The sequence below is a fragment of the Anomaloglossus baeobatrachus genome, chromosome 3 (genome assembly GCF_048569485.1).
Source record: "Anomaloglossus baeobatrachus isolate aAnoBae1 chromosome 3, aAnoBae1.hap1, whole genome shotgun sequence".
Classification (NCBI taxonomy): Eukaryota; Metazoa; Chordata; class Amphibia; order Anura; family Aromobatidae; genus Anomaloglossus; species Anomaloglossus baeobatrachus.
Genome location: NC_134355.1, coordinates 49,445,615 through 49,589,793, shown reverse-complemented (window position 1 = coordinate 49,589,793; position 144,179 = coordinate 49,445,615). Strand labels below are relative to the sequence as shown.

The window sequence follows — 144,179 nt, the reverse complement described above, 5'->3', positions numbered from 1 at the left end:
ACTAGGTCCGGTAATGAACTCTTTGGCCCTGGCCCTGATGTGGGGGTCCCATATAGACCACAGGGCATCAGGTGTCCTCCCAAATGGCTTGCAGAGGCCCACACCTATGACTTGTCACCGCATTATTGATGGTCAGACGATGACTGGTGAGGTGTTTGGGTCATGGCAGCCATGAGGTCATCATTGAAGTTGCGTTTCCAAATAGGACGCTAGTTATGCCACTCATGACGTGTCACTCTGCTTTTGTCTCCAGGAGGTGCATTGTGGTTCACCCTGGTTTGGGGCGGACCCAGGTTATAAAAGGGGCTGGAGCCAACAAGGAGGTGCGCAGTCTTCTATTATGCTCCGAAAGAGCACACCTCCATGTGTTGAACCCATTGCGGCTTTAGGCCAGAGGTAGGCAGGGATAGGGTGGTGGATGCAGGCCACCACCACAGTTGGTAACGCAGAACGGTTAAGACCAGCTCCTGTCCTAACAGTCCTGCTTGTGCAGCCCAGTGGCATTAACAGGCCTGCTGCTGCTGATGCGCCTGCTGTCCACAGGTGTGGCCCCTACGCACACGGTCAGCGTACTCAATGGCCCCTGTGTTGTTAACAGGGAGTTCCTGGGCTGGGTGGGCATGTGGACCCTGTGACGCTAACAGGGCTCACAGTCTCCAGATCCGAATGGCGTCTAACTCGGTTCAGGCTACTATTAGTTTCATAGCCACACAGCTCTGTATCCTCCACCAAACCTTCAAGTTGCCAACCTCTCCTTTTCCAACTGGGAGCACGGTGGACACTGACTGCTGAAGGTGATATATACCTTTCTCTTTCTTTTCTTATTAATTTTTGTTATATAGCGGTCACAGATTATATACCACTTTATCCAAATCTGCCAGTCCCACTGTAACAGATGTTGTTTCTTCAGCAAATGTTACAGTTGTTTAACCACCAAATCCACGGACCAAAATTTTTTTCCCCTTTCCAACACACCTGTTCCCCTTTCCAACAGCATCTGTCCTTTTTCAACTCATTTTGGGATATGACCAAAAGTGCAACTGTGCAGGGACACCGTACTCAACGCCATCTCAGCACAGCAGCCATCCCTCGGTCCCTCCGATGTGGACAAGTAAAAGACCATTTCCTCCTATCCATGACAAAGTGTTGAGATTCACTCTGTGCAGCACTGGTGTTTAGTGGAAAAGTAGATCTAAGATTGCGTACCACATTCTGCAGATACTCCTGTATACGTGCGTCTATTTCTATGGCAGGAATTAGTTCGCCAAATTTTGTCTTGTACCGGGGATCTAACAGTGTGGCAACCCAGTATTCAGGATTAGTTCAAATTCATACAATCCGAGGGTCATGTAGGTAGTGCAGCAAGAAGGCGCTCATGTGTCTTGTGCATCCAGGAGGACCAAGTCCTTGGTGTGTTGGTGGCAGAGAGGTGAGAATCGTGCATCCTTCCTCTGCCCTCTACCCACAACCTCGCACAACCGAAATGTGAGCAAGCTCTCACTCATCTGCTGAGTCTTCCATGCCCATCGCCAGTTCGTCCTCCATTTCTTCATGGGCTCCTGCACTTTCATCAACACTTTTTGCTGATACTATGCGCCCTTGTTAATCCCTCTCCCTCACCATGACTGCCGCATAGGTGCCGCTGACCATCTGGACCTCGTAGATCTTGTTATCCCTTCCGCATATGACTCCTCCTGTACTTCCTCCCCTTCCTCTTGTCCCAACACCTGACTCCGAATAATAATTACAGTGTGCTCCATCATGTAGATGACCAGAATTGTCACGCTGAGAATGACATTGCCAGTGCTAAACATCTTCGTCGACATTTCAAAACTGTGTAGCAGGGTGCATAGGTCCTTGATCTGACACCACTCCAGCAGCGTGATCTGCACCACCTCTGGATCAACTTATCCCAGGCTATATGTCTTACCGTATTTCAGCAGGGCTCTGCGGTGCTGCCACACACGCTGCAACATGTGCAGATTCCAATTCCTGCGTGTCGGAACATCGCATTTCCGGCGTTTAACTGCCAGACCCTAAGACTTCCGGAGTGATGAAAGTTGTTGAGCTGCTGTGTGCGCACGATGGAAGTGAGCACATAGCGAGCGTGCCCGCTGCACAAGGCCATGTAGGCCGTGATGGTGTTTTAAAAATTGCTGGAGAATTCGGATCAACACGTGAGCCATACAAGGCACGTGTGTCACATTGCCCTGAGGATGGCCCGCAGCCAGGTTTGCATCATTGCCGCACACGGCTGTTAAGTCACCAACGGAGTCCGCTCCGTCAATTTGTACTCCGGTCGCCAGGTGACAACGTGTTCCTTTCATGAATAGTGCTGATGATGGGAGAGTAGTCGATGCCAGCGGCGCAGGTGGACGCAGGTTATGCTCACCCACTGGGCTGCATTACCTTGACAGATGCAGAATCTCTGGCTGAATGTAGCTGGTGGGTATCTCACAGATGAAATACCATCATTCAGCTACAACCAATGGGAAGACACCACACCCTTTTTTATGCCCATCCTGTCTGCAGACCACTGCCAGACATAGCTATGAACCTCTGGTTAATTTTACCCCCAGTTCAGTTTTATGATTTTGTGTGCTTGTTACCTGACTACTTTTCCTGCTTGCTGTTTATGTACCTTGTTGGCCGATACGCATTTCACCTCTGCTTGTTTTCTGATTAAGTCCTGGCCGTCCCATTCTGTTCCTGTTCCTCAATTAATGTTTTGACCCTGCCTGACTACTATTCTCTGTAATAGCGGTGTGACTCACATTTCCCATACATTTCAAAGTAAAACTTTGACCGCCTGATGGCATTGAGCTCTGCTGCCAGCATAGTAAGGAGGTGTGTGGTAGTCCTTGTGCGCAGTTGCAAGGAAGGGTGGCCTGACCACACAGGGTTTGCGCAAAGGTAGAGGACCCACACGAGGTTGAAGAGGCAGAAGCAGTGTATTAACTTCTACATACAGAACAAGGATTGAAACAACTCGTGGGGACGGCAAGACTTGTACAGCAGACCCTTCTCCATCTCTCACCATAGTTTGCCAGTGCCCAGTCAGTGACATGTAATGACCCTGTCTATGCTTACTGGTCCAAGTATCTGTGTTGAAATGCACCCTGTCGCACACAGATTTTCTCAAGGAAGTGGTGATGTTGTGTGCGACATGCCGGTGTAGCGCGGGCATGCTTTTCTTGGAGAAGCAGTGGTGATTGGGCATCTGGTACTGGGGCACAGCGACAGACATAAGGTCTGTAAAATCCTGTGTGTCCACTACGCGTAAAGGCAGCATTTCGGTAGCCAACAGCTTACAGAGGGATAGAGTCAACCACTTAGCTTTGTCATGGGTCGCAGTAAGTGGCCTTTTATTTGACCACATCTGAGGGACAGAGATCTGGCTGCTGTCTGTAGACGGTGTTGAGTAGGGTGTCCCTGGAAAAATGCAGGTTTGTGAGAAAAGTGCAGGCGGAGACATGATGTTGGCTTCATCTTGCCTTCAGATCTGTTCATCTTGTATCATTTTTAAAAAACACAGCAAGCAAGGGTTACTCCAAGCGGAGTCTCCCTTTTTTTCCAAAAATTGGGCCCCACACAGACACCTTATCAGTGGCAGCACTTGTGCCCTAGTTGCAAACAGGATGTTTTGATTTGCATCAAGCACATTCCAAATCCACAAGCATTTACTCTCCCCAGGATGACACAGGGGTAGTAAATTCCTTCTGGATCCATGACTTGTTCATTTTGATGAACGTCAGTCTGTCCACATTGTCACTGGACAGACGCGTGCGCTTATCTGTCAGCACACACCCAGCAGCACTGAAGACACGTTCAGAGACAACGCTGGCAGCTGGACACGACAAAATCTTCGAGGCGTAACTGGAGAGCTCTTGACATTTTTCTAGATTTGAAGCACAAAAGGAGCAAGGCTCCATTTGCAAAGTCATTGCATCGATGTTCATTTGGAGATACTCCTGTATCATCCTCTCCATCCGTTGACTATGTGTCAGACTTGTTGTCTCTGGTGGCCTTGCAAAGGAGGGTCTAAAAAAATTATGAAAAGATTCCATAAAATTGCTGTTACCAGCACCAGATACGGTCCTACTGGTACGGGTAGACTGTTGAAGATGACGAGGCCGTCCCATGTTTGTCAAGTTACAACTGGGAGAATCACTCCCTTCACCTGCACGGTTGTTTGGTGGAAAAGCCGAGCTAAGATCGAGTAACAGCTTCTGCTGATACTCCTGCATACGTGCGTCCCTTTCTATGGGTGGAATTATGTCACAAAATTTGGACTTGTCCCGGGGATCTAATAGTGTGGCAAGCCAGTAGTCATCATCACTTCTAATTTTGACAATACGAGGGTCATGTTGGAGGTAGTGCAACAAGAAGGCACTCATGTGTCTTGCGCAGCCATGCGCACCAAGTCCACGCTGTGTTTGTGGCATAGAGGTGCTAACCGTTCTTTCTTCCTCTGTCATCTCCCCCCAACCTCTTTCAACTGAAATTTGACCAAGGTCCCCCTCATCTGCTGAGTCTTCCATGTCCATGGACAGTTCGTCCTCCATATCTTCATGTCCTCCTGCACCTTCCTCAACATCTCACCTGCTACCATGCGCCCTTGTTGATCCCTGTCCCCCATGGTCCCATGCCTGCCGCGTTGGTGATGATGAACGTCTGGACCTTGGTGATGTTGTTGTGTCTTGCGCATATGAATCCTCCTGTAGTTCCTCCCCTTCCTGTTGTCCCACCCCCTGACTACGAATAGTGTTTAGCGTGTGCTCCAGCATGTAAATGACTGTAATCGTCATGCTGATAATGGCATTGTCAGCGCTAAACATATTCGTCGCCATGTCGAAACTGTGCAGAAGGGTGCATAGGTCCTTGATCTGAGATCACTCCATCAGGGTGATCTGCCCCACTTCTGCATCTCGTTGGCCCAGGCTATACATCATGACGTATTGCACCAGGGCTCGCCGGTGCTGCCACAGTCGCTGTAACATGTGGAGAGTTGAATTCCAGCGTGTCGCCACATCGCATTTCAGGCGATGAACCGGCAGGCCGAAAGACTTCTGGAGCGATGCAAGTCGCTCAGGTGCGGCGGTTGAACGGCGGAAGTGAGCACTGCAGACAGTTTCCGTGCCCTGGTCAGAAGGCCATCTAGGCCGGGATAGTGTGTTAAAAATTGCTGGACAACAAGGTTAAACACGTGAGCCATACAAGGCACGTGTGTCACCTTGCCCAGGCGAAGGGCCGCACCCAGGTTTGCAGCATTGTCGCACACGGCCTTACCAGGCTGCAGGTTGAGTGGAGACAACCATTTATCAAAATCAGTCTCCAGAGCTGCCCACAACTCAGTCGCTGTGTGACTCCTATTTCAAAGACATGTCAAGCTAAAGACCGCCTGATGCCGTTGCGCTCTGCTACCAGCATAGTAATGAGGGGTGCGTGATTCCTTCTGCGCAGTGAGAACGCTGGTGGCCTGACCAGGCAGGCTTGGGGCGGAGGTGGAGGACCCAGATGAGGTGGAGGATGCAGAAGCAGTGGCGGAACTTGGACAGACAGAGGATTGACACACAAGTCGTGGGGACGGCAAGACTTGTGCAGCAGACCCTTCACCATCTATCACCATAGTTACCCAGTGGCCAGTCAGCGACATGTAACGTCCCTGTCCATGCTTACTGGTCCAAGTATCGGTGGTGAAATGCACCCGTTCACACACAGAGTTTCTCAAGGAAGCGGTGATGTTGTGTGCGACATGCTGGTGTAGCGCGGGCACACCTTTCTTAGAGAAGTAGTGGCGACTAGGCATCTGGTACTGGGGCACAGCGACAGACATAAGGTCTCTAAAATCCTGTGTGTCCACTAGGCGGAAAGGCAGCATTTCTGTAGTCAACAGCTTACAGAGGGATAGAGTCAACCTCTTCGCTTTGTCATGGGTCGCAGGAAGTGGCCTTTTATTTGACCACATCTGAGGGACAGAGATCTGGCTGCTGTGTGTAGACGGTGTTGAGTCGGGTGTCCCTGGAAAAATGCAGCTTTGTGAGGAAAGTGCAGGCGGAGACATGATGTTGCCTTCATCCAAAGTTGGTGCTATCGATGTCTGAGAGAGCTGTACACACTCACTTGTTTCCCCTTCCAAACCAACTGACGACCTACCAAGCAAACTGCCTGTTGCGGTTACAGTGGTGGAAGTTGTGGGTGGAAAAACAGGTGTGACAGCTGTCCCCACAGTCCTAGAAGATGACGAGCGCGCGGATGCACTGGAAGGGGCAGGCGGTGGATGGTTCGCTCCGCTAGGCCGCATTGCAGCACGGTGAGCTTCCCATCGGGCCATATGATATTTATTCATGTGACGATTCATGGAAGAAGTTGTCAAACTGCTGAGGTTTTGACCTCTACTAAGAGAACCATGACAAATTTTACAGATCACATAATTTGGGCGATCTTTTTCTATGTCAAAAAAGGACCTGGCTAGGCAAGGCTTAGAGGCCATGCGACCTGTTGATCCACCCCGAATAATGCTCAGAGGCAGAGTGGTGGCTGAGGATGCAGTTGTAGACGTGCTACCAGTGCTCCGACTGTGTCCAGGAAGGCGCCAGGTTACTTCGACGTCGGTTGCATCCTCCTCCACCGCCTCTGTTGACCTCCTCGAGTGTCTGACTGTGGGTTGACAGTAGGTGTGATCTAGAACTTAATCATCAATTGTTGTGTTTGCACTCCCCTACCCCTCAGACCGAGTTTCTTCTTGCCCTGACCGAATATTTAAGTTGTCATCCCAATCGGGTATCTGCGTCTCATCTTCATCAGTATGTTCCTCATTGCCTATAACCACAGTTGTTGGAAAGGCAGCATTTTGGTAGCCAACAGTTTGCATATGATGAAAGTCAACCTCCAAGCCATTTCATGCCCTTCTAAAAGCATGTAAAACACAGCGAGGGGACTCCAACCACAGTCTCCCTCGTTGCCACTAACTGGGCCACACACACCCCACTTGACTGGCATCGGTTGAGCCCCCTTTTGAAAAAGAAAAAGATGCTTTGCATGAAGCACTCTCAAAAATACGCGTGCCTTTCCCGTCCCCTGGCTGACCCAGGGGAAGAAAAGTCCTCTGAGAGCCATGACTTGTTCATCTTGGTTCTTTTAGAGACACAGCGAGGGGACTCCAACCACAGTCTCCCTCGTTGCCACTAACTGGGCCACACACACCCCACTTGACTGGCATCGGTTGAGCACCCTTTTGAAAAAGAAAAAGATGCTTTGCATGAAGCACTCTCAAAAATACGCGTGCCTTTCCCGTCCCCTGGCTGACCCAGGGGAAGAAAAGTCCTCTGAGAGCCATGACTTGTTCATCTTGGTTCTTTTAGAGACACAGCGAGGGGACTCCAACCACAGTCTCCCTCGTTGCCACTAACTGGGCCACACACACCCCACTTGACTGGCATCGGTTGAGCACCCTTTTGAAAAAGAAAAAGATGCTTTGCATGAAGCACTCTCAAAAATACGCGTGCCTTTCCCGTCCCCTGGCTGACCCAGGGGAAGAAAAGTCCTCTGAGAGCCATGACTTGTTCATCTTGGTTCTTTTAGAGACACAGCGAGGGGACTCCAACCACAGTCTCCCTCGTTGCCACTAACTGGGCCACACACACCCCACTTGACTGGCATCGGTTGACCCCCCCTTTTGACAAAGAAAAAGATGCTTTGCATGAAGCACTCTCAAAAATACGCGTGCCTTTCCCGTCCCCTGGCTGACCCAGGGGAAGAAAAGTCCTCTGAGAGCCATGACTTGTTCATCTTGGTTCTTTTAGAGACACAGCGAGGGGACTCCAACCACAGTCTCCCTCGTTGCCACTAACTGGGCCACACACACCCCACTTGACTGGCATCGGTTGACCCCCCCTTTTGACAAAGAAAAAGATGCTTTGCATGAAGCACTCTCAAAAATACGCGTGCCTTTCCCGTCCCCTGGCTGACCCAGGGGACGAAAAGTCCTCTGAGAGCCATGACTTGTTCATCTTGGTTCTTTTAGAGACACAGCGAGGGGACTCCAACCACAGTCTCCCTCGTTGCCACTAACTGGGCCACACACACCCCACTTGACTGGCATCGGTTGAGCCCCCTTTTGAAAAAGAAAAAGATGCTTTGCATGAAGCACTCTCAAAAATACGCGTGCCTTTCCCGTCCCCTGGCTGACCCAGGGGAAGAAAAGTCCTCTGAGAGCCATGACTTGTTCATCTTGGTTCTTTTAGAGACACAGCGAGGGGACTCCAACCACAGTCTCCCTCGTTGCCACTAACTGGGCCACACACACCCCACTTGACTGGCATCGGTTGAGCCCCCTTTTGAAAAAGAAAAAGATGCTTTGCATGAAGCACTCTCAAAAATACGCGTGCCTTTCCCGTCCCCTGGCTGACCCAGGGGAAGAAAAGTCCTCTGAGAGCCATGACTTGTTCATCTTGGTTCTTTTAGAGACACAGCGAGGGGACTCCAACCACAGTCTCCCTCGTTGCCACTAACTGGGCCACACACACCCCACTTGACTGGCATCGGTTGACCCCCCCTTTTGACAAAGAAAAAGATGCTTTGCATGAAGCACTCTCAAAAATACGCGTGCCTTTCCCGTCCCCTGGCTGACCCAGGGGAAGAAAAGTCCTCTGAGAGCCATGACTTGTTCATCTTGGTTCTTTTAGAGACACAGCGAGGGGACTCCAACCACAGTCTCCCTCGTTGCCACTAACTGGGCCACACACACCCCACTTGACTGGCATCGGTTGAGCCCCCTTTTGAAAAAGAAAAAGATGCTTTGCATGAAGCACTCTCAAAAATACGCGTGCCTTTCCCGTCCCCTGGCTGACCCAGGGGAAGAAAAGTCCTCTGAGAGCCATGACTTGTTCATCTTGGTTCTTTTAGAGACACAGCGAGGGGACTCCAACCACAGTCTCCCTCGTTGCCACTAACTGGGCCACACACACCCCACTTGACTGGCATCGGTTGAGCCCCCTTTTGAAAAAGAAAAAGATGCTTTGCATGAAGCACTCTCAAAAATACGCGTGCCTTTCCCGTCCCCTGGCTGACCCAGGGGAAGAAAAGTCCTCTGAGAGCCATGACTTGTTCATCTTGGTTCTTTTAGAGACACAGCGAGGGGACTCCAACCACAGTCTCCCTCGTTGCCACTAACTGGGCCACACACACCCCACTTGACTGGCATCGGTTGACCCCCCCTTTTGACAAAGAAAAAGATGCTTTGCATGAAGCACTCTCAAAAATACGCGTGCCTTTCCCGTCCCCTGGCTGACCCAGGGGAAGAAAAGTCCTCTGAGAGCCATGACTTGTTCATCTTGGTTCTTTTAGAGACACAGCGAGGGGACTCCAACCACAGTCTCCCTCGTTGCCACTAACTGGGCCACACACACCCCACTTGACTGGCATCGGTTGAGCCCCCTTTTGAAAAAGAAAAAGATGCTTTGCATGAAGCACTCTCAAAAATACGCGTGCCTTTCCCGTCCCCTGGCTGACCCAGGGGAAGAAAAGTCCTCTGAGAGCCATGACTTGTTCATCTTGGTTCTTTTAGAGACACAGCGAGGGGACTCCAACCACAGTCTCCCTCGTTGCCACTAACTGGGCCACACACACCCCACTTGACTGGCATCGGTTGAGCCCCCTTTTGAAAAAGAAAAAGATGCTTTGCATGAAGCACTCTCAAAAATACGCGTGCCTTTCCCGTCCCCTGGCTGACCCAGGGGAAGAAAAGTCCTCTGAGAGCCATGACTTGTTCATCTTGGTTCTTTTAGAGACACAGCGAGGGGACTCCAACCACAGTCTCCCTCGTTGCCACTAACTGGGCCACACACACCCCACTTGACTGGCATCGGTTGAGCCCCCCTTTTGACAAAGAAAAAGATGCTTTGCATGAAGCACTCTCAAAAATACGCGTGCCTTTCGCCTCCCCTGGCTGACCCAGGGGAAGAAAAGTCCTCTGAGAGCCAGGTCCACATTGTCAGTGGACAGACACGTGTGCTTATCTGCCAGCAGACCCCCAGCAGCACTGAAGACAGGTTCCGAGAGAACGCTGGCTGCAGGACACGACAAGATCCTCAAGGCGTACGTGGCGAGCTCAGGCAATTTATCCAGATTGGAAGCCTAAAATGAGCAGGGCTCAAGTTGCACAATAATGGAATCGATGTTTCTTTGCATATACTCATATATCTGTGTGTCTCCCTCTTTTTCCTTGTCCAGCTGTTTTGTTTTCACATGAGTATATGTCCTTGTCACTTTCCCATGTGTTTGTGTTATGTTGTGAGTTGTTTGTCACCTTTTGGACACCTTTCAGGGTGTTTTCTAGGTGTTTTACTGTGTTTGTGATTGCCTGCCATTGTTTCCTATGGGCTCGAGTTCGGTTCGTCGAACGTTCGACGAGCCGAACTCGAGCCAGACCCCCCGTTCGGCGAACCGCCTCGAGCCGAACCGGGACCGGTTCGCTCATCTCTACCCATGAACTTAAAATGTAACTGTCTGAAAGATTGAAATGTTCCATTAGTCATCCTGAAAGTGTTAATCAAAGTCATTGTCAATGGAAGGACTCTCAGAAAAATGTAAGTTGGTATTTATTTATGGGGTGTAAATTTAAGTGTTAGGTTTGGGTTTTCTGCTAATTGAGCAAGGGTGCAATGTCTCTGTGGTGACGGAAGCCTCAGGGGCGCCACATTATGCACTCCTGGAGAGGCTGTGTCAGACACAAACCACTGGTGCAAACTCAGAATCACAGCTGCTGCAGCCTCAGTACTGTCAGTACTTCAATAGGAAAGCTGCAATCGTTTAAAGTCATACTGACGCATAAAGAAGATAAATACAGGAATTTCTATATGGGACTTTAATCAACATGTTTCGGAGTAACCTCCTTCATCAGGATATTACATCTTTAATATCCGGATGTGATTGTCCTGATGAAGGAGGGTACTCCGAAACATGTTGATTAAAGTCACATATTGAAGATCCCGTATTCATCTTCTTTACATAGCCTAAATTTATTCATCGGTATACATCTGGTTTGGTGACTGTATAATGGAATGGAAGGATCTGGTTTGGGGTTTGAAAAAGGGCTTATCGTGTCTGTGTGTATTCTGGTTGGTGTGGTCCAAGATCCATGTATTGAAGGTTCTAGTCTGTAGTCTGTATATATGGAAGGTCTGGTTTTGGGTCTTAAAGAGGACCAACCACCAGGATTTTCACATATAAACTAAAGCCAGTTCTATACTGGGGCTATCATGCTGGTTCTGTACATACCTTTAGTTGTGAGGTTGGATGTATGCTTTCTGAAATACAGGCAAGTAAAGTTTGTGAAATGCAATGTTATTTGATGAGAGGTGCAACGGAATATCTAATAGGTGGGTCGGGTTTTGCTAGTTATTCCCACCCCTGTCTGCTGCCTGTCCTTCCTCCTATACCATTGACAACCATGGACACCCAAATCTAGTGACAACCATATGTTCCCATTCAAATGAAAGCTATAGAGCCTCATAAAAATGATGGTCATAGACTCCCTATAGCTGTGACAGCAATAGAGCCCCCATGTGTGACAGCCATTGATCTCTTATAACAAGAACAGATATAGAGCCCCCATAAGTGTTACAGTCATAAGACCCATATACTAATGACAGCCATAGAGCCCCCATGTGTGACAGCCATTGATCTTTTACAATAAGGACAGCCATAGAGCCTCCATAAGAGTGACAACCATAAGGCCCATATACCAGTGACAGCCATAGAGCGCCCATGTGTGACAGCCATTGATCTTTTATAACAAGAACATCCATAGAGCCTGTAACAGTGTGTCTCTCCCCCGCCTTTGCTCATGGTGTAATAGTCTGTCTCTCCTTGACTGTCATGTATGTACTACTGGTGGGGGATTGTTTGTTCTTCTCACCATGGGACTTCTCCAATCCACAACTTGGTAAACAAGAAAGAGCCAGGACTTCTAAAGTCCATTCATGTATCAAGTGTCCAGGCGGAGTTGGACTCTTCTGCCCACCTAAGGGGCTGATCCCAGGAGAGAAGAACAATGAGACCCATGTTAGTTCAGTTAGTTGGATCTGGGCTGGAGAAGGACTAGGATCTATTGCTGAGGCTGGATCCTAGAGCCTGTGTATGGACTGTCACAGACTGGAGATCAGTGGCCACGTGGGATTGCATTTTGTTGTTCACCCTGTTGGACTCAAGGAACTCATATAAGGACTATTGCCATATTTTCCCTGGTATCGGAATACCGGGAGGCGCCCCTCGATCTTTTGTTTTGTTGTGGACTCCTTGCAGACTTTAAGGATTTATATTTGTTCGGTGCTTTATCTTGGTGGTTCCAATAAAGCCCTTTGGATTGTTCCTTGGCCTGGCATCCCTTACAGCTCTGCCGCATACCCCGTCACAGAGCCCCCATAAATGTGATAGTAATAAGGCCCATATACCAATGACAGCCATAGAGCCCCCATGAGCGACAGCCATTAATCTCTTAGCCCTCATGAGAGACAGCCATTGATCCCTTAGTAGTGACAGCCATAGAACCACCATAACAGTGACAGCCATTGATCCCTTATAACAATGACAGCCATACAGCCCCCATAAGTGTTATATATCCCCCCATGACTGTGTGACTGGTTCTTTCTCTGGTTATGGCTGGAATACATCCATAAAATATGTCTTTGGGTCATTCAATGAAATGAATCTCATAAAACTATGGTACTCAAAAAAACTAATCTAAAATTATTTTGCTTATATCATTTGCTAAGTCAGTTGAGTCCTATAGAGCGGGATGCCGGCCATGAGGGTGTAGACATCCCTTGGCTAGTGTCAACTGTAAGGAAATCTCCGTTATGAATAAATCTACTTCTTACTGTTCTCCCTTAAGAAGATCTTAGTTATAAAGAAACCATCAGGTTAAGAAAAGAAAGAAAAAATAATTCTGAGCACTTCCTTTCTTAAAAGGAGCCATTGTAAAGAAGAATAAAAGCGTGGCGGGTAGAACAAGGAGATTTTTTGTCAATAGTTTGCCGCCTTCATTGATAATACATTTTCATTCCCAACAGGCAGCACTAACAGCCTCCATTATTCCTACAAGTAGAGCTGAAGATGAAGAATAATTCTTTTTTTTTGTGGCAGATGGTGAAATGAAGTTGAATTGAATCTTTCTAGTACATCTAAGAATCGAGCTCATCTCATCACAAGCTTATTTTTTTGAGTTTATAATAAAGATAACTGGGTCATTCTTAAACCCTAAATCAATTTGATCTTACTCTAGTCTGGTAACTTCCCACACTTTCTAATAAATTAAAGGGAAAGAAATGTACATTTTTAATATTTAAAAGTTAAAGTTGTCATCTCATCTTTTTAAATGGCTACAATTGCAAAGTACCTGTAAAAATAAACAACATTGCTATTGATTTGTTATTTCCAAAATCTTCTCTGTTTTCAAGAATGGTGGAATGTTCTATAGTTTACTGTTTGTTCCCTTGGTTACTGACCACCTCTGTAGTCTAACAGGAGTGGTGAGTAGAGATGAGCGATGTTCGATTCGAACCGTTCGCCAATTTCAAATTCGAGTGATTTTGGTCGGTGTTCGAGTCGTTCGGCGAACTCGAAGGATTTACTTCAAGTTTGGCAGTTCGAGTTACCGTTCGATAATGGTTCGATCACCAAAAGGGTGGCTTTTCACAGTAAGGCTATGTGCGCACGTTGTGTATTTGCATGCGTCCTGTGTCCCCAGCACAATCCCTCTCTCTTTCCTACTCACCGATCACGGCCGCGGCGCTGCACGGCTGTCACAGAGCTATGGCGGCTTTTCCTCTTTTGAAAATGGCTGCCGCTCATTATTCAATCTGTTATTCCCTGCTTTCCCCGCCCACCAGCACCCATGATTGGCTGCAGTTAGACACGCCCCCACGATGAGTGACGGCTGTCTCACTGCAACCAATCACAGCCACCGGCGGGTGGGTCTATATCGTGCAGTAAAATAAATAAATAAATAGTAAAATAAAAAAAACCTGCGGTTCCCTCCAATTTTGATACCAGCCAAGATAAAGCCACACGGCTGGAGGCTGGTATTGTCAGGATGGGGAGCGCCACGTTATGGGGAGCCCACCACCCTAACACTATCAGCCAGCAGCCGCCCGGAATTGCCGCATCCATTAGATGCGACAGTCCCTGGACTCTACCCGGCTCATCCCAAATTGCCCTGGTGCGATGACAATCGGGGTAATAAGGAGTTAATCATGCCAGGCGTCTCCCCGAGATAACTTCCATGATTAACCTGTAAGTGAAAGTAAATAAACACACAAAAGGAAAAATCCTTTATTTGGAATAAAAGACAAAAAAAACCCTCATTTACCTCTTTATTAATCCCCAAACAACAATCCAGGTCTAAAGTAATCCATACAACGCTTTCAGCTCTGCTACATGAAGCTAAAAGGAAGCGCCGTAGAGCATGAGCGCTTTGTGTCAGATCCACGTAGCAATTGACGCGAGCCTACCTGTCACTCAGGTAGTGCCTGCGTGTGATCTCTCTCTCTCTCTCTCTGCAATACAGAGGTCAAGATTACCAAATCTTCCTATGCTTTTCATTAAAGGCAGTGGCTCAATGGGTAGAGCTACTGCCTAAGGAGAATTACTTCACGAGTTCGAGTCCTGGCCGTCCCAGTAAAGAATTTAATTTAATTAATTATGCACTGAGGGGAGGAGCCGGACATCAGCTGTGAGCCACACCTCTAAAATCTGAGCTTTTCACGGAATGAGGCTGCATTGTTCTCTCCTCTCTCTCTCTCTTCTTTCCTCTTCTCTCTCTCTCTCTTTTTCTCTCTTTTTCTCTCTCTTTCTCTCTCTTTATCTCTCATTTTCTCTCTCACTTTCTTTCGCTCTCTCATTCTCTCTCTTTCTCTCTCTTTCTCTCTTTATCTCTCTCTCTTTCTTTCTCTTTCTCTCTTTTTGTCTCTCTTTTTCTCTCTTTTTCTTTCTTTCTCTTTTTCTCTCTCTTTTTCTCTCTTTTTCTCTATCTCTCTCTTTCTGTTTCCCTCTTTCTCTCTCTCTTTCTCTCTTTTTCTCTCTCTCTTTCTCTCTCTCTCTTTCTCTCTCTTTTTCTCCCCTTTTCTCTTTCTCTCTCTTTCTTTTTCTTTCTCTCTTCTCTCTCTTTCTCTCTTTTTCTGTTTCTCTCTCTTTCTTTCTCTCTTTTTCTCTCTTCTCTCTCTTTTCTCTCTCTCAGACCTGGCGATGATCAGCTGATGTGGTCACCTGATGGCATCAGCTGACACTATAAGTCGAGCGGTGAGGCCGTCTTTTAACTGCCCGGCCGGCTAAACTATCAGCTGCTGCTGTCGAACAGGAGTCTGCACAGAAGTGTGTAGTTTTGTTTTTTTCACTGATGCATCAGCTGAATGTATAAAAGCCGTTTTTACAATCAGCTGCTGTGTCATGTGATTCCGGCCCTTGAACTTGACACATCATCTGATCGCTTTGCCTTCCAGCAAACCGATGAGATGATATTGGAAACGGATTGGACGGCGCGGGACCCTTGACCCAGGATTACTGCGGAGGGGGGTTCTTTATTTCAATAAAGATGGAGTCAGTGATTGTGTTGTGTTTTATTTCTAATAAAAATATTTTTCTGTGTGTTGTGTTTTTTTTTATCAGTACTAGAAATTCATGGTGGCCATGTCTAATATTGGTGTGACACCATGAATTTCGGGCTTAGGGCCAGTTGATAATATACAGCTAGACCTAACCCCATTATTACCCAGCAAGCCACCCGTCACCAGGGCAGCTAGAAGAGTTGGATACAGCGGCAGAAGATGGCGCTGTATCTAACTCTTCCAGCTGCCCTGGTGATGGGTGGCTCGCTGGGTAATAATGGGTTGATACTAGCTTTGTTTTGCTAGCTAGTATTAAGCCAGAGATTCTTAATGTCAGGCAAGTTTGACCTGGCCCATAAGAATCTCCAATAAAGGGTTAAAAAAAGACACCACACAGAGAAAAAATACTTTAATAGAAATAAATACACAGACACACTTAGACTCCATGTTTATTTCTCCCTCTCACCCTTCCACGATCCTGGTCTTCTGTCTTCTTTCTCCTTCAACCCATGCAGCTCTGCTACATCAGACAGCACTGCATGGGAGGAAGACGCTGCTGCTCCCGTGCAGTCTAATCACTCAGTGAGTGAGCAGAGGCTGCGGGTTGTAAGCAGTGACGTCACCGCTGCCACAGTTGAAATAGTAATCTGACAGCCGGGTTACTATAGCAACGGTGATCTCCGTTAACCTGATTCCCGGTGCCGCTATTCACCGGCTATGGCATCCAGTCCTTGCATGTGGGCTGACTCTGTAAGGAGCACCCACATGCAGGAACGGGGAGCCAAGCATGTGCCCAAGCATCTCGCCAGTACACGGAGATGCTCAAACGAGCACCGCGTACCGGAGAGATGCACTGACAGGACCTAGCATGACGTCTAGCCATGTGACCAGTCTGTAGACAATGAGATAATAGACACGTGACTGGTCACATGCTATGACGACGTTACGGAAGGTCCTATCATCAGTGCTGGTTACCGGGAGGGCACAGCGATGATCGGAAGGAAAATCGTTGGGAGACAGAGTGCAGGACGCGTCGCGGGGACCTGTAAGTGTAATGGCAATGTTTATTAACTGTATGTATACATGTATAATGTGTTTGTATGCATTTGTGTTTGCCTGCCATTGTTTTCAATGGGGTTCGAAGGTGTTCGTCGAGCGTTCTTCAAACTTTCGCTGAACTAACCCGCCGTTCGACGAACCGAACTCGAACACTAGGGGGTGGCTCAACACTAGTGGTAAGTTTCCTAGGCAAGGACCGCAGCACTTGCAAGCACTTTATTACAGATCTTTCAATGGACAGCTTCAAGGACCGCAGCACTCTCAAGTGCTTTATTGTAGAGTTTGCAATCACCGGCTTCAAGGACCGCACACTTGCAACCGCCTGCTTTATTACAGAGCTTGCAATTGCAGGCTTGAAAGACTGCAGCACAATCAAGCACTTTATTACAGAGCTTGCAATCACCAGCTTCAAGGACCGCAACACCTGCAAGCACTTTATTACATAGCTTGCAATTGTCAGCTTCAAGGACTGAAGCAAACAAATGCTTTATTGCAGAGTTTGCAATCACCGGCTTCAAGGACAATAGCACTTGCAAACACTTTATTACAGAGCTTGAATTGCCAGTTTCAATGACAGCAGCACGTGCAAGTGCTTTATTACAGAGTTTGTAATCAACTGGCTTCAAGGACTGCAGCACTCACAAGCATTTTATTACAGAGCCTGCAATCACCAGCTTTAACGACCGCAACACTCATAAGCACTTTATTACAGAGTTTTCAATCGCCAGCTTCAAGGACCGCAGAACTCGCAAGCGCTTTATTACACAGCTTGCAATAATGAGCTTCAAGGACTGCAGCACTTGAAAGCACTTTATGTCAGAGCTTGCAATCACCAGCTTCAAGGACCGCAGCACTCACAAGCGCTTTATTACAGATCATGTAAATGCCGGCTTCAAGGACCACAGCACTTTGCAAGCACTTTATTACTGAGCTTGCAATCGCCAGCTTCAAGGACCGCAGCACTCGCAAGTACAGTGGAACCTTGGTTTAAGAGTAACTTGGTGTGAGAGCGTTTTGCAAGACAAGGAAAGCTTTTTACAAATATGTAACTTGGTTTAAGAGCAATGCTTTGCAAGAAGAGCAAATACTCACCATGCACACTTCCGGTTCTGTCCTTTCACCACGTTCTGGAGGTAACTTTCTTTAGATATGTACTGTATACTGTATACAGTATACCATTTTACAGTACAGTATATACTATATAACATTTCTATCAATTTGCATTTGTGCATACAGTATTGTACTCTCTTTCTGCTAACTTTCTGCTTATACTGTACCTCTCGCACACCAACAATCTTATTGTAAGCTAAAGTGCAGTTTAATTTGTTTTATGTTTTTTACTATACTGAACAGTATTTTGTATTAGTGTACTGTAATAATTTTATATGAATACAGTACATTGTGTATTACTGTAATAAGTTTGTATAAATACAGTAAATATTTTTGGGCTGTGGAACGAATTGTCTGTGTTTCAATTATTTCCTATGGGAAAATTCGCTTTGATATAAGAGTAACTTGGTTTAAGAGCACACTCCCGGAACCAATTATGCTCGTAATGCAAGGTTCCACTGTACTTTATTACAGAGCTTGCAGCGCCAGGTTCAAGGACTGCAGCCCTTGCAAGCTCTTTATTGCAGAGCTTGCAATCACTAGCCTCAGTGATTGTTAAAATCCATATGAAGATAGTTTTATAACCCTGAGTTAAAAAAAGAATTTTACGGATTCATCTAGACCTAAAAAATTCTCGTTTTAATGTCAGGATTATATAGCCATTCTGACATGGATACTCATAATAAGGACACCAGCTTCATCAGGTGTAAGAAATATATTTAAAAATGTGTTGAGTTTGTATTGAAAAATCCCTACGACAGATTCACTTTAGATTCCAAGTTCCCATTGTATTGCACATTGATGGCTACAGAACATTTAGTTTCCACTGGAAAGAACCGATAACTCAGCAGCATTTGTTCCAGACACAATGCTCTATAGAATAACAGAACTAGGTATTCACCGAGTGAATGTTTTTTTGTCCCCACCAGGATCAGTAGACTAATGAGTTTATCAATTGCTGCTGGCATTTGATTGCGCTCATGGAATTCACAAAATGGAAATACCTGGTTTCTTTCAGACGTTTGTTTTTTCTTGTCTTCAATGTAAAAAAACATAGTGCTACCATAGGATGACACACGGACGGTATACACTGTATGTACTGTTATTTTAGCAATGCATTTATTTGAGTGGCTTTTGTTGCTTATTCGGCTGCACAACGTCATGATGCCTAACATGATAATGTTGTGTGTAGCCAAGAGACCAGATCTCACATGAAGGCAGGACGTAGAGGGGTGCGATGGCAGGACGTAGAGGGGTGCGATGGCAGGACGTAGAGGGGTGCGATGGCAGGACGTAGAGGGGTGCAATGGCAGGACGTAGAGGGGTGCGATGGCAGGACGTAGAGGGGTGCAATGGCAGGACGTAGAGGAGTGCGATGGCAGGACGTAGAGGGGTGCGATGGCAGGACGAAGAGGGGTGCAATGGCAGGACGTAGAGGGGGGCGATGGTAGGACGTAGAGGGGTGTGACGGCAGGACGTAGAGGGGTGCGATAGCAGGATGAAGAGGGGTGCGATGACAGGACGTAGAGGGGTGTGATGACAGGACGTAGAGGGGTGCGATAGCAGGACGAAGAGGGGTGAAATGACAGGACGTAGAGGGGTGAGATGGCAGGACGTAGAGGGGTGCGATGGCAGGACGTAGAGGGGTGCGATGGCCGGACGTAGAGGGGTGCGATAGCAGGACGTAGAGAGGTGCGATGGCAGGACGTAGAGGGGTGCGATGGCAGGATGTAGAGGGGTCCGATGGCAGGACGAAGAGGGGTGCAATGGCAGGACGTAGAGGAGTGCGATGGCAGGACGTAGAGGGGTGCGATGGCAGGACGTAGAGGGGTGCGATGGCAGGACGAATAGGGGTGCGATGGCAGGACGAAGAGGGGTGCGATGGCAGGACGTAGAGGGGTGCGATGGCAGGACGTAGAGGGGTGGGATGGCAGGACGTAGAGGGGTGCGATAGCAGGACGAAGAGGGGTGCGATGGCAGGACGTAGAGGGGTGCGATAGCAGGACGAAGAGAGGTGTGATGGCAGGACGTAGAGGGGTGAGATGGCAGGACGTAGAGGGGTGCGATGGGAGGACGTAGAGGGGTGCAATGGCCGGACATAGAGGGGTGCGATAGCAGGACGTAGAGAGGTGCGATGGCAGGACGAAGAGGGGTGCGATGGCAGGACGTAGAGGGGTGCGATAGCAGGACGAAGAGGGGTGTGATGACAGGACGTAGAGGGGTGAGATGGCAGGACGTAGAGGGGTGCGATGGCAGGACGTAGAGGGGTGCAATGGCCGGACGTAGAGGGGTGCGATAGCAGGACGTAGAGAGGTGCGATGGCAGGACGTAGAGGGGTGCGATGGCAGGACGTAGAGGGGTGTGATGGCAGGACGTAGAGGGGTGCGATGGCAGGACGTAGAGGAGTGCGATGGCAGGACGTAGAGGGGTGTGATGGCAGGACGTAGAGGGGTGCGATGGCAGGACATAAAGGGGTGCGATGGCAGGACGAAGAGGGGTCTGGTGAGTACCAGGCGTCTCCAGAATACAAGGAGAAGGATATTGGTGCAAAAATGAAGACCAGCTGCCATGGAGGACCGGTCTGGACGATGGACCGGTGAGTGTAAAATGAATTGTTCATCTCTTCCCAGAGACCGTACACTGCCTAGTTACATACAGCTGAGGCCAGAAAACAGTGTAATTAGTAACCAGTATCCAAATAATAACATATTATAGCTATGTAATGCCACAAATAGCCCTCCAAAGGTCGCAAAGTTCCAAACAATGTCCACACAGGGGCAAACTGTGGTTTACTGTTATGGTTAAGGTATACCTCCCAACTTTGAAATAAAAGAAAGAGGGGCAAGTTTTACTTTTTGTTAAGTCACTTTAATAACCTCACCCAGGTCCTGCCCCCCATACAGTATAATGCCCCCATAGCCCCATCCACACAGTATGATGCTGCTTCATAGTATGATGTCCCTATAGACTTACCCACACAGACTGCAGGGACCAACATTTTAACAGCAATGATGATTCTACTGCTGCCCTGAGCCCCCTCATACACAGTATGATGACCACCACAACTTTCCTACTATCATAAGTATAATGCCATCATAGCACCACACATACACTATGGTGTCCCCACAGGGCCCTCACACAAACACACACACCCACACACACACACAGTATGATGTTCCCACAAACCCTATGTCATGATTGTATCTCGCTCGAGGGGAGACCACGGTTGAATCTGGTGTCAGAAGGTGACATTGCCTTGCCATTGGCAGGTTCACTACTGTTATTTCATAACATTTCTTTCCTTGTGGTGCTGTAAGGGTTAAGCACCTTTTCTTGCTTGGCTGTGGGCTGTAGCTGTCAATCTCAGGTGTGGCTCTTTGGGATCACTCCCCTTCCCTATTTTAGGCATGTGATCTGATCACATGATGCCTGTGATAGAAACTAAAGCCTCATTTCTATGTGGTCCACTTTGGAAGGAGCCTGCCCTGGAAGAAGTCTGTCGTGTTGTGTGCAGCAGTGGTGTTTTCTGCACTGAAGCCTCCTAGATTGCTTTTCCTTGCATATCTATTTCCCCTGTTTGTATTCCCTCCCATGGGTTTCTATATTGTAGTGGCGAGTCAAGTGAACTTGTCGGCCTATTCACTAGACATGGTGAGTTTAGTGCCATTTGAGGGTCCAAGGTATCCTGCTCACCAACAGATTGAAAGAATCTGTATAGGGACACTAGGGAGCTCAGGAGTCAGCTTGAGGTGAGTTCAGGAGCTGCCCCCTCAGCCCTCTCCCTAGAGGCAGGGACCTCCATTGTATCATGACCCCTGTGTGTTGTAACATCTTCTGGGGGTTTACCAGGTACTAGGTAAACCCCGCTAGTCACGTGTGTGACACACCACCTAAAGAGTATGGTGTCCCCACACAGTATAGTGTCCCCACAGACTAAACAAACACACACACACACATATACACACACACACACACACACACACACACACACAGACTATGGTGTCCAAACAAACCTTACCCACACACAACCCAATAAAATATTATTAGGCGCCTAGTAAAGTGCTCTGAATACATTATTGGGGTACATTTCCTTGACAGGTGATTCCCTTTAAGCAGTGCCCATATCCTGTCATACAAGGCTTATTTCGTATAAAGCCACAGTGCGGTATGTATTCAGAGCCCACTGTACGTTAAAATTGTTAGGAGGTTTGAAGCTTTATGAAGCTAATGGGACATTGACAAACGTTATCACACTAATAAAAATAAATATACAGCATAAGTGCTTAGGATCTGTGATTTATTTCTATTTTGTCACCTTTAATTCTAGCTTTCTATGTAGCTGACATCTTATTTTCTGCAAATGAACCTTAACATGTGGTTCAGGGTGACACAATTCTAAATTTAGTCTAATTGATGCATTACATAAATGTGACCTCCTCAATAGATATTATCCTCTACTTTTTTCTGCCTGCGTCTGCAATCACTTCACGGGGGGGGCGATGTCAGCTGGTGCACGTACACACCGGTGATTGTGCTATTTAAATGCCGCTATCAGTGAATAACTGGGGCATTTCAATGGTCAAACAGCAGCGACTCAAGATAGCTCTGGTTGCTTCTGTTACATACAGCAAGATACTGTGTATCACAGCTGGCACCCACTAGATATGGCACACTGACACCTGATATGTGAAGTAATATTACACATCAGTAAGTGGTTGACTAACATTTTTGAGAAAGTGTATAAGCCCACTACCGTGTCATGGCGAACTTCTACAGTAAGTTCCTGCTCTATTGGGCCTCCTTCACACATTCGTGTCTCCAGTACATGTACATCCGTTTTCACACATGGACTCATGTAGACCCATTTAAACCAATGGCTTGTTTCCACATCCATATTTTCCCACGTACCATGTGTCTGTGTGGAGCACACGCGTGTCCATGTGCTCCATGCGGAGACATGTCCATTTTCTGCCGGAAGCATGACTGTCACACAGACAGCACACTGATGTGATCCATGTGACATCAATGGGACACATATCAGAGAAAACACAGGTCACATAAACATAAAGAATTTTTATACTTACCTGTCTCCGGCGCTGCTGTCTCTGTCTCTGCTGTTACTTCCGGGTCCCGCTCATTATGCTCTTGAATATTCACTATACTTACCGGAAGTAACAGCAGCACTGGAGACAGCAGCACCGGAAACAGCAGCGTTGCAGAGCGCAGCACTGGAGACAGGTAAGTATACCAACTTATGTTGTGTGCTATCCGGATGTCACTCAGATAGCACAGGGACAGCACATGGAACACACACGCACACATACGCACCTTCACCATAGACTGTGCAAAACGTTAGTGTTTTACACTGAGTTGTATAGGAGGCCTTAGATAGCAGTGCCGTGTGATGACCACCATCACCATACACTGCACCGGCAACAGGTGGGGTCTAAATACCCAACAGTACCCATGCTGCCGCAAAGCCCCCACTAGGTCACACTACCCCTCAGACACAGCACCACAACAACAATACCACCACACAGCACCAACACCAAGTGAAATGAGCTAAAAACTCATCTACTATGTGGTTCTCGGTAATAACCTGATAGTAAAATAGGTGGGACCCATTTTTCAGTCTTCTCTCTCACCTTTCCTTCTCTCTCTCACCAAATTTTTGCAAAAAAAAAGATGCAAAAACTGGTAAATTCAAATCTCTATGGATTATTTCACCTGCACCATATATTAATCTACTGCAGCTAAACAAAATTTTCAAAACTGTACATGAGGGTCATAGTTACAATTTTGATCAGAATCTGAAAGTCCACTGACACTGCACTCCAAACCTCTTTGGGTCCCTGCTGTCTTAAGCCTGCTTTACACGTTGGAATTTCGCATACGATATCGTATGCGATTTGCAACACCTCCATTGTATGTGTGGCACGTTCAATTTGTTGAACGCGCCGCACAAACAATTAACCCCCATCACACGTACTTACCTTCCATACAACCTCGATGTGGGCGGCGAACGTCCACTTCCTGGAGTGGGAGGGACGTTCGGCGTCACAGCGACATCATGCGGCAGCTGGCCAATAGAAGCGGAGGGGCGGAGCTGAGCGGGACGTAAACATCCCGCCCACCTCCTTCCTTCCGCATTGTGGACCGGGAGCCGCAGGACGTAGGTAAGATCTGTTCATCATTCCCGGGGTGTCACACACTGCAATGTGTGCTACCCCGGGTACGATGAACAATCTGACGTGCAATTCTAGAGAAAGGTACGATGTTTATGTGATGAACGTTTTAACATTCAATCGCAATCGCACGTACCTGTCACACACTGCAATGTACCTTACAATGCCGGATGTGCGTCACTTACGACGTGACCCTGCCGACAGATCGTAAGATACATTGCAGCGTGTAAAGCAGGCTTTAGGCTAGGTTCCCATTTCTGTTGTTTTGCATCAGTCACATGCGTTGCTTGACGCTTGTGACTGATGCATTGTACAACGGGTGACAAGAATTGGAATTCATTGTCACGAGAAAGCGGATTCCGTTGTAAAACGAGTGATCGTTCACAATAGCCGGCCGCCGGCTTTTGAGAGCGATCAGCTGATCTCCCAGCCGCCGGCTTTTGAGAGCACAGTCGCTCTCAAAAGCCAGCAGCCGGGAGATCAGCTGATCACTCTCAAAAGCCGGCCACCAGCTTTTGAGAGCGATCAGCTGATTGCCCGGCGGCCGGCTTCTGTGAGCGATCAGCTGATCAGTCGCTCTCAAAAGTCAACGGGCGGGTGATCAGCTGATCGCTCAAAGAAGGAGGCTGCCAGGCAATCAGCTGATCGTTCGGCCGCCGAGAGAGAGCATGCGCAGCGAAATCAAAAGGATTCCGCTGCTCAAAAAACATTACAAGCTGCGTTCCTGCCGCCCGATGGTCAGTCGTTCCACGACTGATCAGTTGGGTGGCGGATGCAACGCAAGGGCATCAGTCACAATCCGCCACTCATACAAGTCTATGGGAAACAACGGAATCCGCCAAACGGATTGCGTTGTTTATCAGAGCGGCGGATTGTGACTGATAATAAACAACGGAAATGTGAACCTAGCCTTAGTTGTAGCATTGCACGGTGAGCAACATTGCATTAATTGGGTGGTGAATCCCACTAATCCTATCCCACATTCAAGTTGGCACCGTGTTACACTAAACAGAGCAGGGACTAAATAAAGAGGTCCATCTGGTGACATGGTAGTGGGCTTATATACTTTGATAATAGTGTTACCTAAGATCCTTGTGTTCAATTTTTTAAAATTGTGCTTAGCCAAAGCAGATCAATGTACAATAGTGCAGCTATGTCTTTTTTTTCTATACTCGCTCTTAGGCCCGTTTCACACGTCAGTGAAAAACACAGACGTTTTTCACTGGCGTGTAAAACATGCACATGTCCCTGCGTGTGCCGTGAATCTCGGCACATGTGGGTTGTCTAAGTGCAATCCGGGCTCCGTTCACCGTGGCCCGTGATTGCACTTAGCAATCAACTCACCTGTGCGCGCTCCCGCTCTCCATGGTGCTGATCGCTCCCGCGGTGCAGCATCCGGCCGGCGGTGACCCCTGCAGCAGCTGCTTCCGTGTCGGCTGTGTCGTGCATCATTAAGATGCGCGACAGTAATCAGCCGGCTTAGAAGCAGCAGGGAGAACGGGCTGCAGAGGACATCGCTGGACGCCGGGTGAGTTAAAATGTTTATTATTTTAAATGCACGTTTTTTTCTGGCACGTGTTTCACGGACCACACCACTGCGTGGTCCGTGGAACATCAGTGATGCCAGAAAAAAAATGGACATGTCTCCGTGCAGCAATCACGCAAACGCGGGTACGCCGCACGGAGACACGTGCAGTGAAAAATCACTGACGTGTGAGCAGACCCATTCATTATAATGGGTCTGCGTATGTCAGTGATTCTGGTACGTATAAAAAAAAGCACAAACGTACCAGAATCACTGACGTGTGAAAGGGGCCTTAGTAAATGTAGACTCAACTGATGGCCAATGCGGTGACTAAAGGCCACTTTACACGCTGCGATATCGGTACCAATATCGCTAGCGTGGGTACCCGCCCCCATCGATTGTGCGACACGGGCAAATCGCTGCCCGTGGCGCACAACCTTGCCCGGACCCGTCACACTACTTACCTGCTCTACGACGTCACTGTGACCGGCGAACCGCCTGCTTTCCAAGGGGGTGGTCCGTGCGGCGTCACAGCGACGTCACTAAGCGGCCGCCCAATCAAAGCGGAAGGGCGGAGATGAGTGGGACGTAACATCCTGCCCACCTCCTTCCTTCCTCATTGCCAGTGGCCGCAGGTAAGGTGAGGTTCCTCGTTCCTGCGGTGTCATACATAGCGATGTGTGCTGCCGCAGGAGCGACGAACTACATCATACACGCTGCAGCAGCGATATTTGAGAAGGGACCCCCATGTCACCAATGAGCGATTTTGAACGTTTTTGCGACGATTCAAAATCGCTCATAGGTGTCACACACAATGATATCGCTAATGCGGCCGGATGTGCGTCACAAATTCCGTGACCCCAACGAATCGCATTAGCGATGTTGTAGCGTGTAAAGCGGCCTTTACAAACTTACTTTATTCACTCAAAATGACATTTTCTGTCCAAGGTGCCTTTTGTGTAAATTGCTGCCACTGTTGTCAAGTGTAATATGTCTTTAGCAGCAGAGACCCCAATACACAGATTATAGAAAGTGTTTGTTATATGAGGGTTTGTTTCTCTGCTGTTCTGTCAAACTGCAGAGCAAAACAGAGAGGCGAACTTTGAGTTCAGGGCAGGCACGGCATTTAGCAATGTCAGAAGCCAGGCTTGGACTGGCCCACCAGAGAGCAGGAGAATCCTCTGGTGGGCCCCCTTGCAGTCATAAGTCACTTACCCCACAACATAATCAGTAGTTGGCACAATATACTTATTTCACTCATTTCATGTGCTGACAAAGGAAGCCTCTCATCATTCATTTTAAAAACTACCCAGTATATTATTATATAGAAACATAGGTAAATTTGTGAATGGAATATTTGCATGTAGTTAATCAGTGGGCCCTCAAAGTCAATGTTACTGGTGGGCCCCTGCCATTCCAGTCTGACACTGTCAGGAGCAATGCATACTAGGAAAGGAGGTAAAGAAAGTTCTAGTTCCTATAATGCTGGCATAATGTTGATAATGGGGAACTACTGTTACACGGATTTTTGCACATACTTCACTTTCTGTCATGGCGGCATCAGTCTCTGTTCACATTGCAAATTCTGACACTTCACCTGATGGTTTATCTGGTGTTTGGGATCAACACAGGCAGACTCGGGTGTTGATCTATGGTATGCTGATAGTGAGGCTCCTTTGATCATGTGGTGGTGAAGCCAATCACATCTGCTCCCTCTGATTTATGCTGGATGGAATCTCCATGCCTCCATGCCAGCTATAGGTTATTCTATGTCGGCCTCTGAACTTTGGTGTCCCAGATTTTCTGGTGAAAGTGTTGCTTTTTGCTTTGCTTGGAGCCGTTGTGGAGTTTACCCCTGTTGTCTTGTTGCTTCCTTCCTGCTCTTATTTTCCTCCTAATCCTTTATTGACTTATACCTCTATGTGTGTGTGCTGAGTGTTAGAGTTTTGGTTTCCCCTACCTGTCTATTTATGTAGGTTTCATCTTACTCCTGTCCCGTTCCTCCCTGGGAGAGGGGGTATCAGATCAGGACTTGTCAGGAGCAGGGCCAGTAAGGAGACTAAGGCATTTCCACCATTAAGAGTATCCCTGAGGTTTGGGATAGCTTATTACTACCTAGCTTGAGGGTCAGTGTAGGAGCCCTGATTTTCTGGTATCCTATAGTCATCATGACAACTACTCACAAGTAACAGAGCGTGAGAATGATGACAGTTGATGGACATATACAAGTATGTGCACCAAAAGCCATTGCACTTTTTGATGGGGATGAGAGCAGCCAGTGTCACAATGTGACTGTAGGATAGCAAGAGATAGGGGCTTCTATTCTGTCCCTCCCTCTAGGGGATCCTATGCTATCCCTAACCTCCAGGTTACCTCTGATGGCGGAGATGCCAGAGTCCCTTGCATTACCATTCTTCTGATCAGGACTAATATGTTCCCCCCACAGGGAAGAAAGGGGCAGAGCGTGATGGCAACACAGATAAATAGAGACATGGGAAAAACAAAACTCAGACACAGTGCAAACTCACAGGAACAAACAGTAAAAACTAATGAGAAAAGTAAGAGAAGTTAGGCAGCAACAATAGGACAACAAGGGTCAATACCCCAAACACTCACAGCAATGATGTACTACAACAACCAGTAAGTCTGGATCACAACACCTCACCAGACCAGTATAGTGAACCTATAGAAGACACATTCAGCCAGCATATATACAGTGCCTACAAGCAGTAATCAACCCCCTGCAGATTTAGCAGGTTTACACATTCGGAATTAACTTGGCATTGTGACATTTGGACTGTAGATCAGCCTGGAAGTGTGAAATGCACTGCAGCAAAAAAGAATGTTATTTCTTTTTTTTCTTTTTTTTTTTTTTTTTTTAAATTGTGAAAAGTTTATTCAGAGGGTCATTTATTATTCAACCCCTCAAACCACAAGAATTCTGTTTGGTTCCCCTAAAGTATTAAGAAGTATTTCAGGCACAAAGAACAATGAGCTTCACATGTTTGGATTAATTATCTCTTTTTCCAGCCTTTTCTGACTAATTAAGACCCTCCCCAAACTTGTGAACAGCACTCATACTTGGTCAACATTGCAAAGACAAAGGAGCATTCCAAGGCCATCAAGAGACAAGACAAGATCGTGGAGGGCGACAAGGCTGGCAAGGGGTACAAAACCCTTTCCAAGGAGTTGGGCCTACCTGTCTCCACTGTTGGGAGCATCATCCGAAAGTGGAAGGCTTATGGAACTACTGTTAGCCTTCCACGGCCTGGACAACCTTTGAAAGTTTCCACTCGTGCCGAGGCCACGCTTGTCCGAAGAGTCAAGGCTAACCCAAGGACAACAAGGAAGGAGCTCCGGGAAGATCTCATGGCAGTGGGGACATTGGTTTCAGTCAATACCATAAGTAACGTACTCCACCGCAATGGTCTCCGTTCCAGATGAGCCCGTAAGGTACCTTTACTTTCAAAGCGTCATGTCAAGGCTCGTCTACAGTTTGCTCATGATCACTTGGAGGACTCTGAGACAGACTGGTTCAAGGTTCTCTGGTCTGATGAGACCAAGATCGAGATCTTTGGTGCCAACCACACACGTGACGTTTGGAGACTGGATGGCACTGCATACGACCCCAAGAATACCATCCCTACAGTCAAGCATGGTGGTGGCAGCATCATGCTGTGGGGCTGTTTCTCAGTCAAGGGGCCTGGCCATCTGGTCCGCATCCATGGGAAGATGGATAGCACGGCCTACCTGGAGATTTTGGCCAAGAACCTCCGCTCCTCCATCAAGGATCTTAAGATGGGTCGTCATTTCATCTTCCAACAAGACAACGACCCAAAGCACACAGCCAAGAAAACCAAGGCCTGGTTCAAGAGGAAAAAAATCAAGGTGTTGCAGTGGCCTAGTCAGTCTCCTGACCTTAACCCAATTGAAAACTTGTGGAAGGAGCTCAAGATTAAAGTCCACATGAGACACCCAAAGAACCTAGATAACTTGGAGAAGATCTGCATGGAGGAGTGGGCCAAGATAACTCCAGAGACCTGTGCCGGCCTGATCAGGTCTTATAAAAGACGATTATAAGCTGTAATTGCAAACAAGGGTTATTCCACAAAATAATAAACCTAGGGGTTGAATAATAATTGACCCACACTTTTATGTTGAAAATTTATTAAAATTTAACTGAGCAACATAACTTGTTGGTTTGTAAGATTTATGCATCTGTTAATAAATCCTGCTCTTGTTTGAAGTTTGCAGGCTCTAACTTATTTGCATCTTATCAAACCTGCTAAATCTGCAGGGGGTTGAATACTACTTGTAGGCACTGTAGGAGGGGTGCGAATGTGACAAGCTCACCCACAGCATATGATCAAAGGAGACTAGCAAGCAGCCCAGCAGATTTAAGGGCGGCTTTGCACGTTGCGACATTGCACGTGCGATGTCGATGGGGTCAAATCGAAAGTGACGCACATCCGGCGTCGCAGTCGATATCGCAACGTGTAAAACCTGTTTGATACGATGAACGAGCGCAAAAGCGTGGTTATCGTATCATCGCTGCAGCCTCCGACATTTCCATAATGCCGGTGCAGCGACAGGTGCGATGATGTTCCTCGCTCCTGCGGCAGCACACATCGCTGTGTGTAAAGCCGCAGGAGCGAGGAACATCACCTTACCTGCCGCCAGCTGCAATGAGAAAGACGGAGGTGGGCGGGATGTTTACATCCTGCTCATCTCCGCCCCTCCAATTCAATTGGCCGCCTGCCGTGTGACGTCGCTGTGACGCCGCACGACCCGCCCCCTTAGGATGGAGGCGGGTCGCCGGCCAGAGGGACGTCGCACGGCAGGTATGTGCGTGTGAAACTGCCGTAGCGATAATAATCGCTACGGCAGCTTTCACTAGATATTGCACGTGCGACGGGGCGGGACTATCGCTGCAGCATCGGTAACACATTGTTACCGATGTCGCAGCGTGCAAAGCCCACCTTACTCTAGCTAGCCTGTCTATGAACTACCAGTCTGTGGGTTGATGCCCGAGTCTCCACAAATCCTGATGACGCCATGACAGTCGCGGATGTTTATAAAAACCTCCATGTGACAGCAAAATTAACTATAGGTTTTGTGTGAAAGAACAGTTATACTTTAATGTATTCATTGGATTTGATGATCTTTCATAGAAAAACTCTGGACTTACCATTATAAAGAGATATTGAGCAATTAATTAAACATTTTGGAGATGTAAGTGCTTCTTTAGCAGAATCCAGTCCAATCCAAATGCATGCAAATCTTGAATATCCCATATTGTATTACACATGACATTAAAGGGTTTTTTGGGACTTTAGCATTGATGGCCAATCATCGGGATAGGTTATCAATGTCTGACCGGTGGGAGTGCCACACCCGGCACTCCCGCCAATCAGGTATTCCCAGTGCTGCTGGTGTCCGAACTACTTGCATAGCACAGCTACATCACCTGTATAGTGACGGAGCCCGGTACTGCATATCTGCTTCCTACTGATTGGAATATGCGGCAGATATGTGTGTCGCTCAGGGCTATGGGGTACTCGGTCCCGGGCTGTATATATACGGGAATGCTGTGTCACGGTTGTATTATGGCCGGTGCCATGTTCCGTGACCCTGGGGGTCGCTTTTTTAAAAGGGATATATACAGGGGAGTGAAAGAGTTTGTATTGTGACGCCACTTGTGAGTTGCGTTTATGGTGATGGAACCGCCGCTGCACAGTCTGTTACCTCTGGGGCTGATGGTGGTGGCAGCCTGGATGGTAGGCCCTCCGCAAGTAGGACCGGGCCCCAGGGAGTGAATGGAAAAGTCCATCGCGGAAAGAAGGGAGACCACATAGTGGGGATGCAGTGCAACTTCTGTTTACTCACTGTAAGGTGGAGTTGTGGCCTCGAGGACGGCGGGTTCAGAAACCTGTTCCCTTTTGTCCCAGTGCCGGTGTGGTGACCTGGTAGTCCCTTTCCCTGGCATCTCTCACGTGTTTGTGGGACCCCGTAGCCTGGAGCGTTTGTGGGTCCCTTATTGTCTTTTAGCAGTCTCTCATCCATACGGCGGGCAGTGTGAACCCTGCAGGGTCGGTGTTCTGTTCCGGTCCCTGGCTCAATCTTTACTGCTGGTGCCCCCGGATTGTTGAGTCAGTGAAGCCTGTGAAGGTCTCCTCACTGTGCAAGTTTTTGGCAGGTTGCCTGAAGCTGTCGCCTGACCTAGGGCCCTGTGCCCTGTCGGTGCTCTAGTTCCAGAGGTACCTGGCTGGACCCTCCCTGGCAACCACTCTTCTTGCCACTTGGGTCACCGTTACACGACCCCGTCTTGAGACACGTCCGTCCCTTTCAACTGTCAATACCGGACTCCACTGTCTGAGTGTCTGTCTGTGTCTGTTTGTCCCCCCCACTGGGCTTCCTTCTAGTGGACTGGACTGGCTCCACCTCTGGGTAGCCATCCATTGGTGTAGCGCCTGGTCCCACCAGACCCCGTGGGGGGCGCGCTCCCTCACATGTGCCCAGTCCCAGCATGGCTCCCACTTGCACTCCCAGTCATAGCCCCAGGCAGCGACGGCCTTCTTCTTACCGGTTTCATGACTCTGCTCCTGCTCACTCCCGGGTCAGACATCATGCTCCTGGGGCTGCTTCAGCCTTTTCCTGTCTGCAGAGCACACACAGTTCTGCAGTGTCTGATTCTAGGCTGCGCGCGAGGCCACGCCCCCTTTCTTAAAGTAGTAGCGCCCAATTACCTGGAAGTGACCTCAGAGGTCACCTGTTGCCATATGGTATTTAAGTTAACCTCCCCTGGCAGCAGGCGCCCGAGCAACACCTCTATTAGTGCATTGCCAGTGTCCAGAGCCGTTTGTGCTATTATTTGATATCCGTGCATTTGATACCTGGTTCAAATCCTTTGTCTCACCGTAGTGCCATCTATACCATTCCGGCTGGGGACGTCACCGCTTATACCTACCGTGGATGTCACCGTGCCATACCTGCCGCGGACACTATCTACACATACCCGCAGTGGACGTCACCGGCCATACCCGGAGTGGACGTCACCGCTCATACCTACAGTGGACGTCACCGGGTTCTACCTGCCGTGGACATTATCTGTACCGTACCTGCTGTGGACGTCACCTGCTGTGAACATTTCCGGTGCCGTTTCCATGTTCTGCCGGCTGTGGACGTCACAACCTTGCTACACCTGGCCCTACAGAGACTCCTACTACCGGTTCCTGGCTGCCGTGCATTTAGGCCTTCTGGGGAGACGCCGCACAGTCCCTGTATAGGGGTTCGCTGCTGGTCGCCTTCTCGGGGGAGTCCGGTGCACGGTCCAGTGGGTCCACCTCCGGACGCTCGCCGCTCCTCGGTGAGCGTAACAATTGGGTCCCGGACTAGTCAGTCATCCCTAATGGGGAGTGGGAAACTGGGGATGTTATGTGTGTTGTTGGTACTGGCACTCGGCTTCCAGGTCCTTGGGGGTAGGCCCTGCATCTAGGTCAGGATGCAGTACCTAGTAGTGCATACAGAGATTGATCAGAGAAATATGCGACCATGTACAACACTAAAAGGTATATGGTGTAAAATAATAAATATATGTTCCAAAAAAATAGTGTGTGGGTCCTATGGATGTAGCTGACCTTTCCCTGACGAAGGTGACGCCGAAACGTGCGCGTCGGGGCTGGCGTCACATGTGAACACAGGTCTTCTTGAATCCAGGTAAAACAACCTTTTCTTATCACCACTACTCCCCTATTTATGTGGACACATATGTCTCTATTTTTGCACAATAGGCCATATTAATAATTTCTTTGAGCTGTATATGCATACCTCCTTAACATCCATTTACATAGCATACCACAGCTCTCATTACTGCATATACTAATGTTAAAGTTGACAACTAAACATATGGTTTTGCTTTTAACACCCTCATTGGCTGGTTATATATGTGTTCATCATTACCCCCTCTTTTATTAAACAGATTCCTGATGGTTTATTACTGTATATTTACCATTGACATTACTGTGAATAACTATGTTAACTTGATATGGCTTTGTATACCTGAATTTTTTTCCTTTATAAACCATCAGGTCTAGTATCCTTATACCTGTACATTGATACCTGTCCCTACCTGTTCAATATTTACACATGTGATGCCCCTGTTTTTAGCTCTCTGCCAGTTGGCATTCATTTTAATAGTACCTAGTAGTGCCCTGAGGGGTTCAGGGGCACTACATATGCACTACCTGGTCACCAGTGGCGTAACTACGGCGGTCGCAGCGGTCGCGACCAAGCCCGGGAGGTTAGGGGCCCGGCGGCCGGCAGGCAGATCAGCAGCCAACTCCTGTCAGTGTGAGAGGAGCTGCGCTGATCTGTCACAGACCACGCGGCCGCTATTTGACCCGCTGCCGCCGCCGACACCGGGCCCCCCTACCTGGTGTCAGCGGCGGCACCGTGTCCCCCTACCTGGTGTCAGCAGCGGCACCGTGTCCCCCTACCTGGTGTCAGCGGCTGCGGCGTCTCCCCCATCACCGCGCACAGTAATGATGAAGCATAGCCTGGCCGGTGCCACGCTATGCATCACCATTCTCCCCCTGTGTGGTGACGTCACTCCCGAGCGACTGCTGTGCTGAGTGCACAGAGTGCAGGACGGGAGAACACCGACCGCAGCACCGGGAGAACGAGCAGCAAGGAGGACAGCAGCGGTGGAAGGAAGAGAGAAGGTGAATACTTGTTGTGTTTTTTTGTTTTTTTTTTAATATAAGTGAGTAAACGGTGGCCAGAGGCTTGGGAAGGCAGTTCTGGGGAAGCTGCATTATTATACATGGAAGCCTGGAGAGGCTGCTTTAAACATGGAGGTCTCAGGAGGCTGCATTATATATGGAGGCCTGGAGAGGCTGCTTTATACATGGAGGTCTGGAGAGGCTGCTTTATACATGGAGGTCTGAGGAGGTTGCTTTATACATGGAAGTCTGGGGAAGCTGCATTATTATACATGGAGGCCTGGAGAGGCTGCTTTATACATGGAGGTCTCAGGAGGCTGCATTATATATGGAGGCCTTGAGAGGCTGCTTTATATATGGAGGTCTGGAGAGACTGCTTTATACATGGAGGTCTGAGGAGGCTGCATTATATATGGAGCCTGGAGAGGCTGCTTTATACATGGAGGCCTGGAGAGGCTTCTTTATACATGGAGGCCTGGAGAGGCTGCTTTATACATGGAGGTCTGGGGAGGCTGCATTATATATGGAGATCTGGGGAGGCTGCATTATTATACATGGAGGCCTGGAGAGGCTGGCTGCTATATTATACATGGAGGCCTGAGGAGGCTTGTTGCATTGTTATACATGGAGGCCTGGAGAAGCTGGCTGCTACATTATACATGGAGGCCTGAGGAGGCTGGCTGCATTATTATACATGGAGGCCTGGAGAGGCTGGCTGCATTATTATATATGGAGGTCTGGGGGGGCTGCATAATACAAAATGAAGGACACCTTATACATGGAATATAGGGGTGCATTATGCATGGAGGAGTATGGGGCTGCATAATGCAATATGAAGTTTTATGGGGTTGTGTTATAATACATATAGGACTATGGGGGCTACATTATAATATATGGAGGACTATGGAGGCTACCTTATACATGGACTATGGGGGTGCATTATAAAACATTGAGGACTATGTGGTGCAGTATAATATATGGAGAACTATGAGAAATTCATTATAATAATTGGAGGGCTACTTTATACATGGAGGACTAAAGGGCTGCATTATAATATATGGAGGCCTATGTGGTGCAGTATAATACATGGAGAACTATGGGGTAAATTATAATACATAGAGAACTATGAGAAATTCATGATAATAATTGAAGGGCTACTTTATAAATGGAGGATTATGGGGGTGCATTATAATATATGGAGGACTATGTGGTGCAGTATTATATATTGAGTACTATGGGGTGAATTATAATGCATGGAGAACTATGGGAAATGCATTATAATACATGGAGGACTATGAGGTGCATTCTAATATATGAAGGGTTATGTGGGACCCTTTATACTATTTGGAAGGCTATGTGGGTGCCATTATTGTATTTGGAGAACTATATACAAGGGAGGACAAAGATACAAGCAGGGGATGGGAACGTTTTGTGCTGAGGGAAAAAGGCTCTTTTCCCTCAGCACCCAGCTTTCCCATGCTCTGATATACATCTCTCAGCACCCAGCTTTCCCATGCTCTGATATACATCTCTCAGCACCCAGCTTTCCCATGCTCTGCTATACATCATTTCTCAGCACCCAGCTTTCCCATGCTCTGATATGGGAAAGCTGGGTGCTGAGTGAAAGATGTATAGTAGAGCATTAGGAAGCAGTGTGCCGAGGACAAGATGGATATCAGAACATAGGAAAGCTGGGTGCTGATAGAGGGATTTCAGATCATGGGAAATCTGGGTGCTGTGGGTGAGAGCCAAGTGTCAGCATCATTATCCTGTACCCCGAGTGTCAGTGTCATTATCCCGTACCCTAAGTGTTGGTGTACGTGGAGGGGGGGCTCAGGTCTGAACTTTGCACCGGGGCCCATCAAACTCTAGTTACGCCACTGCTGGTCACTATGCAGGTTACGGAGCCACCGGCAGTATTGGGAATAACTGATCGATCAGGGATGTCGGGAGTCACAAGCCCACCGATCAGATATTGATGACCTATTCTGATGACAGGTCATCGATGTTAAGGTCCCAAACATCCCCTTTAATGTGCATCTAGGGTTACAGTCTACTGAAAAAGTTGGGAGCCATGATCATAGCTATCCTTGTGTTGGACAGCTCCGTTCCACTTTTTATTTGCATGAAATAAAGGTATTTTTGATCCAGGCTTTGTCATAGTGAAGTGGTTAATCTGATACATTGGAAAGAAATAAGATGACTTTCGGGCTAAGAGCAGGTTTCTGCTGCCAAATGAAGCACAATTGCTTTTCAGGCAAATGTAAATGAAATCCCCTGCAGAGTGCAGCTTGAGAATAAGACACAGATGATACATGAGACCTGTTATCTTGAATCCTGGCTTCTGTCCTCCACATTAATCGCGCTCACATTTCACATTCACAAATATGTTCCATCTAGTTTTGTTGTTTAGCCGGGAACATTGCTGATCTCCCCCAGGTCTTTTACTGTTGTGAGAAATGATCTTCCAAAGCAGGGAGGGTTACAGATCGCGGAAGATGGTCCTGGAAGAGAAACTGAGAGCACACAATTATCCTCATATATAATTACTTCCATGTGTATATCTGATCTGCTAAGATGTACTTCATTGCTTCTGGATACATTTTCATTTGCCAAATGGGAAAAAAAACAAGATTTTAAAGGGATTGACCATGACACCCCTACTGATCAGTAAGGGCAGGAAAGTAAATCCGTGCTCTGGGTGATAAGCTCGAAAGTGGATGGAAAATGCCATGTAAATCAATATTGTTCTTTGATTGCTGGTAAAGGACACTTAAAAAATAAAAATCATCTCCCTGCCCAAGCATGCGTTGGCTCCCTCCCTCAGGTTTCCGGACCTCTTTCCTTCAGTGTTCACCCTTCAGTACCTTTTGCACCAAGGCTTCAGGCAACATCATGACATTGAGGCCTAGTCAATGCTGGAGGTGCCAAAGTATGAGCACTTGTCACGGGGTATATGGAGATAGAACAGAGGCCCCTAAACTGGCCCTCAGACTTGTGACGCTGCACTGTCCCTTATCTTGGAGGTAGGGTTGATGGTAACCAGGTCCGAGCACCCAGCATGTCTGGGCTCTGATCGTACTCCCCCTCTCCCCTACTCTCAGGGCGGGCTGGAAAACACAAAGATGAAACCCCATAAAACGACACAGACAAAGGAGAACTGAAACTCGGACACACAGCACTCAAACACACACAGGAGAGAAAATATGTGTAGTGGGAGTGTAGCACCCCTGAACTGGTCAGGCACCACAGAGTATTGCTTCCATGCTGGGGCAGTGCTTCCAGGTAATCTCCAAAGGCCAGGATGAGGTGTGCACACACAAACACATAGTGACCAGGTCTCCCACACCACTAGAAGGGACCCTTGGGTAGCAAGAAAGACACCTAGAGAGAGGTGGCCGAATAAGGGGATCCCTGGTATTCCAGCACACAAGGGGAGGCAGGTCCCCAGAGCAGACAGCTAATCATCCAGAGCTGCTCCAACCTTCAGGTGGGGGTACTTCATGCCCTCACCACCACAACACGGAGTCCGAGCCAAGCAGCAAACAGGAGGCCCATAAGGGGACAGGGCCAGAAGCCATCCCACCAAGGTCACGCTGCCGGCAGAAGGACCAGAGAGGGGAGCGGGGTTAGAAACAGCTTCCCTGGAGGAATCCTACCATACTTCAAGTAAGGGATCCTCCCAAACAAAAGGAGTGCAAGGAGGGCGAGTGGACAGCTACCCTCAGAACGGCCTTCTGGAATTCCTGGTTCCACCTGGTTATTGCAGTGTCACCCGGGCATCTCACAGTGACCACCAAACAGTGAGTAAACATGTTGAAAGACATTCTGCTTCTGTGTTTGAGTCATTCTGCGCCTTGTGGTTCCACACACTTACAGAGGGCCCTGGGGCTTGCCTCACTCTCCGGAGGCCACTACAACTGACTGCACCCACCATCAGCCCCAGGCACCCCTTAATCTGCAGTGGCGGTCACCCTGACCGCAATACCGAGAGTGGCGTCACGAAAATCAAAAGAGAAGGTTCCCTACCTGTGACCAGACTGTCCCGTGGAGTCCCTGAAGGTAACGCACCAGACCGCTGCAGCAGCCCTGGGCTCCACAGGAGAAACAAAAAAGGGGAGGAAGTAACACACAACAGGGAAATGCTCACACCACTCAGAAGTGCAACATAGATCCCCATAACCAGGAGAAACACCAAGACCAGGATCGCTGAAGCTATCATCGGCACAAACAGCAAGGAAGCTGTGCTTAATATAGGGAGGAGATAGCTGCACTTGCCAATCAGCAACCTGAGCTCTTAGGTCCTTCTCACCAATCTGCAGGGATTAACTCCTGCAGAGCTGCAGACCAGTGAGCCTGAACCAGCCGATGCCCGGCTCTGGCTAAACAATGCAAAAGCCTCAGGTTGCTTGTCAGACTGCTCCTAGTCCTACCTCCTCTGGGTAAGACCTGACAGAGAAGTTGTGGCCATAATGCATCTACATTTTTTCACCCCATGGTTTTGTAGAAGTTCCAAAATTGTTTACTCAGTGGTTGCATTTCACTCCGTATGGCTTTATCCTTGCGGTGTTGCTCTAGTCAATCCTTCATCTGCTGCATCTTTCATTATCCATCGGTAAATTTGAGCCAATTCTAGGCTAATGTTGTCAGAAAGGGTAGTCTTGTACTCCCCTAATGTACTTGTGGAAACAATTTGCACATCTCTGGTGAGAGTCTTGGTCAACTTGGACCACTAAACTGCTGATACAATTTTTTGGAGATTCTTCCACTTATTCCAAATAGCTGGAGGCCTTGCTGGATGAATGGAAGTATCTCACAGGGATACATTTTCCTCTTGGTGATGCGTTTGCAGCTAATTTCAGGATTCTGAGTAGTGCTGAAAACGTCAACTTGAATCGAACTTGTGTCAAATTTAAGGGAATTTGCTGAACCAGGCACAGTTTGCAAATTTGCAATTGGCTTAAGGCAAATCGTCAATAATGGACGTAGCCGTTTTACACAGTGCAGAAGATTGCATCAGCAAAGGATTGTTACACAACCTCAAAGCAGGATTCCTCATAAAACCCTGCAACTATCATATCACATAGCATAGTGTGGCGCCCCTGAGGCTTCAGTCGCCACAGGGTACTGCACCTCACTTAAGGTGCAGTATTCATTACGGGTAGGGAGGAGGTTATTCACCAGTGTTTATCACACTGCATACAACATACAGCTTAGTAGCCAACCACTGGGACTGGGCTAGAGGTGGCCATCATGGAAACAGTATTTTCCACTCACTGGTCAGCACCTGGGGGTGGAGCTAGACACTGGGGAGCAAGGTGACATGAGCCGCCCACGTGCCAGCAGCCGAGCTGCTCGGATCCGGGTTCTCAGTGGCTCGAGGGTCTCCGGACCCGGGGGTCGTGTGGGCACTCAAATGAAGGGGTTTATTTAGAAGGGAATTTAGAGAGTTTATGATGCCACCCGTGGTATGTGGTAATTAGGAGTACCACTGCTGCAGTTGGGAGTACCCAGGGGTGATGGAATAGGGCAGCCAGGTGTTAGAACCCTCCACGGGTAGGGGGAATGTCCCAGGACTCGGTGTGGGGTATGCCATGGGATGTAGGTTTGGGAGGTTGGAAGGCAGGGAGCAGGGAACTCACAGTTGGTAGTCGAGGTGCTGGATGAGGTTGGTACTGTTTTGGAAGGCCATTACGAACACAGACTGTAGTTAAACCAAAAGTCCTGGAGTACCGCTGCCGCTAAGGAGGGGAGCCTGTCCAGGTGTCCACTCCCAATGATATTGCTTTGCTGTGTTCCAGTCTAGTCCGACCTCCCGGGAGATTCTACTCCTCAGCCCCTCACACCATGAGGGCTGCTGCTTCGCTGTCCTGGGAGCTCCAACTCCCCAGCTTTCTCTCCCCCTGAGAGCTACTACTTTCCTCTTCTCTCCTTGCTCCCCTGAAGCCGACTGCCCTGTCACCTCCCTCCAGTCTGCCTGACTCTTAGGTGGGCGGCCCTTTCTCCACTATACCTACCCACTGGTGTGTGTGTGACTGGGATTTGTATGCTGATGTTAGCAATATCATTAGGTGGCACCTGGAACCAAGGAGGGTGGGTTCTGCACTATAAGGACAGGAGTGCAGTTCCCTATGACACCCTGACTAGTGCAGGGGCGTCACAGACACACACACACTGGAAGAGAACAGACTCGGACAGGGAAGATGTGAGCAAATCAAAAAGGTCTGTGGAGCCTCGGAGACTCGACACGGAAAATAGCCAGATATTCCTCTGGGAAGGACCTAGCCAAGGAGTGGCTCTATTTCCCTTGTCATATCCTTAAACTCGTCAAGAGCTGGATATTGACTAAAAGGGACACTTAATATGGTGGTTAAGGTGGTCTCCTAAAAAGAGCCCCTCCTTGGCTAGGTCCTTCCTGGAGGGATATCTGGCTATTTTCCATGTCGAGACTCCTAACAGTGGCTCCACGGACCTTTTTGATTTGCATACTTCTCAGGGGGCAATGCACCTAGGATTTCACTGTGTTGAGCGCCTTTGTTGGCTGCCGGCAGTGTTTTCTTGGGCTGGTCTCCCCAAGATCAGTGATTATTTTGTCTTGCTGGTTTACTAGGCATTGCTCCCAACTAGCCAGAATCCTACTCCACACTGATGAGGGGCAATACCCCGAAACAGCTGTCTGTGGATGGATACCTGGTCTTGGTATTTCCCTAGTCATATCCTTAAATTCGTCAACAGTTGGATATTGACTAAAAGGGCCACTTAATATGGTGGTAATCGTGGTATCCTAAAAAGAGCCACTCCTTGGCTAGATCCTTCCCGGAGGGATATCTGGCTATTTTCCGTGTCGAGACTCCTAACAGAGGCTCCATGGACCTTTTTGAATTGCATAGTTCTCTTTGCTGGCTACCGGCAGTGTTTTCTCTGGCTGGTCTCCCCGAGATCAGTGATTGTTTTGTCTTGAGAGAAGATGTAAGACGCAAGAGCACATGGTCCCTGAGGAGAGAGCTTGATGGCTCCCTCAGGACCGGTGCAGACGGGGTGCGGAGCCCTAGGTTGGGGGGAACTTTATGTCCCTCAAACAAATCCGCCGGGCAGGGGATTCCAAGTCTCCTGGCCCACCACAAGCGCCTGGGGCAAAGCAGCACATAGAGCCAGGAGTTGTGATCACGATCCAGCCTATAACGGAATCACGCTGCCTGCTATATGGGATGAGAACAAAACCCAGGACACGGGTCTCTGTAGGACTACAAATCAACAAATCACAGGGATCCATCAAACACAGTGCAAGGAGGAAGGGCTCACAATCCACAGCATCGGTTCAGGCCTCTGATCTATCCAGGATCCGCTGAAGCCCATCACAGTGGAGACCGGCGCTCCAAGGGTGACGACCTTACAGTGAGTAATGAACTTGAGCTGCACCCTCTGTGTTGTCCCATTACTGACGGCGCTTTCAACATTGCACCCATGCCCCATAGGTGACTACTACTCCCAACATCCTCCCTGGTGCCTGGCTCTACCTGTGGAGGTGGAGAGCTGCAACACCCAAGCTGTGTCACCATCCGCCCCAGCAGAGAGAGAAGTCCCGCAGCGGCGGCTAATAATTGGCCACACACCACATGTGGCATCACAAATAACTACCCCCATCATCCCCATCCCCAACTTTATTGACAACGCCGGGGTCACGGAACCGGGCAAGGCCCTTGCAGCGACCCAGGAGAAGAACCGCGGACCGGTAATGGGTAACATCCGACCCCATGGGCGCATCAATAGCACAGCCAATCAGGAGGGACTATTAGAGCCACTATAAAAGCAGAAGCAGGAAATGCAGTAGTCATTTGGTGGTAAATATGGATAGTGAGAGGAAGTCACAACTTAGCCATAGAAATACACAGAATATAGAGAGAAAGCCATAAAACACTTAAGGGACTGTAAAATAGTATGACAGCAAAGAAATGAAGAGAATTAGGGTGTCAGGAAAAGAGATTAGTGTCATATTCATTTTCAAGGCAATTGCACTACTTAAAGGAAACCTGTCACCAGATTTGACGACTATAAACTGTGGCCACCACCAGTGAGCTCTTATATATAGCATCCTAGAATACTGTATAGAAGAGCCCAGGCCACTCTGTAGAACGTAAAAAAAACACTTTATAATACTCACCTATGGCGGCGGTCCGGTCCTATGGGTGTCGCTGCTCTCCGGTCCGGCGCCTCCTCTCTCCGGTCTGACACCTCTTCTCTGCGGCAACCGCCATCCTCCTACTTCTGAGATTCATGTGCATGACGCGTCCTATGCCATGCACACTAGCCGGCATTGATGTCCTGCACAGGCACTTTGATCTGCAATGCTCAGGGCAGAACGAAGTATTGTAATGCGCATGCGCAGACGGTCTTTAAACTTTCTTTGCACCTGCACTTTACAGTACTTTGATCTCCAGGGCAGATGAAAGTGTGCCTGTGAAGGACCACAATGCCGGTCTGTGTGGATGACGTAGATGCATCATCCACACTGTGCTGGGTAGAAGGAGGGTGGAGATCGCAGTAGAGAGGAGGCGCCGGACCGGAGAGAGGAGGCGTCGGACCGGAGAGCAGTGACACCCATCGGACCGGACCACCCCCCTAGGTGAGTATTATAAAGGTATTTTCTACATTATATAGCGCATCCTGGGATCCTATATACAGTATTCTGGAATGCTGTTGTGACGCCCCTGGACTATCAGGTCGTCACAGGGTACTGCACGCTCCTTCTCTTTAGTGCAGTATTCATATCCCTTATGGTTCTGGGTCCCCAACTTACAGTGCTGCCTCCAACAGCAAATCAAATCCTAGAAACACCCTGCAGCACACACACCAGTGGGCGGCTTGAGCGGAATAGGTTCGCCCAGCTAGGGGTCAGGAAAAAGGGGAGGTGAGGAGTGTAGAGGAGTAAGCGAGAGGAGTCGTGTAGAGGAGTACAGTGGAGAAGGTACGGAGTAGTGGCTCCCAGGAGACGCTATCTAAGTTGCAGACGGTAGTCTGGACCTAGAGGAGTCAGACCCCTGGTCGCAGGGAATTGAGGCAAGGTGCCTGGACCTGTAAAGAGAACGGTCAGCAGGCCTGGTCCTATCACCGGTCCAGGACCGAAGGCACGACGGGGTACACAGACCCTAGGTTGGGGAGAAGCTTCAGGCAAACCGGCAATTAACCTGCGGAGAGCAGAGCCTTTATTGTCTGTTCCCACTAGCTCCAGAATCGGGGGCACTAGCGCAACGAGGGGAATAATGCCTTCCATACAAGCAGCTCACTGAAATCCCAAGAGTGAGCCCTGAGAGCAAGCTCCCACACTTAGCCATAGTGGGGAGCGAGGCCCAGCAAGTTTCAGACTACTGGGCCACTACGGTGAATTTAAACTTTGTGCCAGGAGGCAGGTCACGGATCATCAGGCAGCACTGTAGGGGACGGGACCCGGACGAGCTTCCCTTGAGAGGCAGCGGCACCCAGAGACTTGGTTTACCCAGTTGTCAGCATCTGCTTATTGACTGAGTGAGTACCTGAGTGATTTTCCCTTCACGGCACCAAATAACATTATCCAGAGTCCTGGGGCCTACCCCTACCCGTGGAGGGCAGTGACACCTTGCTGCCCCACTCCATCACCCCGGGTACTCCCAACAGCAGCGGCGGTACTCCCAATTACCGCATACCACGGGTGGCGACACAAACTATAACTCCCCTGTAAATATCCCCCTTTTACTTTAGAGTGTGGCCCCTAAGCCCCCCGGGTCCGGAAACCCTCGAGCCACGAACGGACACTACCCCCGGATCCAAGCGGTTCGATCCGCTGCTGGGGCGTCACACTGTATATAAGAGCTTATTATGAATCTCTCCTTTGGAAGCAATCCCCCATATGGACGCTGTAAAGAAGAGCGGTAGTTGGGAATGATGTCTCGGGCTATTACAGATAATATGCTCACATGCTCGGTCTGCTCACAGCACGCTGCACTTAATAAATGCCTCCAAACAGGTTTTACAGTAAAAGCAGAAGATGTGAAAGATGTGACTGCAGCAGATGATCAGGGGAATAACATGACATTAAACTTTTCCTTCCACCATGGGATTTCTTGGGTGAGCTGCTGTCTAATTGTTCGTTTACAATCACATACAAAAAAGTGCCTCAGGGACCCGGGTGACAGCGCTAATTATAGAAAATGAACCGTCTGAATGTATTCTGAGCAGAAGCTCCGCAGCGTCCACAAAAATACTTAATAGTGTGAGAGGCTTGACTGGAGGCCATGAGGATTAGAGAAAAAATCAGCAAGAAGACCATATTAAAAACTCTGTATATACAGGAAAAAATGGTAGAGGTAAAAATATAAAAAATTATATATATATATATATATATATATATATATATAAAAGAAAAAAGTTAATGTTCTGTATAGAAATGCAGAACATTGTAGATTTCTGCAACAAAATGTTTTTGCAAAATGATTCTGAAAGGGCATCAGTACAACACATCCAGCCTTCTATACTCCGCATGTTATTTGGGGTGCAAGTACTATATTTTTCATTTTGTAACATGCAGCAGATTATAAGACACACCCCAAATTTATAGATAACAAAAGTAAAAAAAAAAAAAAGGGGTCCGTCTTATACTCCAGTGGTGTCTTACCGGAGGGGGGCGGCAGCTGTGGGGGAGTGGGGTCACAGAAGGTAGGGGCGGTGCTGAAGTAGGGCAATGCTGCAGGTGTTGCGGTTGGGGCTGTGCTGGCTGCGGTGAGGGCTGTTCAGGGGAGGTGCTGGAACAGGGCAATGCTGCAGGTGTTGCAGTGGGGGCTGTGCTGGCTGCGGTGGGAGCTACGGGCTCTGTGCTGGCTGTGTGCAGCAGGGCGGTGCGGTGGTTGTCACAGATGCTCTGTCGTTGGTACGGAGTTCAAAGAAATAGCGCCCGGAGTCGGCGTATACGCAGATTCAGCTCTCAGCTGAATGACAAGCCGAGATCTCATCTGCACACGTGGCACCTCTGGGCGCCATTTTCCTTAAGTCCACTGCTGCGAGATCAATGGGTCGGAGCCGGCGTATACATAGATGAGATCTTGAGCCAAGAGCTCCATCTGTGCACGCGCCGACTCCGGGTACCATTATTTAAAGCCCCCACCGCCAACAGAGCATCTCATCAGCCGCACCACCCTGCTCCACTCAGCCCTCACAGCAGCCAGCACAGCCCCCAGCACAGCCAGCACAGCCCCACCACAGCCAGCACAGCCCCCACCACAGCCAGCACAGCCCCACCGCAACCAGTACAGCCCCCACCGCAGCCAGCACAGCCCCACAGCAGCCAGCACAGCCCCCACCGCAGCCAGCACAGCACCACAGCAGCCAGCACAGCCCCCACCGCAGCCAGCACAGCCCACACCGCAACCAGCACAGCCCCACCGCAACCAGTACAGCCCCCACCGCAGCCAGCACAGCCCCACCGCAACCAGTACAGCCCCCACCGCAGCCAGCACAGCCCCACAGCAGCCAGCACAGTCCCCACCGCAGCCAGCACAGCGCCCATTCTCCACCTCCCATAAGCTACATTCGCATTATAATACTCACCCCTCATTTTCCTCCCAAATCTTTGGGAGGGAAAGTGCGTCTTATAATCCAAAAAATACGGTAATTATTATGTTAAAGTATGTCTCACCTTATGATATGGACCCTTGAAGCCTTAGTCCGGTGGAGACATTGCATATTCAGACAGATTAGGTTGATGTAGCAAAGTGAACCGGTGGGTGCAATGGAGGCTGTAGAGGCTGGATGGCAGCTGAAGGAATGGAAGCTATAGAGGCTGGAGGTACAGCATAGAGACACTGAAGAAGCAGAGTTCAGTAAACAGCAGAGAGGAACGGCAATGTGGGTAAATCAGGAGATTCAGCTTAGTGTTATAGAAGAGCCCAATGATGTAGTTGGGTTGAGTAGGCCAGGATACTTATTGTAACAATGTAATCCAGCAATATATCAGACATGGGTATGTCAGGAAACACCGTATGACAATATAGTTGAGCCGCCCATTGATATAGCAGAGCTGGGTATTTCATACGGCACACTGTAAGAATGGAGCTGAGCCCAGAGATGTAGCAAAGCTGGCTGTGTCAGGATGTATAGGGCAATGTGGTGGAGCCTAGCAATATTAGCAGAGTCAGGTATATCAAGAGGAACACAGTGACAAATGCAGCAGAGCCCAGCAATGTCATTTGAACTGGGTGTGTTTGGAGGCACACTAGGCAGAGAAAGTGCAGGACCACAGCACCACAGTAGAGATGTAGATGCCAACTCCCTGAATACTGAGTCTAAGCTGTACTATAAGGCCAAAAAGCATGAAGTCTGAACAGAGAGAGCTAGCAGCAGGAGTAGGAAACAGCAAAGGTGCTAGATTCATTACAGATGAGTAACAGGAACAAAAAAAAAATAACAGGGGGAAACAGAGCAGCTGGATCAGAAAATAAAGCTCAGGGGAGTGACTTATGCAAGGAAAAGTGACTTCCTGTTTCCTACATAGAGGAGAGAAAAGAGAAGAATTTACTGGGTAGAAAGGCGAAATTAACAATTGTAAGTGCACAGTGCTATATAATATGATGATTGCAATATATTAATAGCATAAAACCTTTGATGGGAGAGCTGCTTTAAGCGACAAGACTTTTCAACAAAAACAATACATTTTTAGAGCCCATACATGGATATACTGCCTAACATGTTCTTATCATTGCATTACAAATTGACATAGAGGTGGCTTTGCACCTGCGCCAATACTGATGTCTATACAAGACCTGAGGGGTATTAATACAAGCCACTTGCCAAATCATCTCATCAGGACAACGAGTAATTCTTTTTTTTAATAGACATAGACGAGGCAATCAGCTCAACCCTTCAGTTGTAACTTCTCCATGTAATACATAGAATGCAAATGCCAGGGGCCTTCTATTAGAAAAAAAAAATAGTTATGGGGCATATAATGATTTTATAGGGGGCCACATGTACAGACTTTAGAATATCGACTGGTAGAAATATCTTGTAGGACATGCATGCCATCATTATGGATATATTCTTGACAGCGCATTTACCCTATCAAACTTTCTATGAAAAGAATGATTGGCGGCTTGTCAGGCTCCAGTTGTCATCGTAAACCATTTGTCAAAAAATCCATTACATATTCACAGGTCATGTTTCTGTGCAGTAGACGGAATTATAATGTATTCATAAACACTATAAATAGATCCAATGTATTTGATGAGGTATACAATGTAAGGCACCAATATAAAGGTATGGCGAGGATTGGCCAGCCCAAAAAAAAGTTTTTGCTAACAATTCTCATAAAGGCTCATTCAGATGACTGTGCCAATTGGTCCCAACATGGAGCTAGAACGCAACCACATAGAAATATATGGAGGTGTCACACTTGGGTCAGGAGAGATTTGGACATGAGGCAGCGATCTGCAAAGTGGGTCCCCAAATGTTTAACAACACATCAGAGAAGCATGCGAGTGAAAACGTCCCGGTCCATTTGTCAGCGTTTCCGGACTGATAAGAACTGGATGGACTGGTCACTATGGATGAGATCTGGATTTATTTGTATGACCCTGAAAACAAGGAGCAGTCAAAAGAGTGGAGGCACAGTGGTTATCCTCGTCCAAAGAAGTTCAGGGTGCAAAAATCAGCCACTAAGGTGATGGCGTCTGTGTTATGGGATAAGGAAGCTATGCTGCTGATGGACTACCTTGAAAAGGGTTCCACCATCAATGCAAGGTATTACATTGAACTTTTGGACCAATTCAAGGAAGCTCTGAAGGCCAAAAGGTGTGGCAAGCTGACCAAAGGAATCTTGTTCCTGCAAGACAACGACTCCGCTTACACTGCACAAGCGACCATGGCAAAACTGGCAGAGCTGGGATTTCATTTGTTTAACCACCCAACTTTGAATACTGATGTAAGATGTGTGTTGACATCAGTGGAGAGTGTATATATATATATATATATATATATATATATACACACGGTATATATTAAATTACTGCGGATATTATAATAAGTTTACAGCTTAACTTGCTGCTGTAATTAAGAAGTGACACCCTGAATATTCAAATGCCTCAACGCGCGTTTCGCAGCCTTGTCAAGTGGCCTTTCCTTTCTGATGAGATATATGAAATGCACATTGAGACATTACTGGAGCGAGAGCCTCTGGCAATCAGCAGTAATCAGTCAGCAGGTGTTTCATTTATCAGCAGCGCCTCCCCAGGGGAAATAATGCATTACAAAGTTTCCATTCAAATCAATAGGCTATGACGTTACCCAGAGTTTTCTATTAATGTTTGAAAATGGGATTTGTAGACCGTACAATCTCTTTAAAGTTATTCTTGTGTTTACAAAATGTGTGAAAATGATGCATCATTCTAATTATTACATGGACCCGGTGGTAAATAGACTATTAATTTTGTTCAATCATCCTTGCAAAATGCTATCTCCAAATACGTACTGAACGATGTTAGGTTTACAAGAGGACTAGGAAGGTGAGTGCGCTAATTCAACTACGGCACTAATTAAAGAGAAAATCCAGGCAGCGAATGTAATTTACAGCTGAGATATTAATGTGTCCATAAATAACAACTAAAAGAAAACAGATAATGAAGGGAATAATCAGCACGGGAAGGAACATTAAGGCTCAAAATAAAAGAAATAAAGCTTTCTTGTGATCTGATCACGAGGTGTCCAACAGCCATGATGACCATTGATCAGCTTTAAGCAGCTGGGAAACAAGTGCTCCATTTCCCTACAGTGCCTCCGCAGGAGAACTGGAGTATTACACGGAGCTTAACGCCTTCGATGGAAAACTAGTTGACAGTAACAACTGGCCCTAACTGATCAAATTAAATTGATAAAAAAAATCTATAAGATAATTTCTTTATGTAAATGTGATATTAGAAGGCATAACAAGTGTATTCTGATTGCTTAGTTTGTCATTTGTTATGTAAACTACTGTCACGGTTATCTCCCTGTTTTTGGAGACTAGTGACAGCTTCCGGACTGCAGCCTCTCATCTCCATATGGTTGTCCACATTTAAACGTGGTTTCGTTTCCTTTGCTGCCTAAACGGTTAATGTCAGAGTCTACCACTCTCTAGCTGAGTGCTTCAACTGCTGTAGCTTTGTAGTCACGCCCTGCAGGGTTTAAATAGAGGTGTTACCCAGCAATCCCTGCTGAAGATACAAACTCTTTTGTATACTGGCCCCCTTGGTGGAAGGAGCTGTGTTGGAGCATTCCAAGAAGCCAACCTTTATGCTTTTGTGTCGTGATATTTCCTCTGTTTGTTTTCCTTCCCTTATGTTTCCATACTGTAGTGGTGAGTCTAGTGAACTTGTCAGTCTACTCACTAGGCAGGGTGAGTTTAGAGCCAGCTGAGGACCTAAGGTATCCTGCTCACCGACAGGTTGAAAGAACCTGCATAAGGATGCTAGGGAACTAAGGAGTCAGCTTGCGGTGCGTTCAGGAGGTGTCCCCTCACCCCACTCCCTAGCGGCAGGGACGTCCGTTGTATTGTGTCCCCGATGTTTCCCCCAGTTTGTGGTGTTGTTTTAGTTGTTAATTCGTTGTGCATCAGACTTTGGTCAGTCTTAATGCGCTCGCCACTCCCATAGCGTGGCAACTACTAAATGTAAACAGACACATGCTCATACAATTATACCGATATATTAACAAATTTATGATAGAAACGTTCCAAGGAAAGTAATTGCACCATTGCTAATCCCAAATTTCACTTTTTTTTTTAACCCCATCCACAAATGAACATACTGCTATGTCCTTATTGTAGCTGTGTGTCCAGTGGATGGAACGCTCATAGGTAATGTGACTTTGTCTTCAGCAGCAAATGCCAGCGGTGCACCTGTGTCGCCCAGGGTTATGGGGTACCCGGTCCCAGGCAGTGTATCGCTGGGGAATGTCACTTTGGTGGTGGCCGTTGCCCGGTCCCGTGCCCTGGGTTCTTTTTAATGGGGAGTATTTACAGGGGAGAATAAAGTAATTTGTGTGACGCCACCTGCGGGTTGTGGTTAATATGGTGGAACCGTCGCTGCTGAAGTGGTTACTCCCAGGGATGGTGGTAATGGCAGCTGTGGTGGTAGGCCCTCCGCAGGTAGAGCTGAGCCTGGGAGATGTATGATGATTTAATAAGGGAGACCACACCATGGGTTGTAAACAACAGTCTCTACTCAATCCAGACCCTTGGACGGCTGGTTCAGGTCCCTGGATTCCAGTGCCAGTTGATGACTCGGCTGCTCTGTTCCCGGCACTTTCAGTGTGGATAGGTGCGCGTAGCATGGAGCTTTTGGGGCTCAACTGTCCCTTTGCGGTGGCAGTCTCCTTCTCTGTACGGCGGGCAGTGTGGACCCTGGAGGGAGGTATGTGTCCGAACTCTAATCCTTGCTTTACTGCTGATGCCCCCGGATTTGTGGGTCAGTGAGGTCCGTGCAGGTCCCCTCACTGTGCAGGTATTTGCCACGCCATCTGAAACTGTCACCTGAGCTAGGGCCCTGTGCCCCGTGCGTGCTCTGGTCCCAGCGGTACTCGGGTGTACCTGTGGCGGGCGGGGAAGGACACCGCTACGCTCGCTAACGCTTGGGTCCGGCGCTGCTGTGATAGCTGCTTGGTGGCTCGAGCGGTGGGCCGGATCCGGGGGCTCGAGCGGCGCTCCTCGCCCGTGAGTGAAAGGGGGTAGTTTGGTTTGGGGATTTGGTCCGTGACGCCACCCACGGGTTGTGGTGAAGATGGGCACCACCGCTGCTGGTGACGGGGATCCCGGGGGCGATGGTGGGGAGCAGCTGGGATGTTGCTACCCCCTCCGTGGGTAGGGGTTGGTGGTCCCGGGACCCGGTGGTGATACAGGGAGGCTGGATGGCTGGGGTGCAGGGTTGCAGGGGCAGGGTCGCCTGGACTGCGCAGCGCGGTGCCGGACGGCACGGTTGTACTCAGTCTCTGGTAAACCAAACGGCTGGATGGACGGTTAGGGGTGGCTGCATTTCCCTGCACCTTTGTGTATGTTCAGTCCCAATGGCTTCCCACCGGTAACCCGCTGCCCAGCGTATATATGTGCCGGAGGAGCCCTTTTGCCCGCAGGCTCTGACCCTTGGAACTCTAGCTGTGGCGGTAGCTGTATTTCCTCTTGCTGGTCGGATGGTTGCCTTCAATCGGGTCTTGGCTGTTAGGAAACCCCTGGGATTCCGGTCACTGACGGATTTGACCTCTAATGGCGACTCCAAGCCTGGTCGGGGTCCGTAGGCCCTGCCTGAGTGTGCTGGCTTCACTTCACTCCCCGGTTTGGTACCGGCGGGCCACCGCCCGTCCCCGGTCCTACGGTTCCACGTTGATCTGCCTCTCCTGCAGACGGCCACCACCGTCTGCCAACCTTGCTCTTGGTGCCCGGGCCACACACCCGGACACGGTCAGTTTGCTCCTCTACTTCTACTTCACTCCTCTCCTTCCCTAACTGATCTGACTTCCTTTTCCAGCCTCCAGGACTGTGAACTCCTCGGTGAGTGGGGCCAACTGCCTGGCTCCACCCCACCTGGTGTGGACATCAGCCCCTGGAGGGAGGCAACAAGGATTTTGTGTCTGGCCGATGTGCCTGTCTCAGGGTGGGTGTGTGTGTTGTAGTACCTGTGACGACCTGGCTAGTCCAGGGCGCCACATTCCCCCTTGGTTAAATGCAGACCGTCTGCGGGCTGCCCGTCCATCACCGGTTTTCTTTTTATTTTTTAACTGTAAAAGATAAATAACATTTAAAACTTTTCAACATATGCATACTTGTAAGGACACTTGAACGTTGCAAAACAATCATATTACACTTTTACTGACATTAAACGGATGGCTTCCGCTCTCCCACCCAAGCAACCTGGCCCGGATGCTGCCCCATAGAAAATGGGCAGCACCCCTTGGCCCCAGTCCAGATCCAGGCTGCCCGAGCGGGAACGGGTACGGTGTCTCGCACCCGACTGTCACTTCTGAGGACCCCACGTCCATGGGGGACCCCTGACCCCCGGAGGATCGCCACCGGTTGCGGTAGTGGCGGGCCTGGGCCATCTCTTTCCTCCAGGCCCATCCTCCAAATCAGCCTCTCCGGAGGAGGTAACGGAAACATGCCCCAACCTATTTACAATCCCACAAGTTCGTGGGTGCCCTGCAAGTTCTCAGGCATGTCCATGAAGAGTTCCTCATGCCAACGGTACAAAGGGTCCCTATGGGGACAACTTGCCGGCAACGGCCGGGTCAATCACGGTGTCACAGGTTAAACTTCGGTTGATTCATTCATTTACTTAACAGGTTACGGTACTGGTGGTCCCAACGGGGACAACGGTGCAACGGAGGGACCGCTGCCTTAGTCCGACTCTTCCTCTGAGGTGGCCTCACCCTCCGCTACCAATATTTCAAACATGCGGTGGCAGGCCTGTTGGGAAAGGGGCTCCCGGTATCCATTTCCACCGGCGCGCGGGATATAGAAAGCTACCGGCCCACCGCCGTGGCGAAGGCTCTCACCCGCTTCCTCGGACTCCGAAACTGGCTCTGTATCTGGTCCGGAATCATCGCTCCTAACTCCCTCACGGTCAGGCACTCCATCTAGGGCCAGGCGGACTGCCGGGGCCTTCTTCTCCTCTGCGCCAGGTGGGTCGCCACCAGCCGCAGCAGCATCCAGGCCTGCAGCCTCCTCCAGCTCTCTGACCCCCGGGCCCTCGGCTCTCAGCATCTCGGGCCCCACCACTGTAGCACGGGGCAGCAGGTCAGGTAGGTTAGCGCTGGGGAGCTCCATGGGTAGTGGCAGGGACGGTACAAGGGCCAGGATCGGACCGGGTCTCCCAGCCGCAGCGGCCGGTTCCTGTGGGACATGGAGGCGTGGGTCACTCACCAGCTCCGTCACGTTGGCTCCCATCTCGTGCATCTGGGCAATCGCAACCAGCGCTTCCACCTTGGTGGTCCACTGCTCCTCCAGGAGACGTATCTGATTCCGATGACGTTGGTTAGACTCAGTTACTCGGGCCCTCACCCACGCCACGGTCCCGGGCGTGAGCTGCTGGGCCTCAGGCGGTGCAGGCGGGGCGGACATGGTATCGCGGCTTCAGGGTTCCAGGAACCGGATAATTTACAGAGTCCTGGCGTCCCTGCTTCTATGGCCTCGGTTTACATGCGGCCAGACGCCATCCCTCCCCCCTGGTCTTTTCTCGGCACCTCCTCTTCAGGGGCGGGGCTTCGGCTTTCGCGCCTCCACTGCTCGAGAAGACGCTCAAGCGGGAAAAAACTCAACACATACTCACTTCTTTCCCGTTCCTCTGTCACTCTGCCCCGGTCACTATGGTTCCATTTCTTATTTTGGACAGTGCGTATATGGTGCCGCCGGTGTAATGGTGCCAGTATATCACAGAGAAGGCAACAGGAGCTTCCCTAGAGATGCGCTACCATTCTGTCTTGCAGACAGCGAAGCATCAGGAAATCTCCCTTCTCGGAGATATGCGCCACCGGTCGCAGTACACAAAATATTGTGATGAGAGCAATCTAACCATGGGTCCATCCCCGGAGGCCCAGGCAATAGTCCTAATTGCCCTCACTATAAACCATCCACTCTTGTACTGTATATATATATATATATATATATATATATATATATATATATATACAGTACAAGAGTGGATGGTTTATAATGAGGGCAAATAGGGCTATTGCCTGGGCCTCCGGGGATGGACCCATGGTTATATGTATAATTATATAATATAATATATATATGGCGATTTTAAGGATAAACCTTTAACCAACACATACTGGCAACAACCCTTAAGACCGGCCATTTTGGAGATATCTGGATCTTTCTTATTTTTAATGCTTCCAACTAGTGTTGAGCGGACCCGAACTTGAAAAGTCCGGATCCGCGCGATCTCAGCGTCCGATCCAGGTCCGACCTCGCGATCTCAGCGTCCGATCCAGGTCCGACCTGCACTCTGAAATCTGGCTGCACGATCCGAATTCGGGATTTTTTTTTTTCTTCTCTCTCTCTCACTCTCACTCTCACTCTCTTTTTTTCCCGGATCCGCTCCCCATTGACTTACATAGGTCCTCAAATCCGCCGGACCCGGATTATTAGGAGTCTGCTCAACTCTACTTCCAACACATCATCTTCAAGATCTGTTTCCTTGTAGAAGGGATTTCTATCTAATATATGACACGCAATTATCACTGCTCACTATGTCTGATAATGACGGGCTATTTTGTGGATGACTGTTATTTGCAGGGTAAGATAATGGTGGTCATATGCTGTTAGGTATAATAGCAGCTACTCATAGGTGTGATGCTCTATTATGTGGTTTAATACATGAATGTCTCCCTTCAATACGTACATTTACGAATACACACGAGCGATTTCTTAATAAGATTTGGATTCGTTTTGGGACCAAATCTAATCTATTTTCTGTAATAGGCATTTCCAGAGAATCAGTAATTAAAATCAATAGTTGGAGACGACGCAGAATGTGCTGATTTCAGTTAGAATCTGTAAATCTGTGACTGATCCTCTGGAAAGGCGCTCGTATAGCTTCCCATCATTTTCTAAATCCTGGAATCCTGTAATATTCTCATATTCTAATATTTTAGCAGATAAAATAATACTTAGAAGAACAGAATAAACATCAAAAAATAAATTTCTGTATTTAATAGGTCCTTCCTTGGTTAGCAAAGACATCAATGGGGCAGATTTCTCGAAAATGTCTTTGTTGCCAATAGCAACCAATCACACAGCACTTTCCATTTTACCAAAGCGGTTTGAAAAAAATAAAGCTGAGCTCTGATTGGTTGCTACCATATTTCCCCAAAAATATTCATCATTCTTGTCATCAATCATTATTTTTTGCCCCCAAAAATACGCTAAGGCTTATTCTCGGGGTAGGGCTTATTCTTTAGGAAACACGGGTGGGGGATCAGACCCCTCAGACCCCCTCCCCAAAGATCAGACCCCCTCCCCAGCAGAATCATACTTACCAGATCCGGGATGTCTTTGTCGCACACAGGTCCTCCTGCAATCTACGCTGGGTGCTCCCAGCAGGTATGCTCCACGCAGTCCTCCTCAGCTTCTGGCCAACACACTCACATACATCAGATAACACACACACACAGAGTCATAGATATAAAGACATAAAATCACACACACAATCACACATCAGATCGTACACACACTCTCACCACATCCGGCGGTACAGTGGAGCGCAAGTGTAGTGCCTCTGAAGCCATCAGGGTGCTACAAGGTTCTGCATTCCTACAAGGATGCAGGGCCTACCCCCTAGGGCTCCGGAAGACCGGTGCCGGTGACAAACAAAAGCCGCAGGTAATCCCAGTTTTCCCCAACAATCCTCCATACAATGATGCAAAGCTAGGGTCGGACCAATGGATGGCCGCCTAGAGGTGGAGCCAGTCCTTTCCACTAGTTGACCAGGTGGGAGGGGCAGATTGTGGACAGAGCGTCAGTCTGAGGATAGGGGTAAAGGTGGACGTGAGGAGGCGCACAAACACGGGGTTGACAGTAACCTGGTACCCAGGAGAGTAGTTACCGGGGGAGTACAGTGGAGTACTCCCAGAATTACGCACCGACGGGGTACAGGACCCTAGGATAGGCATGAGCTCCAAGCCGACCTGTTAACACCTGCACAGCGAGGGGACGATCAAGGACCTCGCTGACCCTAAAAGTCCGAAGACTCAGTAGCAAAGGGAAAACTGGGGACAGGACCAGAGACTTCAACCCCACAGGGTTCACGCTACCATCAGGTGGGCAGAAGTGGACAAACCACCGGATGGGGACCTGCAGTTGCTCTATACCAAGGGGACCCATTAACCAGAGACAGGTGCAGGGGAAGAAGGTACCAGATTACTACAATGGCACTGGGACGAAGGGGACCTGGAGGTGAAACATGCCGGCCTCGGGTAACCAGTTACCACCAACAAGCAGTGAGTAAAGACCAGTTGAACTAAACGTCTGTGTGGACTACCTTCTTCCAACGTCCGTCATATTACCCATTCTCTGGGGCCCGGCCCTGCTTTGCGGAGTGCCTACCATCCAGCCTGCAATTAACACCAGCCTCAGTAGTGACATTCTGCAGCGACGGCTCCATCCATATAGCCGCAACACCGCAAGTGGCATCACGTATGAACATTAAACCCCAAGCTATACCCTGCCTGGGACCGAGTACCCCATCTCCCTGGGCATAACACAAGGACCTGTGGTGGAACATCTGTTCACACACTCACCACATCCAGCCGGAAGCAATCTGTATCGACGGATGTGGTGAGTGCGTGTGCAAACTAATGTGTGTGTGTGTGTGTGTGTGTTTGTGAACTGATGCATGTCAATTGTTTTTGCCATTTGGGTTTTGCACTGCAAAGCTGAGTTTTTGACCAAAGTTCTGCAACAAAAAGGCTGCAGTTTGAACTGCAAAGTGCGGACAAGAAACCCAAATTCCCATAGACTTTGCTTGAAAAGCAGAACACAACCATTTTGGCATTAAACGCTGCAGTTGAAAAAGCAGCAAAAAAGCAGGTAAAAAGCAGGTAAAAAGCAGGTAAAAAGCAACGTGCGGACATAGCCTAAGGGCTATTTGACTAAGAAGGAGAGTGATGGGGTGCTACGCCAGATGACCTGGTCTCCACAGTCACCAGACCTGAACCCAATCAAGATGGTTTGGGGTGAGCTGGACCGCAGAGTGAAGGCAAAAGGGCCAACAAGTGCTAAGCATCTCTGGGAACTCCTTCAAGACTGTTGGAAAACCATTTCCGGTGACTACCTCTTGAAGCTCATCAAGAGAATGCCAAGAGTGTGCAAAGCAGTAATCAAAGCAAAAGGCGGCTACTTTGAAGAACCTAGAATATAAGACATATTTTCAGTTGTTTCAAACTTTTTTGTTAAGTATTTCATTCCACATGTGTTAATTCATAGTTTTGATGCCTTCAATGTGAATCTACAATTTTCAGAGTCATGGAAATAAAGAAAACTCTTTGAATGAGGAGGTGTGTCCAAACTTTTGGTCTGTACTGTAGGTACATCCAGATAAATGATGCTCGCACACTGGCTCAATTCCTGTTCTGCAATCAGTTATTTTCCCGGGTACTCATGTGGTTATACATCAGATGCAGGGATTTCTTAGCTCCTCTTTCCGCTGGTGTGCACAATCCTATCCACACAATTATCTATAGTTGAGGCTCTGGGTTCTGATATATACAGGAGCTATGGCTGCTCTCTTACCTTCCCCCTCAGCTTCTCCAGATGGACACACAGATACAAAATATCTCCTCTCCTTCCCTGCTAAGCCCAGAGAGAGGTCATGTGGTTCTACAAGGTGACCTGAGTGACAAATATTGAACACTGGTCTGCTTTATTAACCCTTAACCACCTCCTAACAGCAGAACCTCCCAGATACATCACTTTGTGCAGAGGACAAATATGATAAGGTAGCTCTGCTACAACTTAAAGGCACATATACAACAAAATTGGGGCAATACATATGCACATTGTATATGTATCCAGAGTGAAAACAGTGTGCAAATGGTGTCATATTTTCCCAAGTTATATCATTCTACCGGTGCCCATAGTGCAGAGTCAGAAGGATTTGCACAAGAACATCTGTGGTTGTTTCTCCAAGATGTTTAGAAAAATCTCCACGCAGAGATCCTTCAAAACCTAAAAGACATCTAAAAGATGAAGACAAAGAGGCAATCCCACCAAATACAGATTTAGATTTCTCTTTTGCTTATTCAGTTTGCATTTTGATCATTGATAAAGGAAAACGTATTAGTTCTATTTTGAAAAACAAACATTCTAGCTTTGCAACATTTTTTTCCACACTTACCTAAAAAGCTTGCATAGTACTGTATATATTCATATGTAAGATATACAGTTGAAACCATAGATTTCTCTCCCTCTCTATACAGACTCATCTGCAGGTTTTTCCCTCCACTCTCTATACAGACACATCTGCAGGTTTTTCCCTCCACTCTCTATACAGACACATCTGCAGGTTTTCCCCTCCTCTCTCTATACAGACACATCTGCAGGTTTTCTCCTCCTCTCTCTATACAGATATCTGCAGGTTTTTACCTCCGCTCTCTATACAGACACATCTGCAGGTTTTCCCTCCGCTCTCTATAAAGACTCATCTGCAGGTTTTTCCCTCTGCTCTCTATACAGACACATCTGCAGGTTTTTCCCTCCGTTCTCTATACAGACACATCTGCAGGTTTTCCCTCCGCTTTCTATAAAGTCTCATCTGCAGGTTTTTCCCTGCGCTCTCTATACAGACACATCTGCAGGTTTTCTCCTCCTCTCTCTATACAGACACATCTGCAGGTTTTTCCCTCCGCTTTCTATACAGACACATCTGCAGGTTTTTCCCTCCGCTCTCTATACAGACACATCTGCAGGTTGTTCCCTCCGGTCTCTAAACAGACACATCTGCAGTTTTTTTCCTCTGCTCTCTATAAAGACACATCTGCAGGTTTTTCCCTCTGCTCTCTATGCAGACACATCTGCAGGTTTTTCCCTCCGCTCTCGATACAGACACATCTGCAGGTTTTTCCCTCCGCTCTCTATACAGACACATCTGCAGGATTTTCCCTCCGCTCTCTAAACAGACACATCTGCAGGTTTTTTACTCTGCTCTCTGTAAAGACACATCTGCAGGTTTTTCCCTATGCTCTCTATGCAGACACATCTGCAGGTTTTTCCCTCCGCTCTCTATGCAGGTTTTTCCCTCCACTCTCTCTCTATACAGACACATCTGCAGGTTGTTCCCTCCGCTCTCTATGCAGGTTTTTCCCTCTGCTCTCTATAAGACACATCTGCAGGTTTTTCTCACCATCTGACATGAAATCAGAATAAACCTTTCTCATTTTAGGTCAATTAGGAACCAAAATTATTTATATTTACCAAATGGCAGAATAATGAGAGAGAGGATGTTTTAAGACATTTTTATTACTTTCTACAAAGTTAAAAGTTTACATACCAAATATTAAGTTCTGTTTTTCTAGTGTGTCAAATACTTATTTTATGCAATAAAATGCAAATTAATTATTTAAAAAAAATCATACAATGGGATTCTGTCCGTCACAGTTGAAGTTACCTATGATAAAAATTTCAGACCTCTACATTGTTTGTAAGAGAGAAAACGTGCAAAATCGGCAGAGGATCCAATACTTATTTTCCCCACTGTATGTGAAATATGAATTCAAGGATATATAGTCGTCATGCAAACCACAGAGCTAAAAAATAACCTGAATAATAGAATAAGGAGAAACATTCACTGTGAAGATTACGAGTGACAGATCAGGTGAAGGACGTGATCATGTCAGCTCACATCTTTGTCTGAACTGACCAAGCTGCCCACCAGATAACGTCATGATGTCACTCGCTGTATATATCACACTGCCTTGAGGTTATGGATACAGCACATGATCATTTCAATAATGCCCATAGAAGAAACCTGTCACATTGACCGTGTATGTAGACTTCATCTGAAGGAGCAGGAGGAGCACATACGAGGGGCTGCTGATAAGTCTTTGGCTTTGTGATCTTCTTTGGTTTCTATGGTAACGAATGCTACATCACATGAAAGCCTTATGTGTCTAATATATGTTTTCAAAATTTTGTGTTTGTTGCTTATGGCAACAGTTTTCTGCACATGCGGGAAAACAAAATGGCGGAGTCTAATGCGATATTCTCAGCAACTGAGAGCAGAGGAGGGATAAAACTCTTGTTTCTGCAAGGAAAGTCCGCGAAGAATATTCACGATCATATGTCGCAGACATTGGGGGATCAATGGCCTTCATATTCCACAGCTAAAAACTGGATTGCCAAATTTAAAACGGGCCACTTCAACACCAATGATGAGGAACATCCTGGACGACCAAGAGTGGTTGTTGTTCTGGAAATCGTCGATGCTGTGCACAACCTCATAATGGAGAATTGACGAATTTCAGCTAGAGCAATAGCAGACATCATGAGGATTTCCCGTGAACGTGTTTGTGTCATTATCCATGAACATTTGGACATGAGGAAGCGATCTGCAAAGTGGGTCCCCAAATGTTTGACATCAGAGAAGCATGCGAGTGAAAACTTCCCAGTCAGCGTTTTCCGACTGATAAGAACTTCCTGGATGGACTGGTCACTATGGATGAGACCTGGATTTATTTGTATGACCCTGAAAACAAGGAGCAGTCAAGAGTGGAGACACAGTGGTTCTCCTCGTCCAAAGAAGTACAGGGGGCAAAAATCAGCCACTTACGTGATGGTGTCTGTGATCTGGGATAAGGAGGGTGTGCTGCTAGTGGACTACCTTCAAAAGGGTTCCACCATCAATGCAAGGTATTACATTGAACTTTTGGACCAATTGAAGGCAGCTCTGAAGGCCAAAAGGAGCGGCAAGCTGTCCAAAGAAATCTTGTTCTTGCAAGACAACGCCTCTGCTCACACTGCACAAGTGACCACGGCAAAACTGGCAGAACTGGGCTTCCAGCTGGTGACCACCCACCTTATTCACCAGATCTAGCTCCCTCCGACTATCATCTGTTTCCAAACCTGAATAAACACCTCAAGGGTACCAAATTTCACACTATTTCTGATGCCATGGCTGCTACAGATGCCTGGTTTGAAGCACAACCGAAATCCTTCTTTTTTCTAGGCTTACAGAACTTGGAATACCGATGTAAGAAGTGTGTTGTCATCAGTGGAGAGTATGTGGAATAATGGAAAGTTTCATCATCCTATGACATTTCTTTCTGGGTAAAACCAAAGACTTATCAGCAGCCCCTCGTAAAGATATAGTTTTATGGGCAAACACTCAGTATAATTTGTAATTTTTCTATTTAAACTTCTGCACTTTTTGTCTTTAAGAGTCCAGTGGGCGGCTCTACGATCTCTCTATATATATACACAGTATATATATATATATTTATATATATATATATATATATATATATATATATATATATATTCACACTACACTGAATGTCTAAGATCAGAATGATCAGGAAATTAAATGAGTAAATCAAGTTATACTGAATCTTTTAGGACAGAATTAAATATCAATCTTCCCAGCTTCTCCTTCTCGATCGCATGCTGCCTGGCGATTGGACACATGTTTAATTGTCGCGGGCGGGGAGGAGGGTGTCAGCACACTACGCTCACCCCCTTCTGCTCGGGTCCGGCGGCCGCTGCTCAGTGGTGGCTCGAGCTGTAGGCCGGATCCCGGGGGTTCTCGAGCGGCACTCCTCGCCCGTGAGTGAAAGGGGTTGGTTGGGTGTGGGGATAGTTTATTGTCCGTGACGCCACCCACGGTTGTGGTGATTTCACCACCGCTGCTCAATATGGGGATCCCGGGGATGGTGATGCGGAGCAGCCAGGTGTTGTGTTGCCCCTCCGTGGGTAGGGGTTGGTGATCCCGGGGCCCGGTGATGGTGTGGAAGGTGCAGGGCCTGGTGGGGGCAGGGACGCGGGGGCAGCGCTGTGCCTTGCGGCACTGTGGTACTCACTCAGCCTGAGACGTTGACACAGTTTTACGGTAAACCACACGGCTGGAAAGACGGTTCCCACGGACGGCTGCACTTGCTCTCCCAGTAGGTGACGGTGATGTCCCTTTTCCTTGCACCTTTGTTTCTATGTTGGTCGCGATGGGTCCCCACCGGTAACCCGCTCCCCGGCTTCAAGCTGGACCGGAGGAGCTCTACTCTTTGCCCGCAGGCGCTGGCCCTGAGAAACTGGTGCCCTGGCGGTGGCGGTGCTTCTGCTACAATGGTTGGGCTGTTGCCTTCAATCTGGACTTGGTTGTTGGGGGATCTACGTCCCCTTCACTGACGGATTCGGCAAATTATGGCGACTCCTAGCCTTGCCGGGGTCCGAGAGGCCCCTGCCCTGGTGCTGACTGTCCTTTGGTACACTGCTCCAGACCGCCGGGCCACTACCCGTCCGCGGTCCTTCCAGGAACTTCCACACAGTCCCCCTCCAGACAGTCACCGCCGTTGCTGACCTTGCTGACTCTGTCCTGCACACAGCTGGACCACTTCAGGCTTTTCTTTCTGTCACCTTTCACCTTACTTCACTCCTCCTTTACCACTTCACTTTCACTTAGCTGTTTACTCCTTTCTGTCCCTAGCTGGACTCCTCACACAAGCCCTGCCTGGGCTCAACTGCCTGGTTTCTCCCGCCTCCAGAGCTGTGTCCTCCTCGGTGGGCGGAGCCAACCGCCTGGCACACCCCCTGGTGTGAACATCAGCCTCTGGAGGAAGGCAACAAGGATTTTAGTTTAGCTTTGGTGTGCCTAACTGGGGTGTAGGGTGTGATGGTGCAATGACCTGTGACCCCTGGCTTGCCCAGGGCGTCACATTCCCCCTTAGCAAAATGCAGACCGTCCGCGGGCTGCCCGTCCAACACCGGTTTTATTTTCTGTAAAATATAACATTGTAAACGGTAACATATATACATTTTTAATAATTCTTCCCACAACGGGAGGCACTTTTACTTAAACGTTTCAAACGGTTTACGGTTACGGTTTCCGCTCTCTCCCACCCAAGCAACCTGGCCCTGATGCTGCCCCTAAAACCCAGGCAGCACCCCTTGACCCACAGTCCAGCACACGGTACCCGAGCGGGATCTGTCCTTCCCCTCCAAAGGGTAGCCACCGGTTCCTTTGGTGGCTGGGCCCCAGCCTGCTCTGCTGAGGGCCCTCCCTCCAACCTGCCTCTCCGGAGGCGGCATTGCGGAAACGGTAACGGCAAACAACATATTTACAAGCCACTTAACGTTTGTGGTTGCCCTGCAAGTTCACGGGCTTGTCCATGGATAGTTCCCATGCAAAACTTTTTAAACAGTCCCCACGGGGACAACGGTGCCGGCTCCGGCCGGTTGCAAATCAAGCAGACAATCAGGTAAAGTACTCGGTATTATCATTTTTCATCATTCTCTGCAAACTTTTCAAACTTTTAAACAGAAACTCACACAACTCTCTGGTGGTCCCAACGGGGACTGGACAACGGTGCTCCGCTGCCCTACTCCAGGCCTTCAGCTTCATCCGAGGGAGGGGGTGCAGGACTCACTCTGCTCTCCTGGCTGCCCTGCAGTTTCACATCCAGGGCAAACCACCCCCTCTCTCCGCAGTGTCGGGTATACTGGACGATGTCTCCCGGCATTAGGTTGCGGCTGGGATGCTCCTCAGGCAGGTGGGCATTCACATCCCGCCGGGCCACAAACACTTCGGCCTCCATGCCCGGTTCATAGATAAACCCGTAGCCCCGGCGGACATCAAACCGCCTCACCTGCCCCTCGTACAGCGGGCCCCGGACACGGAACGTGGCCTGGCGGAGATTCTCCTTCTCTCGGATAGCTCGGGCCACCAGCTCGGCCTTCTTCCGTTCCCTCTCAGCGATCTCCAGGCCCAGCGGTACCGGCTCCCTATCCCAATACGGGGCTGCTGCGAGCTCCGGCGCACGGGTCGGGCCCCGCGGGACATTCTGCACGTTGCCCACTGTCAGGAATCTGGGCGGCGTGTCCCGCGGTGTCTTGGCCTTGGGCGCTGCCTTACAGCAACAACCCGGCGCTACCTCAGCCGAGGTGTGGGGGATGGGCATAGGGGCTTTCCGCTGCTGGGCCTTCGGCTCGGAGCGAGTCATCGGCTCCGGCTCGGGGGACTTTTCAGGGGATGCCTCCGGTTCAACCTTCGGAATCTTCCACGGCAACACCTCCGGTTTACTACGGGCTCCGGCTACAGGTTGGCCCGCCTGGGCGGGGACGCTGGGTGTTGCTACCAGTTGCGGTGGTAGCAGGCCTAATGGCGGGGTCACGGCCTCCGGGACGGGTGGCGAGGGAGGCAGCGGGGGGAGAGGGCTTGGACCGGGTCCCTCAGCCGCAGCGACCGGTCCCTCGGGGACATAGGGGCGTGGGTCACTCACCCTCCCTTTCTCCACTTCCTCCTCGCGTCTCCGCACGGTGGCTATAACATCCGCCATGTCGGCCTCCCACTCCTCCATGAGGAGCTGCATCTTCACCTGCAGCCGTTGGTAGAGCTGCGCGGTCCGGATTTCTACCCACGCCGCGGTTCCAGGTGCGGGGGCTACGGTGTCGCGGGACGGCATCCACATGGTGACTTCTTCTTCCAGGAACGGTGTGTCTGCAGAGTCCTGGTGTCCCTGCTTTTATAGCTGCAGCTACATGAGGCCAGCCGCCATCGCGTCCCCCTTAGCTCTTTTCGGCTACTCCTCTTTCGGGGCGGGGTTTTGGCCTTCGCGCCTCTGCTACTCGAGAAGACGCTCGAGCGGGAACTTTTCGCGCCAAAGATGGCGGCTTCTGAAATTTTTCAGCCGGATACCTCCGGCGGTAACAAGGGGCACCTCTACCAAACGGCAGAGCAGTAAGATCCTGTTCGTGACGCCAAGTTGTCGCGGGCGGGGAGGAGGCTGTCAGCACACTACGCTCACCCCCTTCTGCTCGGGTCCGGCGGCCGCTGCTCAGTGGTGGCTCGAGCTGTAGGCCGGATCCCGGGGGTTCTCGAGCGGCACTCCTCGCCCGTGAGTGAAAGGGGTTGGTTGGGTGTGGGGATAGTTTATTGTCCGTGACGCCACCCACGGTTGTGGTGATTTCACCACCGCTGCTCAATATGGGGATCCCGGGGATGGTGATGCGGAGCAGCCAGGTGTTGTGTTGCCCCTCCGTGGGTAGGGGTTGGTGATCCCGGGGCCCGGTGATGGTGTGGAAGGTGCAGGGCCTGGTGGGCGCAGGGACGCGGGGGCAGCGCTGTGCCTTGCGGCACTGTGGTACTCACTCAGCCTGAGACGTTGACACAGTTTTACGGTAAACCACACGGCTGGAAAGACGGTTCCCACGGACGGCTGCACTTGCTCTCCCAGTAGGTGACGGTGATGTCCCTTTTCCTTGCACCTTTGTTTCTATGTTGGTCGCGATGGGTCCCCACCGGTAACCCGCTCCCCGGCTTCAAGCTGGACCGGAGGAGCTCTACTCTTTGCCCGCAGGCGCTGGCCCTGAGAAACTGGTGCCCTGGCGGTGGCGGTGCTTCTGCTACAATGGTTGGGCTGTTGCCTTCAATCTGGACTTGGTTGTTGGGGGATCTACGTCCCCTTCACTGACGGATTCGGCAAATTATGGCGACTCCTAGCCTTGCCGGGGTCCGAGAGGCCCCTGCCCTGGTGCTGACTGTCCTTTGGTACATTGCTCCAGACCGCCGGGCCACTACCCGTCCGCGGTCCTTCCAGGAACTTCCACACAGTCCCCCTCCAGACAGTCACCGCCGTTGCTGACCTTGCTGACTCTGTCCTGCACACAGCTGGACCACTTCAGGCTTTTCTTTCTGTCACCTTTCACCTTACTTCACTCCTCCTTTACCACTTCACTTTCACTTAGCTGTTTACTCCTTTCTGTCCCTAGCTGGACTCCTCACACAAGCCCTGCCTGGGCTCAACTGCCTGGTTTCTCCCGCCTCCAGAACTGTGTCCTCCTCGGTGGGCGGAGCCAACTGCCTGGCCCACCCCCTGGTGTGAACATCAGCCTCTGGAGGAAGGCAACAAGGATTTTAGTTTAGCTTTGGTGTGCCTAACTGGGGTGTAGGGTGTGGTGGTGTGATGACCTGTGACCCCTGGCTTGCCCAGGGCGTCACAAAATGGAACAATTTCCCTTTAAAAAATAAAAAGCGATTGATCAAGACTGGTGCTTAACACACCAATCCAATTCTAAAGTGTGCTGCAGCAAAGGATGTCAACGATTGAAAAATGGATGAGAGCGGTAAAAATTTGCAATTGTTTTGCTACAAAATTTACTTAATAAAGCAAGCATGAGGTATTTGATGCATTCGCTCCAAAGTAGAAATAATTAATATTGACGGGTAAATCAGACTGCAATGATATGTGAATAATCTGAATACTAAATATTGTATACAGTCATGGCCAAAAGGTTTGGCACCCTTGAAATTGTTCCAAAAAATGAAGTAGAAAATTATTGCAATTACACATGTTTATTACACACGTTTGTTTTTTTGTGTTCTTCCAATACACACATAGGAAATAGAGAAAAAAGGCAACTATAGACATAATTTCACACAAAACCCCCCAAATTGACAAAATTGTTGACATCTTTCCAAAATTGTGGGTAAACAACCTTGTTTCAAGCATGTGATGCTCATACAAACTCATCTACGACAAGCAACAGGTGTGGGCAATATGAAAATCACGCCCAAAACCAAATAAAATAGGAGAAGTTGACTCAATCTTTGCGTCTGTTTATGCCACACTAAGCATGGAGAACACCATAATATTACCAGTTATGTATATTAGATTTTAGACAGGGTGTTGATCCATGGAACTAGTCTGATTGCCGTATGTGGAGTCAGGAAGGAATTTTTTTCCCCATTGGAGCTTGTTTGCCACATTGGGGTTTTTTTTGCCTTCCTCTGGATCAACATGTTAGGCTACGGGTTGAACTAGATGGACTTAGAGTCTCCCTTCAACCTTAAAAACTATGATACTATGATGATACTATGATACTATGAACAGAAAGAGGAGAAGAGAACTGTCTGAGGATTTGAGAACCAAAAGTGTTGAAAAATATCAACACTCTCAAGATCTAGATGTTCCATTTGTCCACAGTGTGAAACATAATGAAGATGTTTACAACCCATTGCACTGTAGAAAATCTCCATGAACATGGAGGGCAAAGAAAAATTGATGAACGGTTGCAACACAGGATAGTCCGTATGGTGGATAAGCAGCCCCAATCAAGTTCCAAGGAAATTCAAGCTGTCCTACAGACTCAGGGGGCATTGAAATAAAATCCTATGGTGAAGAGCCAAGAGGACCCCACTGCTGACACAGAGACATAAAAAAGCTAGACAGCAGTTTGCCAAAATGTACTTGAGTAAGCCAAAATCCTTCTGGGAAAGTGTCTTGTGCACCGATGAGACCAAGATAGAGCTTTTTAGTAAAGCACATCATTATACTGTTTACCGAAAGCCGAATGAGGCCTACAGAGAAAAGAACACACTACCTACAGTCAGATATGGTGGAGGTCAGAGATATTTGGGGTTGTTTTGCTGCGCCTGGCACTGGATGCCTTCACTGTGTGCAAGGCATCATGATATCTGAAGATTACCAAAGGATTTTGGGTGACAATGTAGTGTCCAGTGTCAGAAAACTGGGTTTGTGTCTTAGGTCATGGGTCTTCCAGCAGGACAATAACCCCAAACATAGTTCAGGAACCCCCAGAAATGGATGGAAACAAAGCGCTGAAGAGTTCTGAAGTGGCAGCAATGAGTCCGAATCTAAATTTTTCCAGGTGAGAGGAGTAAGAAGCTTGTGGACGGTTATAGGAAGCGAGTGATTGCAGTTATTTATTCCAAAGGGTAAAGGATGTGCAACCAAATATTAAGTTGAGGGGGACAACAATTTTCTTTGTCCCATTTTGTGGGGTTTGTGTGAAATTATGCCTATTTTGCCTTTTTCTCTGTTTTTCTTGTGTTGTTCAAATACACACAAAGGAAATAAACCTGTATAGCAAAACATGTGTAATTGCAATAATGTCCTGGGAGAAACTTTATTTTCTGGCACAATTTCAAGGGAACCATCACTTTCAGCCATAATTGTATATGCTACGTGATGACGCAGGATGACTGTTGTGATCCCCGCAATTGCTAGGCTGAAAAGTCTCCCTCCGCATTTTTCCCTGCTCCATGGCACAGCCACACACTTTTTTAAATGAATTGGGACAATTCATCCCAATTAATTTAAAAAAGTGTAGAAAATTAGCCAGGACTCCAATTTTCTAGGGACCCCATGAACAGGAACTCTAAAACTAAACTAAAAATAGCTAATAACATTTTGCAGTATATGGTGGTATTGTTTGGAATTACAATTGCAGGAGTATGTAGATTCCTGATGGGAGTAATATACAGACACATTATGGTGGCATTCAGTGGGTTGAAACTGGGATCTAGTTAGCTAGTAAAAGAAAAAGAAATAGAGATCCCTTATAACAATGGGACAAAGAAAAAGATACATGAGTGCTAAATAAACTGAGAAAGAAAGAAAGAAAGAAAGAAAGAGTGACAAACTACCACTAGGTGTCACCAGAAGCACTTAGTGAAGGGGAAGTCCAACAAACCAGAGGTCAGGAGCCAAGAGGTCACGCATGGAACACAGGGATGAAGCAAAGTCAAGGTTAGAGCACAAGCCAGAGGTCAGAAGCCAGGAAGTCACGTAAGGTACAAAGGGGGAAGCAGAGCCGAGGTCAGGGTACAAGCCAGAGGACAAGAGCCAGGGAACAACGTCAGAGTCAGGGACCCGGGGGAGAGGAAAAACAGCAGGTCTGGGGTAGGAGGACAAGATCAAAGCACAAACGAGATCCAGAGCACTTACTGCAGGCATGAACTATGACTGGCGGCGCTCCAGGTGAGGTTGCTCCCTAATGAAGCAGAACAATCATCCGGAACGAGGCGCCTGAAAAGAGGCTCCTCCTGTAATGCCTGCCTGGATCCACAGACTCAGATGGGCTGTAAAGGGGAGGCTAGAGGGAAGCCACTCACCAATCAGGACCCCCAGAACCCTGAAACCCTTTAACACCTATACAGGGATTTGGAATTACACAGGGCCCTGGAGATTACTACCTGTGGAAGGCTGCAGTCCGATGAGAGTAGTAGTCAGGCAGGGTCAAACCAGGAATTGCGGAACAGGGACAGAATCAGCAGACAAGGACGTAATCAGAAAACGTAGCAGAGGTCAAATCCGGATCAGGCAGTGAGGTACAAAAACAGCAGGCAGAAGGGTAGTCAGGAAACAAGCGGAAGTCAGCACACAGGAATCAGAAAACAGAATAGGACGTAATAGGAGCCAGGAAAATCAGAACTATCTCTGGCAGTGGTCATGTGACAGGAGGGGGAATAAGAAGGGTGTGGTGTCTTCCCATTGGCTGTAGCTGAACACTGGCAACTTCAGCTGGAAGACACATGCCACCCACAGTCAGCCAGCGGTACTGCAGATCCCAAGATAACCCAGCCCAGTGGATGATCGGAGCCTGCGCCCACCGGTGCCGCTGGCATCGACTCCTCTCCCATCACCAGCACCATCCACGGCAGAAACACGGCATCACCTGGCGATCGGAGCAGAAGTCACTGGAGCAGACTGCGGCGGTGACGTAACGCCTCCCAACACCAGCGCAGGAACCGAGGACAGAAAACCACATTTCCACTGGCGCAAAATACAAAACAGAACACCGGCTCTGCTAGAGAGCAGAGCACCATGGAAAGAAAGAAAGAAAGAAAGAAAGAAAGAAAGAAAGAAAGAAAGAATGACCCCTAAAAGAAATGGGGTAAAACATTAAACAGATAGATAGATAATAGATGAATGGCTAATAGAGAGATAGATAGATTGATAGCATGGGGGTACATCAATCATGCTTTGGGGTTGTGTTGCAGCCAATGGCACTAGGAGCATTTCTCGAATAGAGGGAAGAATGGATTCAATGAAATTTGAACAAATTCTTGATGCAAACATAACACCATCTGTAAAAAAGCTGAAATTGAAAAGAGTAGAAAAGAGGAAAATAGAGGATAGCTTCTACAAACAGATAATGATCCTAAACACACGTCAGAATCCATAACAGACGACATCAAAAGGTGCAAGCTGAAGATTTTACAATGGCCCACACAATCCTCTGATCTGAACATCATTGAAAATCTGTGGCTAGACCTCAAAAGAGCAGTGCATGCAAGACAAGCCAGAAAACTCACAGAACTGGAAGATGAGCCAGGAATCTCACAGAACTGGAAGACGTCTTCAAGGAAGAACAATGCATGCAAGACGAGCCAGAAATCTCACAGAACTGGAAGACGTCTTCAAGGAAGAGCAGTGCTTGCAAGACGAGCCAGGAATCTCACAGAACTGGAAGAATGGATGAAAATCCCTTAAAGGGAACCTGTCATCAGAAATTTCGCCCAAAAGCTAAAAGATTCCCCCTCTGCAGCTCCTGGGCTGCATTCTAGGAAGGTTCCTGTTATTATTGTGCCCCATGTGAGACCAAAATAAAGCCTTTATAAAGTTCTACCTTTTTGTATGCAGCTTCTGTAAATCTGTCACGGGGGCGGGCTCTCTGCCGTCCGTTATTTTGCCCCCTGGTCCTGTACGCCGCCCCCATCGCTCCTTTCCATATCTGATGCACCGCCCACTGCTCCAGCCATCCCCGCGCATGCCCAGTGCCAGTCTCACAGGACTGAGCAGTGTGAACGCTGGTGACATGTGCGCAGGCAAGTGATTATGGACGGGACTGTGACTGTTATCAGCAAGTACCCGCCCATAATCTCGTGAGCGCGCAAACCTCTCCAGCATTCACACTGAGCTCAGTGTAGATGCTAGACTGTATGGGCTGCTTCCAGGGATGACGTCCCTTTGTCATGTGATAGTATTTCGAACACGCCCCTATCACATGACAAAGGGACGTCATCCCTGGAAGCAGCCCATACAGTCTAGCATCTACACTGAGCTCAGTGTGAATGCTGGAGAGGTTTGCGCGCTCACGAGATTATGGGCGGGTACTTGCTGATAACAGTCACAGTCCCGTCCATAATCACTTGCCTGCGCACATGTCACCAGCAGTCACAGTGCTCAGTCCTGTGAGACTGGCACTGGGCATGCGCGGGGATGGCTGGAGCAGTGGGCGGTGCATCAGATATGGAAAGGAGCGATGGAAGCGGCGTACAGGACCAGGGGGCAAAATAACGGACGGCAGAGAGCCCGCCCCCGTGACAGATTTACAGAAGCTGCATACAAAAAGGTAGAACTTTATAAAGGCTTTATTTTGGTCTCACATGGGGCACAATAATAACAGGGACCTTCCTAGAATGCAGCCCAGGAGCTGCAGAGGGGGAATCTTTTAGCTTTTGGGCGAAATTTCTGATGACAGGTTCCCTTTAAGCAAGAACTGAAAAACCCTTAGCTGCTACAAAAAAGTGTGTACAAGCTGTGATACTTGCTAAAGGGGATGCTACTAGGTACTAACCATGCAGGTGGCCAAACATTTGCATTTTCCTTTTTTTTGTTGCCTAAAATACAAAGGAAATGTGTCATCTTTAACTTTATGCCTTTTAGAGATCATTTCATCTTCAACTTTCTTAACTATTCACATTAACATGTCATTTTGACCATGGGTGCCCAAACTTTTGCATACCACTGTAGATAGATAAATATTAAAGAGAAAGAAAGAGAAAGAGAGAGAGAAAGAAAGAAACAAACAAAGTGAGAGAAGGAAAGAAACAGATAAAGAGAGAAAGATGAAATGGTCTCTTAAAAGATACATAGTTAGGCAGACAGATAACAGAATTATTAAAGGAAAGACAGGAAGAAAGAAAGAATGAAAGACAGAAAAAGAAAGAAAGAAAGAAAACAATATGGATAGAGCTATTAGATGGAAAGAAAGAAAGTAAGAACGAGAAAGAAAGAAAAAAAGAAAAGAAAAAGAGAAAGAAAACTATATGGATAGAGCTAATATTAGATGGAAAGAAATAAAGAGAAAGTAAGAAGAAAGAAAGAGAAAGAAAGAAAGAGAAAGAAAGAAAAAAAGAAAAGAGAATGAGAAAGAAAACTATATGTATAGAGCTAATATTAGATGGAAAGAAAGAGAAAGTAAGAAAGAAAGAGAAAAAGAAAGAAAACAATATGGATAGAGCTATTAGATGGAAAGAAAGAAAGTAAGAAAGAGAAAGAAAGAAAAAAAGAAAAGAGAAAGAAAACGATATGGATAGAGCTAATATGAGATGGAAAGAAAGAAAGAAAGAAGGAAAGAAACAGAGTGAGAGAAGGAAAGAAACAGATAAAGAAATAAAGAGAGAAAGATGAAATGGTTTCTTAAAAGATAGTTAGGCAGACAGATAACAGAATTATTAAAGGAAAGAAAGAAAGAGAAAACAATATGGAAAGAGCTATTAGATGCAAAGAGAAAGAAAGAAAGAAAGAAAGAAAGAAAGAAAGAAAGAAAGAAAGAAAGAAAGAAAGAGAAAGAAAGATCAGATGGGCTCTTAACCTTTGTCCGGCTGAGTAAGTACAATTGTAACTATTCCGTTTTAAAATTGCAATACATTTTTTTTCCCAAAAGCCGTAGAGGGCTGAAATTTCGTGACATCTCTGCAGTTTTGGTCCAGAATATATTGGCCAAATTTCAATAAAATATCTCCACCCCCTTCCGAGATAAGGGGTCGCTGTTAACGTTGTAAAATTCTGCAGCCTGACGAAGGTTAAAAGATGGCTAGATAACATAAATATTAACAGAAAGAAAATATAAGGCACGAATAAAGAGTGAGAGAAAGAAAGACAAAGAAAGAAAAGAGAAAAAGAAAAAAACAAAGCAATCTTCCGTATAGGAGTGTATGGAGCCCGGTGCATTCTGCAGTGTGTGTATCTCGGCTCCTGGTGCTGTTATGAGCAGGGACATTGCAGTGCAGAGCTGTGCTGTGCAGCCTCAGTGCAGATCACTGTACAGTATATATACATTACACTCATGTGACACACACAGAGCAGCACCAGGAGGTTCCTGTACACTGCTCCCTCCTCCATGCCTCCTCCATGCCTCCTCCTCCTCCTCCTCCTCCCTCTGAGGGCTTCTCACATTGAGTAAAGTTCAGCAGACACTGGAGCTCTGGAGTCGCAGGGCTGGTGGCTCCTCACTTCTCCTCCCTTCCTGGCAGATCTCCTATCCTTCCATACAATCACTGAAGAGTTACTACTTGATACATTGTGTGGTCGAATGTCTGGGTGGGAAGAACAAGAAGCCTTTGAGAAGGGGCCAGAACACAAGACCTCCTGGATCAAGAATTTCTTCTGAACTTTTCCTTGGTGCCTTGAGATCTTCTGCTCCTCTCGATAACCATGTTGTGTAATGTATCAGCGATTTGTTTGGATCCTCCAGGGGAGACAGGTTGGAGGCAATCAGGAGGGGCAAGCAGAGCTAAAACTTTAAGGTGAGAAGAACAACTCTAGCTTGTCCTTCACCTGCTCCTGGGTGGTACTGAAGGACAGCACCCAACTGTTTGGCCTTAGCAATGAACTTTTCAAGAGACCCCTTTATCCTTAATGTTGGGGGTGCCAGATATTCCTTTTCCCAGGATGTGATTAAGGATTTTCCGCTGAGGAGGGTGAGCAGGCTCCATGGATGTTCCTCAGAGAAGGATGTCTTAGAGGTTTGTGATGATTACGACCAGGAGAGGAATGAGTATTTCTTTGACAGGCATTCGGAAGCATTTGGGTTTATCATGATGTATGTTAAGTATGGTAAACTAAGGTTCGTACCCCAAATGTGTGAGCTTTCCTTCTACAATGAGATGATCTACTGGGGTCTGGAGTGTTCCCAACTAGAATATTGTTGTCAAAGAAGACTGGATGACCGCATGTCAGACACCTACACCTACATGTCTGATGAGACCAAGCCTGATGAGACTGCAGCCACAGAGGACAGCCAGGCTCCGGGGGAGAAGAAGTGGTTGGAGCGGATGAGGAGGACTTTTGAAGAGCCCACCTCATCTTTGGCAGCCCAAATCTTGGCTGTGGTATCTATTCTTTTTGTCATTGTCTCCATGGTGGTCTTATGTGCTAGCACCTTACCTGACTGGAAGACAGCAGAGAATAGGAGCGTGGAGGAGCACAGGTATACAGCAAGTCTATGGGAACCTTCGGGGTACGAGCAGTCATTATCAATACTATCAGTGTCCGTCTGTCTTGGGGGGGTTTAATTGAACTGTTATGTTACCCTTGGTACCCCCTAACAAAATCATATTTCCTTTGAAAACCTCCCAACTTAGTAATACAACCCTTGGTACCTTCTAACGTAGTCATCTTACCTTAATACCCTCTAACACAGTCATGATATCCTTGGCGCCCTCTAACAGTCATGTTACTCTCTAACATACTCATGTTATCCTTGGTACTCTCTAACATAGTCATGATATCCTTAGTACCCTCTAACGTAGTCATGTTTTCCTTGGCAGTCTCGAACGTAGTCATGTTACTCTCTAACACAGTCATGAAATCCTTGGTACCCTCTAACACAGTCATGAAATCCTTGGTACCCTCTAACACAGTCATGAAATCCTTGGTACCCTCTAACACAGTCATGAAATCCTTGGCACCCTCTAACACTGTCATGATATCCTTGGTACCCTCTAACACAGTCTTGAAATCCTTGGTACCCTCTAACACAGTCATAATATCGTTGGTACCCTCTAACACAGTCATGAAATCCTTGGTACCCTCTAACACAGTCATGAAATCCTTGGCACCCTCTAACACTGTCATGATATCCTTGGTACCCTCTAACACAGTCATGAAATCCTTGGTACCCTCTAACACTGTCATGATATCCTTGGTACCCTCTAACACAGTCTTGAAATCCTTGGTACCCTCTAACACAGTCATAATATCGTTGGTACCCTCTAACACAGTCATGATATCCTTGGTACCCTCTAACGTAGTCATGATATCCTTGGCAGTCTCTAACGTAGTCATGTTACTCTTTAACACAGTCATGAAATCCTTGGTACCCTCTAACACAGTCATGATATCCTTGGTACTCTCTAACAGTCATGAAATCCTTGGTACCCTCTAACACAGTCATGAAATCCTTGGTACCCTCTAACACAGTCATGAAATCCTTGGTACCCTCTAACACAGTCATGAAATCCTTGGCACTCTCTAACACTGTCATGATATCCTTGGTACCCTCTAACACAGTCTTGAAATCCTTGGTACCCTCTAACACAGTCATAATATCGTTGGTACCCTCTAACACAGTCATGATATCCTTGGTACCCTCTAACGTAGTCATGTTATCCTTGGCAGTCTCTAACGTAGTCATGTTACTCTCTAACACAGTCATGAAATCCTTGGTACCCTCTAACACAGTCATGAAATCCTTGGTACCCTCTAACACAGTCATGAAATCCTTGGTACCCTCTAACACAGTCATAATATCGTTGGTACCCTCTAACACAGTCATGAAATCCTTGGTACCCTCTAACACAGTCATGAAATCCTTGGCACCCTCTAACACTGTCATGATATCCTTGGTACCCTCTAACACAGTCATGAAATCCTTGGTACCCTCTAACACTGTCATGATATCCTTGGTACCCTCTAACACAGTCTTGAAATCCTTGGTACCCTCTAACACAGTCATAATATCGTTGGTACCCTCTAACACAGTCATGATATCCTTGGTACCCTCTAACGTAGTCATGATATCCTTGGCAGTCTCTAACGTAGTCATGTTACTCTTTAACACAGTCATGAAATCCTTGGTACCCTCTAACACAGTCATGATATCCTTGGTACTCTCTAACAGTCATGAAATCCTTGGTACCCTCTAACACAGTCATGAAATCCTTGGTACCCTCTAACACAGTCATGAAATCCTTGGTACCCTCTAACACAGTCATGAAATCCTTGGCACTCTCTAACACTGTCATGATATCCTTGGTACCCTCTAACACAGTCTTGAAATCCTTGGTACCCTCTAACACAGTCATAATATCGTTGGTACCCTCTAACACAGTCATGATATCCTTGGTACCCTCTAACGTAGTCATGTTATCCTTGGCAGTCTCTAACGTAGTCATGTTACTCTCTAACACAGTCATGAAATCCTTGGTACCCTCTAACACAGTCATGAAATCCTTGGTACCCTCTAACACAGTCATGAAATCCTTGGCACCCTCTAACACTGTCATGATATCCTTGGTACCCTCTAACACAGTCTTGAAATCCTTGGTACCCTCTAACACAGTCATAATATCGTTGGTACCCTCTAACACAGTCATGAAATCCTTGGTACCCTCTAACACAGTCATGAAATCCTTGGCACCCTCTAACACTGTCATGATATCCTTGGTACCCTCTAACACAGTCATGAAATCCTTGGTACCCTCTAACACTGTCATGATATCCTTGGTACCCTCTAACACAGTCTTGAAATCCTTGGTACCCTCTAACACAGTCTTGAAATCCTTGGTACCCTCTAACACAGTCATAATATCGTTGGTACCCTCTAACACAGTCATGATATCCTTGGTACCCTCTAACGTAGTCATGTTATCCTTGGCAGTCTCTAACGTAGTCATGTTACTCTCTAACACAGTCATGAAATCCTTGGTACCCTCTAACACAGTCATGAAATCCTTGGTACCCTCTAACACAGTCATGAAATCCTTGGTACCCTCTAACACAGTCATGAAATCCTTGGCACCCTCTAACACAGTCATGTTACCCTCTAACACCGTCATGTTATCCTTGGTACCCTCTTAAGACAGTCATGATATCCTTGATAGTTTCTAACGTAGTCATGATACCCTCTAACACAGTTATGGTACCCTTGGCACCTTCTAACACTGTCATGATATCCATGATACCCTCTAACACAGTCATGTAACCCTTGGTACCCTCTAACAGTCATTTACCTTCTAACATAGTCATGACATCTTAGGTACCCTCTTACACAGTCATGTTATTCTTGTACCCTCTCACGTAGTCATGTTATCTTCTAACACACTCATCTTACCCTTAGTACCCTCCAACTTAGGTTACCCTTGGTGCCCTCTAACTTAGATTACACTTGGTACCGTCTAGCACAATCATGTTACCCTTGATACTCTCTAATATAGTTGTATTAACCTTGGAACCCTTTATCTCAGTTATTAGTTGGATTTGTTGCCCTCTAACTCCCTACCTCCAAGTCTAGGGCTACGGGGCAACTATGATTGTGCAACATGAAGAACACAAACACACATTGCAACCACAAATCTGTTGACTGTCAATGTGGCTATACACAACACGATCTCAACACAACTGGTGCAAACAAATCCAAATCTGATGAATTTGCGGTCCCAGGTTGTGCACAGTTTTGTCATCCTAGACCACATCGTAAATCATGTCCAACTTAGTTTTCTATAATAATTGCACAAATGTCTTTGTTGCGCAACTTTTCCGTAACTTCAGTTTTAAGGTTGTGCAATCAAAGTGGCCGTGTAGCCCTTACCTAAATTTCCAATTGTTGTAGAACTATGACCCCCAACCTTCTGTTGAAGTTTTGCAAATGTTGGAGACCACAACTCTGATGGAGTAGAGACTAGAAAGACCCCGCACTGAATAACATTACCCGGAGAGGAGTCTCTGCTGCACAGGAGTGACTGGGGGATTACAATATATATATAAACACTTGTAGAGTAATCCTGATAGACCTCATTATCTGCTGCATCCTCCAAACCTGCCAGTGTTTACTAAGGAGGGAGACACAGCATTTTAACCTATTGCCTGCCAGTCACTAGCATACGCAATTGATACATGTGTTTATAAATACTGCTGAAAATAGAAAGGGCAGAGGTAAATATTTATAGCCGGTGCCTGACGCCTGATACATTATTGCTCCTATAGTGTAATATTTACATTAGTAACCATCTCTTTATTACAGTGTATTACACCAGTGCTGCTCACATAGGACAGTGATGGGGAGTGACAGCGCCTGCGACCAGATGATCTGCGACAAAAATTACATGCATCCAGTCCATTAGTATTTTATTCTCCACCACACACAATAAGTGGAGATTAGAGTTGAGCGGATTGGTAATAATCCGGGTCCGGCGGATCCGTCGCGGGTTGTCACAGAAGTCCGGATCCGATCCAAAGAGAGAGAGAGAAAAAAAAAATCCCAAACCCGGATCGTGCAGCCGGATTCCCGGGTCCAGGTCGGACCCGAATCGGACCCTGAAACCGCGCGGATCCAAACTTTTACAGTTTGGGTCCGCTCAACACTAGTGGAGATATATTAGAGATTTGGAAATCTCTGCAATGAAAAAATCTCCAGCAACTAAAAACTCTGTAGATTTTCTTTTAGCCAAAATTCTATGGATCTGCATCTTTTACTCTTATAAATCGCTTTTGCAATTGGGTTTGGCCTTTTGCAGTTTTTTGCGTCCATGCACACTCAAATTTAGTATAAACTGTGATCATAAAAGCACCAAAAACAACAGATAAAAGAATACCAAACTCCCCATCAGGCTGTCACTGTGGGCTCACTGACAGATTCTTAGTTAACTCATTCTGCAGCTTGGCCTTTTGCAGTTTTTTATGCCCATGCACATTCAACTTTGGTATAAACTGTGATCATAAAAGCTGAAAAAAAACACAGATAAAAGAGTTACAAACTCCCCATCAGGCCATCTCTGGGCTCACTGAGAGCTCACTGACAGATTCTTAGTTAACTCATTCTGCAGTTTGACCTTTTGCACTTTTTTGCGTCCATGCACATTCAACTTTGGTATAAACTGTGATCATAAAAGTTGAAAAAAACACAGATAAAAGAGTTACAAACTCCCCATCAGGCCATCTCTGGGCTCACTGAGAGCTCACTGATGGATTCTTAGTTAACTCATTCTGCAGCTTGGACTTTTGCAGTTTTTTATCCCCATGGACATTCAACTTTGGTATAAACTGTGATCATAAAATCTCCAAAAAGAACAGATAAAGAATAACAAACTCCCCAACAGGCCGTCACTGTGGGCTCACTGATAGATTCTTAGTTAACTCATTCTGCAGCTTGACATTTTGCAGTTTTTTATGCCCATGTATGTTCAACTTTGGTATAAACTGTGATCATAAAAGCTCCAAAAAGTACAAATAAAAGAGTCACAAACTCCCCATCAGGCCGTCCCTTGGCTCACTGACGGATTCTTAGTTAACTCATTCTGCAGTTTGGCCCTTTTCAGTTTTTTTGTGTCCATGCACACTCAAATTTAGTATAAACTGTGATCATAAAAGCACCAAAAACACAGATAAAAGAGTTACAAACTCCCCATCAGGCCATCTCTGGGCTCACTGAGAGCTCACTGACAGATTCTTAGTTAACTCATTCTGCAGCTTGACCTTTTGCACTTTTTTGTGTCCATGCACATTCAACTTTGGCATAAACTGTGATCATAAAAGCTGAAAGAAACCACAGATAAAAGAGTTACAAACTCCCCATCAGGCCATCTCTGGGCTCACTGAGGGCTTACTGATGGATTCTTTGTTAACTCATTCTGCAGTTTGGCCTTTTGCAGTTTTTTTATGCCCATGTACATTCAACTTTGGTATAAACTGTGATCATAAAAGCACCAAAAACAACAGATAAAAGAATAACAAACTCCCCATCAGGCTATCACTGTGTGCTCACTGACGGATTCTTAGTTAACTCATTCTGTAGCTTGGCCTTTTACAGTTTTTTATCCCCATGCACATTCAACTTTGGTATAAACTGTTATCATAACAGCTCCAAAAAGCACAAATAAAAGAGTTACAAACTCCCCATCAGGCCATCTCTGGGCTCACTGAGGGCTCACTGATGGATTCTTAGTTAACTCATTCTGCAGCTTGGCCTTTTGCCGTTTTTCCTCCCCATGGACATTCAAATTTGGTATAAACTGTGATCATAAAAGCTCCCAAAAGAATAACAAACTCCCCATCAGGCCATCACTGTGGACTCACTGACAGATTCTTAGTTAACTCATTCTGCAGCTTGACCTTTTGCAGTTTTTTATCCCCATGGACATTCAACTTTGGTATAAACTGTGATCATAAAAGCTCCAATAAGAACAGATAAAATAATAACAAACTCCCCATCAGGCCGTTCCTAGGCTCGCTGACAGATTCTTAGTTAACTCATTCCGCAGCCAGCAATAAAGTAAAAAATGTGGCCTTTTGCAGTTTTTTTGTGTCCATGCACGCTTAACTTTGGTATAAACTGTGGTCATAAAATCTCCAAAAAGAACAGATAAAAGAATAACAAACTCCCCAACAGGCCGTCACTGTGAGCTCGCTGATGGATTCTTAGTAACCTCATTCCATAGTCTGCTATAGACACTGCAATGCAGAAACTATAGTACAACATTTTTAATCAAACCCAATTGCAAAATTTAATTTTAACTCCAAATACAAACTCCCTAACAGGCCGTCACTGTGGGCTCGCTGACGGATTCTTAGTTAACTCATTCAGCAACCAGCAATGGACAAAACTATATCGCAACATAACTCAATTGCAAAATTAGTTTTAACCCCAAATACATGCATTTAAGTAAAACATGGGGTAAAACGTGCCAAAACCTAGCAGTCGGTCTTTTATTCGTCTTCTCTAATAGGCTTTCTATCTTCCATGTCCTTTATGCAGCTTCATGTCATTATTATATTTTTATACTTCTTATGATGGGAGTTTTAGCTTTACAATGTCTGCAAAACCATAGGATTCATGTAATAATAGAGAAAAGGGCTGTGTTTGTAGATTCACTGTCACCATAGACAGCACATGCTGAGATCTGTTGTAGTACATGACAAGTTGAGCTCGGCTACACCTGTACACAGCACGCAGCCAGATCCAGCAAAGTGATGGGTTAAATCCTAGCCTGCAGAGGAATCCCTCCTTGTGGCTGGGGTTTGCGCTCCTCCAGCCGGATGCTACAGGCACAGTATGGGGGATCCGGGCATGTGTTGTACAGAAGGTTATTGCTATCTCCCATGCCTGGTGGTGGTGGGTGATGAGCGGCCGTAGGGGGATCGAGGAGGGGGCTGTAGTCACTGGGCTCCCAGCCCTGGGTCAGTAATTACCTTTAATTCTATCACAATTACAGCACAAATCATTGGCAAATTATGCAGCGCGGCACGAGCGGAGTGGCGTAATGTGCGCGGATTACGCAGGAAAGCGCGGTGCTGTTTATGGCGTCCTGTGCACTCTGTATATAGGGGTTCATGCATTCAGCAGAGCTTGGTACAAGGAGCTTCTATGATGGAGCATGAAGTCCCCATAGCTCTGTGCTATACTATGTGCCGCCATATGGTGTATGCAAACAGCGCCACATATAGGCTGGGTGGCACGGCGGCTTTGGGTACGACACAGGTTACATGGACAAATATTGTTGTATCCTGCTGCTCAGAGGCAAAGCTTAACATGGGACGAAGCACATCCGAGGGGGCTCATACTCCGTCCGGGTAACCATGTCTGCAATCATATTGGGTAAAGGGGACCCCCAGCTGCTGACCATGCTGCTACTGTCCCAAAAAATATCAGTATCTAAAAAGAAGACCAATATTACCGCCATACAGTGACCGCATAGTTGTATATACCAGTCCTGCAGAACATGGAAGAGATTACAGCACAGTTATACATGGTGACTTAGAGCGGACGTTTTCTCATGGAGTCGTTTACTTTCCCATCTTTTCCATCCAGCCCAGACCGACACGACAACTTCTTCAGCCACAAATTATCTGCAAAGTTTACAACACAGATACATTTCACTTCTCACATTTCCAGCACACAGTATGATGTCCCTCAGTCCCCCCACACAGTATGATGTCCCTCAGTCCCCCCACACAGTATGATGTCCCTCAGTCCCCCCACACAGTATGATGTCCCTCAGTCCCCCCACACAGTATGATGTCCCTCAGTCCCCCCACACAGTATGATGTCCCTCAGTCCCCCCACACAGTATGATGTCCCTCAGTCCCCCCACACAGTATGATGTCCCTCAGTCCCCCCACACAGTATGATGTCCCTCAGTCCCCCCACACAGTATGATGTCCCTCAGTCCCCCCACACAGTATGATGTCCCTCAGTCCCCGCACACAGTATGATGTCCCTCAGTCCCCCCACACAGTATGATGTCCCTCAGTCCCCCCACACAGTATGATGTCCCTCAGTCCCCCCACACAGTATGATGTCCCTCCGTCCCCCCACACAGTATGATGTCCCTCAGTCCCCCCACACAGTATGATGGCTCCACAGCCCACACACACAGTATGATGGCTCCACAGCCCACACACACAGTATGATGGCTCCACAGCCCACACACACAGTATGATGGCTCCACAGCCCACACACACAGTATGATGGCTCCACAGCCCACACACACAGTATGATGGCTCCACAGCCCACACACACAGTATGATGGCTCCACAGCCCACACAAAGTATGATGTCCCTCAGTCCCCGCACACAGTATGATGTCCCTCAGTCCCCGCACACAGTATGATGTCCCTCAGTCCCCCCACACAGTATGATGTCCCTCAGTCCCCCCACACAGTATGATGTCCCTCAGTCCCCCCACACAGTATGATGTCCCTCAGTCCCCCCACACAGTATGATGTCCCTCAGTCCCCCCACACAGTATGATGACCAACAGTCCATCCACACACAGTATGATGGCTCCACAGCCCACACACACAGTATAATAGTCCTTAGCACAAACATACACAGTATGATGGCCCTCAGCCCACACACACACAGTATCATGGCCCTCAGCCCACACACACACAGTATGATGACCATTAGCCCACACACACAGTATGATGGCCATCAGCCCTCCCACACACAGTATGATGGCCCTCAGCCCACACACACACAGTATGATGGCCCTCGGCCCACACACACACAGTATGATGACCATTAGCCCACACACACAGTATGATGGCCCTCAGCCCACACACACACAGTATGATGACCATTAGCCCACACACACAGTATGATGGCCATCAGCCCTCCCACACACAGTATGATGACCATTAGCCCACACACACAGTATGATGGCCCTCAGCCCACACACACACAGTATGATGACCATTAGCCCACACACACAGTATGATGGCCCTCAGCCCACACACACACAGTATGATGACCATTAGCCCACACACACAGTATGATGGCCCTCAGCCCACACACACACACAGTATGATGACCATTAGCCCACACACACACAGTATTATGGCCCTCAGCCCTCCCACACACAGTATGATGGCCCTCAGCCCTCCCACACACAGTATGATGGCCCTCAGCCCTCTCACACACAGTATGATGGCCCTCAGCCCTCCCACACACAGTATGATGGCCCTCAGCCCTCCCACACACAGTATGATGGCCCTCAGCCCTCCCACACACAGTATGATGGCCCTCAGTCCATCCACACATAGTATGATGGCCCTACAGCCCACCCACAGACAGTATGCTGACCTTCGGTCCCCCCATACACAGTATGATGGCCCACAGCCATAATACAGGATGTACCTCAGGATCAGTACAGGATCAGTAATGTAATGTATGTACACAGTGACTGCACCAGCAGAATAGTGAGTGCAGCTCTGGAGTATAATACAGGAGGTAATTTAGGATCAGTACAGGATAAGTAATGTAATGTATGTACAGTTGAAAATACCTGAAAAAGTAAAGAGTATAAGAGAAGTACTTATGTGACGTGATCCTGATCAGTGTGATTCCTGTACCTCGGAGCTGTGATCAGACAGATATAGGGCAGAGTGCAGTGTGTGGTGAGTGGCGCTCGCTGTCTGCCGTACACTGTGTGCTGACCGCACATTCATAGTCAGGGATAATTCTGCTTCAGCAACAAGATAAACTGCATCTCCGGAACATTGTGACAGGATGTTTTTTATTGAATGGAGAGTAATATAAATCTTTCTTTGACCACTCTGCAGATATGTCTGTGAGCGCAGAATGCCTGTGTGTGAGCGCATCGTCCGGAACATTAGATGCCCGGGGCAGATCTGCACTATTGATTTTCTCATAAGAGATTTGTATTAACTATCGGTATACTGAGCCGGATTGATCCACAGCATATGGCTTACAACAGCGTGAATGTGTCCAAAAGATAAACACATAAACCGCAAATACAGAGAGTCCATAGTGACCTAGCAAGGAGAGAAAAGCTACAAGAAGGCGGTCCAGACTGCTTTTTCACATTCTGTTAATGAATCACCCATCTCGTGATGTGGCAGTAAACTCCATTGTGCTTTTACAGTAAAGAATCCCTTCAATGTCAATGGCAACACCAGGGAATGGCAGCATGACCCTTGTCATTCTATACCGAGGAGAGATTATTCTGCTTTATTTCTAGTAGAAAAGGATTTTTTTGCACTTAAAGGGAATCTATCACCAGGTTTTCCCACCTAATCTTAGAGCAGCATAATGTAGGGGCAGAGGTCCTGATTCCAGTGATGTGTCACTTACTGGGCTGCTTGCTGTACTTTTGATAAAATCCCTGTTTTATCAGCAGGAGGTTATTACTGCAAATCTGCTATTATGTATTCCTCAATATTTATGAACTCTGTGCAATCCCGGCCTCACCACTGATTAGCAGCTTTCTGACTATGCACAGTGTATACAAAGAGCTGCCAATCAGTGGTTTGGGCGAGGTTATACAGAGCTCTGTAATATGAGGCTGGGTGGTAGCCGGGGGCGAGGGACGTTGTCCAGCACCCGCCTGATACGTTACAGAAACTGGGGATGGAGTGTGCGGTGGAGAGGCTGGTGTGGAGTAGTTACCTGTGAAACATGGTGCTTGTAGGCTATAAGCCCACTGCTTAGCGTCCAGTTCACACAGTGCGGTTTTTCTACCATGAGAATTAAAGACGCACTGAGACCAGTTACTGAACGTTTCCACTTTACTCATAAAGTTCACAGACCGATGTTCTTCTCCTACAGAGAGGGACACGTTCTTTACAGGCATAACCTTCACAATACACTGCGGCTCCTCCTTAACAGGTGTGAACAGAGTCCCACCAGCTACTAGGAGCATGAGTTTCTCTACCTCAGGTATAGGCACTTTGCTGATCCCTGAGAGGATATTCCAAACTGGGTTGAATCCAAGGATCCCAAATCCCGCAGTGACGGTGGCTGTCCGAAGACTAAGGCCCTTTCTGTGACTGCACTATTTCTATTAGCCTGCTTGCCACAGAGGCACTGTTCTTGGTCTCTCTCAATACACCCACGAGCCGCTCTGTTACAATCTGTTTTCTGGCCACCAGCATTTTCTTCCTCCTGCTCTAACTTCTGCCTGTTCTTCCTCACCACACCACTCCTCTCTCCTGTCACACTGTCCTAAGGGAGACACTGAAGCTACGAGCAGTGTAGCTTCAGAGTGCAGTTAGCAGGCAAACCACCAGAGGGCAGTAGAGTAGTCAGTAAACCAGGTCAGCAACAGGATATCTTGTCAATAGCACAGGGATAATCAAATCGTGTTCAGGTGATAGCCAAGGGTCAGAAGCCAGGAAGTCATGTATGCAACAGAGGGTAGAGACAGAGGGGACGTTAGGAACAAGTAAAGGACCGGCCGGGGGCTCTGCTGAGGCTGGGGGTTGTAGTCATATTGACCCCGACCGGCTCACTTCATGAAAAAGTATGAGGGTCGCAGGGGCAGCAGAAGGATGCCAGCCCCCATGAGTGCTGAGAAGATTACCTCTGGATTAGTATACAGTCCCAATAAAGAAGAGGCAGACTCTGGATTCTCATTCAACATCTTCGCTTTATTTACTTGGTAGATCTCTTCTTCCTCTGATACAGGGCACTTCTTTCGCAGACACATCCATTTTCTTGCTATCCTCACTATCCTGGCTGTCCAGAGTTTTCCATCGGCCTCCTGAATTACTGATCCCATTCCCTGCGAATACGGGTGCTCTGGCCATGATGACCTCCCTATTCCTGGGGAACCTCAGCAACATTCTTTCCTGCCAGTCCTCAAACAACAGGGCGACCTTTTCTCCTTCAGGATCTGACTAATCTCCACTCCGTGTTACTCTGCAGCCTCCTTCTTCCTACTCTGCTTCACTCTTCCTATTCTCCTTCCTACTCTCTTTCCCCCGTGCCCCTCCCCTAACTTTTCTAAACTCCCTCCCCTGCAACAAACTATGGGGACCCTTTGCCTTCTAGTGGTGCACTGAGTACTCCACTCCATCCCAACTTTTTATCTGGCTCCTGTCAACACCTTACACAAGGATACAGGTCAGATGCCAAGAAGTCCAAGTACAAGCAAGGGAGGAGGACAAACAGGTCGGGACCGGGATAAGACAGACAGGGAAGGATACACAGTAGACAGGAGCAGATAGTCAGGGACTGGGACAAATGGACGAACGAGGACAATATGGGTGACAATAAGGTAGCTGGGAGGCAGGACAGATCAGGTAACTCACCAGAGCCAGTAACACACGCTGCAGAGCATAAACTATCACTGGCACTGAACCGGAGGTTCAACACCAGGATATAGTGTTCCGGAAACTGGAGTGAGGCAGGGAGGAGTTAACCCTTGACATGACCAGGCCAGGCCAGGCCAGCTGGGTGAAATAATCAAACGACAGAGGCCAATACAGACCTGGATCATGACATCTCCCTGTTACATTACTTCCCTCCATCCCTATCTCTAATTAACTAAAACTAGGAAATCCTACCCATTACATCGCCTTCACTGTGGGCCGGACCTTCCTTAACTAACGCTTTCAGTCCTGCCACTGTACCTTCTATCTGAGACTCCCTTTGAACAGTTAGATAGCCCAGTGCCATCTAGTGGTAGCTGATAGTACTGCGACATAACCCACATGAGAATTTGCACATATTACTCTACACATATACGGTGCAACCAACGATGACTTCAGGGGAGTACAGACCATAGGTCACCCTCTTACAGCTCAGCATTCAGAGAACTGGTAGTTCTGCATCAGAGAAAACAGTGATTTTATCAAAACTGCAGTAAGCAGCCCAGTAAGTGACACATTGCTTGAATAAGGGTCTCCACCCCTACATAGAGCTGCTCTTAGCAGAGCAAATACCTAGCGATCGATAGAGTCCCTTCAATAAGACATGAGCTGCAGACATGAAAACAGCTAGTGCACGATGTTCGGAGCTGTGCTTTTCCTGCTCTGCACACTATGGATATCTTGGCATTATGGCTGCTGCCAGTAATCAGTGGGGTGCGCCAGGTGTCGGACCCCCAGAGATCTGATATTTATCACCTATTTTAAGAGCAGATTATAAATTTATGAGTCCAGGACACCCCCCCTAACATCTATAACGACAAATGGTCCCAAAATGATCATAAGCACTGAATATGTCAGCAATTAGCAATCAATTAGGAGAACACAATGAAAAAACACAAATATACCGTAATTATTGAAAATTCATCACCAATTGTCCGGGGTGATGATCTATACTTGTTTTGCTCTTTGTGATCCCATTTTGGGTATTATTGCAATTTGCATTGATTTTTTTGCTTTATGAGATTTTACTACTTGGGCAATAATCCATTTATTTGCTATTGATTCTATTGAAACGTAACTTGAACAGCCCTTTATGTAATACTATAATGTGTTATTGATTCATTATCATCAGTAACCATGAGATGAGCTCTATTCTTGTGCTTCTTATTAATCTGAATTTTGAAAGCGCGTTATTCCTAAAATAGTAAGCATTAATAGGATGGGGGGTAAGTTACTGACTGCTGGGACCGCCGGCATTCCTGACAGTGGGGCTGTTACTCTGTAGAGTCCCCTCTTGACTGGAGCTGTCACGATTGTCACTACGTGTTTTGTGACTAGGGACAGGCTCAGGGCTAGCTTTTCTTCCCATCTGAGACCATGCACTTTAAACATGTTTTTCCTTTGGGCACATTAGGAGTTAACTCCTTCTTTTGGTGTAGCAGCAGTCCTGCTCAACTGGCAGTGGTTGAACACTTCCGGTGTAGGTATAAGCCCTCTGCTTCCTTGCAGAGGGTGCTGGTTATTCAGTTTAGTCTGAAGCTGTGAGGAGGTGCTTGCTGCTCATGCTGCTGCAGATGCTGTTTATGCTGCTGATGCTGCTGATGCTGTTGATGCTACAGATGCTGTTTATGCTGCTGATGCTGCTGATGCTGTTGATGCTGCTGATGCTGCAGATGCTTTTTATGCTGCTGATGCTGCTGATACTTCTGCTGTTGCTCCTGTCTGTTTCATTGGTGTGTGAAAGTAGCTTGTTTTATTACTGTCTCCTTCCTATGTTTCCACTCCCTGTACACGTTTTGTTGTTCCCTATTGTTTGTATTACGTGTGAGTTTTGTTTGTACCCCTGTCTATCAGTATCATCAGTGGGGTTTTTGATTTCGGTTCTTACCCTTCCCTGTGAAGGGGGTTTTACCAGGAGGGTCAAGGATAGGAGACAAGGACGGGGGCCCAGACCTCGCTACCTTTAGGCTTACCTCTGGGTTGAGGGAAAGCCTAGGTTATACTTAGGGGTACTTTGCACGCTGCGACATCGCAAGCCGATGCTGCGATGCCGAGCGTGATAGTCCCCGCCCCCATCGCAGCTGCAATATCCTTGTAATAGCTGCCGTAGCGAACATTATCGCTACGGCAGCTTCACATGGACTCACCTGTCCTGGGAGGTCGCTCTGGCCGGCGACCCGCCTCCTTATTAAGGGGGCGGGTCGTACGGCGTCACTGCGACATCACACGGCAGGCGGCCAATAGGAGCGGAGGGACGGAGATGAGCGGGACGTAAATATCCCGCCCACCTTCTCCCTTCTGCATATCCTACGGGAGCCGCGGTGACGCTGGTAGGAGATGTTCCTCGCTCCTGCGGCTTCACACACAGCGATGTGTGCTGCCGCAGGAGCGAGGAACAACATCGGACCGTCGCGTCAGCGTAATTATGGATTACGCCGACGCTGCAGCGATGATACGATTACGACGCTTTTGCGCTCGTTAATCGTATCATCTAGGCTTTACACACTACGATGTCTCCTGCGATGCCGGAAGTGCGTCACTTTCAATTTGACCCCACCGACATCGCACCTGCGATGTCGTAGTGTGCAAAGCCCGCCTTAGTCTGAGGCTCATAGGGGCTTCCATCCAATGAGCCCCCCCTTTCCTGACAGGAGCGCAGGACATTCATTCTGGGTGTGCCGGATAAAGACAAGCACTCCACTCCTCTATTTCCTGCAGTCGCATAGACAATGAATGGAGGTGCGCATGTTCGACCCCTGATCCATTGATATGGGGCTCTTCAGAGCAACATTCTCTGGATCAGTGGGGGTCCCTGTGGTTGGACCCCCAGCAACCAGGAAATGATTCTCTATCTTATGGATCGATTTTGATGTGTTTGACAGTCCTACTGGTCGCACTGAACATTTGTAATACATTTAGAAAGATAATACACTGAACAAAAACATAAACCCAACACTTTTGTTTTTGCACCCATTTTTCATGAGCTGAACTCAAAGATCTAAGACTTTTTCAATGTACAAAAGGCTTTTTTATCTCAAATATTATTCACAAATTTGTCTTATCCTGTGTTAGTGATCACTTCTACTTTGCCAAGGTAATTCATCCACCTCACAGGTGTGACATATCAAGATGCTGATTAGACAGCATGATTATTGCACAGGTGCGCCTTAGTCTGGCCACATTAAAAGGCCACTCTAAAATGTGCCGTTTTACAGTGTTGAGAGTGTCCAAAGGTTCAGAAAACAAGTCAATATCATGTGTGACCACCATTTGTCAGTCTGCCATCTGCACTGAACAATGAAAACTTGGATTCATCCATGAAGAGAACACCTCTCCAGCGTGCCAGATGCCATCGAATGTGAGCATTTACCCACTCATGTTGGTTACGACGATGCTCTGCAGTCAGGTGGAGACCCCCGATGATGAGAATGATGAGTAGTAGATGAGCTTCCCCGTGACGGTTTCTGACAGTTTGTGGAGAAATTCTTTGGTTTTGCGCCGATTCTTGCAGCCGCTGTCCGGGTGGCCGGTCTCAAATGATCATGGAGGTGAAGATGCTGGATGTGGAGGTCCTGGGCTGGCGTGGTTACACGTGGTCTGTGTTCTGAGGCCAGTTGGATGTTCTGCCAAATTCTCTGAAACATCTTCATAAACGGCTTACGGTTGAGAAATGAACAATCAATTCACAGGCAACATTCTCCTGCAGTCAGAATGCCAATTGCATGCTTCCTCAGTGACCTTTTATTGTGGCCAGCCTAAGGCGCACCTGTGCAATAATTAAGTTGTCTAATCAGCATCTTGATATGCCGCACCTGTGAGGTGGATGGATTATCTTGGCAAACAAGAAGTGCTCACTAAATTTGTGAACAATATTTGAAAGAAAAAGGCCTTCTGTGTACATAGAAACAGTCTTAGATCTTTCAGTTCAGCTCATGAAAAATGGGAGCAAAAACAAAAGAATTTTGTTTATTTATTTTTGAACAATGGCTTTCTCCAGCAAAATGGAGACCATGTCACAAGGCAAAAGTGGCTCGGAGAACAAAAATTTACATTTTGGGTCCATGGTAAAGAAATTCTCCAGATCTAAATTCCATTGTTGGGGAACGAACAAAAACACCAAAATTGGGATAAACTCCAAGACTGATTGGACAAGAATAAGTCATCAGTCAAGGTTGGGCTATCCATATGCCAAGATGAAGGGCAGAAGATCTGAAAAATAAGGGTCGCCATCAGGGCATAACAACCTTGACTGGTGTATGGGGCCCGGTGAAGAGGTGGGCACAGCTGGGCCTGGGGTAATTACTTAGCTTTCTTAAGCCCTGGGCCAGGCCCCCCTCTTCACTGGGCTCCAGTCGAAGCTGCAGCAAAGGGACTCGGCAGTGTCACTTCAGCCACTGCACACAGCTAATTTGCATGTAAAGCTCTTCTAGGGCATCACATGCAAATTAGCCATGTGACAGAAGCAAGGTTAGTGGAGAAGAACAGGGCATTGGTGCATCATCCCGCGGCCAAGCATGCAGTAGCATGATGAGGCCATTATATCATGCCCTCATCACACTGCTGCAGGCAACGCAGAGCCACAGAGGTGGAGAGGATGCGGGCCAGTGGGGAAAAGTAAACACTCCATGAACTGAACATCACTGGGGGTGTTGCTGATCTGAGTCTCTGCCTTGCTTCAGCTGGATGTGCGTTGGATGGCCAATACACAGAGGCAGTGCATGTGGGTGAAATATACAGAGGAACAGTGTGTGGGGGGAGGATATTATACATAGGGACAGTGTGGTAGATATTTTGGAGAGGGGTGGTGTAGAGGGTTTCATGACTCTGAAAATTGTAGCTTCACATTGAAGACATCAAAACTACGAATTAAAACATGTGGAATGAAATACTTAAAAAAGTGTGAAACAACTGAAAATATGTCTTATATTCTAGGTTCTTCACAGTAGCCACCTTTTGCTTTGATTACTGCTTTGCACACTCTTGGCATTCTCTTGATGACCTTCAAGAGGTAGTCACTGGAAATGGTTTTCCAACAGTCTTGAAGGAGTTCCCAGAGATGCTTAGCACTTGTTGGCCCTTTTGTCTTCACTCTGCAGTCCAGCTCACCCCAAACCATCTCGATTGGGTTCAGGTCTGGTGAATGTGGAGGCCAGGTCATCTGGTGTAGCACCCCATGACTCTTCTTCTTAGTCAAATAGCCCTTACACAGCCTGGAGGTGTGTTTGGGGTCATTGTCCTGTTGAAAAATAAATGATGGTCCAACTAAAACACAAACCGGATGGAATAGCACGCCGCTACAAGATGCTGTGGTAGGCATGCTGGTTCTGTATGCCTTCACTTTTGAATAAATCCCCAACAGTGTCACCAGCAAAGCCCCCCACCCCCACACCATCACACCTCCTCCTCCATGCTTCACGGTGGGAACCAGGCATGTAGAGTCCATCCATTCACTTTTTCTACAAAGACACGGTGGTTGGATCCAAAGATGTCAAATTTGGACTCATCAGACGAAAGCACAGATTTCCACTGGTCTAATGTCCATTCCTTGTGTTCTTTAGCCCAAACAAGTCTCTTCTGCTTGTTGCCTGTCCATAGCAGTGGTTTCCTAGCAGCTATTTTACCATGAAGGCTGCTGCACAAAGTCTCCTCTTAAGGGTGGAAACACATCTATGCGAGTAAAATCGGTCCGACTGGGCTGAAAAAAACTCGGCTGATTTTAGTTCACGTTAGGTCCGAGTGCAACGCAAGTGCGATACTTTTTCTGAATAAATGAATGATTTTACTAGCGTGTGTAATGCGTATTTCTTACTATGTCATTTGCCATTCACCTCTGCTACATGGCCGCTGACAGCAGACACAGACAGCTATGTAGCAGAGCTTAATGGCAGATGACAGCAGACACAGACAGAGCCGCACGATAATAAAAGAATGAACTCGGGTGAATTTCACCCGACTTCATTGTCATGCCGCGGCTCTGTCTGTGTCGCGTCCTGATTAGCGGTAACCCGTGAAGGACTCACCGGTGACCGCTAATCTCCTGAGTGACTGAAGTTAGCAGCCCTCTCTCATACTCACCGATCCCCGATCCCCGGCGCGGCGCTGCACGGCTGTCACACTGCTGCGGCGGCTTTTACTATTTTAAAAAAGCCGGCCGCTCATTAAACAATCTCATATTCCCTGCTTTACCCGCCCACAGGTGCCTATGATTGGTTGCAGTGAGACACGCCCCCACGCTGAGTGACAGGTGTCTCACTGCAACCAATCACAGCAGCCGGTGGGCGGGTCTATACTGTGCAGTAAAATAAATAAATAAATAATTTAAAAAAATGGCGTGCGGTTCCCCCCAATTTTAATACCAGCCAGATAAAGCCATATGGCTGAAGGCTGGTATTCTCAGGATGGGGAGCTCCACGTTATGGGGAGCCCCCCAGCCTAACAATATCAGTCAGCAGCCGCCCAGAATTGCCGCATACATTAGATGCGACAGTTCTGGGACTGTACCCGGCTCTTCCCGATTTACCCTGGTGCGTTGGCAAATCGGGGTAATAAGGAGTTAATGGCAGCCCATAGCTGCCACTAAATCTTAGATTAATCATGTCAGGCGTCTCCCCGATAAACCTTCCATGATTAATCTGTAATTACAGTAAATAAACACACACACATGAAAAAATCATTTATTAGAAATAAAAAACACAAACAAATTCCCTCATTACCAATTTATTAACCCCGACAAACCCTCCATGTCCGGCGTAATCCACGGACCTCCATGGTCGCTTCCAGCATGAAGGTGACAGGAGCTGCAGCAGACACCGCCGCTCTGGTCACCTCCAAGCAGCAACTGAGGTGAGTATCGCGATCAGCTGAGCTGTCACTGAGGTTACCCGCTGTCACTGGATTCAGTGGTGGCCGCGGGTAACCTCAGTGACAGCTCAGCTGATCGCGCGGCTGTCTTCATTTGCTGCGTGGAGGTGACAGGAGCAGCGGTGTCTGCTGCAGCTGCGGTCACCTCCATGCAGCAAAGCTGGAAGCGACGCTGGAGGTCCGTGGATTACGCCGGACATGGAGGGCTTTTTGGGGCTTATTAAATTGGTAATGAGGGAATGTGTTTGTGTTTTTTATTTCTAATAAAGGATTTTTTCGGGTGTATGTATTTATTTACTGTAACTTACAGATTAATCATGGAAGGTGTCTCGGGGAGACGCCTGACATGATTAATCTAGGATTTAGTGGCAGCTATGGGTTGCCATTAACTCCTTATTACCCCGATTTGCCAACGCACCAGGGCAAATCGGGAAGAGCCGGGTACAGCCCCAGAACTGTCGCATCTAATGTGTGCGGCAATTCTGGGCGGCTGCTGACTGATATTATTAGGGTGGGGGGCTCCCCATAACGTGGGGCTCCCCATCCTGAGAATATCAGCCTTCAGCCGTATGGCTTTATCTGGCTGGTATTAAAATTGGGGGGACCGCACGCCGGTTTCTTTAATTATTTAATTATTTATTTCACTGCACAGTATAGACCCGCCCACCGGCTGCTGTGATTGGGTGCAGTGAGACACCTGTCACTCAGCGTGGGGGCGTGTCTCACTGCAACCAATCATAGGCGCCTGTGGGCGGGTAAAGCAGGGAATACAAGATTGCTTAATGAGCGGCCGGCTTTTTCAAAATAGTAAAAGCCGCCGCAGCAGTGTGAATGCTGTGCAGCACCGCGCCGGGGATCGGTGAGTATGAGAGAGGAGGGGAAAATGACCGACAGACTGTGAGAGAGGGACAGAGATAGTGACGGACCGACAGAGAGAGAATAGAGAGGGAGAGACCGACTGACAGAGAATAGTGATTGACAGACATTGTGAGACATCGCTCGTTTACAGTGTTTTAGGAAACATGCGAGAAATGTATTTAGAAAATCGCATGTCACTAGGATGGTGTGAGTGCCGTCCCGTGACATCCGATTATTTACACGCTCCCATAGACTTGCATTGGAGAGACTCGCAGTAGAAACTCGCAAAAAAGCAAACATTTTGCTAGTATGGGGCCCTGAAATTCCCAGTGGCGGCCCTGACTGTACTTATTGAGCCTTTGTGTAAAATTGATGTATTTGCCCCCAAAAAAATGATGAAATGCTGATACTTGTCGTGCAGTAACCATAGAAAGATCTAGAAACACCGAAGCAGCAAAGTATATGAAAAACAAAATATGTCAGTCTCAATCTTTTTGACTATGACTATCAGCTTTGCTTTATGTACAAGCATGGCCTTTATTTGCTGAAGCCTTAAGTCTTAAACACTATAAATACATTTTCCTCCCTGTGGACCGGGCCTCGGTGGTGTCACCTCGGACTGTGTCTTCTCAGTGTTTGCACTGGGGAATGCCAGGTTTGTATACATTGCTGAGGCCGATTTGCCTCTTTGAAGCCTTACATACCAGTGCTGCTCGTTAACCACTTAGATGGCGCCGTCTCCACACCACGGTTCACTTCATTAGGAACATTCATTACCGCCATACACACTGGAGTCTATAAAAGCAGCACCGCAGGTCCCTACAGCGAGCAGCGGTGATGTCACCGGCCGCAGTGATGTGCCGCCCGGTCATGAGTAGTGACAGGGAGGGAGCGTGGAGCCTCGGAGACTCTTACTGGAAATAAAAAATGTCACTTGGAAATGTATCAGCCGCTCCTGACTCTCATCATCCTCTCATCTGCCACTTTTAAAACTGTTTGTGTAATAGAAATTCGAGCTGCGGCGGCTCCGGCATCGTGAGACGTTCAGGCCTGAGGCCTAGTGCACCGCGATTATGGATAATTAGTGGAGTTTTCATTTTTTAATAAACAACTCTGCTCTTGAGTATAAGATATACCGTATTTTTCGGATTATAAAACGCACTTTTCCTCCCAAAAATTTGGGAAGAAAATGAAAGATGCATCATAAAATACCAATGTAGCTTACCAGGAGGTGGAGAATGGGCGCGGTGCTGCCTGCGGTGGGGGCTGTGTGGAGCAAGGCAGTGAGGCGGGTGAGATGCTCTTGTTGCGGGCAGGGGGAAAGACCGTGGCAGGGGGGACTCAAAACGCTCGGATCCGGGGTTGTTGCTGTGGCTTGAGGGGAAGCCGGACCCGGGCCTGAGCACCCGTCTGTTGCCCGCAAGTGAAAAAGGGGTATTATATATGTACCGCCCCGCGGTCGGCCGCAGCCGAACCGCTCGGATCCGGCCTTGTTGGTGGGTGGCTCAAGCGCCTCCGGACCCAGGGTCACTTCGATCTGAAAGGGGGGCTGGCGCTTTTGGTGGGGGTTAGGTAGGTGCACGGCCGGGGCCGCGCTTGAGTTCGTGACGCCACCCACGGGATGTGGTGAAGGTAGACACCACCGCTGCAGTTACGGGGCACCCGGGGGAGATGGTAGCGCAGCAAGATGTTAACCCCTCCGTGGGCAGGGATGGTAGCCTCGGGGCCCGTTGGGGGTAGCTGGGCGGTGCAGGGCGGTGCGCGGCCGGATGGCACTGTTGTACTCACTGTTATTGACACACACAAGTCTCTGGTAAACCCAGTTGATGGTGGTCGGTGCCCGCAGCCGGCTGCGTCTGGTCCCCCACCCAGTTCGGTGGTCTTGGCCTTTCTCCTGCACCGTGTTGTGTATTTGGGCTGCCTGCGCTTCAGCGACGGGAGTCCGCTCCCCGGCTTTGTGGATGTCGGGAAAGCCCTTTTGCCCGCAGACGCTGGCCCGTGGGATCTCTCTGCCTTTGCGGTGGCTTTCTATCCCCCTCGGTGGGCTGTTGTCTTCAGTCGGGACTTGGGTGGGAAAGGACCTATAGTCCAGACCGCAATTAGTTAATTAACTTAGTCCAGTGGATTCTGGACCTCGTTTCAGGGTCTGAGTACCCCCCTGTGTGCTTCGGTTTCCGAGTCGGTTCCCCGAGTCGGTACCGGTGGGCCACTACCCTGTCCCGGTCCACCACGGTTCCACCGAGCCTTCTTCCCGGCTCCTGCAGGCTAAGGCCACTGTTTGCCTCCTAGCCAAAGGTGTCCGGGCTCCAACCCCGGCACCTGTCAGACTCCTTCACTCCACTCAACTCAACTACCACTCCACTGAACTGACTTGACTATTTCCTGCATCAGGCCCTCTGAACTCCTCGGTGGGCATGGCCAACTGCCTGGCTCCGCCCCCTGGTGTGTTCATCAAGCACTGAGGGAGGTGACTAGGTTTTAATGGTTGGCTGATGACACCTTTTTGGGGGGACAGGTGTAGTGCGGGGGTCTATCTGTGACTACCTGGCTAGTCCAGAGCGTCACATATATATAGGGGAGGTTTGTCAGTGACACCACCCGTGGTATGCGGTGATTTTGGTGGTACCGCCGCTGCCGCTGGATGTGGTGCCCGGGGCTGATGGAGTGGGGCAGCTGGATGTTATCCCCTCCACGGGCAGGGGAGGTGATGTCCCGGGACCTCGATACAGGTAGGATGGTGTGATGGAGTGCAGTCTGCAGGGTTGGACCGGATGGTGACGGTATACTCACAGTTCTGAAATAACTTGACACAAAGTCAAGTTGGTAAACCAAATTGCCAGTAGCCTCCGGCGGGTGTGTTCGGATCCCGCACCCCGATACAGTAGAACAGGGGCCCTTCCACCTGCACTTTATGTTTGAGTCCTTTGTGCTAACTACTCCATGTGAAACGGGGAAGTCTGCTCCCAGTGTTACTGTCTTTTGGGAGCTGTGGCCTGCGAGAACTAACCTGTTGGATCTTAGCAGGCAATTGCGGAGCCCTATTCCCCTCGTTGGGCTTCCGTTTCGCTCTATCTCCGCCTCCTGTGGGATGAGACCTGAAATCTTGTCCCTGGCTGGTCAGTTGGTAAGGGGCTTAAAGCTACGCCTCGCCCTAGGTACCCTGTCTGTGCACGGCTCCGGACAGGATTTTCACCGTCTGTACCGGTGGCCTACGCCCTGGTCCACTTAAGGTTTCCCACGACCGGATCTCTGTCGCCTGTAGCCCTGTCTGCCGACTGCCACCTAATCAGTTGTCCAGTCGTCCGGTAGCCCAGGAGCTCCAACTCCTGACTACTCTGTTCACCGTCTCTCACTTTCCTCTCAACTGTCAACCGTCCCCTCCCATAACACCTCAGAACCCATAGGTGGGCGTCGCCATCCGCTTGGCCCCACCCACTCGTGTGTCCCTATTGTCATGGGGGGGGTGACTAGGGTTTTGATGGCTGGTGTTGTGTACCAGTATGGGGATTGTGATGGAGGACCAAAGAGGAGAGAATTCTGCACCTGGAAGAGGGGTGCAGTCTTCTGTGACACCCTGATTTTGTCAGGGCGTCACACTCTGTCGGTGGTGTAGCAGGTGAGGTCTCTGTTTGCGGTGTGGTGGGGGCTGTGTGGAGCAGGGCAGTGTAGCAGCTGAGATGCTCTGTCGGTGGTGCGGTGGCTGCGGTGAGAGCTGTGTGGAGCAGGGTGGTGCGGTGGGTGAATGCTTTGTTGGCGGTGCGGAGCATCAAATAACGCCTCCCGGAGTCGGATGGAGCTCTCGGCTCAAGATTTCATCTGCGGACGCGTCGATTCCCGCACCACCGACAGAGTATCTGGGACACCCAACACCCTGTTCCACACAGCTGCCCCCACCACAGTCGGCACAACCGCCCCCACCACAGTCGGCACAGCCGCCCCCACCACAGCCAGCACAGCCACCCCCTCCACAGCCGGCAAAGCCAGCATCACCCTACTCCAGCACCCCCCCGGCCTCCTGTGACCCCGCTACACCACCACTGCCGCTCCCTTCCAGTAAGACACCACTGGAGTATCTGACGGACCCCAGATTTTTTTTACCTTTTTTTTATCTCTAAATTTGGGGTGCATTTTATAATCTGGTGCGTCTTATAAAACGAAAAATACAGTACCTAGTTTTGGTTGTCCCTTTACAGAAAAGGTTCTTTAATGGGTCATATGAAACCTAGTATTAATTACTCCTTTTTTCTCTGCCACTGCTGCTGCCTTTGTTATTCAGCTGCAGCGCTGCAGCCAGTCAGTGATCTCAGCTACTCTGCCTAAGTAGATGGCACGATCCGCGAAGAGCGCTGAGCTCACAGATTGTCATGACACGGACTGGGGAATGTCCAGCGTGAGGCCAAAAACACAACTAAATGGGTAACACCATGACAAACAAGGGATACACTGTGGACACTTTAACAATGGTGGGCCCTAGCACTAGTGAGAGAGAAGACGGACACCTCCACTTACCTGCCGCTGTACCCTGCACTCCTAGCCAGTCCCTATACAGGTTCACCAAGCAGGAATCTTAAGCCCTGAGATGACCCTACAAGAGTCCCTGGCTAGTGAGTGGGCAGGTGAGGGACACTAGCCTCACCGCTACACTGATACAACACACCAGGGAAGGATGACAGACGGGGGAAAACACTACAACAGACTGGTTCAGTCAGTACTAAGACTGCAGCCACACTAACAACTCCAAGAGAGGGTTTTAGAAGCTCCGTCCTCCTCACCAGAATCCAATTTATTAAGAATAACCGGCACCCTCTGCTGGTAGCAGAAGGTATATAGAGGGACTGGGAGTAGTCCCAAACCAGAAACACCTGATCAGGAGTCTGAGCCTGCTGGAAAGCAAACTGACATTAACCCTCTTTTTCCCAAAGGAAAGAAAACCACATTTAAAAGCAGAGTCTCAGCAGGTAAAGTGAGACTCAGACCCAGAACCTGTCACTAATCTCTTAAAGCAGAGAGACGACCGTGACGCTGATTGTCTCCAGTGCAGGGGATGTCACATCAGCGCTGCTGCCAAACAATGGATCGGGGCAGCCGCAGAGATTTAGTGCTGCATCAGGAGAGCGTAAATAATACTTGATTTGTTTTTTTTGATAGATTTTTCTGAATTTGTTGGGATTTCTGGTTCTGAATTCTCATACATAAGTCCACCTGGACGAAGAAATCTCACAGCTAAAGATGAGTGGATCGGGCAAAATTCAGATTGGCCAGTTGGCGCATGGGAAGTTCAATTTATGGAGAAGTTATTATCTGTAAATGTAACAGTTTGTTTTTACATTTCGGGGACCATCCACTCACCAGCACCTAATGGAAAATAATGTAAAAATCGTTATACTAATCAGACCGCTAACCTCTCCGACCCCTCCGCTCCGCACCATTACCTATTTGGTCCTTGTTGCATCTTTTGATCCCCGCCACTCATGCTGAGATCCCCGGGCCTCTCACATTGAGCCGGGTCTTGTGGCTCTGATAAGGCCTGGGATGGATCAGCGCGAATGCAAAAAAGTCACAATGTCATGACATCACGACCTGCACGCACATGTATAACTAAACTCTTTTCTTATTTTATTTTTCTCCAAGCATTACAGTTATTTTGTTTCCTTCTCTCCTATAAACAATGCTCAATGTCAAGTTCATGCTCCTTTAGAAGATGCTTTCAACTGCTGCTCAGCAAAGCTCCCTATACTGCATTCAAATAATCTGTGGGGAAATTCACTGTGTGAGTACGTGGGAAGCAGTGAGGCTCAAATGTGGAGACAATTTGATTGTTTGAATATACTGTAATGCAGTCACTACTTACGGGTTGTACAAACAGAAGAGTAGTCAGGAAAGCTGGGGTCTGGTAACAGGAGGACATGTATGAATACAGGGGGTACACAGAAGTGTAGTCAGATCACAATCCAGGGGTCAGAATTCCAGGAAACCACGTAATAGATTCAGGGAGTAAACTGAGATGTGGTCAAGTAACGCTCTGAGGTTTAAAGCCAGGAGGTCGTGACAGGAACAGGGAGCGGGCAGAGAGGAGTCAAACAACAGTCCAGGGTCAAGAAACAAAGGTCAGAACACATGCAGAAACACAGACGAAAAGCACAACAACAGAACCAGAATGTATGACTGGCAAGGTTCTGTGGGAGCATGCTCAGTAAAGAAGCAGAGCAATAACCAGGAAGATGAAACACCTGAGCAATGAATCAGCCTGCCAGCTCAGTATCCCAAGAAAACACAGCAGAGCATCTCCTAGTGTGCGAAATGCTGTTCATAGAGGAATCGTGACATATAGCATACAGATTTTTGCTGGGCAGCAGGTGCTTCTAAAGGAGTGTGAACATTGTAGTATAGAATTTGGGAAAGATGGAATCGAAATGAAGCAATGAAAGTGTGTTACAAAAAATTATCAAAGGGGTTTTCCAGGTTGAAAAGATAAATCTGCAGTCATTCTATGTGAACTGTTACATTTTGCAACTCTCCCGCTTGATCATTGAGAAGTGGAGGGCACATTACATACATGTGGTCACATGACTGTGACGCCCTGGCAAAACCAGGTAGTCACAGATGACTGTACCCCCCACCAAGGGTACAGCAATCACCTCCTCCTTGGGAATTTACAACACACTTCCCACACACAGGAACACCAGCCCCAAAGCCTAGTCGCCCCCCCCCCCCATGACAGTCAGGACACACCAGTGGACGGGACCAGGCAGATGGCAACGCCCACCTAGGGGTCTTGAGGTGACAAGGGGTGGGAACCAGTCAGTCTAAGTCGGGAGTTGAGTCTGGAAGTCGGGTGGAGTAGGAGTCGGTGACAGGAGCTGAAGTGCAGCGTGATCAGGGTTGGAGCCCTTGGACCACAGGAGGACTGGCTAGGTGGCAGACAGCTTTGTAGGGCCACAGGCGACGGAGATCCAGTCGCGGGAGAACTGAAGTGGACCGGGACAGGGTTCTAGCCTGCCGGTACTGACAACGGGAATCCGGTCCGGAGGCCGTGCACTGGCGGGGTACCTGGACCCTAGGATGAGGCAAGCTTCAAGCCCCTTGTTAATTGACCAGTGGGAAAAGGTACCAGGCCTTGTTCCCGAGGAGAGAAGCCCAGATAGAGCAGACCGGCAGCCCTACGCGAGGGACAGGGTGTCCGCCAAGAACCCATTAAAATCCCACGACGGGTCAGAGTTTGCGGGCAACGACTCCCTCTGAGTCCAAAGCTGCAGGGGAGCAGATTTCTCCTGTTCCACATGGGGTTAATCCATCCATCACAAGACAGAAGTGCAGGAGGAAGGGCCCCTACATTGCCAAACCCATGTGCGGGACCAGCCCACCCCTCCAGAGGCAACCGGCATCCGGCCTTGGTTTACAATACGGACTTGGTGTGATTTCTTCTTAACTGTGAGTACACCGGTGTCATCCAGTCCAACCTGCTGACAGCACCCCAGCCCTGCTCCCTACCTGCACCTGGGCCCCGGGACTACACCTCTCCCCTACCCGTTGAGGGGATATCACCTTGCTGCCCCCACGTCATTGGTCCCGGAAACCGGCCCCAAGAGGCAGCGGCGGTGCCACCATCCCATCACCGTAACCCACGGGTGGCGCCACAGACAATCTCCCTTTTTCACTGTGTGCGAGGACGGGCGGTTGCACGAGCCCCGGGTCCGGTCACCACTCGAGCCCCCATACGCGATCCCGGATCTGAGCGCCACTCGAGCAGCCCCGGTTGTTGCAGCGGAGGCCGCACCCGTCCACAACATGACTGCGGACTAACAGGGGGAATACAGAGGAATCATGACAGTGTGCCCGTTGCACTCACATGGATTGACTGCAGACTTTTATCAGCACAGAAAGCCCTATAAATTTGTAGTGCCTGTAGGATAAATAATAAAAAAGCTTAATTACTCTTTTAGTGCCATACTATGTCAACATAGGTCTTTTATACTTTTGCACATTCTTCTGCAAAAACAATACGCTGATAGCAGTGCCACAAAAAGCTGCTGTAAATAAATATCCTCATGGAGTTCTGATATAATAGCACATACAGTGACCAAATAATAGCATTAGTAATCCCTGTAACAATACTCCTATACAATGTCTGTATAATAGAACTGTATATAACTCATTTTTGTGAATATTGTGCAGGTTTCACTCCCTGCGGCTTCATTTCTAGACGTTGTTACTGGATCTTCTTCTATTCTTTTTTCAGTAAAGGCCCAAAGCGTCTCACATCTTCAGTCCCTATAAATAGATCCGCTGTGTCTTGTGCGGCCGAGTCCAACCTGGATTTAAGAACATTTGTGCACATTTAGGACATGTGCACAAATAGAGGATTTCTGTAGGGGATTTATATCTAGAATTGCAGCAACTGCTACAGATTTCATTACTACTAAATATAGGATCGGGAATCTCCAGGATGTCTTACAATTTATATGTCTGCATATAGGGGCAGTATTATAGTAGGTATATTCTTGTATATAGGGGGCAGTATTATAGTAGTTATATTCTTGTACATAGGGGGCAGTATTATAGTAGTTATATTCTTGTACATAGGAGCAGTATTATAGTAGTTATATTCTTGTATATAGGGGCAGTATTATAGTAGTTATATTCTTGTACATAGGGGCAGTATTATAGTAGTTATATTCTTGTACATAGGGAGCAGTATTATAGTAGTTATATTCTTGTGTATAGGGGCAGTATTATAGTAGTTATATTCTTGTACATAGGGGCAGTATTATAGTAGTTATATTCTTGTACATAGGGGGCAGTATTATAGTAGTTATATTCTTGTACATAGGGAGCAGTATTATAGTAGTTATATTCTTGTGTATAGGGGCAGTATTATAGTAGTTATATTCTTGTACATAGGGGCAGTATTATAGTAGTTATATTCTTGTATATAGGGGCAGTATTATAGTAGCTATATTCTTGTACATAGGAGCAGTATTATAGTAGTTATGTTCTTGTACATAGGGAGCAGTATTATAGTAGTTATATTCTTGTATATAGGGAGCAGTATTATACCGGTAGTAGTTATATTCTTTTACATAGGGGACAGTATTATAGTAGTTATATTCTTGTACATAGGGGGCAGTATTATAGTAGTTATATTCTTGTACATAGGGGCAGTATTATAGTAGTTATATTCTTGCACATAGGGGGCAGTATTATAGTAGTTATATTCTTGTACATAGGGGCAGTATTATAGTAGTTATATTCTTGTACATAGGAGCAGTATTATAGTAGTTATATTCTTGCACATAGGGGGCAGTATTATAGTAGTTATATTCTTGTACATAGGGGCAGTATTATAGTAGTTATATTCTTGTACATAGGAGCAGTATTATAGTAGTTATATTCTTGTACATAGGGGATTGTATTATAGTAGTTATATTTTTGTACATAGGGACAGTATTATAGTAGATATATTCTTGTACATAGGAGACAGTATTATAGTAGTTATATTCTTGTACATAGGGGACAGTATTATAGTAGTTATATTCTTGTACATAGGGGGCAGTATTATAGTAGTTATATTCTTGTACATAAGGGGCAGTATTATAGTAGTTATATTCTTGTACATAGGGGACAGTATTATAGTAGTTATATTCTTGTACATAGGGGGCAGTATTATAGTAGTTATATTCTTGTACAAAGGGGACAGTATTATAGTAGTTATATTCTTGCACATAGGGGACAGTATTATAGTAGTTATATTCTTGTACATAGGGGGCAGTATTATAGTAGTTGTATTCTTGTGTAACTTATAGCGTGTGACATGAAGTTTTTCCTTAACAGTCTGTGGGTGTATGTGTAAAACATAGTGTTTGGCATATACAGTTTACAAATCCCGTCCCTGCAATCCAGCGTTCTCGTAGGTGTAATCCTGCTGGCACTCACCCAACAAACAATACACTCAATTAACAGGCGATTGATCATTTATGCTGGGACAAAGACCATTGTTCTGTGCTGAAAATTGCCCAATGTAAACAAGACAATAATAATGTTTTGTTATTCTTTCTTTATAACTATAGCACCAACATATTCCACAGCATTTTACATATACAGACAAAATGAGACATTACCGAATAACATAATTCAACAGATACCAAGAGGAGTGAGGGTCCTGCTCACACGCTACAATCTATGAGGAAATAGGGGAGGCACAAAGGTAAATGGTAAAAAGTGCTTGTATTGTCTGGTCCGGCCATCAATATAATAAATAGGGGATTCACATGATGCTGCATTTACCAGTTATCAGTCAGTATGTGTATAAATACAGGTACAGAGGGCTATTAAGTTCATGGTGGGTGTATAACAGGTGATAAAAAGGACCAGATTTGGAAGAAAATTTTGTAAGAGCAAAATGGGAATAGTTAGATAAGTGAGATGAGAGGCCAGTCCAAAGAAATGCATTTTTAGGGAACGCTTAAAACTGTGGGTATTGATAATTAATCAAAGTATTCTGGGTAGTGCATTCCAGAGAATTGGTGCAGCTCATGAGAAGTCTTGAAAACAGAAGTGGCAGGTTCGGATTATAGAGGATGTCAGTCTTAGGTCATTAAGACAAAACAATCACTGATCACTTAATATGGTGGTTATGGTGGTCTCCTAAAAAGAGCCACTCCTTTGCTAGGTCCTTCCCAAAGGGATATCTGGCTAGGTTCTCTGTCGAGATTCCTAACAGAGGCTCCAGAGACTTTTTTGCTTTGCAGTCTTAAGCGGGCTTTACACGCTGCGATCTCGCTAGCGAGATCGCAAGCGATCGTACCCGCCCCATCGGTTGAGCGACATGGGCATATCGCTGCCTGTGTTGCAGAACCTCACTTAGCCCCGTCACACGCACTTACCTGCTCTGCGACGTCGCTCTGGCCAGCGAACTGCCTCCTTCCTAAGGGGGCGAGTCGTGCGGCGTCCCAGCGACGTCACACGGCAGGCGGGCAATAGAAGCCGAGGGGCGGAGATGAGTGCGATGTAAACATCCCGCCCACCTCTTTCCTTCCTCATTGCTGGCGGGACACAGGTAAGGAGATGTTCGTCGCTCCTGCGGTGTCAAACACAGTGATGTGGGCTGCCGCAGGAACGAGGAACAACATCGCTAATATCCTGAAAATGATTTTTTGTTTCAGGACAACCTCTCTGCAGCAAACGATTTTGCCCTCTTTTGCGATCGTTTAAGATCGCTCTTAAGTGTTACACACTGCGATCTCGTTAATGACTCCGGATGTGCGTCACAAACAACGTGACCCTGACGATAATTCATTAACGATATCGTAGCGTGTAAAGCCCGCTTTAGGTCATTAGCAGAACAAAGGTGATGGAGATGTATATTGTGGGGGAGAACTGTGGAAAGCTTTGCACGTGAGAGAGATAAGTTTATATTGTGCTCTGTAGTGGATGGGTAACCAGTGCAATGACTGTCACAGAGCAGAGGCATCGGTGTAACGGTTGGTGAGAAATATGATCCTGACTGCTGCAACCAGGATGGATTGGAGAGGGGAGAGTTTAGTAGGAGGGAAAACGATTAATAGAGAGCTGCAGTAGGTCCTGAAGAGAATGAATAAAAGCGACAGTAAGAGTTTTGCAGAGTCAGAAGAAAGAAAAGGTTGAATCCTAAAGATGTTTTTGAAGGTATGGTGTAAAAAACCATAAGGCGCAGTAGGGTATTATTCCACAAAACACAGGTTGATAGGAAATGCTTACCTGGTGGGGTTATGTGAGACACAACCATTGTGAAAACCTTGTCGGTCAGCTGCTGCAGAAGGACAACAGTTAAACACAGGAGCAAAGGAAAGAAGCAGAAAAGGAGATAAGCCTGCGCTGCCCGCAAATCCAATCTATGCATTTCAACAGCTTACTGACTTCTTCAGGACGACCGCGCAGAGATGTTTTTGAGTTATAGGGAACGTGATTGAGTGAGTGATAAGATGCTGGGATGTAAGGACGTTACCAGTGTTATTTTCCTTCCCCAAAACCTCTATGGAGCTTGTAAAAAAGTGACCTGAACAGCAGAGGACAAGAATGAGCATAGATGTCATGTACTTTTCTAGGGTATAGTAATACGTTCTCTCTGTGCTTCATCCTCAGGCATGAGAAGTGTAGTATTCTGATAATATTAAGAAAAATGTAAGTTTTCAAAAATAATTCAGCCATCAGTTTGTTCAATAGCTAAGCTGTTAATGACCAAGATTTGCCAAAATATTCTAGGGATTTCTAAACAAATATGAACGTCTAATAGAAAACTTTGATTCAAAGATATACAGTGTGTCCACCCATATCCTGTCCACCGCCATTAACTTGAGAATGGCGGCAGCTATAGGCATAGAAGTGGTGTCTAGGTATAGTAAAGTAGCCATGCGCTATGCAATGAAACCACCTATAGCGCCACCTGGTGGAAAACAACGGAGTTAGCATTTTTATCTCACATTTTTATCTCGAAAACAGAACGAGATAGAGAAAAAAAGTGAATTACAAAGTTGTAGGGCATCATCAATTCAATACGAATCGACACCTTGCATACAGAAATGCTATGATATGAAATCCATGACACCCCCCCAAAACATTGAATGCTGGTCACGAATATGGCGCTCATTTAACTTTGATGCTCAAAGTGGCCACCATCAGCTGCAATGCACATCTGGACTCTGCACAGCATACTGTATCTTGCTGCACGTTGTGCAATATGGTAGGTGACACGTTTGCACAAGCATCTGTGATACATCGTCGTAGGTCCTGCAATGTTGGTGGAGGGGTCGCATACACCTGCTGTTTGATGTGACCTCACAGAAAGAAGTCCAATGGGGTCAGGTCAGGTGAGCGTGGAGGCCACTCCACACAGCCACCATGCCCAATGACTTGTAGGAAGGTCTCCATGAGGTATCGCTTCACGTCCGCAGCCTTGTGAGTTTTACACGTTCTAATCATAGCATTTCTGTATGCAAGGTGTCGATTCGTATTGAATTGATGATGCCCTACAACTTTGTAATTCACTTTTTCTCTATCTCGTTCCGTTTTCAAGATAAAAATGCTAACTCCGTTGTTTTGCATCAGGGGGCGCTATAGGTGGTTTCATTGCGTAGCACTTGGCTACTTTACTATACCTAGACACCACTTCTATGCCTATAGCTGCCGCCGTTCTCAAGTTAATGGCGGTGGGCAGGATTAGGGTGGACACACTGTATGTGTGTGTAATGTAACAAATGTCAATTTATCTAGCTATAACTTTAAATTAAAAATACGATTTTATCCCTATACCAACCAAATTTATATCACTTTATATTAGAAAAACACAGCTGGTGATATCATGCACACGGGAGGCAGTAGACCGTGCCCTGTGCAGCTGCATGCATGTCACATGCAGGACTTAAATTGCAGGGGAGGGAGAGGTATTTGGTTGGTAATAGTCATATCTCAGGAAGAAGAAAGCAGCCTGGAATAGAAATACTTGGCTGTGAATAGTATACATAGCAGGAAGCAGCCTGAAGGAGACTAAGTGACAACAGCAGTATTGTGGCACTCATGCTGGCGCCTGCAGGTGACAATACGGTATCCCATATAAGTCTATGGGTACCCAAAATGAAGTGCTATAAAATGGTTGTAGTTTAGAGCTAGGGGGACTGCAACAGGAAGCAAAATGGGGATTAAACCAGGAAAATTATACTTACTGAGGTTCCACCAGGCTGTTACACTGCTTCCAGGTCTGCTCATTAAAGCTTATCAATATTCACTGCTTCCCCTTCCACCCTCTGTGCCAGAGTCTGTGATTGGTTGCCCTCACACTAGGTGTCTGGGTCTCTGAAGTGGATTGTAAAACTAAATAATTGGAAAAAACACTGTAGTGTTCTCGTATTTAGATACCCAGTGCAGATAAAGCAGGCAACTGGAGACTGCAGCCCCAAGCTGTGTGCTTCATCTTGGCTGTGTAGCAAAATACAAAGGACCCCACATGTTTTGTTTTTTTATCATTATTTAAATAAATGACTTAAAAAAAATGGCGTGGGATCCCCCCTCAATTTTGATACCCAGCCAAGATAAAGCAGATGGATGGGGGCTGGTATTCTCAGGCTGGGGAAGCCCTTGGTTCTTGTTTCTCCGGTTTTGACCTGGCCCAATTCCTAGCCATTCTTCTGTCTCCCAATTTTGTACCTTGTCTATCCTTTTTTTTTGACCCGGCAACCAGACCATTCCTGCCAATTGCACTACTATCCCGAAACTACGCCAAGGACCCATCCCAGGGCCCCTGTGCAAGTCCATGACCCTGTAAAAGGGGTTAAATGGTGAAGGTCAGGGCTCCACCAGGAGCCAATTGTTAAAGTAGTCTATTAGTCAGTGCAAAACTTGTCCATGGTAGGGCTTTTTAGAGCCTCCAGGTGAGCACTGACAAAGCCACATAAAGAATTCCAGGGTGGTTCGGAGGTCAAGACCGGTGCACCTTTCTTATGTACCTTCCCTGGTCATCTTCCTGCTCTGACTTCTCTCCCACCTGCCCTGCACTTACGCACACAGTGCCCGGAGCCCGTGTCCGCGGACTCTGGGTCGAGCTGCACCAGCTCCAGACCACAGATCTTCACTCCTCCACTCCTCCTTTTAACTGTCTGCCACTCCAGTCTCCCCAACTCACTAGACTCCACCCCCAGGCCCTGTCAGATTAGGGGGAGGGAGATGCCATCACCAGTGGTGGCTATACATAGCATTAATGGCACCAAGCCCTAACCCTGACCCGGTGGAGAGCTGCTAATTGAGGTGTTGTGTGTTTTGTGTGCATAGTGGTGGATGACCTCTTCCGTACTCAGGATGGAGCACCACACCTTTGGCTGTGGTGCAGTACCTCTGTGGCGACTGAAGCCTCAGGGGCGCCACATATACACTGGATCTTCGGTTGCAAGTGCATTCTTGGATTATTACTGTTATGTGATGTTATGCTGTGGGCAAATTTACAACAGTGACATCAGAAATGATAATTTCCAGGGATATTTCACATAGGAAACTATAGTTTGCAATAGGCAATAGGATATGTTTACACTGGACAACATGATGCCTGGAGGAAAATTCCTTTAAATGACCCATATTTGCAGTCAGACAACACAGGAATGAGCTGAAGGATCAATATTTCACCTATAACGGCTCTGCGTGACTTCTGACTTGATGACCTTACAATTCTTTTTAATCTCATAGCATTTGGTGAATCTGTTTTATAGGTCATGGGGTCCTAGGGACAAGATCTGAAACTTCTAATAGCTGGCAACTGACATAAACAGAAAAAAAGAAAAGCCTCTCCATACAATAAAATATCTAAAATGTCATAGTTCAATTCATCTTTCCTAAATTAAAAACTGCCATTAGCGATAACAGCCAGTTACCAACAAAGCCCAAAGCTTCGGCCCAGTGGATGCGCAGGCTAGAAAACGTCATCTAACAACCTCCATATTAACCAACGCTTATGTTGATAGAATTGACATTCCTATGACCTATGATGAAAAATCTTGAGAAAGGAGAACTGGCAGATCATTGTTGCCCTTTTCCAAAAGACTTCATTAAGACTTTGACTTGAAGGCCTTTACCGTCTTCATAGGCTTTCAGCAGAAAAATAAAAAGTCCTTCAACCTTTGTCGGTTTGTTACAGAATTACTTAGTTTGGCATTTTTATCTAAATATCACATTATCAATGAGAGATCTCAAATATTATAGCAAATGTATATATACAGTATATATATATGCATATATATACAGTACAGACCAAACGTTTGGACACACCTTCTCATTCAAAGAGTTTTCTTTATTTTCATGACTCTGAAAATTATAGATTCACATTGAAGGCATCAAGACTATGAATTAACACATGTGGAATGAAATACTTAAAAAAGTGTTAAACAACTGAAAATATGTCTTCTATTCTAGGTTGTTCACAGTAGCCACCTTTTGCTTTCATGACTGCTTTGCACACTCTTGGCATTCTCTGGATGAACTTCAAGAGGTAGTCACCAGGAATGGTCTTCCAACAGTGTTGAAGGAGTTCCCAGAGACGCTTAGCATTTGTTGGCCCTTTTGCCTTCACTCTGTGGTCACTCAGCGCACCCCAAAACATCTCGATTGGGTTCAGGTCTGGTGACTGTGGAGGCCAGGTCATCTGGCGTAGCACCCTATCACTCTCCTTCTTAGTCAAATAGCCCTTTCACAGCCTGGAGGTGTGTTTGGGGTCATTGTCCTGTTAAAAAATAAATGATGGTCCAACTAAATGCAAACCGGATGGAATAGCACGCCGCTACAAGATGCTATGGTAGCCATGCTGGCTCAGTATGCCTTCAATTTTGAATAAATCCCCAACAGTGTCACCAGCAAAGCATCCCCCCCACACCATCACACCTCCTTCTCCATGATTCACGGTGGGAACCTGGCATGTAGAGTCCACCCGTTCACCTTTTTTGCATCGCACAAAGACATGGTGGTTGGATCCAAAGATTTCAAATTTGGACTCATCAGACCAAAGCACAGATTTCCACTGGTCTAATGTCCATTTCTTGTGTTCTTCAGCCCACATAAGTCTCTTCTGTTTGTTGCCTGTCCTTAGCAGTGGTTTCCTAGCAGCTATTTTACCATGAAGGCCTGCTGCACAAAGTCTCCTCTTAACAATTGTTCTAGAGATGTCTGCTGCTAGAACTCTGTGTGGTATTGATCTGGTCTCTAACCTGGACTGATGTTAACCTGCGATTTCTAAGGCTGGTGACTCGGATAAACTTATCCTCCGCCGCAGAGCTGACTCTAGGTCTTCCTTTCCTGGGGCTGTCCTCATGTTAGCCAGTTTCTTTGCAGCATTTGATGGTTTTTGCCACTGCACTTGGGGACACTTTCAAAGTTTTCCCAATTTTTTGGACTGACTGACCTTCATTTCTTAAAGTAATTATGGCCACTTGTTTTTCTTTACTTAGCTGCTTTTTTCTTGCCATAATACAAATTCTAACAGTCTATTCAGTAGGACTATCAGCTGCGTATCCACCAGACTTCTGCACAACACAACTGATGGTCCCAACCCCATTTATAAGGCAAGAATTCCCACTTATTAAACCTGACAGGGCACACCCGTGAAGTGAAAACCATTTCCGGTGACTACCTCTTGAAGCTCATCAAGAGAAGGCCAAGAGTGTGCAAAGCTGTAATCAAAGCAAAAGGTGACTACGTTGAAGAACCTAGAATATAAGACATATTTTCAGTTGTTTCACACTTTTGTGTTAAGTATTTCATTCCACATGTGTTAATTCATAGTTTTGATGCCTTCAATGTGAATCTACAATTTTCAGAGTCATGAAAATAAAGAACACTCTTTGAATGAAAAGGTATGTCCAAACTTTTGGTCTGTGCTGTATGTGATACCCCTGGACTAGTCAGGTCGCCACAGGGTACTGCACGCTCTTTATCTCCCAGTGCAGGACTCAACCCCCCAAGGTTCTGGGTTCCCAACTTGCAGTACTGCCTCCACCAGCATCTAAAAATCCTAATCACACCTCGCACCACACCCTGTCAGGCACACCAGTGGGCTGCTAAACTGGCATAGGGCCGCCCACCTAGGGATCAGGCAGGGAGGTGGGAGATGACAAGTCAGTCGGCTCCAAGGGAGCAAAGTGAGAGGAAGTTCAGTGGTACCACTCAAGCAGTGAGGAGCTCGAAGAAGCTGGGAGTTGAAGCTCACAGGGGAGAAGTAGATTGGGTTGCAGACAGTGGTCTAGGCCCGGAGGAGTCGAAGACCCGGTCGCATGATATTGGGACTGGGTGCTGGCTTAGTCTAGGAGGACGGTTGGCAGCTGCAGTCCAATAGCCGGTCTGGGGCCGAAAGCACGTCGGGGTACTAGACCCTAGGTCGGGGAGAGGTTTCAAGCAACCCGGCAATTAACATGTGGTGGACAGGGCCTTTATAGACTGTTCCCACGAAGCTCAGAGATCGGGGACACTAGCGCAATGAGTGGGATAGGGCTTTCCAACCAAAGCAGCCCACTGAAATCCCAAGCATGAGCTCCTGAGAGCAAGCTCCTCTGCTACCCATAGTAGGGAGCAGGGCCCTGTAAGCTTCAAGCTTACGGGCCACCTGGACACTTTAAAATTCTGTGCACTGAGGCAGGCTGCGGACCACCAGGCAGTGCTGCAGGGGACGGAACCCATACGAGCTCCCTCATGAGGGCAGCGACATCCAGAGACTTGGTTTACCACGTTGTCAGCGTCTGTTTTCCTTCCGAGTGAGTACCTGATTAACCCCTGCTACCAGCGAGTATGCGCTCCCCCTGCAATCCATCCCACCATCCATGGTCCCGGGGCCTTTCCCTACCCTTGGAGGGTAACGTCATCTGGCTGCCCCCGTTCCGTCACCCTGGGTACGCCCAACGGCAGCGGCGGTACTCCCTATTATCACACATCACGTGTGGCGTCACGAACTATCTAACTCCCCTGTAAATAATCCCCCATCACGTTTCGGAGTGACCCCGAGCCCCCGTGTCCGGAGACCCTCGGGCCATGAGTGCGACACCGGGATCCGAGCGGTTTGACCCCTGCTGGGCAGGACTCGTCCGAGACATATACACTACATTTCAATAGATTGGGGTCACCCAGACAATTTTGTCTTTTCCATGAAAAATCATACTTTTATTTATCAAATGAGTTGCATAATGAATAGGAAATATCGTCCAGACATTGACGAGGTTAGAAATAATGATTTTACTTGAAATAATAATTTTCTCTTCACACTTTGCTTTCGGCACAGAATGCTCCTTTGCAGCAATTCCAGCTTTGCAGACCTTTGGCATTCTAGCTGTTACTTTGCGGAGGTAATCTGGAGATATTTCACCCCATGCTTCCAGAAGCCCCCCACAAGTTGGATTGGCTTGATGGGCACTTTTTGCATCATACGGTCAAGCTGCTCCCACAACAGCTCAATAGGGCTGAGATCTGGTGACTGGGCTGGCCACTCCATTACAGATAGAATACCAGCTGCCTGTTTCTTCCCTAAATAGTGGATGCATAATTTGGAGGTGGATTTGCGTCATTGTCCTGTTGTAGGATGAAATTGGCTCCAATCAAGCACTTTCCACAGGGTATGACATTACAAAATAGAGCGATAGCCTTCCTTATTCAAAATCCCTTTTACCTTGTACAAATCTCCCAATTTACCAGCACCAAAGCAACCCCAGACCATCACATTACCTCCACCATGCTTGACAGATGGCGTCAGGCACTCTTCTAGCATCCTTTCAGTTGTTCTGCGTCTCACAAATGTTCTTCTGTGTGATCCAAACACCTCAAACTTCGATTTGTCTGTCCATAACACTTTTTTCCAATTTTCCTCTGTCCAATGTCTGTGTTCTTTTGCCCATATTAATCTTTTCCTTTTATTAGCCAGTCTCAGATATGGATTTTTTTTGCCACTCTGCACTGAAGGCCAGCATCCCAGAGTTGCCTCTTCACTGTAGACGTTCACACTGCCGTTTTGCGGGTACTATTTAATGAAGCTGCCAGTTGAGGACCTTTGAGGCATCGATTTCTCAAACTAGAGGCTCTAATGTATTTGTCTTGTTCTCAGTTGTGCAGCGCGGCTCTTCTCTCTACCACTTCTCTTTCTACTCTGGTTAGAGCCTGTTTGTGCTCTCCTCTGAAGGGAGTAGTACACATCATTGTAGGAAATCTTCAGTTTCTAGACAATTTCTCACATGGAATATCCTTCATTTCTAAAAACAAGAATAGACTGTCGAGTTTCACATAAAAGTTCTCTTTTTCTGGCCCTTTTGAGAGTTTAATAGAACTAACAAATGTAATGCTCCAGATTCTCAACTAGCTCAAAGGAAGGACAGTTTTATACCTTCTCTAATCAGCAAAACAGTTTTCAGCTGTGCTAAGATACTTACACAAGAGTTTTCAAGGGATTTCTAAGCATCCATTAGCCTTCTAACACAGTTAGCAAATACAATGAGACAGTTACTATCCCAGGCAATGCCGGGTACTACAGCTAGTCCCTTTAATAATGCTCGATTAGAGGATATGGTTATAATAGAGGGGGTGACTGGGGTAGTTTTTTTTTTTTACTAAAGTAGAAAGCTGTAAACAAGCAGGAGTTAAGAGAGAATTATTCGGTAAGATTTCCTGCCTTATCTTTTGGCGATTGGTGCTCATTTACAGGCACAGGTCTATTTGAACACTATGGGAAAGAACCATAGATCTTACAATTGAATATTGCAGCATATCCAAGGAGTTGTGCCATCAATAGTTATAATTTTTAGGAAGCATAAAAGCTATAATCAGCTAATTTGATTGTTTGTTGACTGATCGCCTTCCATGTTTCCATAGAGAAAAGATCGGGAACTAGCAAATAACAAACTTTATGTTATTAATAATAGCTTTATTTCACAGACATATTCTGCGGCACTTTACTACTCAGAGGGAACATGTACAATAAATACTAGACACTATACAGCAATATATAATATAATTAAACAATTATTTAATAGTCCTGCAGAATGTTGATGAAGTGGACTTCGCCAGGAAGGATTCTAAGTAGTGATGGGTGGACCCGGAGTGTAAAAGACCGAATCCACGCGGTTTCAAACTTACCCGAGTGCCGGACCCAGGCCCAGGATTCAGGGTGTTGATCTGGATCCGGCAACTTGGGAAATAAAAAAAAAAATAAATGAAAAATAAAGAAAATAAGAATGAAGCAAGCGCTCTATACTTACCAAGGCTGTAACTGCTCCCACGGCCACCCATTCACTTCAGGGGCCGCTTATTAGCCTCATGCATATGCACTGCTTTCCTTGCCCACCGGAGTCTGTGATTGGTTGCAGTCAGACTTGCCCCCAGCCTGTGTGACAGCATCTGCCTGCAACCAATCACAGGCGATCTCTGAGGGTCTATATCGAACAGTAAAAATAAATAAATAAAACATTTGGCATGTGGTCCCCCCATATTATGATACCCAGCACAGATAAAGCCCACAGCTACAGGCTGCAGCCCCCAGCCATGCGCTTATCTTGGCTGTGTATCAAAATAAGAGGAACCACATGTAACTTTTTTTTATTTTATTCTTTAAATAAATAATAAGACAAAACCAATGTGCGGTCCCCTTAATTTTGATACCCAGCCATGATAACGCCCAACAGCGGCTGATATTCTCAGGCTGGGGAGACCCATACTTATTGGGCCGCCCCCTAGCCTAAAAATAGCAGCCTGCAGCCGCATGATTTTCCCCTCCATTAGATGTCACAATCCCAGCATTTTACCTGGCACTTACAATTTGTAAGTCACAAAACATGAGAATCAAGAACATTCCAGGACATATTAGATAGGTATGTTCACCAAAAACAGTTTTGGTATGTGCGCTCACTGCAGTTTTGTTTCTCCAGAGAAAAATGCACCCTCTGGCAAAAAAACGCACAAAAAAGTTTTCGGTACGTTTTTGCCACGTTTTGGTGCGTTTTGCCCCTGTGTTTTTTTAACATTGTCAATGGCAAAACGCAGGTAAAACACAGAGAAAAAGTGACATGCTGCTTCTTTTTTCTTTAACCAAAACGGCAGGCAAAAAAGAAGCAATGTGCACACAGCCTTTCGGATTTCTCACAGACTTTGCTGGGGAAGGTCATACTGCACCGAAAACTGCACCAAAAAATCAGGAAAAACACAGCAAAAAAAGCAGCATGTACACAAGGCCTTAGGCTATGTTCTCATGTTGCATTTTACCTAAAAAAAAATTTGCAGTGTAGTGTTAGCCAAATTAAATGCTGCTTTTTACATTACCAGCAAAAGCTATGAGATTTCAGAAATCTCACACACACTTGCTTTTTTTTTTACTGACTGCAATGGAAAACATCTACATTTTTAAAATAGGCAGCATGTCAATTCTTTCAGCGTTTTCCATCATTGAAAGCAAAAAAGCAATAGCTGCGTTTTTGCTGATTTTGTAGTGAATGAAACTAAAGGCCCAGTCACACTAAGCAACATCGCTAGCAACATCGCTGCTAACGAACAACATTTGTGACGTTGCTAGCGATGTTGCTGTGTGTGACATCCAGCAACAACCTGGCCCCTGCTGTGAGGTCGTTGGTTGTTGCTGAATGTCCTGGGCCATTTTTTAGTTGTTGCTGTCCCGCTGTGAAGCACAGATCGCTGTGTGTGACAGCGAGACAGCAACAACTAAATGTGCAGGCAGCAGGAGCCGGCTTCTGCGGAGGCTGGTAACCACAGTAAACATCGGGTAACCAAGAAGCCCTTTCCTTGGTTGCCCGATATTTACCTTCGTTACCAGCCTCCTCCGCTCTCACGCTGTCAGTGCCGGCTCCTGCTCCCTGCACATGTAGCTGCAGTACACATCGGGTAATTAACCCCATGTGTACTGTAGCTAGGAGAGCAAGGAGCCAGCGCTAAGCATTGTGCGCTGCTCCCTGCTCTGTGCACATGTAGCTACAGCACACATCGGGTAATTAACCCCATGTGTACTGTAGCTAGGAGAGCAGGGAGCCAGCGCTAAGCAGTGTGTGCTGGTAACCAAGGTAAATATCGGGTTGGTTACCCGATATTTACCTTAGTTACCAAGCGCAGCATCGCTTCCACGCGGCGCTGCTGGCTGGTCACTGGTTGCTGGTGAGCTCACCAGCAACTCGTGTAGCGACGCTCCAGCGATCCCTGCCAGGTCAGGTTGCTGGTGGGATCGCTGGAGCGTTGCAGTGTGACATCTCACCAGCAACCTCCTAACAACTTACCAGTGATCCCTATCAGGTTGGATCGTTGTTGGGATCGCTGGTAAGTTGTTTAGTGTGACTGGGCCTTAACTATATTAAATATATACTTTAGACAAATGACACACCAAAAACGTAATAAAAAATGCTGGAAAATCTGATTTTTGGAAGGAGCTTCATTCTGTCAAGTGAGCAGGTTTTGGCTGCAAAACAAAACGCGGCAAAAACGCAACGTGTTAAGGTCAAGGTGTTAATGTTGTGAGCGATCACGGCAAAAAAGGCCATGTTTTATTGTGTGAAAGACAGGAATGCTCTAAAAGGGTTGTCCAATACTTTTACATTGTTAGCCTATTCATAGGATAGGCTATTAATGTCTGACTGCCGAGGATCTGACTCCCGGCACCACCACCGATCAGCTGTTCTCGGAGCAGGCAGTTGTCGGAAATGCTCAATACCGGAGCCACTTAGTCTTCTGATAGTCTCCGCGAACGGCTATTGCACATCTTGCCTCCTATTGACTGGAATGGAAGGCGGATGTGCAGTACCCGGCCGTGGCCACTATCAGAAGACCGGGCAGCTCTGGAATTGGAGCATTTCCATCCACCTGCTGCCGGTGGCACCAAGAACAGCTACTCTGTGGGGGTGTCGGGTGTAGGACCCTGGCGGATCAGACATTGATGACCTATCCTAAGGATAGAACATGAAAGTAAAAGTAGTGGACAACCACTTTAATTTTATTTCTTCATTCTTTTGTTGCTTCGAGGGAATGGGACTTTTGGTTTCTAGCTCTGACTGTTATAGGCATATACAATGAAATATCAGCACAGACATTTACCACTATTTACGGTAACTAATAAATGAAATTATACATTATAGCGCCCATTTAAATTTCGAGTAATGTCAGAGGATATAAATGTCATCTCAATTTAGTTATTCAGATTTCTACTTTCTACTCTCATTAGATGTGTCTTCATTTTGTCATGTAAAGTACCTTGTTTATACAATCCTCAACATTGAAATTGTAACACCAAGATGGAATAGTCATGGAGTTCTGGAAATCACAGGATGGATAGACATGTTGCTGATCTGCAAATGATGACAAAATGGAAACATCTGGATTTATTCAGTATAGAGTATAAACACCACGTGCAGAAATCCTAGCACTTACAACCTTGGCTGCTATCACTGAGGTTAGAACTTAGGGGTACTTTGCACACTACGACAGCGCAGGTGCGATGTCGGTGGGGTCAAATTGAAAAGGACGCACTTCCGGCATCGCATGCGACATCGTAGCGTGTAAAGGCTCGATGATACGATTAACGAGCGCAAAAGCGTCGTAATCGTATCATCGGTGCAGCGTCGGCGTAATCCATGATTACGCTGACGCGACGGTCCGATGTTGTTCCTCGCTCCTGCGGCAGCACACATCGCTGTGTGTGAAGCCGCAGGAGCGAGGAACATCTCCTACCGGCGTCACTGCGGCTTCCGTAGGATATGCGGAAGGAAGGAGATGGGCGGGATGTTTACATCCCACTCATCTCCGCCCCTCCGCTCCGATTGGCCGCCTGGCGTGTGATGTCGCTATGACGCCGCACGACCCGCCCCCTTAACAAGGAGGCGGGTCGCCGGCCAGAGCGAATGTCGCAGGACAGGTGAGTCCATGTGAAGCTGCCGTAGTGATAATGTTCGCTACGACAGCTATCACAAGGAAATCGCTGCTGCGACGGGGGCGGGTACTATCGCGCTCGGCATCGCTGCATCGGCCTGTGATGTCGCAGCGTGCAAAGTACCCCTAAGTAATGGTCTTCTGATGCATGTTCTGCTGCAGTGAATGCACTTGGGCAAATAATCAAGATCCACTGCTGGCAGCTGCTTGTGTAATTGATGACCAATGACGTATGAGATATGTTGGATGAGATATGCTGCAGGCCGTGGTAGCACAGTTAGGCCACGCAGGCTACTCACTGTAGCACGAGCAGCATACTGTCTGGCGTTGTTATGGTGAAAAGTAGCTCCTGAGACATATTCACATTCCCTTGGGAAAGCCTCTTCATTGAGTTGCCCATGTGTTCTACAGATCAATCTTTGGCTGTCAATGCATCAAAGACACGAACAGGACTCTTGGCTAAAGAGTACAGACCTTAATTCCGGTCTCCAGAACTGTATTGCAATGCACCATAGCCTTTGAGAGCTGTAGCATGAGGTCAATGGAGCACCCAAAGAGGACAACTGGCTCATAGTCCAATGTTGTGCAAATGTCTTCTGATGGTTTGTGCAGACACTGTTTGAAGCCTTAAGCTGGTGTCACACACAGCGACAACGACAACGACGTCGCTGCTACGTCACCATTTTCTGTGACGTTGCAGCGACGTCCCGTCGCTGTCGCTGTGTGTGACATCTAGCAACGACCTGGCCCCTGCTGTGAGGTCGCCGGTCGTTGCTGAATGTCCAGCTTCATTTTTTGGTCGTCACTCTCCCGCTGTGACACACACATCGCTGTGTGTGACAGCGAGAGAGCGACGAAATGAAGCGAGCAGGGAGCAGGAGCCGGCGTCTGGCAGCTGCGGTAAGCTGTAACCAGCGTAAACATCGGGTAACCAAGGGAAGGCCTTTCCCTGGTTACCCGATATTTACCTTCGTTACCAGCCTCCGCCCTTGCTGCCAGTGCCGCCTCCTGCTCTGTGCACATGTGGCTGCAGTACACATCGGGTAATTAACCCGATGTGTACTGTAGCAAGGAGAGCAAGGAGCCAGCACTAAGCAGTGTGCGCGGCTCCCTGCTCTCTGCACTGTGACATGTAGCTGCAGTACACATCGGGTTAATTAACCCGATGTGTACTGTACCTAGGAGAGCAAGGAGCCAGCGCTAAGCGCGGCTCCCTGCTCTCTGCACATGTAGCACAACGATGTTATGATCGCTGCTTCTGCTGTGTTTGACAGCTAAGCAGCGATCATAACAGCGACTTACAAGGTCGCTGTTACGTCACAGAAAATGGTGACGTAACAGCGACGTCGTTGTCGCTGTCGCTTAGTGTGAACCCAGCTTAAGGCCTTGGTTCCACTCACACATAGCACATATCATAAGTGATATGCTAATGACCCTCTGCTGCGAGTGTGAGCTGAGGGTAATGCGACTGTGATCTGATCTTGAGATCGCATCACAGCTGCGGAGAAGAGGGAGGAAACACTTTCTCCCTCTCCTCTGCTCCGATATGGCATGAGAAATTAATCGCAGATGGATGCTGCCCCATAGTTTTGTACTAGAGTGAGAGCAATCCATTGTTTTATCAGATTGCATTCGTCTGTGCAAAACGCAAGGGAAACCGAGGCCTTATGCTTAGTACGTGATGTCTGATTCCACTTGCACTACAGAATGGATCACTACACGCCATTCTTTAAATCTGCAGAGATCACATGGCCAGCGCCATAAAGAGGCCTTCATGAGGGAACATAACTCAATCCTACTCCCGGGATTGTGATGTGGGATGTCATAATGTATGGTAGCCAGACCCTTCTAGTCTTCATTGCAGGTATACTATTAGCTTGACCTTACATTGAGTTGTTGGTGGAACCAGTAGTACAGCCATTTCTCCAGAGTGTCTCAGTTTCTCAACACAACAACACCAGGGATATCATTGGTTGGTAATTACATGGGAGCTGCCAGGGGCTCTTTGGAGTATCATAATCTATGGTAGCCAGACCCTTCTAGTCTTCATTGCAGGTATACTATCAGCTTGACTTTACATTGAGTTGGTGGTGGGACCAGTAGTACAGCCATTTCTCCAAAGTGTCTCAGTTTCTCAACACAACACCTGGGATATCATTGGTTGGTAATGAGATGGGGGCTGTCAGTAATGGATCTTTGGGGTATCATAATCTATAGTAGCCAGACCCTTCTATTCTTCATTCCAGGTGTACTATCACCTTGACTTTGCATTGAGTTAGTGGTGAGACCAGTGCTCCAGCCATTTCTCCAAAGTGTCTGTTTCTCAACACAACACCTGGGATATCATTGGCTGGTAATTACATGGGAGCTGCCAGCAGTGGATCTTGATGATTTGCCCATGTACATTCAGCAAAACAGAATATTCCTCAAACAACCATTAATACCCTCATTGATAGCAGCCAAGACTGTGTCACTCATCCTTGACATTAAATAAATAAAGATGTTGTGAAAATGTTTCCATGTATTCTTTTGCAGATTACTAACATGTCTATCCATCTTGTGATTTTCATAACTTTACAATTTTTTTTTCTTGGTTTTGCATTTTCATTGCTGAGGCGTATATATTGATTTAATGCAACCTCTGCTTTACGTACATTGTGGGGTTAAAAGCAGAGCCCTCTTTATGAAGGACGTCCATTCATATATCATTATGACAATAAATTATTCAGTGTGTTTTGTTTCCACAGGATAATTGAAGCTATCTGCATTGGCTGGTTCACAGCAGAGTGCATCGTGAGGTTCATTGTCTCCAAGAATAAGTGTGAGTTTGTGAAAAGGCCCTTGAATATCATTGACCTGCTGGCAATCAGTCCGTATTACGTCTCTGTTCTCATGACTCTTTTCACGGGAGAGAACCCTCAGTTGCAGAGAGCGGGCATGACACTTCGAGTCTTGAGGATGATGAGAATATTTTGGGTGATAAAACTGGCCAGACACTTTATCGGCCTCCAGACTCTTGGCCTTACTTTGAAACGCTGCTACCGTGAGATGGTCATGCTGCTGGTGTTCATTTGCGTTGCAATGGCGATTTTTGGAGCACTGGCACAACTCCTCGAGCACGGCTTGGACCTTGAGACAAAAAATGAGGACTACTCGAGTATACCGTCAGCCTGCTGGTGGGTGATTATCTCTATGACCACCGTAGGCTATGGAGACATGTACCCTATATCCATTCCTGGTAGAATACTCGGAGGGGTGTGTGTGGTCAGCGGGATTGTCCTCCTGGCACTGCCGATAACATTCATATACCACAGTTTTGTACAGTGTTATCATGAACTCAAGTTTAAGTCTGCCAGATACAGCAGGACCTTATCGAATGAGTACTTAAATTAATACAAACCAGAGCTTTGTGATATACGGTATATATATATATATATATATATATTTATTTTGTTATTTAATAATATCGTATCCAGGGCTACATGAGATTGTGTTAGGATATCATGCGACAATGTGTGCCGCCTAAAGCATAGACAACATGGCACCTGTTCTGTCTCATATATTACTCATTTTTGTCATTTTTGGGATTTTTGTATTATGCCCGATAGAAAGTTACGTAAACACATAGAGGCTGGCCCTTTCATTAATATTTTCCATGGGATGTGATGAGATTTTATTACAGAAGCACCACATTCTCCTAGTGATAAAGTCAGGTTTGGTCCAAGAAGCACAAAAGTGGTGGGTTTTCAATTAATTAAAGGGAACCTGTCAGGTGCAATATACACTCAGAACCATGAACAGTTCTGGGTGTATATTGCTAGTCCCTGCCTAACCGTCCCTGTATACACTAGCATAGATAAAGAGATCTTTAGAAAAAGTATTTCTAAAGAGTCTGTATAAAATGCTAATGAGCACAGGGAGTAGTCGTAAGTGCATTAGTTTCCTTGGCTAGTCGGTCCCCTTAGCATGTAAGAACGCCCCTGTGGGCGTGCTAATGAATGCGCAGCATCAGTGGCATGGTCGCTCACCTCTGCTGCCATTGCTGGATTTCAGCTCAGTGCTTATGAACAGAAGTCCAGGACTTCCAGTCATGAGTACCATTAACACAGGTGTATGCATCCCGGATTCAAACTGATGTAGTACGCATGACCGGAAGTCCGGGGACGTTCTGATCATGCGCACTGAGCCGAAAAACAGCGGTGGAAGCAGAGAGGTGAGAGCGACCATGCCTTTGATGCTGCGCATTCATTAGCATGTTTCACGTCCACAGGAGAGTGCTAACATGCTAAGGGGCCAACTAGCCAAGGGAACTAAAGCCCTTGCACCTGGTCCCTGGCCTCATTAGCATATCATAAAGGATCTTTAGAGATACTTTTTCTAAAGATCTCTTTATCTATGCTAGTGTATACAGTGACATTTAGGCAGGGATTAGCAATATGTACCCAGACCTGCTCGTGGTTCTGGGTGCATAGGGAACCTGACAGATTGCCTTTAATTTTATTACTTTTTTGTCCCAAGCATCCTCTGCTTTGGTATATGTAGGCCAGTATCCTGTCAATTGGCCAGAGGTTTCCTAAATCTCCTCATTCATCACCCATCCTCTATCTTGCACTTCATCCCAAATTTGAAGGGCACCTGAGGTGGTAAGGGGATTTTTATAATATATGTGTGGCCACTATTCAAGGCAGTTGAGGGTTTTTTTCCCCAGAATCAAAGTTTATCTCCTTTGAATTTGGGGTCCAACCACTGGGATGTCCAGAAATCCTGAGAATTTGGCACCAGAATCCTTAGAACGTCCAACTCTTAAATTTAGCGGAGGTGCAAATGCTCGGCCCCTGATCCACTCATTGTCAGTGGGGCTGACAGAAATAGCTGAGAACTATACTTGGCTTTGTCTCTTAGTCCCATAGAGGAGGTTGAGCATGTACACCATAGATGGGACTCTGCAAATCCTCATTTTTGACGTTCCAGAACCTGTTCCTGTGGATTCCAGCAATCAGACCTCCAGCAATCAGCAAGTTATCCACTATGCTGTTAATAGGGGATGACTTTTAATTTTGGGCCAACCTCTGTAAGGCTAATCCTCACCTTTCTTCACCTTTAGCAGAACCACTTGAAGTGCCCTGATGGCAACTAGGATATGCCATTACGTGGAGTTTGGTACAGATCTGACTATTGAGATCCTTAGTGATCCAGAGAATGGAGAGGTTGCATAGGGGGTGTTCAGCTGTGTTGATTTTATTATTTTTACCCGACTGTTCTGGGGAGTGCAGCTCAGTTCAATTCAAGTAAATATGGCAGTCAACCGCTCCCTGTACAGACCGGTGAGCTGGTGCGGTGGAAAAATATAGAAGGAGATGCAATTCTATTCAACATTGCATCAATTTGTTTTCAGAATAATTGTTGGGTGTCACCAAGGTCTGGCTACCACGATCATAAAGTGACGAAACCCTCACTTTGAGTTGAAATACCCGTTTATGGTGGTTGGTCGAATATAACAAATTATCGTCTAGCCACAGGATGGGTGATGAATGTTTGATCACTTTGGAGCTGATCACTGGAACTCCCACTGATCACAAAAATGAAGGGAGTGATGGTCATGTGCTGTGGTGTCTTTTATTATCTATGGGATCGATCATGATAGCTGGGCCCTGATGTACATGCACATTTGGTGCTCCATTAAAATGTGGGACTGGGGATCCATATTCTCTTGATCGGTGGGCATCCCCCATGTCATTAAAATGTTGGACTGGGTATCTATGTTTTCTTCATTGGTTGGTATTCCCCCTCTCCATAAAAATGTGGGACTGGAGATTCATGTTCTCTTGATTGGTGGGGATCCCCCGCACCATTAAAATGTGGCCTGGGGATCCATGTTCTCTTGATCAGTGGGGATCCCCCTCTCCATTAAAATGTGGGAGTGGGGATCCATGTTGTCTTGATCAGTGGGTATCCCCCTCTCCATTAAAATGTGGGACTGAGAATTCATGTTCTCTTTATCGGTGGGGATCACCCTCTCGATTAAAATGTGGGACTTGGGATCCATGTTATTTTGATCGGTGGAGAGCCTTCGATCCATTAAAATGTGAAACTGGGGATCCATGTTCTCTTTATCGGTGGGGATCACCCTCTCGATTAAAATGTGGGACTTGGGATCCATGTTATTTTGATCGGTGGAGAGCCTCCACTCCATTAAAATGTGAAACTGGGGTTCCATGTTCTCTTGATCAGTGGGGATCCTCCGCACTAGTAAAATGTGGCCTGGGAATTCATGTCCTCTTGATCGGTGGTGATCCCAGCAGTCTACTGATCAAACTCTTATCACCTATCAATTGGCATCTTACTGAAAGTATCTTACTCTCGACTCCCTCGTCATTGCGGGTTTGTAAGGTCACTGGCTCTTCTCAGTCAGTACTTGAGTCCGTAAATCTATTTTACGTTCCTCTAAATATGGGTCAGGGAAAATCCTCTTAATTGATTGTATAAATATTAAAATCCTATTTTGACTCTAATTTGACAAATGTTCTCGATGAATTTTTGATGGACGCTGTATACAACTCCGAGCCTGAGAATGATTTTACTGTTCCGACAATAATGTATATTATTTCTATGTAAATTCTGTCTGTTTCTTTTTCCACAATTCCTACTTGCTAAAACAGCGGCCTCAGAGTGCCTCATTACAGGTTCTGCATTGTCCACAAGGTGACTGCGGGAAAGCAATTAAATTCTGGAGCTCTTCAAAGTAAATTTGTCTTCACCGGATACAAACACTGCGTGACTTGTCTGGGTCACCAGTCTTTCTTCTGTTCAGGGGTCCTCCTAAAGTGTTGGAAATCTACTGATTATGTGCATATTCTGAATGTGTTTGGTATTAAAGGATATATTTATCTGAATCTTGATTATAGAGCAGCCACCAATATACTTTTCTAAAATGTATACTTTCATGTGTTAATCATAACCCAAAAAAGAATACTAAGCTTTTGGGTTTTAGAGTTTTGTGGTTGAAACCTAACACAAGTCTATCGAGGTCATCCTATAGCCTTACATGTTGATCCACAGGAAGGCAAAATGGGGCAGATGCTAATTGTCCCACCTTAGGGGAAAATTCCTTCTTAAGTCCACATATGACAATCAGACTAGTTCCCTGGATCAAGGATCTAGAATCTACAACTAGAGATGAGCGAATCCAAGGTTTGGTGCTCGGTTTTCGCACTGTCAGCGAACTTTACTCTGTCTATGCCATGGGAACTTCAAATTAATAAGATTTGTTTTACAAGTGCTTGGAAAAATCAATACAGCACAGTATGGTGTACTGAGAGTTTCTGTTTTATTACATCATGTGACCAGTTTATATAGTATCACAAACAAAGAAATTACCATGCACCAACGGGTGCGTGTAGAAATGTGAAGCTTCCCCGCCCATCAGTGTTAGCTGAACCCTATGACATCATTCAGTTATAAGACAAGATGGTTTCTATAGAATACAAAATAGCTTGTACTCTCTCACAGTACCATACACAGACTTTACAAAAAAAAACCAGAGTTCGAATATCAGAGTTTAGGTGCTTTACATATGCAGGACGACTGTGCTTGGGTACATTCGGTGATCAACCCAGTGTGAGCCACTTGTAGTGTGTGATTGGCTCACACTGGGGGTAACAATAGAGTGATCAGATGTAGTGTATAGACCAAATTGGAAAATCTTCGCCCACCTCCCCCGGAAGTGATCTGTTTATAGCTGGCTGCATGTGGAGTGAGAGCCGAACTGCCCAATCAGTGACTTCCATTGGAGTTCAGGTCAAGTCCTGGTCCCAAACGGAACTTTATCTAGAGTCTGGCTGTACCCACCAAACCGAACTTCCACAGATCCGCTCATCTCTATCTACAACCTGTTCTATTGGATTTTTTAAGAAAGTCATCCAGATCCTCCTTGAAGTTTTTCTATATGTAATTATATAACCTAATTTCCAACGTGGGTTTGAAGGCAAAATGTCACTGGGATCCCATTCAATTTGCATCTAGAAAATCAAAGCCACAAAAGTGCCATCTCCTCGCCCCAACCTCTAAGTAATGTCAATCCAAGTCGGAAGTATTTTTTTATTGGAAAAAAATGTCAACAAAAGAAACAGGAAAATGTATGTAATCTGACATTTTGGGAACCTAAAAAGAGTTGGATGAACATTTAGTAAACAGATGTTTCCATATGCCAACAGTATGACATAAAATAAAAGTTTCACAGGTTTAGAGAATCTTTGGCGCAAATATTCAATTTGGTTCTAAAATATAAAGCATCAGCCTAAAAGGATGAAACCATTTTTTTTTACAAAATACATCAACGACCTATTGCACTATATGTCATGCTCTATATATAGAGCTTATTTGTACAAGCAAAATAAAAAAGAATATACCGTATTTTTCCTTTTATAAGACACAGCGGATTATAAGACGCACCCCAAATTTTGAGGAAAAAAAAAGATCAGAAAAAAATAAAATATGGGGTCCGTTTTATAATCCTGTGATGTTTTACCGAAGGGGGGCCACAGCGGTGGTGGAGTGGGGTCACAGGAGGCAGGGGCGATGGTGAAGTAGGGCGATGCTACGGCTGTGAGGCAGGCAGCAGCCATAAACTGTCGGCTGTGCGGGCTTCAAAGAAATGGCACCTGGAGTCGGCGCATGCGCAGATTGAGCTATCGGCTCATTAACAGGCCGAGATCTCATCTGCACACGTGCCACCTCCGGGGGCCATTTTCCTTAAGTCCGCTGCCGGGGGATAAATGGGCTGAAGGCGGTGCATGCTCGGATGAGATCTTAAGGCGAGTGCTCCATCTGCGCATGCGCCGACTCCGGGCACCATTATTTGAAGCCTACATTTTCACAATGGTGGCCCCTGCCTCACCACCCACAGCGAGCACAGCACATCACCTGTAGTAAGCCCGCAGCACAGCACACCAAACATAGTAATCCCACAGCACAGCACACTGCCCACAGCATCTCCCTTGCCTCCTGTGACCCCTCTCTACCACCCCCTGGTAAGCTACATTCGGATTTTAAGATGCACCCCTCATTTTACTCCCAAATATCTGGGAGGAAAAATGCGTCTTATAATCCGAAAAATATGGTAGTTAAATTCCTCTAACCAGAAGATTGATTTTTCCAATGGTGAAATATTTTGACTTATTAGATGGTAGTTGTAATGGACAAGAAATCTCAGTCACCTAAGGGGTACTTTTCACACTACGACTTCGCAGGTGCGATGTCGGTGGGGTCAAATTGAAAGTGACGCACATCCGGCGTCGCTGTCGACATCGGAGTATGTGAATCATTTTTACTACGATTAACAAGCGCAAAAGCGTCGAAATCGTATAATCGGTGTAGCCTCGGTCATTTCCATAATTTCGGAAGGACCGATGTTACGATGCTGTTCCTCGTTTCTGCGGCAGCACACATCGCTGTGTATGAAGCCGCAGGAGCGAGGAACATCTCCTTACCTGCGTCCCGGCTGCAATGAGGAAGGAAGGAGGTGGGCGGGATGTTTACATCCCGCTCATCTCCGCCCCCCTGCTTCTATTGGCCGCCTGTCGTGTGACGTCGCTGTGACGCCGCACAACCCGCCTCCTTAGGAAGGAGGCGGGTCGCAGGCCAGAGCGACGTCGCAGGGCAGGTAAGTGCATGTGAAGCTGCCGTAGCGATAATGTTCTCTACGGCAGCTATCACAAGATATCGCAGCTGCGACGGGGGCGGGGACTATCGCGCTCGGCATCGCTACCATCGGCTTGCGATGTCGTAGTGTGCAAAGTGCCCCTTAGATAAGATACAGATACATTGTACATCTCTGTCTGCTGTTATAAAACAATTACCAGACTTTTTGTACTAATGATAAAGGAAGTTTCCTGTATGTTATGATCTATTCTGTGATGTGCCTAGAAAAGAAAAATCTCTCACTAGTTCAATACATAGATTTTTGCTAAAGAAATCTTTTCCTAAAAGGTTGGGCTAATATATATATTTATAGTTCAAATTGTTGAAGAATTATAGGTTTTGGTAAGATTTGTATAACAAGTTAATATATACTAAAGGTGTGAAGGAACTACTACGGTATTTATTGAAACCTTAGGTTAGTGCCTAGAAATATTCAAAACTTGGAATTAACATAACATGTATTCCAATACTGGTCATACAAATCATGAGCTTAAAGAAGAAAGCCCATAAACTTTTTTTTTGCCCGAAACCAGTGTATATGTGAGGGGTACTGTAATGTTTGTTTTCCCTCAAAGAAGACTAGCTGACCACAAGGGCTTCCATGGCTGAAAGCATTCTTATTGGGAGGATCATTATGAGGTCATCAGGGTAAAATGTCCAATTATTACCCAGTGTTTCACGAGGCAGAGTGACAGAGCGGGGCACACCTAGGCTGACCCTCAGACTGGGAACCCTGCGCTGTTCCTTAGCTCAGAGATACGCTTGATGGTAGCGAGGTCTGAGTTGCCAACTTGACCAAAGGGGTGAGCCGGGACCTAGTCACAAACCCCACAAGAAAACACGGACAGGGGACAAAACAAAATCCATACGGCAAGCAAACACAAAGGAGCGACTATTTACGAAGAGGGATCTTCAATGAGGATTTATTAAAAAAGAATGGTCTATAGGGTATTTGTTATATTTAAAAGTCATTTCTATAAAGAAGGCCTCCGATGACCCCCCCCCAAACCTGTGCATATGTGTACGTTTTCACACTGTATACTAGTTACGAGTACTGAGCACCCGAGCATGGTAGTGCCCGCTCATCACTAGTTACGAGTACTGAGCACCTGAGCATGGTAGTGCCCGCTCATCACTAGTTACCAGTACCGATCACCCGAGCATGGTAGTGATCGCTCATCACTAGTTACGAGTACCGAGCACCTGAGCATGGTAGTGCCCGCTCATCACTAGTTACCAGTACCGATCACCCGAGCATGGTAGTGCCCGCTCATCAATAGTTACAAGTACAGAGCACCCGAGCATGGTAGTGATCGCTCATCACTAGTTACGAGTACCGAGCACCCGAGCATGGTAGTGCTCACTCATCACTAGTTGCGAATACCAAGCACCAGAGCATAGTAGTGCCCGCTCATCACTAGTTACAAGTACAGAGCACCCGAGACTGGTAGTGCCCGCTCATCACTAGTTACAAGTACAGAGCACCCGAGACTGGTAGTGCTCGCTCATCACTAGTTACAAGTACAGAGCACCCGAGACTGGTAGTGCCCGCTCATCACTAGTTACGCGTACAGAGCAGCCGAGCATAGTAGTGCCCGCTCATCTCTAGGGTCCACATTCTTTTCTTGCACACAAATGTCTCTGATAATTGACATCACCTGTTTTTCTTCATTGTAAATTTCAAATCTGTGGAAAATGTCACATCTATATGAACAATGCAGACTTTCCCTTGAAAGTACCAGGAGGCAGTCTGTGGGCCAATGCCGAAATCCACATGCAAAAAAATTACGTAAAATACCCTATAGATTTTATTCTGATTAGTTATGGTGTAGTACCAATGAACCCTGATGATCCAATGCAGCCTACATTTCCTCCACATTTTATCTTACATGAATGTAGAGATGTGTGCAGTATAATTAGCTCTATGATAAAGTGCCTCGTTAACAGTGAATTAGCAGTCTGTCTAATGAATGTGCCGGCCGAACCATAGGCAAGTTGGCCCTAGTATTGTTGATAATCCTCAGGTTGAACTGATGATGTTTTACATGTACAGATAATAGTTATTTCTGTTTTTTAATTAAAAATAATTTTTACAAGCAAAACCAATACATAATATGTGAACGTCACCCAACAGCGGGCAGAGAACTAGCAACAATTGTAAATGCTATCCATTGGGAATGGTCTTATCAATAAGGCAGCCAAACAAATGTATGACAATTACACACTAAACTTATCTTTCCCCTATTTCACCCAAGTTCAAATATCATAACTAGGTATTTAAATGATGACATTTTTCTCCAAAAACATACTGATAGGGAATTTAGATTGTGAGCCCCAATGGGGACAGTGTTGCCAATGTATGTAAAGCGCTGTGGAATTAATAGCGCTATATAAATGAATAAATATTATATATTATTATTATTATTCTGAAAATCATTAATTTATTGCTTTGATCACAAGTATGGGATGTAACAGAACTATCTTATTTTTAGATCACCTCCTAAAGTTAAATTATATTAATATAGAGTATCTGCAATTTAGTGCAACACTTCTGAATTTTTCAAGGAATATATATATATATATATATATATATATATATATATATATATATATATATATACGTACGGTATAGATATATATAGATATATATATATAGATATATATATAGATATATAAAAATATATATATATATACATATATATATGTATGTGTATATATATATACATATATATACTGTGTGTGTGTATATATACACCTTCTTATCTACAACTGTTAAGAGGAGACTTTGTGCAGCAGCCTTCATGGTAAAATAGCTGCTAGGAAACCACTGCTAAGGACAGGCAACAAGCAGAAGAGGTAATCTGTGCTTTGATCTGATGAGTCCACATTTGAGATCTTTGGATCCAACCACCGTGTCTTTGTAGAAAAGGTGAACGGATGGACTCTACATGGCTGGTTCCCACCGTGAAGCATGGAGGAGGAGGTGTGATGGTGTGGGGGGGCTTTGCTGGTGACACTGTTGGGGATTTATTCAAAATTGAAGGCATACAGAACCAGCATGGCTACCACAGCATCTTGCAGCAGCATACTATTCCATCCGGTTTGCGTTTAATTGGACCATCATTTATTTTTCAACAGGACAATGACCCCAAACACACCTCCAGGCTGTGTAAGGGCTATTTGACTAAGAAGGAGAGGGATGGGGTGCTACGCCAGATGACCTGGCCTCCACAGTCACCAGACCTGAACCCAATAGAGATGGTTTGGGGTGAGCTGAACCGCAGAGTGAAGGCAAAAGGGCCAACAAGTGCTTAGCATCTCTGGGAACTCCTTCAAGACTGTTGGAAAACCATTTCCGGTAACTACCTCTTGATGCTCATCAAGAGAATGCCAAGAGTGTGCAAAGCAGTAATCAAAGCAAAAGGTGGCTACTGTGAAGAACCTAGAATATAAGACATATTTTCAGTTGTTTCACACTTTTTTAAGTATTTCATTCCACGTGTTTTAATTCATAGTTTTGATGCCTTCAATGTGAATCTACAATTTTCAGAGTCCTGAAAATAAAGAAAACTCTTTGAATGAGAAGGTGTGTCCAAACTTTTGGTCTGTACTGTATATATATATATATATATATATATATATATTGCTGTGGTGGTCCTTCATCCACACATTGATTGACCTAGCTGTGTGGCATGGCGCATTGTCCTGCTGGAAAAACCAGTCCTCAGAGTTGGGGAACATTGCCTGAGCAGAAGGAAACAACTGTTTTTCCAGGATAACCTTGTATGCGGCTTGATACATACGGCCTTCGCAAAGTTTAATCTGCCCAATTCCAGCCTTGCTGAAGTATCCCCAGATCATCACTGATCCTCCACCAAATTTTACAGTGGGTGCAAGACACTTTGGCTTTTACGCCTCTGCAGGTCTCTGACTAACCATTAGATGACCAGGTGTTGGGCAAAGCTGAAAATTAGACTCATCAGAGAAGATTACCTTTATCCAGTCCAATTGGGCAGATTATACAATAGGATAAAGAGTTGCACACCAGTCACAATATTTAGGGAAATAATGAAAAGCAGAACTGCTATGGGAATACTAGATGTAGGTTAGGGACCCCAAAAATAGAGATTACCTTGGCGTTTGGTTTTGGGGCTCCTATGGCATTGATCAATACAATGGCTAAACATCTCTCATTCCTATTATTCATAGCAGTTATAAACATATCATTTTCATGTTTTTCACTTTTTTTCAGATAGTCCATTATATTTTTCAGTCTAGTATTCCCATAGCAGTTCAGCTTTTCATTATTTCCCTATACATTGTGACAGGTGTGCAACTCTTTATCCTATTGTATAGTTGTATATTTTTGAGTCTTGCACCTTGTTCACACCATGGTGTTCCAGACGTACATTCTTCAATTGGGCAGATTAAACTTTGCGAAGGACGTATGAATCAAGCTGCATACAAGGTTATCCTGGAAAAACAGTTGCTTCCTTCGCTCAGGCAATGTTCCCCAACTCTGAGGACTGTTTGTTTACCAGCAGGACAATGCACCATGCCACACAGCTAGGTCAATCAATGTGTGGATGAAGGACCACCACATCAAAACCCTGTCATGGTCAGCCCAATCTCCAGACCTGAACCCCATTGAAAACCTGTGGAATGTAATCAAGAGGAAGATGGATAGTCACAAGCCATCAAACAAAGAAGAACTGCTTACATTTTTGCGCCAGGAGTGGCATAAGGTTACCGAAAAGCTGTGAGAAAGACTGGTGGAAAGCATGCCAAGATGCATGAAAGCTGGGATTAAAAATCATGGTTATTCCGCTAAATATTGATTTCTGAACTCTTCCTGAGTTAAAAACCCCATGATTATTGCTGATGCCGTTGTGTCTATGAACATTCAGTTTCACATATACAGCGGGTGAAATAAGTATTGAACACGTCACCAAGTTTCTAAGTAAATATGTTTCTAAAGGTGATATAGACATGAATGTATCTCCAGATGTCGGTAACAACCCATCCAATCCACACAGGCAAAAAATCAAACCAAAGATGTCCATAAATTTAGTGATGTGTAATAATGAAAAATTACACAGAGAATAAGTATTGAACACGCTTACTGAAATTTATTTACAAAAGCCTTCTTTGTTGGTGAAGTTTCAAGACATCTCCTGCATGGAGAAACTAGTTGCATACATTGCTCAGGTGTGATTTTGGTCCATTCTTCCACACAAACACCCTTCAAATCCTGCTATGAACTTAGAGTTTTAGTTCCTTCCATAAATTTTCTATTGTGTTCAGGTCAGGTGATTGGCTCAGCCATGCTAGCAGATTTACTTTCTCTGAAACCATTTGTGGGTTTCCTTGGGCCGTGTGTTTGGGATCAGTGTTGCTGAAATGTTCACCCTTGTTTCATCTTCATCATCCTGGTAGATGGCAATAGATTTTTATCAAGAATGTCTCAGTATATTTGTCCATTTATCCTTCCTTCAATTACTTGACGTTTGCCAGTGTCATATGCTGAAAAACAATCCCACATCATTATGTTCTAAACTTCAAACTTCACTGTTGGTATGGTGTTTTGGGGTTAATATGCAGTGCCTTTTGGCTTCCAAATTTGATGTGTATTATGGCTTCCAAAGAGTTCAATTTTGGTCTCATCTGACCCAAATATATTCTCCCAGTATTTCATAGGCTTGTCTAAATGTTGGTGAGCAAACATTCAAAGCGATTGAACATGCTTTTTGTTTAGCAATGGAGTCTTGCGTGGTCAGTGGCCATACTAGTCATGGCGGTTGAGTGCATTACTTAATGTCTTCTTTAAAACAATTGTATCTGCTGATTCCAAGTCTTTTGGGAGCTCTCCACAAGTGGTTCTTTGTTTTTGAACGACTCTTAAGATATTTAGTTTCACTTCTCTGTCTGAAATCTTGCGGGGAGGACCTGGTTGTTGTCAGTTTATGGTGGAATGGTGTTCTATTCACTTTTGGATTATGGCCCCAACAATGTGTCAAGGTAGGAATTTTGGGTAAAGATAGCTAATGGTATCTTCATATCCAGAGACGGTGTCGTATTAGCTATATATATCAGAGCCGATATTAATGAATCAGACAATGAATACATGAGACATGTTCTCCTTGAGCCAGCGTCCCCAACTGAACTCGTATAATCTATAGCCCAGATTTTAGTATTACATTTCAACCTTCAGACATGTACAAAAAGTATCAATCTGTTTTCTCTCACACATCAAAACTGCATAGGGAGGGTTGGGGAGTGTAGGTACCCTCATTTCATCCCATGGATGGCACATTCCTTCTTTGTGTAGAACTACTGATGATAAGCACAAATACTTTCTTTGTTCATTGTTCGTACATCTGTTCACTTATCCTTGGTAACCCCTTCATGACTATACAGCTTAGAATTATATTATGGGTCTATGCGATGGCTACATAGACAATACAGATAATTATGCAACTACATCTATATTTTGATTATTTACATACACAGATATTCTTATTACATTTAAACAAACAAGCTATAGCTTAGGCCACCTCCACAAATTCTCATTGGAACCTTGATTAGTTTTGAAATTCATCTGAAGCCAATGCCATCATTTTTTTTACAACAATAAGGTTGCAAAGGTATTGTGACAGCTCACTGGTTTTACCCATCATAAGATGTTTCTTGTGTGGCACCTTGAAAATGAGGCACCTTTTTATTGACCATCAGTTGAACCAGCCAATATTATTGTTCACTAAATGGTAGGATTGCTTTCTAATTACTGATAAATTTCAGCTGGTGTCATCACTTTCCATTACTTTTTGCACCACTTTTTCTTCATCTGATCAATACTGTTTCCCTGTGTCATTTCTGATTATTACACATAACCTAATTTATGGACATCTATGGCTTGATTTCTTTGCTTGTGTGGACTGGATCGGTTGTTACCAACATCTGATGAAAAATTCATGTCAATAGCACCATAGAAATATATTTACTTACAAAATTAGTGTTCAATACTTATTTCAACCTCTGTAGATTACATGTTGTTAAATACAACTATATTCCCAAATTACCCATTTCACAAGCCATTATTTAGAGGGCACCACCTGCAGTCCAGAGATGTATGTATGAACTCCATGTACAAGCAAAGATATCATCTGCTAAAATTAAAATAATTTAGGGTGTGATTTGGGGCCTTTGATTTTATGTTATACTGGATCAACAATCAAATGTTTCTGTTGATATTGAACATGTTAATGTTGTCTGATTTTAATAAAATAATAGATTTATACTGTATTTCTATTCATTTGTTCCTTGTTCTCTCAAGTATGTATTAAAAAAAATGCAAAACCACAACACACTAAAATACTAGCAGAAGTATATTAGGGCATGTTCACACAGAGCCTTCTTCAGGTCGAAATTCCAAAGTGTTTTTAAAAGAGAAATCAACATTAGAAATACATGAGTTTGCACTGACACATTTTTTTTTATATTTTTTTGCAGTCTTTTTACTTGAATTTAATCTTTTGTATAGCCTTGACAGAATTAAAACTTTTGCTGTGGTTTTCCCATTGAAATCAATAGGGTGGAAATTATTTTTGATGTGGATTTTAGAACAGATTAGAATTGCTAATGTTCTATCTCAGCTTGTCTCGTCATTCATAGTTAAACCAATCAATATTCAAATAATCAAAATGACCTGTCTGAATAAGAGAGATAAACCTAAATATCAAGAGATAAGCCAAAAGAAAAAAAAATGGTATTACAAAATACCTCACAAATATATCAGCTTTATAAAATATAAAACATAATTGATTTTGTTAAAAACTGAGTAGGTCAGTGGAGGGCTAACAACAAACCTCCAAAGGTATATATTTAGTATGGCCACATATTTATTGTAGTACATCCCCTAACAGCTAACATCTACATCATATCGAAATGTAAAGGATGCAAACTTACATAGTAATAATGTGAAGCCCTGTGAGATGTGTAACCCTGGATGCTAACGCACGTTTCACCCAGCTTCATCAGCGGGACATGTTAAGTTACTGTTTTTTCACAAAAAGCATTACAAAATTGTATGTTTTATAAAGTTGATATATTTGTGAGCTGTTTTGTAGCACCCAGGGTTGTAACGATCACAGCTGCAGAGATCACAACCACGACTGCGCCCGATGATGCAGGGGGCCGTCGGCCCCAGCCCCTGAATTAGTTGGATGTGCGTTTGTGGCGCCCCTGACCCGGTCAGGCACCACTGAGTACTGCACCCATGCTGGGACAGTACTTCCAGGTAATCCTAAAGGCCAGAATGAGGTGTGTACGTACAGACACATAGCAACCAGGTCTCCCACACCTTTAGAGGGGACCCTTGGGTAGTCTCCAGATGGGGGCTAGCCTTCAATTCTTTTCAAGAGGTGTAGCGGAGGGGCTGGGAGCTAAAGTGCAGAGGATGTCAGGAAAGGAGTGGAGCGAGCCAGTCTGGCAGTGGTGAACGGCGGTTGGTAAGGGAGACGCGCGCTCACACTAGTGAGACCCTGCACGGTGTAGTGATAGTTAGCGGGGGAGAACGGTTACCGAGTCAGTCAGTCAGTCAGTCAGAGAGGACGGGGGCTGCCGGTGACTAGGCACGTATGGGGAACAGGTCCCTAGAGCAGACTTCACTTTTAACTATCTGCTAAACCTGCCGGTGAGGGGAACTACAAGTACCTCACCAACCACACAGAGTCCAAGCCTCAGCAGCAACGCAGGGACCCATAAGGAGACAGAGCTTGAAGCTGCCGGCAAACGGTCCAAAAAGGGGAGAAAAGGCAGTAGCGACACCCTGGATAGACCCCCATGGTACTTCAGGTCAGGGGGTTATCCGAACACAGAAGTGCTAGGAAGGCGAGCTAACCTGTTACCCTTAGACTGGCCTGAAGGAGCTCCTGGTCCTACCTGGTTCATCGCAGCATCGCCCGGGTCAGCTCACCTTAACATCTAAGTGAGTAAAAACAAGTTGAAAGGCTTTCTGGACTGAGACTGAATTATTCCGGGACCCGCTACCCTGCTCACCTGAGCCCCTGGGGCCTGCCTCACTCACGGGAGGCCACACCATCTGACTGCAGATCCCATCAGCCCCAGACGCTCATAAAATCTGCAGTGGCGGTCATCCATATCCCTGACCGCAAGCCGTGAGTGGCGTCACGACACATACAAAATCTGACATACCTGTTTGCCATATTAAAAGAAGACCCTGTGGCGTCCCTGAAGCTGGATCGATGTCCCTGGGGCGTCACACGTCTGAGACTGCACATCCAGCTGAAATGCAACGCACTGCAGAGAACAGTCGGGTCCCTGCACTGTGATACAGAAGCCGGCAGCTTTCATCTGTGTCGTGGGAGCCAGGGACGGTGAGTGCATTGTTGTTATTTTTTTTGCATTAGACAGAACAGAGACATATTTACCAGGATGGGGACATACTGTATATACAAGGAGGGTGACAGTAAATGCTAGGAATGGGACAGTATATTCCAGGAGGGGCCCAGCAGGGAGACAGTATACACCAGGAGGGCCCCAGGAAGGGGACAGAAGATACCAGGAGGGGGACAGTATATACCAGAAGGGGCCCAGGATGGGGACATATATACCAGGATGGGGTTATATATGTACAACAGGATGTGGGCTACAATGGGGAACATATCTACTAGGATGGGTTACATATATATCAAGATAGGGGGACATATATTCCAGGATGGGGGACATATCAAGATAGGGGCATATTTATCAGGAAGGAACCCAGGATGGGGGATAGTAGAACATTACTACATAATGGGGGGGGGCAACTCGTATGTCTTTAAAGGATTTAGTGTGCTAAATGTATACATACATATACATACACCTGACCAACATAAGGGGGACCCAGGTTCAAATTTTGCACCAGGGCCCATCAAACTCTAGTTACGCCACTGGTAGTGCCGTTTTTATTTTTATTTTGATTTATCTCAAGATTGATATTTGAAGACTTAAAGAGTATCTGTCACCAGGTTTTGCTACCCCATCTGAGAGTAGCATAATGTAGGGGCAAAAACCCTGATTCCAGTGATGTGTCGCTTACTGCAGTTTTTCACAGCTTTAGCCAGTGTGGTTCTACAAGTTTTCTGAATGCTGAGCTCTGTATAACCACGCTCACAGCACTGATTGGCAGCTGAGTAGAGAAATATAGCTGCCAATTAGTCGTGGGGGCGGCGCTGGACTAGCAGGTTTACTAGTCCACTGGTTAATCTCCTCCTGATAACCCAGTAAGTGACACATAGCTGGAATCAGGGTCTCTGTCTCTACATTGTGCAGCTGTCAAATTAGGAGGCAAAAACAGGTTTGAACAGGTTTAGACTATGTGTGATGGGGAAAGATGAGAGTGCAAATAAATTTATTTTTAGACTCTTACCTATTTGAGGGGCAGGTGGCATGAAGGGGCTTAGAGTGGTTGGGATTGCAGAGAATTGATTGAGAAAACTCAAATTCCTGTTTTTTTAACTCTTTTCATGTGGTAGGCAATGTTTTATTAGCGGAGTAGACAACGACGCAAAAATCTATAATGCATTGGAATTGGTATTCCTATGGATAATAATAATAAAAAAATAAATAAATGTAAATATAAATGCAAAATGAAGAAAACAGTAAAAAAATAAATGATACAAATAGAATGAAATTTTAAAAAAATAAATTAAGAGATTAGTGAAAAACAATTTAGCCTTAAAGGGGTTTAGAAAAAGTGGAAATCAAAATGATAAAATAGACTCTTTGCAATTAAAGTCTCTGTAGAAATGCACCCGAAGACTGAAACATACTCAAGGCCTAAGATAATAAGACTTTATGACATAGATGTAGATAACCGTATTAGAGCTCTTGTCCTTAAAGGTCATTTTTCAGTATTACGTCCGCTAACAGGACATGAACCCCTCGCTGACCTTTGTATTGCAGCGCTGGCGTGTATTGTGTAATATCATACATGTTACATCTAAGTGCACTTCATGGCAATATAATCTCATTAAGGCAATTCAGACAGTCGACACAACAAATCATGGATGAAGCAGTAATTGCGTATACACAAGGCTCGCAATAGCATCAAATTAATAACACATCCCAGTATGGCACTGTGTAATTACCAGCACACAACTCTTCCGTTATTTTGCCTGGAAGGGAAAGAAAAACGTATTTTATTTATCACATTTCGCCAGAAACAATTCTACTTATTCTTCATTTCAGGAGGTGAAAATCTATGAAGCCGCAACGTTCATAAAGAGATGTGAAGGGCACAATTTGTCACGTCGTTGTAGTTTTTTTGAGTTTCGGGGAAACTGGTTTGATCTAAGTCACAAAAAAATCGAAAATTTTAATTTGTACTTGAAAATTGTATAATTTTTCATTACTAAACTTGAACCTTTAAGTATTCCTTAGCTTAGAATTGAATAAACGATATACACCGCTCAAAAAACCCCCCAAAAAACGAAACACTTCACACTTCAGATGTCACGGAGCAAAAGATTCAAGTTGAAAATTTTTCAACCAAAAATGCCTTCCTTTAGTTTTACTTCGGACAGTCCCTGAAACTTGGTGCACAGTTACATAAAAGTTTCTCCTTCTTTCGACAGAGCTTTCACAAACTGTATCATCAGTCCAAGCTTAATGTGGTGTGGTGGCAGGAGAACTATATTGGGATCAACTAAGCTTTCCGCAAATATGTTCTTGGTTAAGGTACTGTCACACATAACGAGATCGCTAGCGAGATCGCAGCTGAGTCACCGTTTTGGTGACGCAGTAGCGATCCTGTTAGCGATCTCGTTATGTGTGACACTTACCAGCGATCAGGCCCCTGCTGTGAGATCGCTAATCGTTGCTGAATGGTCCAGGTCATTTTCTTCAAAGGCGATGTCCTGCTGGGCAAGACACATCGCTGTGTTTGACGCTGTGTGACAGGGTCACAGTGACTGCTGAGATCGTTATACAGGTCGCTACTGAGACCTGTATTGTTCCTGCATCGCTGGTAAGATCTGACTGTGTGACATCTCAACTGCGACCTCCCAGCGACTTACCAGCGATCCCTATCAGGTCGCATCATTTTCGGGATCGCTGGTAAGTCGTTGTGTGTGACTAGGCCTTGAGTTCAGGTTGCAAACATCTTCTGTTGGCCAACTTTTTTGGCTCCAGTGGCGAGTCCTATCTTGGCTGTCCCATTCACACAAAAGCATGGGTACGTTATGTCTCCTCCTTCCTGCCCAAGGAACAAAGAGAGAACTTTCAAATCATCACATATTGACTATCCTTGATCCTCATAGTTAAGTTTCTTGAGAATAAAGTCTAAATTCTGAAAAAGCATGGGTACTTTGTGTATACTCCTTGCTGCCCAAGGAGCAAAGAGAGAACTTTCAAATCCCTGTATATTGACTATTGTTGATCCTCATAATTACGTTTCTTGAGAATAAAGTCTAAATTCTCATAGCTGTCCTTCAAGTGCACATAGAAGACTTTTTGGGATGAAACAATAGAGTTTTGACGCGTTCACATTGTTCTCAATGGTAAATTTTTCCATCAACCCAGGAACATCACTACGTTATACTGGAGAACCGTCTTGAGAAAAGTCAGGAAGGTATTCCTTTTCTCTGCTTCTGTACCATGAAAAACAGATACCAGGATCTAGAAGGTTCTTTTCCTTTAGTCTAGAGCTTAAAAGTTCTTCAGAATGTTTGGGCAGGTCCAAGTTTCTGCCTAAATCATTTAATTCGACCTGTGGCTCGTTGTGACTAGCGTTAAAGTCTTCATCAGAATCCGGCTCTTCATGTTCTGAATCATCTGAATCAGGTGTTTGAAATGACCCCAAAATTATCCATCAAAGGTCACAGAAAGGGGTCAAAGTATAGTGCAATAAAAAGCCTATGGAGATAAGGGTGCTTTACACGCTGCGACATCGCTAGCGATTGCTAGCGATGTTGTGCGCGATTGCACCCGTCCCTGACGTTGGTGCGACATTTGGTGAACATTATCACTATAGCAGTGTCACACGCACATACCTTTGCAACGACGTCGCTGTGACCGCCGAACAATCCCTCCTTCAAGGAGGAAGTGCGTTCGGCGTCATAGCGACGTCACTGCGGCGTCACTAAGCGGCCGGCCAATAGAAGCGGAGGGGCGGAGATGAGCGGGACGTAACATCCCGCCCACCTCCTTCCTTCTTCATTGCCGGTGGACGCAGGTAAGGAGATGTTTGTCATTCCTGCGGCGTCACACATAGCGATGTGTGATGCCGCAGGAATGAGGAACAACATCGCTACTCACCAGACATCGATATTTTGGGTGTTTGGGCGACCTCTCCAACACCAACGATTTTTACCACTTTTGCGATCGTTGAAGATCGCTCGTACGTGTCACACGCTGCGATGTCGCTAACGGCGCCGGATGTGCGTCACAAGCACCGTGACCCCGACGATATATCCTTAGCAATATGCCAGCGTGTAAAGCACCCTTTAGTGTTTGTGAACAAACTGGAAGTGATGGAATTTTTTAGATATTTTTACTAAGTTCAGCTATCGAAAGTATATAAAAATCACTTTTCAGACAATTATATCCTGGCAGACCTGTGTAATTTTTTTTTTGAGACGGATGAGAAAAAAGTCTAACAAAATATATAATTCAATGTAATAGGAAACTAGTACGGTAAATCCTGGGATCTGTCAGAGATAAAAGAAAATAGACAATATAAAGAAACACAGCTACATATCAAGAACCGAAGCCAAGACAACAGCACGGCTGACACAACATAGCTCCCAATAATTAGCTTTTTTTATCTCCTATAATAAATGAGGATGAGTAGATAAATCTACCATACAGTAAACTAAGGCTGAAATTAGATGAGTAACATGAAGCTGTAGGGCCTCGCTGTAAAATGTTATCCAGGCTCCAAACAGCTATAGTGTACGCCATCACCTGGTGATCATTGGTGCACGCTACTAACAAAAAGTATTGTCCAAAGTAGACGACCTCTTTAAACAGTTAAGAAAAATCAATCTCCATAGCCATGTGTAAGAATCTTTAGACAATAATGTGTATTGCCAGAATCTTACGCAGTATTTAGGGTTGTTTGGACCCCCAGGAGTAGTAACTGCTACCTCCACATATTTGTGGGCTAGAACACATGGCGAGTACAACGGCCCGAGTGGAATGCCATAAAAAAGCGCATTCCACCTAGACCCATGTTACTCTATGAGGCCAATCCCATCTGCAATTGTTTTCTCAGCCCTAATTGGACAGAGAAAACAATTGCAGCATGCTATGGGTGGAATCCGATCTGTATTTTCACTCGCACTCATACAAGTCTATGGGTGCGAGAGAAACATTGCACTGCACTCGGTTGACACCGGAGTGCAGTACGATAATCGCATCAGCTGGCAATGAAGGAGATAGGGAGATGAATCGCTCCCTCTCCTCTGCAGTTGGGATCTGATCGCAGGATCGGATCACAGTTGCATGACACTCGGCTCACAGTGGGAGCCGAGGGTGATTAGCATATAACATCCGATGCACTCGTATCGGATGCCATATGCTTGTGTGGCCCCAGCCTATAAAACAGAATAGCCCCGTGCAGCTGCCCAAAAGTCACTTGTACCTTTGCAACATAGAATTTCTCCATAGTTACATAGGTTGTTAAAAAAAAAAATACAGATTCATTAAATCCAGCTTTTCTCCACTAGTGATTCATTTTCTATTGCTAGATTATTTATACCTTACAATGCCATTAGTTGTGAGGAAAGCATCCGGCCCTTGTTTGAATGTTTTTTTTGTTATTGAAAATCCTGTAAAATCATGCTATGACTTACTTTCAAGGTAGATCTAATTTTCGACCATTACTACCTCTTGTGGTCAGGCTTTCCACAGTCTGACTGCTCTAACTGTAAAGAACCCTTTCTTATTTAGCTGCCAGAATTCTCTTTCCTCCATATGTAGTGAATTCCCCCCTGGCTCTTTGTAAGCTTTCATTGCAAGGAGTAAAGGGTGCTTTACACGCTGCGATATCGCTAACAATATATCGTCGGGGTCACGTCGTTAGTGACGCACATCCGGCGCCGTTAGCGACATCGCAGCGTGACACCAAGGAGCAACGATCAACGATCGCAAAAGCGTCAAAAATCGTTGATCGTTGACACGTCGCTCCTTTTCATAATATCGTTGGTGGTGCATGCAGCTGATTGTTCATCGTTCCTGCGGCATCACACATCGCTATGTCTGACACCGCAGGAACGACAAACATCTCCTTACCTGCGTCCACCGGCAATGAGGAAGGAAGGAGGTGGGCGGCATGTTGCGGCCGCTCATCTCCACCCCTCCTCTGCTATTGGGCGGCCGCTTAGTGACGTCGCTGTGATGTTGCTATGACGCCGAACGCACCTCCCCCTTGAAGGAGGGATTCTTCGGTGGTCACAGCAACGTCGCTGACAAGGTATGTGCGTGTGACGCTGCCGTAGCGATAATGTTCGCTATGGCAGCGATCACCAAATGTCGCACAAACGACGGGGGCGGGTGCTATCGCTAGTTAAACATATAAATGAGTAGTAAATGTTAGAAGGAAACACCAGGGCACTACTGCAACAAGATAACCTGCCAAGTTGCTCACAGCAATCGGTCGCAATCAGCGTTACATACGCTTTCAATCTCTGTGACTAAGTGGGAACCTCAGGAAGGAAAAAAACAGAGTTGCAGCTTTGGGGTGCTTATTTCTAAAGTTAAACACATAAGACTTTAGATAAAGAGAAAAAATTGAAACCAGCACTCACCATATTATGCTGTGCAACACTCTGGTGTTTTTTATTTCAAAAAACGTGGATACATTCTGCGGCGTTACAGGGAGGGAAAACAGATGGTCAGCACATGAATACGACAGCTGTTTCGCCCCTAGGGGTGGGGCTTCTACAGGCCTGAAGACCTGTAGAAGCCCCACCCCTAGGGGCGAAACAGCTGTCGTCTTCATGTGCTGACCATCTGTTTTCCCTCCCTGTAACTGTAGAAGCCCCACC

General features: G+C 46.7%; 1 protein-coding gene across 2 annotated transcripts; it reads left to right on the top strand.

Moving 5' to 3' along the window:
* Window positions 1–72,897: 72,897 nt before the first annotated feature.
* On the top strand, window positions 72,898–122,284 carry KCNG3 (potassium voltage-gated channel modifier subfamily G member 3). 2 transcript variants are annotated; one of them, XM_075338008.1, is made up of 2 exons: window positions 72,898–73,910; window positions 121,179–122,284. In XM_075338008.1, the coding sequence occupies exons 1-2, from the start codon at window positions 73,309–73,311 to the stop codon at window positions 121,822–121,824; spliced, it is 1,248 nt and encodes a 415-aa protein (XP_075194123.1). In that variant the 5' UTR covers window positions 72,898–73,308; the 3' UTR covers window positions 121,825–122,284. The 2 variants fall into 2 exon arrangements, with proteins under 2 accessions (XP_075194123.1, XP_075194122.1); XM_075338007.1 differs by having other exon boundaries at window positions 72,898–73,940.
* The last annotated feature ends 21,895 nt before the right edge of the window (window positions 122,285–144,179 follow it).

What these genes read in the sequence shown, in the direction of transcription:
- KCNG3 (XM_075338007.1), top strand. Translation starts at nt 73,309, where the DNA reads ATGAACTTTTCAAGAGACCCCTTTATCCTTAATGTTGGGGGTGCCAGA. An exon ending in AGTCTATGGGAACCTTCGGG is followed by an intron (nt 73,941 to 121,178) that starts GTACGAGCAGTC and finishes TTGTTTCCACAG; the next exon opens with GATAATTGAAGCTATCTGCA.